The sequence below is a fragment of the Xenopus tropicalis genome, chromosome 3 (genome assembly GCF_000004195.4).
Source record: "Xenopus tropicalis strain Nigerian chromosome 3, UCB_Xtro_10.0, whole genome shotgun sequence".
NCBI lineage: Eukaryota > Metazoa > Chordata > Amphibia > Anura > Pipidae > Xenopus > Xenopus tropicalis.
Window position 1 is genome coordinate 116,505,293 of NC_030679.2, and position 144,179 is coordinate 116,649,471.

A 144,179-nucleotide genomic window follows, 5' to 3' on the forward strand; every position below is an offset into this window, starting at 1 on the left:
AGGAATAGGAAAAATAAAGCAATTGGAGAGCAGCTCTCTGACAAGATTAATATCAGGGATTAAACAATAGATGCAATCTTTTTATAGTGTTGGTAAGGGAAATACTAAGGATTATACAGTATTTTATGTGGGACTTATGTTCCATATTCATCATTAAGTAAGAAATCTGTTTTACTGCATCAGCCAATAATCAAAGACTGGCAGTCAATTATAAAGGATAGTAAATAAGTTACATATTGCATAGAAACAGAATAAAGCTGTCCATACACGTGGCGATCTGACGATGTTCATCGAAACATCGTCAGATCCGCCACACACCATTCAGGGCTGAACCGGCAGGTAAGGAGGTAGAAACAATAGGATTTCTACCTCCTTCTGCCGATTCAGCGCTGAAGGGAGATTTTGGTCAGGCGCCTTCTATGGCGCCCGATCAAAATTTTCAAACTGGTCCGATCGGCGAGTCGTCCGATATCAGCAGCCTCCTGCGATATCGGTCATCTCGGCGACATACCATACACGCACCGAATATCGTACGAAACGAGGTTTTGTACGATATTATCGGTGCGTGTATGGCCACCTTAAGAATCTTAATGAATTTTTAACACCAGATTCCCGATTCGGGGGGGGGGAAACATGATTTTTTTTAAGCGATTTATTATGTGACAAGTCCTAAAGCAAAAGTACGCCATTTAAAACCTGTCGATACGTAGAAGTCAATGGCAGAAGTCCCTTTTACAGCTGGAAGATCTTTCTTTGGTTTGTGGTTTTAGAGGTGTTAGGGTGTTTTTGATGCTTTTTCAATTCGGATCTTTTGATAAATGACTGGCATTTGTGCAAATGAGTTTAGTTGGGGGTTTCAAAAAACTCTTAAAATTGAATCAACAAAATTTGTTGTACTTAAAAGATACCCATGTATACACATTCTGTGTGCATTCTAATAAAAACCTATTCAAATGCCTGTTTGTAAGAGCCTTAGAACTGCAAGGTAATGTGCAGAAATGAAGGGAAGCCTGTACAGCGCCTTTGGTTGTCAGGGACATGCTGTGAGTCGTAGCCCAACAGCTCAAAGGGTAAAGCTTGGACATTCCTTATGGATTTACTAAATGATTTAACAATTGTTATACAACATAATGTTCCATGGGGTGCTTGTATCTGAGTTTTTTTCCCTGTGAAGGTTTTATGAGGCAATACTTTTAACTAGTCAAATAGAAATTAGAATATAAAAGCAGCAATCTGATTGAGTGATGTGACTGGCAATCTGTGGGTTCTGGCAAATGCCAGAGGGGCTGCTGTAAGATGCCATAGACAGTCACTAATTATTAGGCCTGTATGTATAATATACTGATATTTGTAGTTATACTGGTGTAAATGTGAGCCTTTGTTAGTAAATTATAGTAATTGAGTTGGCAGCAGCCCTGTGTTCGAGAGTTTTACTGAGACAACTAGGACAGACTATGTCCATAATTGCAAGTAAAAATGTACTGGTATATGCAGGTCCTGTGTTACTTACACAGGACCTGCATATACCAGTACATTTTTACATGCAATTATGGACATAAACAATGCAACTTTGGAAAGACAGGGCTGCCATGCGCTGTAGCAAAGTACATTGGTCTTCCCTATGGTGTATTTGACTTTATTTGCTGTTTTATTAAGGTGTAAATAGACAGTGGAAGAGTCAAGTAATGTTTACTTTTCAACAGGGGACCAGTAGATGATACGGTACCTGTTGATAGGCTCCATGGGGTTAGTAGACCGTATGTGACTTTTATATTAGACATGGGTTAGTCTGAATGGCCTAACCATTTCATTACATCTTTGCAAAGAGCATGATATTTTCTCCTTCCTTCCCACATTATTCAGTCTCCCTGGGACAGGAGCGCATGAGGCAGAGGAGGCTGTGGCAACAATGAGATAGAGCTGGAGTGAGGGGGGTGGCATGTGTATGAATGGATATGGAGGAAGCCTAGTACAGCTGCTCCCAGTTAAATTTTAATAAGAGGAGACATGAAACGCTTTGAAGCTGAACTCTGACATCTCAGATGAAACGCCTGTGATCCTGTAAAGACCTGGAGGTTGCACAAGTCAAAAGACAGCTGTGTCAGAGGAGCAGCATTCCCACATTACCAGAGAATGAGTGTGTCTGCCATTAATCGCCCCACTGCCACAGACTGAAGCCCAAGTGAAGGAATCTACTCATAGCCAGACAGCATGTTTGACATAGATCTGTTTACACTGTGTGTGTGTTTTGTAGAGAATATGTGTAGATAAACGTTACAGCTCCACTCTAAGCTTTTGGGAATGCTGGGTCTTGTCACAGAGCAGCAGGTGCAGAGGCCCACAGTGGCGCAGATAGGCTCTGTATATAGCTCAGATGCTATTTAGTTTAAAGGGTATGTGTAGAATTCAATTTCAGCATGAACATGAATGTCATTGTGATACCATTACAGCCCAAATGTTGTTGTTGTCATTTTTCACTTATTGTATATGCTGTGTCATTGTGACGTTACGATGTAATGAATTTCATAATAATGTCAGCATTATGTACTTAATGTGATTTTATTGTCATAATCCAGGGATCCCCAGCCTTTGTTAACCATGAGCCACATTCTAATGTAAAAAGAGTTGGGGAGCAACACAAGCATAACAAAGTTCCCAAAAGTGCCAAATAAGGGCTGATATTGGCTATTTGATAGCCCCTGTATTGACTGGCAGCCTACAGGAGGTTCTGTTTGGCAGTACACCTGGTTTTTGTGCAACTAAAGTCCAAGTCAGGAATTCAAAAATAAGCACCTGCTTTGAGGCCACTGGGAACAACATCCAAGGGGTTGGTGAGCAACATGTTGTTCATGAGCCACTGGTTGGGGATCACTGTAATAATCACTCAAATGCCAGTGTGATGTTGCACTCATATTGGGACTCATAATAGCACAACAAGGTTGCATATGCCATTGATATGTAACTAGGCCATTACTAATGAAGCCCCTCCCTATATTTCAGCTCTGATCTCAAAATACAGTCCTTCAGGCACCCTACACTCTGCCTCTGACCTTCCCCTCTCTTCTCCTCATCTTTTCATCCCATTTCTGACTACAAGACTTCTCCCGGGCTTCTGTCTGTCTCTGGAACTCTCTGCCTCAACCCATCAGACTCTCCCCTTCCTTCCAATCTTCTAAACGCTCCCTAAAGATCCATCTGTTTAGGGAAGCATATTCATTGTATCTACACTGATCAGACACTTATTTATGTATCATAAATTATCGATTAGTTTCCATACTCATTTTGTTTCAAATGTACCCTTAGTCCTTTAGATTGTGAGCTCTTGTGTGTAGGGACCTCTGATCCCATCTTGTTTGTTAAATTATTGTAAGATCCCTTTTTGTTAGAATCAGTGTCGGACTGGGATGCCAGGACCCACCAGAAAACCTTACATTATGGGCCCACTCTTCAAACTATTTTTCATCCACTTCTCACTCAGCCTCTATATTTTCCTAGTTTTTTTTCTTTAGGTACTATAATCTATTCTTCTTTATATTTAGCCAATTTGTTCCCATAGAGAAACAGGGAATGACCATGAATTAGGCCAAATGTTTAGAAGCAGGAGGGCCCACTGACACCTGGGCCCACGGGGAGTTTTCCTGGTATCCCTGTAGGCCAGTCCGACTGGTTAGAATTTTCTGTAAGGCACTGGGTAATTTGCTGGCACTATATAAATAAATGATGATGATGAACTATGGCATTAATATCATTCAGATGTCATTTTAATGCAAACAAATATTAAATAATATATTATTCAGTTATATCTCTTATTGAGTAAATCAATTCAGATTACAAGTATACTTATTAAAAGTGCCACTTGCAACATAACAGTTAATAAAAGAGACCAACTGCCAGTTTCTCTTGATTGGACACACGAGAGACACACGAGAGACACAAGAGAGAGACATTGCTAGTACATGCCCTGCCCATGGCACATAACCACCTGTTACCTTTATACCCAACCCCAATAAACATGGCAGGCACCAAGCAGTGGGCTGAAACGGCTGCAGAACATTTATTACTAAAGTTTTCATGTAAACCTTATCTTAACCAAAATGGCTTGGCTTTAAATATAGCATACCATGCCATGAATGTTTTTATATCAGTGCACTTTAAAGGGGTGGTTCACTTTCAGGTCAACTTTTAGCATGTTACAGAATGGCCTATTCTTAGCAACTTTTCAACTGGTCTTCATTTTTTAAAGTTTTTGAATTATTTTCCTTCCTATTCTATTCTTTCTAGCTTTTAAATGGGGGTCACTCACCCCAGCAGCAAAAAACGATTGCTCTGTGAGGCTACAATATTATTGTTATTGTTACTTTTTATTACCTATCTTTATACTTAGACCCTTCTCTTTTAATATTTCTGCCTCTCTTTCAAACCATAACCTGGTTGCTAGGTTAAATTAGACCCTAGCAACCACATAGCAACTTAAAACTGGATAACTGTTAAATATTTCAAAAACAGAAGAGATACTGCAAAATAACTGTACAAACTGAAGCAACACTTAAGTTGCTATGAAAGGAATAAAGTCTACTCTTGGCCCCAGTCCAGGAGACGCCAACGCATCTTCTCAGTTCTCTACAGATGTGAATGCTTCCTCCTGTTCCTCTTCACAGGAATTAACAACTTTTTTTTTTTTTTTTTTTTGAAAGATCAAGGATTGAGACACAAATGAGGATAAAAAGAGAATCAGAAGAGAAAACAGAAAATAATCATTGACTTCCAGTGAACTGCGGCAGCTTTTACTTGGCAAGTGTTTCCGGTGACTTTTGGCACTTCTATAATAGCGACTATTTGTGGTTCTTAGGAATATTCTTGAGTATACAGTATTCTAGAGAATATTTTTTACAGAAAAAAACAGATTTTTTTTGCCATTTATTATGCAAAACTACAACAATGTGAGAGTAACAATACACTTTGTAAAAGCCGTTGAGACCATGCTGGCAGGTGTCCCTATTACAACTGGAAGATCTTTCTTTGCTTTGTGGTTTTAGGGGCTTTCTGATGCTTACATTTGTGCAACAATTAAAACAATTCACATTATCAGGTTTTTTTTTTTTTTTTTTTAAAAAGGCTGTTTTGATAAATCACTTGACATTTGTGGTTGTAGAGAAATTGAGTTGAGAAAATCTCTGAAACCACGAAAATGGGAATGTTAATAAATGGGCCTCCGTGAGTTAAAATGATTAATTTAAATGTCCACCTTAAACTAACAACAACTCTAAAACTTGTTTTATCTAATACACACCATCCCTGCCTCTCAGAGAAACAGTATGCCCGTATCACACTGGAGTTCTGTAAATTAACTGTTTGCTAGAAGGCTAAAGGTGGCCATACTCGGGCAGATTTAAGTTGTTGATTCAGGTCCTTCAGACTGAATTGACCGCTTATCAGCTCCTGTATTGGCGCCCCCCATGGATCTACCTGGCCTAAAATTGCCCAGATATTGATCGGGCTGGTTTGATTTTCCCATTGGCTCATTAAAGGGATACTGCCATGATTTTTATGTTATACTTTTTATTTCTAAATTACACTGTTTACATAGCAAATAATTCACTCTACCATTTAAAATTTTATTCTTGAACCAACAAATGTATTTTTTTTAGCTGTAATATTGTTGTGTAGGCGCCATCTCAGTGCATTGTGCCTGAGTCTGAGCTTTCAGAAGGAGCCAGCACTACACATTAGAACTGCTTTCACGTAACCTATTAAGTCCCAAGCCAGACTTGGATTTCTTACTATTGAGTGCTATTCTGATACCTACTGGGAGCTGCTACTGGGAAAAAACCCAGAACCAATCCCTGCTGAGTGCTCAGGGGCTAGCAGGTCCCCCTCTCCCAACGTGCCTAAGTATGCATACTTGGGTGCAGGGTGTTCGTAGTGTCTGAAGCACAAGGAATAAACAAATACGCAAGTGGTCTCTTGAATTTTTTGGGAGGGGAGTGATATCACTCCAACTTGCAGCTCAGCAGTAAAATGTGACTGAAGTTTATCAGAGCACAGGTCACATGGCTGTGGCACCCAGGGAAATGAAGAATATGGCTAGCCCCATGTGAAATTTCAAAATTAAATATAAAAAATCCGTGCTTTTAAAAAAAGTATTTCAATGCAGGATTATGCTGTAGCTGATGGGGTTTTTTAAAAAAAATTCCCGTGATGATGATAGTATTCCTTTAATGCGGCCCTTGCTTGGACAGGTCCTATTTTCATCATTACAGTTTGATCATTTGGCCCTTATTGGACTACTCCAATATTGCCCACCTTAGGTGAGCATATCAGTGGAAAGTTTAGCTCATTTGGTGACCTCACCAAATGAGCAGATCTTATAGTTTATGGACCCCTTAAAAGAGAAGCAAAAGGCTAAATCACTTATGGTGGTAAATGTTAGGCACCCCCAGTGATTGTAATCACTTACCTGAAACCAGTCGGTGCTGCTGTTAGGAGAAAATTTCCCAGGGTGAATTCAGGTGAGCAATCCTCTCCCTTCCTTCTTTTTTCACAGCGATCAGATCCCAGGGGAGAAAAATGCCCGGCTTTTTGGTTAACGCTAAGCTTTTCACTCTGCTGTGCATGTACAAAAACCAATGGTAGAGGATCGCTCGCCCACATACACCCCAGCTGGTGCAGTTTTGCACTGGCCAAGGGTTTCAGGTAAGCGATTACAACCACTGGTGTGTGCTTAACATCCCCCCCCCCCCCCCCCCCCCCAGTGATTGTAACTTTCCTTCTCCTCTAAAACATACGCTTACCACAAGTCATCAGCTAGAACCTGATTTGAAGCAAAATCTCTTATGAATGACAAGACAATTGAATGTGCTATTGTCTATAGTATTTCCTAATGTATAAATAAAATATAGAAGCAAGAAATTCAAGAGAAAATGTGGTCTCCCTGCCTGTTGAATACATCATGTAAAATAAAACACATGTAAAGTGAACAAGGAAGCCTTTTAGTTACCCTGCCCTATTATCCTTCAGCGCAAGGCTGGCCCCTGGAGCAGCTCGTAGCACATGGTGCTTTACAGACAGGGATTAGACAAGAGGGATCTTTCACTCTGTAATTTCTTTTACGCCATTTTTTACTACTTCATAAAACTGTGCATAAAAACATCACTGCACTTATTTCTTTGTGATCATCTGAAAGGCATTGGTTTTAGTTCATGGCTGGTTGTGTTTTTATTTTCTGGCCCACTTTTTTGATATGCAAAGATGCTAGTGCTTGCATAATGAGGAGGTGCAACACAAGGAAGCCCCTGTGCCTTGAACATGGCCTTTATTTGGACTACAAAAAGATTTATATCTCCTTGTTAAATTGACAGCCATCCAGCTCCATCCCAAACCTTGAAATATTTAGTGTTCTTGGGTTTATCTGTAGCACTGGTCTCCAACATTCACTTGCACCCATTAACACAGAGCAGCAGAGCAGCACAGGTAGCAAGCAACCCACAAAGCAGCACAAGTAGATCAGAAAGAGTAGAACTTCCATTGATTAATCCATCTTTGTTAGCATGTCTCCTTTGCAAGGTTAGAAACCTTTTAAACCCCTTTTTATATAATGGGCTAATTTTCCTGACTACCACATACTAGCAAGTTGTATTTCATTAAAGAAAGTGTAAAACTAAAATAAATGAATGTAAAATTAAGCCCTCTAGCATGGAAAAAGTTCCCCGGGGTGCCAAATAAGGGCTGTGATTGGCTGGCAGGTTCTGTTTGTCAGTACACCTGGTTTTTAAAACATAACTCCAAGCCAGCTGCTTTGAGACCACTGAGAGTAACATCCAAGGGGTTGGTGAGTAACATGTTGCTCCTGAACTGCTGGTTGGGGATCACTGCTGTAGGGAGAACATGCTGCAAGGAGAGAAGAAAACTGTTCAGATGTTGCTCAGAAAAGACATGAGAAAGTTATGTGAGGTGATCTTTTTCCTGAGTAGGGCAACATCTGAACAGTTCTATTTTATATTCCTGGCGGTTTCCCGACTGTATCACAGGTGGAAGAACTATCCAGCACGTAAAGCAGTTACAAAATTGATTATATTAGTAGTTAAAATTTTAGCTAATATCTTGGAATCTTAAAAATAAATAAATATAATAATGCATGTATATTGCAGTAGTGCTTAGAAGAGCGATCTGAGCAGTTTTATATTCATTTGTTTTTTTTTTATTTCAATACATTTTTGTCTTTTTAAAGATTCAGTGTAAAGACTGTTGTTTCCATCAGAAAATACATTCATATGTCACAAAATTATTGTACAGGGTTTTCCTATCAAATGTATCACCTGATTGTACAGTTTTGCAGTCTAAATGTCTGTTCCTCATCATTACTCAAAGGCAAAAGTTTCATTTAATACAAACCAACAAAATTATTTAACACTTTGAAACAACAAAAAATGTATGGACATGTATGGATGTTGAAATAGAGAGGATATAATATTAATCTCAAGCAATCGGATTGCATTAGCGCCTGTGGCATAGGAGCAGCACTTATGCACGTTTTTTTTTCTTTGGACTTTTTTTTATATTTTGCCCAGTCTAACAGGATACATAGTTAAATACATACTGTATGTTATAATGTGGGGCATGTTAATTTGGGTCTTGTTATAATTATGTGTTACACATGTTTACTGATGTGCTATAAGGATATATATGCATATTACATAGTTTATTAAGAGGTGATTAATACATGGAGGGGCCCTTCTTTCTACCATTGCTGCTTAGTTTTTATGGGGTATGTACAATTTAAAAGCATTTTTATGTGTTGGTGGTGGGGAAATAAAGATTTCTGCTTTTACTAATGTGTTGCCCCAGTGATCTAAGCAGGGGTTAAGTCGCATTCAAATTCAGGTTCAATAGTATAGGTTTAGTAATTGGACACCCTGTCTTTGGGATATCTGATTTATCTGGTATGTCCACCATCCATTAGCTATATTTGAATTCAATGTTATCTTAAGTTTGTAATATTTTTCCTAACCAGAGGAACATAAGCTGAGCCCTTTTTCTTTCTCCTGACAAGTTCCTCAATGATGATTTCATGGTAGGAAACTGACCAGCAGGTGGCGCTGTTATAACAAAAGTTAATCATATTAACAGTACATGTATCCCTTAATATCTGGGAATTGAAAAAAAAATAATAAATGTAAATTGCAATAGTGCTTATAATAGCACTCTAATCAGTTTTACATTCACTTATTTTAAAGGTTTACTTATCTGATAAGGTAGTGTAATAAAAGTTGCAAAGGTCCAACAGGACAGCATTCAGTCATTCACACTTGACCCATATATGTTTATATATGATATCTATATACTTAATATAGTGAGGAACAGCACTATATTATTTTATTTCCAATATGCCCCCCATAAGCAGTGCGGATTTCACTATTCGGGGCCCCCTTCTATGCTCCCCTGCCACCCCTCACCCCCAAGCGTGAGCATGAGTGTTTTTTTCACTCATATACGGAGCACTGGGGACAGGATACACTGAGGTTTTCTGCGCATCCTGTTCCCTGTGCTCTGTATAGGAGCAAAATTTTAATGTGGCTGGGCTGCATGCCACCCTCACCACAAATCCAGGCCTGTCCATAAGACATAGATCATGGATCAGAAAGTAACATTTCAGGCCTTGTATGAGCTTTATTGAGCTTGATAATGGCAATCTATACCCAAACTCAGCTCTTTGATTTTTTGAGAATTTTCCATTCCCCTTCTAGGTAGTGTATCCCATTCCACTTGCTGGAAGGCATATGTTGGAGTTAAAGGAATTCTGGCAAAATTTCCTTTATCTGATGAAGTACAGCAATATTGGAGAACTAGTTTTGATGAGTTGAAGGGACACTACAATTTTTCCTCTCACTTTATAATACTATTTTGAGATACTTTGGTATATTTATATGTTTTAACACAAGACATACATTATAAATATTATTCTTTATGTATTTTTTATAATATAACTATGTGAAGTATAAAGCAAAACTAAAATCATAGAATATTCTCTAGAAATACCATTTCTGCATAGGGCCCAGGCAACATTAAAAACCTGTCTTCTCAGATTTCTTATCCCTCCCCTCTAGATAAACTCCTTACCTTGGGGCCTAGACCAACATAGACATCAGATGGCCATGCATGGGCCCGCCAAGTGTGGTATCTGTCTGATTGGTGCACAGGTTTTAAGAATGGATTCTGTACAAAGTTATTAACTGCCTGAATAGCAGTCTTCAGTGGGTTTGGAATTGTTATCCGGAATGCAGACTTGCCAGGCAGGAAAATGCAGACAGACAAGACCTAGCTTCTGTGCTAGGCAAGCCCCCCTCAATAGGAAAAGCATGTTGTTCTCTAGACGTTGTGCCTCTCTATGTGATCCAAGGTGCAGGGTGTTTTTGTTCAGTAACATGTTGGTTTCCTAAACCCCACTCATGTGCACAAAACACTCATTCATCACACACTCGCTATGTGTATGAAATATATTGAATTAAAAGAAAACAAGGCTTTGGTTGATCTAGATCTATTTTATTTTTAATTGCATGTAGCCACAGGCTAAATTCTAAGCAGGACATTGTACAAACTGTCTATCCATTCAGTTCTAATTACCACAGATCCAAAGTGATTCTGAATATCCAGACAGACATAAGCCTCACCGCCAACCAGGAACATATTCCACAGTGGAGCAGCGAACTGAGCTAGAAATCTCCTACTAGATCACAAATCATCTGGGACACACATTTACTATATTCCCTTTACTGACAGAGGAACATGAGATAAATTGACATTCAAGTGCTTCATCGTTTTCCTGATTCACAAAATACCTTAACAGCAATTAGAATCGAGGTGAGCTTACTGCTTACAAAAGTTCAAATAAAATAATAACAACATTTTTTAAAAGGCAGCGTTTGTCAGATGAGCCACCAAGACTGCTGCAGCTTGGAGGATGCTGGGAGGCAATAGCATGGAGAGTGACAAGATGGTTGTCCTTGTTTTGAAACGATGTGTGTGCTTACTGTGACACATAGCCCAGTGACTAGTGTCATCTCAGAAACTGGAAATGTGTGCGGCACACAATCCATCATGTGTCACATCAAGAACAAATATGTATTCTGTGTCAACAGTACATGTACAGTAAACAATCCCACAACTACAGTGTGCCAATATCTTCCAGCACTTCCCTCTTTTTATTTATATTTCTATTATATATATTTCACATATACCCAACATACTTTCCTGAAACAGTGTATCATCTGATTTAGTAGCGATATGGTGACTGGATCTGCAGACCTTTCAGAAACCCATATAAACAGGGGCACTCATGAAAAACGCATGTTCATACTCAGAGCTGTACTGACAAAAGTGCAGCCCAATAGCTGTTGTATTTTATCTCCTCATTATTAAAGCAGAATGATGAAGGGTACTACCCCATGGGGCACAGCTCTGCTCAATGCTTCTTAATAAAAGGGACTGATGGAACTGTATGAAGAAGAATACTTAGGTTCTCCAAGAGCTACACAGGCTATCAACAGATGGACAGAATCAACCAAATTCTCCAAAAGCAAGACCTAAACCTAGATTCTGCATTGACTGAAGCTCTTCTGTGCCAGGGTTTCCATGTGCTGGGAAGGCATAGTGTGTCTTGGTTTGCACCTCAGCTTGAACATGTGTCCAAGGACGTGTACACTTTTCCCAGCACACATATTAAAGTTTTAAGTTTTAAGCAAGGATTAAGCCTTTTATGCAGCTTGGTCAGAACCAGCTGGGGTTAATCAGTGACTTCTAAACATCTGATGGGTCTGAAGGACTAAAGTTACAGCATACCTGAACTATGCCAGTTTGGTTGCATAGTATGTACAAAAAAGGGTCTTTTCTTTTTCATCCAACTAGTACAAGGGCTGAATTATGCACTGCAGTGGCACTGGAACCCAAAAGCTAAATGAGCCTACTGTCCTTCAGACTGAAAGATCTAGCCATGATCTATTAGAGCTGACTAACATCCCTTCTAACTACACACCCCTCAATTTTACTTATTAAAGCAGGCCATAGGGGTGACTCATAATGTGAGCAGGGTCTTGGATTGTGACATGTCTAGTTGTAGATGGGCATGGTTAGTCCAGATTGGGCATGGTCTAAAACAGTGTTGTCCAACCAGTGGCTCATGAGCAACCAACCCATTGGATGTTGCTCCCAGTGCCCTCAAAGCAGGTGCTTATTTTTGAAATTCTGGCTTGGAGGCAATTTTGGTTGCATAAAAACCAAGTATAATGCAAAACAGAGCCTTTTATAAGCTGCCAGTCTACATAGGGGCTATTAAGTAGCCAAAATATAGCTCTTATTGGCACCCCCAGGAACTTGTTCCATGCTTGTGTTGCCCCCCAACACTTTTTCCATTTAAATGTTGCTCATGGGTATAAAAGGTTGGGGATCCCTGCTATAAAATGTCCTAGTTTTTCAAACTGGAACTTTTGGGAGGTATTTACATCAGTTTGATTTGACCAAGATGCATGGTCAAAGGTCTGTAGTGTGTAGTCAGAGGTCTGTAGTGTGAATACATCAGCTAAAATTAATGATGTATCTTTAACATTTTAGGTAGAAACTTGTTATGCAGATCTCACTTATTTCTTCTTCCCACCCCAGTTGCTTGAGAGAGATATCTTATAGGCTGTGATTCTGTGTTGTAAGATGCTAAGGAACAGAACATACATGTCCCTTGGGAGGTAAATCTGTCAACCAACAGTTAAATACAGTATGACAAAGTGGCACTATCACAAGTGAATAACATGACTATTACTGCAGAATGGAATATAACAGACATTTTGCTAAGTGATTCCCATATCTATGTCAATTTTGTCTTCTCTGCATCCACTTCTGTGTAAAAAAAGTGAGGTTTACCTTCCATGTATTTGCTTGGTACAGTGTCTGGCACTAGCTGGCTATTTCCAATAAGCTGTGATTTCCTGTATAGTTATATTTAGGGCTCATGCAGTTGCTATGCAATGAAACACATTGGAGCACACGCATGTACAGACCTTTGGAGGTACATACAATGGTACATAAAAGACATATTTCCCCCTAGTGGGCAATGACAGATAGCTCTGTTGGTGTCTAAGGTCAAATGAGGTAATGAATAAATCGTCCCATTCTTATATAACTGTGCTGAGAGGGAATGTATGAGCACAAAGTAAAATAGGCAATTATATCATCCTGTTCTATGAAAGGGAAAATACATGGATGAACAGCCCTGCTCAACAATATATATTTTCCTTTTGATGAAATGCAAATGTTTCCCTGCACAATGGAGAGATGTGCTGTATCCTTGAGCTTTCTGACTCATATACTTCACCCTCCTTCTTCTTTCCTTTTATTAACCAAAATAACACTTGGCTGCCGGTCCCGATGAAGATATGTTGCTTTTCTATGAGTAAAGATAGCACAGATTCAATATCACTAGGGCTTGGCTATGTCCTACTGTATTTAGAAATGTTATTGTTCGTGATAGTGCCCCCTTTAAGCATGAGGAATAAAGATCAGCCTCATTTTTGGAATTGGTTTCCAGCAATATTAAATATTGAGCCTTATATTGTCCTCTTGTTGCTATAGTGTTTCAGTCCAAAGGCTTTTGGGCAGAGCATATGTACACTAAGTGCTATAGTAATTCATTATCCACACACAGGGATTAATTTTTAAAAAATATTCACGTATCTGCAACTGGATTTAGGCCAGCCCAGCGAGGGCACAAAAGAGCACCTTCATGTTGTAATTATTGAGGCAGATGGCATGTTCTGGATTCCACTGACAGTTCAGATCTGAAGGCAATCTCCATTGTATTTCACTAGGAAAACCCTGACCTGGTGCCAGGGAGAAAAACAAAATAAAATATATGCATCGCCATTTATTTCTCCTCTGATTGAGAAGAAAGACAGAATAGGCATCGGACACACTCTGAGACTGCAGCTCAGCAATCTCATATTTTAAATTTCATCAAAGCAAAAAAAAAAAAAAACAATGAAAAAAAAATGAGGTAGCAGTTTGTGTTCAAAGTTTGGAAGTGCATCACATTTAACTAACATAATGAAAAGGGAAAAAAAGAGACCTTTGCATTTCAAAAAACATCATTTGTGAGGATTTTAGAATAAGGAAATGTTCCTTACTGAACTGTACTTACTGCTTAAAGCATGCTTCTTCTAGAATCTAGAATTCACATCAAAGTACATTCATCAAATGGTGTAATATTAGTTTGCATTAGCATTACATTATTCTGAGTCTGATTGGGATAAAGGGATCTGTCATACCTTTAAGTCAGTAGTGATCAACATCACATGGTACAGAACTGCACCACCCATGATTCTTTTGGGTTTGGAGTTATGCAGGCTGCCTGGGAGGGGAGATCTGGCTGTCTGACCTAATGGTTGATTGACTTGACTTGTGGCAAATATGGCTGTATACCTAAAGAGGCAAACTGGCACAGATAAAATATTTTGGTATTTGTCTAAATGATCCGTGGGGAGCCCCAGGAAACCCATTCGGCCAATGACCCCATACTTAAGAATGATTAACCAAAGATTAACCAAAACATTTGTCAGTTCCAAGCACACTCCAGCTGGAACTTGGGTTCTTTTTGAGCCCATAAACAGGCAGAGTTTGCATTCTTTTTGGAAATTGGGCGGATTATGCCAATTGATATGATCCATTTATGACTACAATAGACAACATCAGGCCTAGTGTTTCAGATCAGTAAGGGCACTCGTACAACCCAACAGGCCAGTTACCTCATACTTGGGTTATGTAGAACCCATGCACACTTTGCATTCAATTTGTTTGCAGTTGGCCTCACATATTTACAGAACAACTACTGATAGACCAGATTTGGGTCTGGAGTAAGTCCATCATATTTAGCCACAATGGTCACTGATCAAGCCATTTCACAATTCATTGTAAACAATAGAGAAGGAGACCCAAGCAATGCAAGGCGAGCCTCCAACTATTTTGGACGCCCAACCCGAAGACCTCCAGCTGCTTCAACTTCCAACTCCCTATACATGTTCCTGAAAAATAATCAGTACTGAATTAAAAATGAGTACTTTTCACATTTTCTGATATACTGAAATCTGAGGCTGCCTAGAATTCTACAACTGGCAGTTGATGCCAGTGCCACCATTTGATGAATATACTGCTAACAGCAGAAAGGTTTGATTTTTAGACAAAAAAAGAGTAATATAGCAATCTCTTGGTATAGAAAACCAAAATATTCCAAACAGCCATTTTCTTCTGACATTTCATATCACTGGAAAATGCAAAGATGTATTTCTAGAAAAACATAAAGTAGACAATCTTTTTTTTGCCTCTGAATATACAGATTTGCAAAACATTAGCGCACTACAATATAATAATCTCTTTCTAGGAGTAATAATCTGAAATACTACACAGTATAGTACAGGTTTATCAATCCATAGCACACCCAGTGCATAGTATAGTACAGTAGGCAAAGTGCGCAGAGACAACCTGCAAGTACTAGCCATACATCTTGCATTGTTCAAATTGAATGACATAATATTACAAATATTATAGTTACACTAATTCTGATTCATGGAAATGTGTAAATAACTGGTTTCTAAAGTAGCAGAAAAGGGCCATATTTTTTTTAATTTGCTATTAAAAAGAGTATCACTTGCATAATAGTCCTGTTAAAGGACAACTTTACCCTCTAAGCCCTCTAGGCATTATATGTTATCTCCATAAACAGAAAGTTAAATATGCAGGCATAGCTTTTTGTGTGCAAAAACATTCTTTCTGTCATAATTGCATTTAGGAATTGAAGTTGTTCCATTGGTAGCAAGAAGGAAAGTACTATCAGTGCTCACTAGGGGTGCTGTTGTTATGGATCTTGATCAGTTCTCACACTATGCATGAATGCAATAATGGAATGCCCATGCACAGAAAAAGCAATGCCCTTTTACTATACTGTCTTTATTCCACGTCTATACAGGGTATAGTGTCCTGTATTCTCAAGTGTGCTGAGATACATTACTGTTAAGTCTGCTCCTATCTGCCAGGATCAAGTTTAGGTTACCTTTCAAAAGTAAGGGTTTATTAAAGATATCAAAATGCTACATACTTCATTTATGTTAAAATCTTAAGAAATATGTGGATTTTGAAATTCTGGTTTAAAGGGAGAAATAATAATAAGTACATAGTTTCTCATTTACAGGGTCGGACTGGGGGGTGAATGGCCCACTGGGGCTCCCACCCCAAGGGCCCTGCAGGTGTCCCCTAACCCACCCCCCCCACACGCAGGGGCCCCCCTAACCCCCCTTGCAGGGCCCCCCACCCGACGTCCTCCCCCGAGCGCGTAAATTTAACGTGTCAGGGGAGGAGCAGTCGGGCAGGGGGAGCGCTGCAAAAGTCGGGTCTGGGCCGCCAGGGCCCACTGGGATTTTTCCCGGTGTCCCGGCAGCCCAGTCCGACCCTGCTCATTTATCAAAACCAGGACAACTGTGAAAATCGGGAGGCTGAAAATGTAGATACCATATATTTTGTGTAGTTGTATAATTCATGGCTTTGTTGAATACATTTATGTAAATGGACAAGGGTTACAATTAGGCCTCAAACGAACAAGGTAATAAATTTAACATGCACAAATTTTGCCCATGTGTAGTCAACCAGTTGTCATTTGTTTTTAATCAAACAGCTGACTGGCATATGTGGTATATGATTAGTTGCTATGGGTTACTAGACCAGTATTGCATTGGCATGGCAAGTCTAGGCAAATGGAATAGCAAAACAGGTTGACTTTGGCTTAGGTAATACTGGGCTTAGTCTGGCCATAAGTCTGCCATCACTTTTCTACTGGGAAATTTGAGTGAGGTGGCCTTGCTATGGCTTTGTTTGCAGCAGCTCCAGACCCCTTGGAATAACTGTAAGTTCAAGGAAAGAGGCTTGGGAAAGAGCTGAAGTCAGCGGTCCCAGCTGCTGCAATGTCCAAAACTTCGTTTTCTGGTTTAGTACAGTTCATCATGTGGGATGATGTGCACAGGCTGCTACTATAAAATAAACCCATAAACCTTATACAATAAAGCCTTATACAATAAAGGAAATATGTACATTGTGTATCTTTAAACTCTCCTGGCATTTGTGGTCTTATATACTACTAGATTAGGAAAATGGAGCAGAAAGCATGTGTCTCAACACACCGGGCAATAAAATGGCACCAATTCTGTATTTTCCAGTGCAAAAAAAACACATTTCACATTGTTAGATTATCAAGGGTTGGTGATTGTTTCACCTCTACTTTCCACTCTCACTGTACAATGCTGAAAATACCTTATTTTTGCATTCCTTATGTTTCATTAGATGGATCCTTCTGGCAAATTTGCGCTAATATTTAGCTGTAATCTCCCTTGAATGCCAAAAAAAAAAAATGCTAAATACCAGAAGCCCACTGTAGGGCAGGTGTCTGTACTGGCCGTCTACTAGGGAGACAGGAAAAAGAAGCAGATCGTACTGGAAAACATTCATCCCGGCTGAGGTAGGTTTGGAGAATGACCTCTGTACGGACTTCATGTTACTCTTTTTATCCTTCATTCTTCTCTTCCTTAACAGTCAAGGAATTACAAAATGAATCTCTGACCAGGCTTAGAGAGCAGCAGACCTTACTGAAGTATCTCAGTGGCCTCAACAATCATCTCTAATATGTGTAATTATAAATCAGTCGCAACATAAAACATCCCCAAAAAAGTCCTTCAGCCCTGCAGCCAAAGGGCTTAAAGCAGTTGAATTATATGTGGTGGTTGTGGAAAAAAACGGCTGCTTAATGTCTCTTTAAGAACAACAGTCCATAAGTGCTAAGTTCTCACATAGAAAAAAAAGTACAAAACTCTATCAAAAAGATGCCAGGGGCTGCTGGGTTTAGAAAATGGAGACCTGAGATTGAGTAAAAAGCTCTGCCAGACCAGGCTGGCTAAAGCAGCAAGGATTTTGAGTGAGTTCAGAGGGAAGTCAAACGGGATCAGTCTCTTTTTATTGGCGGAAGGTTTGGAGTATGGGGTCCTGGAGGGTCTTCCTCAGAAAAGTGGACTTCATCCGGCGTGATTGTGGAAACCAGTGTCTTATCCACAGTGGGTGGGCTAACTGGGGGACACTATAGGGAGAAAATCATTTGAATCAACCTTAAGCATCAGGTATTATGTATACAGTACATCATCAATGAAACAGCAGAAACATTCAGCTCTGACCTGTATACGATGTATGCAATACAGCTTTTGAAAAGTTTTGGGGACTTAGGCCACTATAAAGGTTTTGCTTTGGAGCCCAGTGGTTATGCCACTGATAGCGTGGTGGTACTTTCATTGAAACCACATAACTTTTTGAGCAACTATGATCTACAACATATTTTTGGAGAAAATATGAGAAAATATGTCCCCTTGAAAAGTCATATAACAGTATTTGAATTGTTTGAATACAGCAATATAATTGACACCAAAAGTACCTAGAAAGAATCAAATGCAAAGTTTGCTGAAATGACATTGTTACAGGAAAAAGCTTGAGTTCTCACCAAAGTGCTGCCATCTTGGTGTGGAGATGTATGAGGAAAGAGATGTTCCATCTCATTAAGATCGCTTACTTTGTCTTTAGAACCTGGTGCCTCATTACCCCTCAGAAGAGTCCCATTTTGACTGGCTCCTTCCATAGTCCTTCCACTTCCAGCGCTGGTTGGCTGTGGGACAGAGCGTTGTTCTTGCACTGATTTACACTTCATAAGCCTTTGGGGAGTAAGGAGGATAAGAAATCAATGTGTATGTACCAAATCTGCCACTGCATACCCAGTAATAACTGAGAGTTAAAAACTTTCAGTTCCTTGTTATTGAGTCACATTTGGTGGTTCAGTAGAAACTAACCAACTTGTGATCCATCACTTATGTATAATAGTTCTAGGGTTGCCATTGGGATCAAGCATCATTTTTTCTACCCAGGCCAATAAAATTCCAGGTGGCAACCCAATGTAGTTCATGTCAAGCGCAGGCCATAAGCAAACAATGGCATCACCACTTTAGCATTCCCCCTACAAGTAAGTTTCTCTGTATGAATACAGTCTGCATAACTGGGGCCTCACAGCAGACACTCACTAACCCAGTTCCAGCTATACAGGAATCCTAGCAATGTCCCATCTGACTACTGACTACACTGTTGAAACATATCATTCCTATTACTATAGCTTTGTCCTAAAGGCCAAAGTAGTTGGAAAGTACTTAGATGTTAATTTTGGAAGTAAGAAGGTGTAGTTAGGAAGAAACTTTATTTGTACCTAAAGCAATCTGCAAGCAGGGAGGGGTGTAGGCACCTTTTGGTCAGCAGAACACATACATATCCTGCTCTTTCCCATTGTGCAGTAAAAAGGTGGCCATACACTCCCTAACAACCAATTTCAGTGTGATCCGACATACATCAAATTATCGTAAGCTTAGTGGGCACCGAACGATCTCACATCTAGAGATTTTTCATCAGAAAATCGGTCAGACAGGTTTAAAGATTTTCGTTGTTAGCAACTAAATTTGCCCATTGTCCAATAGTTTGCAGGACAATATCGTACTTTTAAACGATAGTTTTAGGATAAGCTTGGTCCTACGATAACGTAAAAGATATTAACGTTTACGTCCAGCTTATGTTACTTCAAGGGGCAGGGGTTATTTTTAGGGGTAATTTTATTGCGGGTATATATGTAGGTCTGTTATTCCTACATGACTATATCTTTCTATAGGTCCTGCCAACAAATTTTTATATCAACAAACAAGCATGACCACTAGGAACTCCTAACTGGCTAGTAGTTGCGTAGAGGGAAGTTGATGGAGCCAAAGGCAATCTGAGGATATATCAGGAAGCAAGAATATAAGAAAACTACTGTTGCTACCTGTCCAGTTGTGAACCAAACAGTTTGTTTTTTCTTGGGGTTGTTCATTTCAAAACTGTTTGGGTTTCAGCATTGTGAATCCCTTAAAAATGTGGACAATACCCACCTCCAATATCACAGCCAACCTCCATGTGGTATGTAAATGCCCCCCAATAGTATGACCCTGCCCACATAAGTCACTGCTCCATCCCCAATGTCATTGGCCTGCCCCTGTGTCTGATAGATGCAGAGGCCAATAGTGGCAGCCTTAAAGGGAGTAGGCACAACAGGAATTAGGGGAGAGGGAAATGGGGTAAGGGGACAAATAAAGGAGCGGATGGGAAAGGAGACAGAACTGGAGACAGTTATTGGGGATTGATTGGCCATAAAAAGAAACTGCTTTGTTGACCTTCCAGGGCTAAAATCTTGGAGTTTTTTGACCATGCACCCGGCACATACTCATAAAACCCAGCCACACCCAGTATTAACCTGACCACACCCCTTGCTTTGCCCAGTCTGGTTTATAACTACAGTTGATTTGCAACAAGTACAGGAGGGTTGGCAGAATGTGAGGAAAAACTTGGAAAATTGGAAAATTACAGTTGGCTTATGGTAAAACTTACCTCCCACGATACCCAAATATTAGGAAGATCACACAGAAGATAATGCAGGTGACTCCAATGTGGATACCGATGATGATACCAGTAGTAGAGGATTTGGGCCTTTGCTCGTCACTCACACAGTTACAGGATGGGTTCAATACTGCATAAGAATAAGAAAGAAATTTAGTTGCACTATTCTGTTATAAATATGCCCACTAGGTGTCACTCTGAGTCATTTTATCTCATTCCACCAGTTTATAGGCAAGAATAGGGTTCAAGTTCATTTACAAGTTGTGCTTTTTTCTGTATAAAAAAGGGAACATATATCCTGTAATGCTTATGTTGTCTTTACTTGCCCTTAAATAAGCATTCAAGTCAGCTTTTTCTGCGCACAGAATATTTCTTTCTTGCACATTAATAGATAATCAAAAATAAGGGGTAATGTAATATAGGGTATATTCAGCAACATTTCTATTCAAGAGTTTGATAAAATTCAGAAAAATTTGGTTTTACTAATGGTTTGCAAGGGTATGCAATTAATGCTGCTCTGCAACATGTATTTATTAGATGTGTTCTGTCCTGGTCACCCCAAATTAGTGTGGGGGGTATAGAACAGTTTTCTAAGCATAGTTTTTTTTTTACTGCTCTGTGAATTACTTACCTGCCCGTGCCGATGCTTCCTTTAAAGACACAAAACGTACAGTAGAATTTCCATCTCCATGTTGGTTGAAGGCCAGGAGCTTCACTTCATAAACCACCAAGGGGTCTAAAGACAAAAGGTTAGCAGGCAGAAGGTCACAATAATGGTCATTATAATATCAGTGTCTTGAGTTATTTCCCATACAATTCATTTTATTATTATTATTATTATTTATAATTTTGGCTGCCAGCACCTGAACATGGCTCATAAATATGGGGTTTAAACAGCTCTCTCACAGGACCTGCTTTTTCATAATAATGTCAAAAAGGATATTAATAGCAGACAAATATTTCTGTCCCATGAGGAGTCAGAAAGAGATAAATGTGAGCAAGAGAGACTGACAGCTGAGTATGTAATGAGGAGCAAGATTCATGGAGGCTGGGTAATGAGAACCAAAACAAATGCCATACACTGGAGATAAAGGCAAGATATTGGAAGAAAAACACAATTCATCTAAATTACACTGTGAATATTTAGTAGAAAAAGTTTTTTAGGGTACAGATGCAAGGCGTGCAAATATGTTACCCCCTAGTTAGAACGCAGCTAATGTTTTGCACTACTATTCCAAACTATAATGCTGAATCTAAGGGCTTTAGAGAAGACAAAACAAATGAAGGCTTTGAGAGATGTGGAAGGCTTGTTTCCAATAGGAGAAAACAAAAGGCATACGGTGATAAACGTGTATAAATACAACCAAGGTCAGTACTAAGAATTCTCATAGGAAATGTTTATTCAAAGGGCTTTGCAAGTAGCTCATTGTGGAAGTCTTTGTCTCTGGCAGTTATGCTGGGTGTTTCTGTAGAATTTGTTCAGTTTTAATTCAGGAACAAATCTAATTGTATTTTCAAAACCAGAAAGAAATGCGACCTCTGTGTTTTCAAGTAGGTTGAATTTAATAGACTTGTGTAGATGCTGGCTCCTACTGTTTGCTCTTTATGCAACGGTCAATAAAACTGAAGAGTATTACAGTTAGTTAGTATACAGGCAACAGCATTATATAGTAAGGGACAGGGACATCTTAAAACATCATATTTTCCTAGCTTTTTGCCATTATAAAGCACAAATTCAAAATTCACCTTCTCCCTTTATAAACAGAGCAATTTGTTTAGAGCTCCTTTTCTGTCTTTGAAAAATAATTCTTAAGCTGCAGCATTTTAGCTGTCCATTGTCAGAGGCTTCTCAGTGGACTGGTAATTAGTTTTATCAGTTCTGCATCTGCTCATTGAGACCAGGAAGTGACAACTGAAAACTGCTAAAGTGAAACTGGTCTAATTGTCTTGTATAGTGCCAGAAATAACAAAACACATATATATTTCTTAATTAAAACAATAAGCAAAATATGTTCAGCACAAGACCTATTCACTGAGCTCATATTGAAAAGGAGGTATAGGCAAAGTCATATATGCAAAGGTAGGAGGTGGACGTTTTGTACTGAGAAATGGGTTGGAGTTATAAAAAAGGAAACAGTGGAAGGTGGCCTGACAAGGTAAAATGCAGGATGATTAGTATGGGCATAGAAAGATGGCAAGGAGCAGGGCTGGCAGGGCAACATAGCTGAGCTAAAGGTTGAATGAAGCAACTTTGGTCATTTAAATGGCCTAGAGAGGGTCATGCAAATATGCAGTATGTGTTATCTAATGTCCCTTGAGTGGTTTAAGTACTCATCTCTCTCTGATTTCTCACCTATTCAGTAAATAGCTGGGTCTACATAAAGCCAAGTACATAATTATCCCTTATGTTAGACCACTGGGCATATTTCTGGACCAAACCTTGTCCTGGTATGTTAGCCCATCCTTTGCTTTTATCTATTCCAGCAGGAAATGCTCTCCTTGACAAAACTCTTTGTTAGTCTCAGTCGCCATCATCTGGTGCCCTCTTGTTCTGTGTGATCTCCTGACCTGAACTCCAGCTTTCTGACATGTGGCATGCTCAAGATTGCTAGCATTGACCTCAAGCTTGGTTTTCACTGCTAGTATTCTGCCTGCTCCTGCTTTCACATCCTGTCTTACTGTTGGGCACAGCATGATTTCTGCCTGAGTGGCCAACTAATTCAATGTCAGGAATTTTGTGTAAGGAAACACAGGTGGGGTAAAAAAGAGGGCTAAAAAGGTTAAAGAAATCACCAGTGTTGGAAAGAGTGATGTGATAAAATTAAGCTATATGTGACATTAAGGGAAGGAGAGGTGAATGAATGACTATAGAAAAAGAAGTATCACCTAGGAATATCATAGTGACTGTAAACTCATGAGCTCATATGCTGTTATCTAGTCTTTACTCGTGAGTGGGGATGGACAGGAATTGAAAAAACAGAGGAAAAAAACTCTGAAACGTGAGTTTCCATATGTGGACACTTTTTGTCCTTTACAGCCTAACCCCTTTTTATTCTGTTATACATGAGCACATGGCCTAACTTGATATAAGAATCCTATTATATCCACCAGTAATTCTAACTTCATTGTTTCACATCATAATTCCAAAAGCCACCCCTTTCACAGTATTTTAACTCTGGTACCCTTTCATATTCTCCATACACAAGCATCAGGTCACAGTCTAGGAAGCACTTCCCCACTTATTCCCATACTCAATAGAATACTGGCAACCCTAACAACACTGTGCATTCCTTTTACTGCCGTATGATCCTTACCAAGCCTAGAGATGTTATAAGCTGTTACATTGCTGGGCAGGAGCATGGGGCCAGTGTAATCTGGTGTTGGTACCTTACGGTAATACAATTTGAAGCCCTCATTCTGGCCCAGTTTTATTGATGGTTCCCATGCAGCCTGGATGGCTGTACTGTTCAAGACCTTAATGTACAAAGATGGAACAGCAGGAACTGTAAAAGAGGAAGAAGTACAAAATGAGTGACAATTCAGACAAATAATTTACAAAAATGTCATGTCAAGTGCAATTTTGAGATTGTAACCATCCCCAAATCTATTACCCTCTGCAAACTTTAGCCCAGTCATACTACATGACACCAGGGTTTTAAGAAAAGGTAGCAGTTATTTATAAACAATATCAATTTACATTATTTAACATGTGTAACATTATTAACTTTTCCTTGTAACACAATCGTTTGTAATGAACATTTGATAGGAATCAACAACAACTTGTCTCCAAGATGACTATGCCATGCCATAAAGCCTGGTTCCTACCTCTTTTTATTTGTATTAAGAAAACAGTTTCATATGGTTGTGGCACCCGGTAGCCAAACGGACAGTAATTCTGCTCTCTCAAGATTTCTTCTGTAAAATATGATCTAATCCCTACCTTCTCCCAGAGTGCTCTGCTGTACATTAGCTGATGCTTTGCTGGCACCTCTGGAGGTGTATGCTTTTATGTAAAAGCTATAAGTAGTAGAAGGTTCAAGGTCTGTCACCAGTTGCTGGAATGTGTCCTTGCTCACTGCCTCTTGATATTCCATTTGAATAGGGTCTGTAAGTGAAAAGGAATAAAATGAAAATCTATATTGTTAAGTTTGTAGGCGGAAACAAAGTACTAGTTACTAGTAGTAACCATGGATACAATATAATGTTTGTGCCTAAGCACTAGGAAAAAGTACAATAAAAAGATTTTGTGTATGAATAGTGACCCCATACATATTATCCAGATGGACACTGCTCAGCTCTTCTCCCGACATTCTAAGTGAGATTTTGTCTTTGGCTCCCACCATTCAACAACTTTTTCTGTTCTGTTTGCTCATGGTGCCTATCTTGGTTCTCACCGCACCGGAATGTGTAAGGGGATGATATCAATAAATAATATTTTCCAGTCAAGGTTTTAAAAGTTTATCTTCTCACTCCTCTGTAAGCTCTTTTAAAATATGCATTTTACATTGTGTTTGCTTACTTTTCCATTGACGCTACCTCTCAACTTTTTTTTTTTTTTTTTTTTTTTAATGCTTCAAGCCATTCGGAAAAGTTATAAAATTTATTGTTAACTGACCCCCATTTTCTAAGCCACCCTAAGAAAAAGAATTTAAAAATTACAATTCATAAGGGGCAGACCCTTCCTTCAGGTCCTGTACATACTAAAACATGTATAGTAGAGCAGCAATCAGTAAGGCAAAAAGAGAAAATTAGGGCCTGATTGCATCCCAAGCAAAGACTAATTCCAAAAAGTATATCCTAGATGATGGCAAAATAACTAATTATAATTAGAACTAATTATCAGCATAGCTTTTAGACTCAAAGAGTCTGGCTGGAAAAACAGATACATTTGACATAAATATTACAAAGGGATGATACAGCATGTTTTCTGCATTAGCCTAGAATGCTGTGCTATGGAATGTTTTTCCATCCCAGATCAATGTTGCTTATAAAATTGAGTGCTAAGGTGCCGCTGGAAGATGGATATAGTAACGCCATGCCTCACTCAGCCAGAAACAAATATCCTACTATCATTTACATTGGACTTTCTATGCTCCAACAAAAATACTTGCTGCGCAGCAGATGATAAAGGTTAAACCTTTTAAGCTGATTCCAGTTTTATACTATCAGTTTGGTTAAATAACTAATCTTCGGCGAACATACTTAATGCAAATTGCTCTGATCTTGATGGTGATTAGTCCAATTACATGTAAATTATTTTCAGCCTGAGAGACTTTCAGTATAACTGATTGACTGCTACTCACGGATTATGTGTGAACCCAAAATAACCCTTAAATAAGGACCTACCCTTCATACATTGCCAAGGGTTCTCTAAATCCAGACAATCCAATGTAACTGTTGTAAATTTTAATTATCCTCAGCCAGTATGTAGACAGTAAATTATAATGACAAAAAATCAGACTGTTATGAGAAGATAATATAATGCAGCTGGAGAATATGGTTGTCAAGCTTGTATTAATTTACTGCCAGGCTCTCTATCTGTAGGCCACATATGGCCCACCACGAGATTATTATGGACTCCACCAGGTTCTATGTAAAACATAATAGTTTTGTTATATTCAGGCCCCTGATCATGGGGTGTCTTGAATACCTGGCCCACTACTTTGTAAAAGTTTGACACCACTGATCTACTTGTTGGCCAACGATGCCAACGATTTCTTGTAAAGTTCCAGTCTGCTAAGCAGTGACTCCATTTGCAGAAGGTATCACATTTCGCATGAAATTTATCGATTTAATAGGAGACTTTAAGGGCCAACCCAATAAGGCATGAAACAAAGGAAACAAGTGCTGAACCAAACTACAACTGCAGACTAGCTTCCCTTGCTCTGCTTACTGAGGAGCAAATCTGGGCACAGTTGTCCATGGGTTCATGCAAAGTTTATTCCACTAGAAAAAGCACTGAGATCAAAGGCCCTAATATTTAATAACATTACAAGATGAAACACTGGGATATTTTTGACACCTTGGTTCACTAAGATCTGCCACACCTCAAATGTCTACTCTATCCAAGTGCTATTCTGCAATGGCTTGCTATAATAACAATATTCCTTTATTCCAAGGTCCAATGAAAACATTTCTGAAAGTTAGATAGACAGATTAGTGAACAGTTCATGTGAACTGTATATGTTTAGCAGAACATACCAGCAGTTTTCCGGATGTGCACCACATAGCCAATGATTTCCCTTGTGTTCTCCAGTGGTTTGCTCCAGGACACATGAATGGAAGTGGAGGAGGCAGTAGTGGCTCTGATGTCTTGGGGTGGGCCTGGCAATCCCTCTGCCCAGAGCACAGACAGGCGGGCACTAGCTTGGCTGGAACCAGCACTGTTCTTTGCTACACACTGGTAGATAGCCTCATCCTCTTGACTTATCCCAGAGATGGTCAGAGAGCTACAGGACATAAATGGTGTCAGTCTTAATAGGATATCCAAGATTCCTCACCCAGATCCATTCAAACCTTGACAAACTCAATCAGTGCTGTTTTTTTGATTGATACATATTGGTCACTAGATGACGTGGGTTCCCATTCATTATAAACATTCCTAGTATTTTGACCCCCAGTTCAGTTCAAGGGTACGCTGCAGCAACAAAACACTAATATCACCTGGGTTCTAGGACTCTAAGCTGTGGACAATGCCAATAATCTTCCATGTTTATGATTATTATACCTAATTAAGCAGGATCAATTTTATCAACCTGTTTTTGGAGTGTGAGAAAAAACCAAAGTATCTGTATGGAACCACACAGACACAAGGATATTTTAAGTGAAAATGTCACCACTATTTAAATAAAGGATAATGATAATAATATGTATCAAAAAAAAGGTATAGGTTATCTGAAAACCCATTATACAGAAAGTGCCGAATTGGGGAAGGCCATCTCGTATTGAGTCCATTATAAGCAAATAATTCTAAATTATCTTTTGAGAATCCTTTATATTTAAGGTGTGCTCTTCCTTTCACATTTCTTAGGACATGAGGTAAGCTTAACAGATGTTTCTCAGCATGATCTTGCAGATGAACGCACATATAATGAGCTGCTTCTTCTTGTGTAAATTACCTTGAGAGTAGATACGTGTGTGCATATGGTTTATCTTGACAGGCAAGTGCTGGGGGCAATTTAGGCTTTCCTGGGGTTCAATCTGGAATGCCAGATTGCCTTGTATCTCCCTTAACCACTGAAGTCTCTGTGAACTGGTATATCTTACACACTGTCCCTAGAAAAGTGGTCGTTTAAAGCATGGCTGCTGGCCATGAATTGGTTAAGGAGCTGAAGTGAGGGACCTTCTGGCTAGAGTCCTTTCGCTACTGAAATGAAAGCCTTTAATTACCATGGTAAGATGGAGGGGGGAATCAATACCTCTCGCTGCCCTGCTTACTGGTTGTCATGGTTATGTTTCCTGGATACAAGCGACCCCTCCCAAACCTCTAGGATTACCCCAGTACCTCTCAGACTGGATGTGACCCCTGAATCCTGAGCACATCGTAGGGGACAACAGCAGCTTAAAATTCCTAAAGGGGTCAAAATGTTTAAGGGGTACTATTGATCCAAGTTGTGTCTTGCATCCTTGTCCTTAAATAACCCCTAAGCCCCAACAAGCCAGCCACTAAAGCAAATCATTGATGCACTAGTACATTGTTACTTACAAGAAGTGCAGTGGAATGAACTGCAGCAGATCTTGCTTTAATATAGGCAACAAGTGTATGCAGAGTATTGTGCTTGTTAATGGTTTTTGTATGTCACGGTGCAAAATACATATATTTTACTTTAAAAAAATGGGCTTTGGGTCTCTATAAATCATTTGCCTACACTCTACACTTGCCGTTTTGCTTTGTGTATGCTTATAGCCCATAGGGGTGCCATTTTATTAAAGTCTTTGGGAAAGGCAATCAATATGGCAAGCAATTAGATTTGCAGATAGGTCAGGCTTTTTACACACACACACAGTAAAACCTGATACTTTACTATCTAATAGAAAATAAAACATAACCCCCACATACAAATAGGCAATATTTCATGGTAAGGATTCCTAGAGTACAAATCTATACTATCATACAGCCTATTACTGATTTCGCAAGAGGCCAGTAATGCAGACTGTCAGCAGTGTGTATCCCCAGCAATTAGCCAGTTTCATTTAGGAAACATCTTTTTGCGGCATTTACAAGCAAATGTCTCAGCTGTCACTCACATGTATGGCTGTAAGGACAGGGGGCCTTCCCTGACCCAGATAAAAGGATAAAAAGGAAAACTAAAGCACAAAACCTGTTGAATGTTAAAAGGCCAGTATTAATATTTTTATTTAACCATAAATTATATATATGTGTTCAGCACCTGGAAGAAAATATTTCTTGACAGCACCAAACCTATTTTATATGGAAAGATTTTCACCCTGTTGGTGCTTAGAGAGCCATGAATGGCATCTGATCCCTGTATATCTCCAGTTAAATACTAAATCCTATTCTGTCCCTTTTATTTCAGGGATGCTTTCCCTGTGGGTCGGGAGTCAGGACCCAATAATGGGTTAAGATGTTCTAGTGGGTTGCTCTGCTTCCCCTGAATACAAACGAAATTGTAATTATAATGTGTTGCTTACATTTTTTTTGGGTTGTAAGCCCTATTTTGATGTAATTATTGGTTTAGGATCAGCTCAGTTTGGCCTAGCACATTAGGCAAGGATGTGATCATTTGGCAACCTCACCAAATGAGTGGTTCATTACATGTATGTCCAGGATAAATTATATTTAAATCTCTGTGATGCTGGGTACTAGATGCAGTAGACCAATGAAAATAATGCCAATTGCTTGCTACTTTTAACTGAAAATTTGCTTCTATGTTAGCAATCAACCCTAGTCTTTATTCTTTACCTGTTGTTGTTCTTTAACTTGATGTGTCCACTGGGTTCCAATTCCTGGCCATTCTTCAACCAAGTGATCTGAGGGGGTGGCTCACCCTGTGCCAAACAAGTAAAAATGGCAGTGGTACCAACAGGCCGAGTTATTGACTGTGGGTGTTGTACAAATTCAGCTGGAGCTAAAAAAAAATATGACAAATTTAATTAAGTAAAAAGTTTTCAATATCACTCTATACTTTATAAATGTATCTTCTTTCCTACCCACACCATGGTACCCTTCCTCATCTTTTATGAGATTCCATGGTTGTCGGCTATGGAATCTTCTGGCCTGGATCATAGTGTGTGTAGGCAGATGTACTGCTACTGTCTCCAATTACTTTCAGAATTATTCACTATTATATCCACTTTTTCTAAACCAAACCCTCAGACGAACACTGAGGTTCTGCCTCAGTGACTCATCTATATATGTTCTTAATGCTGCCACTCAATTCCATTAGCCCCTACTATGCTTATACTACTAGCCCTTCTTACCAATATGTGTCAATTTGAGAATGAAGAATAATTTGTCTGTTTGGTGTGCCTTAATACAGTGAATGTTTTCTTTAGCTCTGAATGCACTTTTTGGATTGGATTGTATAATTAGGCAAGTTTTCAAGCATCCAACACTATATAGACGATGGCAGCTGCAGAAAAGCATAAATACATAGCAGCAACTCCACCTGTGTGTTCTGAGCTCAAAACATTATTGTTGGCCCTTAGGGAGTATATAGTTCATGCTGGCTCATTGTGTCCCCCAAAGGACCTAGGCTACTTTGGCAACACAGGTGGGCTGCTCTGGCAACAGACTCTAAATAAAGAATAAAGGTGGGCTGGCAGGAACACTAGGGACTGATGCAATAATAAAATGTTTATGATTCTTGTTTGATATGTTATATTGGAAAATGAAAAAAGAACTTGCTTATAGAAAGCTGGATATCAGTGGATGCACCCTCTCTTTGTTTAGAACCCCAATCCCCTAAGTCTCATGGCAAAACTGAAAGCAGAACCTGGGGAAATTTAAGGTGCCAGTGGGCCCAGGGCAAAGAATTAATTGGTACATGTGAATACAAAATCACTCCTCTAACCACTTTTGCTATTTACATTTTTTTCTAGCTTTCAAATTAACAGCGCAGTGCTAATATACAGCACGGGTTGCTGGTCATTTTGTCTAAAAATGATTATCGTGAGTAAAGTAAAGCCTTGTGATGTTGCTCTGCTTAGAACTGACTACTGAAATATCAGGTGGTTCTAAACAGACCAATATTACAAGATTTTCTTTTTTGGGAAATTCATTTTCAGCCAACTGTAGTTGTCCTTGACTTGCACAAGTTTCCATAGGCTTCCATTGGAAATTGCACAGAAGTTTTGGTGTGTTTTCATCCAGTCCACTGGAATATTTTACAAGCAATTGGTTTGAAAAGTTCTTTCCAGCAGCAGAGTTTTTTGGTTTAGAAAACCAGTAGCAGATTCGCTGAAGTACCAGAGGCTTTCCCTGTGGGTCCAGATCTTAGCTGACCCCAGTCTGGGATCATTCCCATCAGTTCTTTCTTATTTTCACCATACGATTATATAATCTCTATACTATCTCCAACTAATCATTGTTAGAATGAGCTCTAGGAGGACCAGTACGACACTGGCAACTGTTTTATTAATTTTTCAACTGAGAAAAACATTTGACAAGCGGAGGGACATTTTTTTTTTTATCAAAATCAATACGGTCAATAGGGAAAATGCCCAATAGTGTAAAATGTATGTTTTTAAATAAAAAAAAACATGTATCTACTTCCATAGGTTGTTTCACATCGCATAAGCATCTGCTTTGTGCTGCAACATGACATTTTAAAATGCTCACATTATGACTCATTTAGTTATTTTTACTAGTAATTTAGATATGGCCTTGACATTATGCAGCAACAGTGGCTTTACATACAAATTAGAAAACAGCAGTTCTTTTTTTCCCTATTATCTTTAATAGCAGTACTCCTTGACATAGTGAAGCAGACCAATACAACTGATTTAAGGACTCATGCTTACAGTAGAAACATAAAGGGTAGCATATAAAGAATAGATGTGAATACTGAATGTCAACAAGATATAAATGATTTGGTACCAAGCATTGTTACGTGAGATATTTAATGATGGTCATACAATGAAATTATCATTGTTGAATATCTCCCACATACAATCACTGTGTGCAATGATGTATTTACAAATGGGACAGTCACCTGGGGCCTTTAATTCCAAGGGGGCCCAGTGCCTTGGAAAGAGGGCTGTGTTCCATTATCCCCAAGCATTTCCATGGGATTGTGACCCCCATGCATTTCATGACACTGTGTCCCCCAAGCATTTAATAACACTGGGGCTCATTTGTAAACACTGAGCGAATTTGCACCTGGCCAGTAACCCATAGCAACCATTCAGTGATCAGCCTTTTTCAACCAGCTGAAGGTAGAACAATGAAAGCAAACATCTAATTGGTTGTCATGAATTACTGCCCAGGTGCAAATTTGCCCAGTGATTATGAATGACCCCCACTGTGCCCCAAACAGTTCATAACACTATGGTTCCCAGGCATTTTATGACAGATGTTGTGACAGCCCCACATCCCCAAGCCCTGCACAGGGCACAGGTCCCTTTTGGACATAATAGGTTCTATCAGCCTAAGGACAGCCCTGTCTGGCAACATAGTTGTAAACATCCCTAATGAGTGTGCCTTTTCCACCAAAGCAGATATATAAATGATTATTAGGGATACCCCCACTGAAAAGGTATATATAAAATGATGTCAGTATAGCACAGACTGTGACTCTGCTGGTATTGCTGCCGTACACTAAAAATCTCAACATCCCCAGTTAGTCAGTTGTAGACATGCTGGCTGTAGCACGGTGGATTTTATTTTGATTTTATAATGATTTACAATATACATCTGCTTTGACATATGAATCAAATCTTAGGTTTGAGTCAAGTTAAAGCAGCAGATTTTGGGACAGCTATTGTCCAGTGTTCAAGGTACAATGTCTTTGTTTTTTTGTATATTGCTGGGTAAACAGTAAACACAGGTATTGTTACCCAGCAAATATCCTTGGAATAAACAAACAGACAGCATATAGACAATACACTTTAGGTACAACTTATTTGAGCAACAAATAAGGCCTTAGTTAATAGATTTTGTTCATGACAAAAGTTTGTACACAAGTCAGCACTTGGTGTTGGGGGTTTTGCTAAGAACTCTAGTATAAAAAGGAGCCTCCACCATGGGTCAGTAGCTTCGCCTAGGACTCCTGAACGAGTGCCGGGACAATTGGATCATCGATTGGTTATCGGGAACCTGAAGGTCTTGCGCCAAAGGTTGTGGGGCTCCCCGATTGTGCTGAATTGTGCAGAACTGGCTATACTTGTAACTAATCATACTAAGATAAGTAAATCTATTTAATTCTATTATTACTTGTGTGTGTGTAAGTTATTGCTCACTAACAGTCTATCAGAAGGCTTAATCATTGATCCTGCATATTTATTAATATTTGTCATTAATGTCAATTAATACAAATTATTAATATTGATAAAGGTTAACCCCCTTTATTACATTTGGCGTAGTCGGCAGGATTAACCCTTTTGATGCTGGGAAGTGCAGTAATAACTTGTATAGAAATTGTAGAATTTATAGTGCAGCTTTGTATGGTAGTGTAGTGGCAGTATTGTAGTGGCTTGTGCAGGGCAAACATACTGTTGAAAGTTAGCAATAATGTTCTGTTGGTTGAAAAACAAAGTTAGAGGGGTAGATGATCAAACGAGCAACCTTCCCACATGGGCTAGTTCCGGACCCTGGACCCATGTTGCTCGGGATGTGATAGGAGATCAGCAACTCTCTCAGGTGACTCACCCCGATCACCTGTTGCTGAATTTGGATTTGTCTATGTGTTCCAAGGAGCAGAAGTCCTCAGCACAATTGGGTTGGTTGTGTTTTCAGGCGCTCAGGGAGGAGACAGTCCAAAGGGAGGCAGTTGAGTTTGAGCTGCAGGCAGTTAAAGATCAACTAGCCACAATGAGAGAATGTTTGCGCTCCTCATTAGCACACAATGAGGAGTTGGAGATAGAATTTACAAAATATGTGGTAAGAACTATGAGTAAAAAGCACCATAGAAAAGAGACAGAACAAGCAGAAAATGGTGTATTAGTTAAAGTAAGAACTCTTGTAAGTAAAAGAGACTAAGGGAGTGATTTATTTCTCAAGATAGAGAAACAAAATAAATGTTACATTGTGTTTAATTGTACTGTATGTTAATGTCATATGTTTTCTGTTTCAGGATTTAAGAATCTGATTATTTTGAGTTAATATGGTTTTTAATAACAGGCATCAAGAGTTGATGGATCCATTATTTTTGACACTTTTTGTTTTGTTTTTTTTAAGTGCACAAATTTGTGCGTAAAGGCCTTAAGACATGTCTGTTTTTGTTAAAAAAAAAGTTTAACAATGAAACTTGAGAGTTTTTAACACTTTTTGTTGTATGTTTCTGAGAATGTGTGGGCCCACATGCATGTTGTTATGGTTTGTCTTGTCTTAATTGTGACAATGACTTAAATGTGACAGTGACTGAAAAATTCTTGACAAAGTAATACAAAATTAAGAAAGTTGTTAAAGTTGACAAAACAGATCTTAAATGCTAAGAACTGATGTTGCCTTGATCTTTTGTTTTATAGATGTTTATCAAGTGCATTAACAAATGGGTTAATAGCAAAACAATTGACAGCAAACAAGGATTTGGACATTGTTAATCTTCAATGGACATCAGTACAAAGTATTGAAGAACCTGGAATTCAGTTGAATGGTGACTTGGAAACTTAAATGGACATTGGTTTTGGACTTTATAAATGAATACTTATGTTTTGTTCAATTGTTTCCACAGACTGAAATTAGCATTGCATACACTATTGTACTAATGGTAATAGGAATGTTATGGCTTGTTACATGAACTGTAAAGTGCCAGTTAGTGGGTTTTATAGCACAGGCAGCACAGCTGAACTGTATATCTCCTATGGTATATAATATTGTGCAGTGAACCTGCAGTATAGAGCAGGCCCTGGCTGACAATCTGTAGATTTAGGCAAATGCCAGAGGTGCTGCTGTAAGATGCCATAGACAGTCACTATTTATTGGGCTGGTGGGGTCTGTTTGGGTCTCTGTGTATTTGAAATGCCAGGGTCTATTTTGAAATTAGTGTCAACAAAACTCTTTGATAAAACAGAAAGAGTGAAATTTATTATTCTGAGGGAGTAATTGTTATGTGAAACTAACAATGTCTGTAGACAAGCATTATGGTATAATTGTTGTAAGTGTGAATAGGGTAATGTAATTTTATGAGTTAGTACTATGATATCAATGGAGTTAGCTGAATGTTGGCTGTAAGAGAGTTTGGACAATGCTATATGATTGAATTGAAAGCCTTTTAAAGACTACAAGTTAGTATACAACTCTGCTGAGGGATACGTTAGTTTACAAGAAGTCACTGTTAGACTTGATAGTATCATCCCAAGTGATTTGAATGCCCTGGGTGATTTGTGGCCTTATGGGTGGAATTTGTGGCTACTGGTGATAGACATATTTTGGAAAAGCATTGGCAGAATGTGTACTGAGGCTACAATTCTGCTGAAAGGAATTCAGTTGCCATTTGGTATATAAAAGGGGGTTAGGTACAAACAAAGTGCATGGCAGATACATAATATAGTAAACATTTTGCTTATCAAAGAAGCACTGTTTAACTATGTGAGCTGTAAAGCCTACAAGGTAACCTGCCCTTGGCCTAATTGTTTTGAGCAGCTGATGGTCTATAATGAAAATGCAGAGCAAGAGGGGTGCCTATACATGTTTGCCACATGTTTGCCCAAGATATGTATCTACAAGTAGACACAGATTTTCTCACTGGACAGAAATCATTTTAGAGGTGTTTTATGACTTGGGATGTAGGTGAGATTTGTTTAATCTTTTGTTAAATGTAGTGTCCTTCAGTCAGAATTACAGTAATTAATTGTTTATTTGTTTAGGGTAATGGGGACAACCAGTAAATGCATATATTGCATTGAATGCAGCATTGTATGTTATCTGTATTAGAGGACTTACCAATTTGTATACTGTTGGTTATTATTATCAAATCAGTATATTTTGTAAATCAAGGGGTGGAATGTAGCACGGTGGATTTTATTTTGATTTTATAATGATTTACAATATACATCTGCTTTGACATATGAATCAAATCTTAGGTTTGAGTCAAGTTAAAGCAGCAGATTTTGGGACAGCTATTGTCCAGTGTTCAAGGTACAATGTCTTTGTTTTTTTGTATATTGCTGGGTAAACAGTAAACACAGGTATTGTTACCCAGCAAATATCCTTGGAATAAACAAACAGACAGCATATAGACAATACACTTTAGGTACAACTTATTTGAGCAACAAATAAGGCCTTAGTTAATAGATTTTGTTCATGACAAAAGTTTGTACACAAGTCAGCACTTGGTGTTGGGGGTTTTGCTAAGAACTCTAGTATAAAAAGGAGCCTCCACCATGGGTCAGTAGCTTCGCCTAGGACTCCTGAACGAGTGCCGGGACAATTGGATCATCGATTGGTTATCGGGAACCTGAAGGTCTTGCGCCAAAGGTTGTGGGGCTCCCCGATTGTGCTGAATTGTGCAGAACTGGCTATACTTGTAACTAATCATACTAAGATAAGTAAATCTATTTAATTCTATTATTACTTGTGTGTGTGTAAGTTATTGCTCACTAACAGTCTATCAGAAGGCTTAATCATTGATCCTGCATATTTATTAATATTTGTCATTAATGTCAATTAATACAAATTATTAATATTGATAAAGGTTAACCCCCTTTATTACACTGGCTTTCAGTGTTTAGAATGCTGTTTAGGAGCTTCTCATGTATAGTATTTATTACAACATTCCAAACCAATAGCAGCTGCCCGCACCACCTGACCATAAACACAATAGATGGGCACTGCCCAGTCCTACCAGTGCACACAGCCCACTTTCCCACAACGCACTGCTTCTGAGTCAGGGCATGTCAGGATCCTCACACAAGACCCACATTTTGAATGGGGGACTTCACAATGTGTCAGGGGTGGGGGTCAGGGAGTGATTGGGAGGGGGGAGAATGGGAGGAGATGAGGGGACCGGCACAGATTCAATGCATACATTTCTCCCTTTGTCAGTGTGTCTCTGATTCTTTCTGCCTAGGAAGGAGATGTTGCTGGGAAAATTCTGACACAACCAAGGAAGCGAATGAGAGGTCCAAAGCATTAACATCTCTATTGCCGCAGTAGGCGGAAATGCATCTTTCGGTATTTTTGCTATGTGGGAGGGTTTGGTGTTTCAGTCAGTAAGAGAGTACTGCTACTAAAAACAAAACAAAATACATCTATAAAGATATGAAATATATTAATTTTACATCAGAATTCCTCTCATCCTTATATTTTCCATTGATATATCTGTTCTACAGTTTCCTAATATAATCCTTAAGGGAGTAAATTATAGCTAATGACACACCCATGCACTTCCAGACTGCAGTTAAAGAAAGAAATGACACTCCCTACTGTTGTCCCTGGTTACCTATAAAGCCTAGTCGTCTAACAAAACTGTGGCAGCCATTTTGAAATCAACTGTACTATGTTTTACCAAAAGTATACTCTATTCCCTGTGCATACATTTCAAGACTGAAGTTTTTTTATTTCTGTACTTGATATCAAACCTCAGAACCATGACAGTTTCAACAGCTTGGGAATAAAAGGTTCAAAGCAAACAGTAGGATTAATACTACAGATTTCCCCAGACTACAGATGGAAGGGTGACTTTTCTATAAACATGTCACTTAAAACTCCATTTGCTCTGAAAATTCCCCCGCTCTCTATAGCTAGTGTCAGAACAGAGGGAACAGCAGCTGGCGTAGGTGGAGAGAAACCTAGAAAACTCTTGTGACAATCTCTGCATTGGACAAAAATACATCTATATGTTCTAAATTCAAAAGCTGGAGGGATATAATTCATATGTATATGCACAGGAATTAAAAATGGTGCGGCATTTTACATTGTATAGCACTTCAGTTTATACGTTTGGGGAATTATCTGCCACCTTACATTACTCAGTGGTAGGCAATGCATATTTTATGGCATATTATCTCTACAACTGCATTTACAACTGTACACAATCCTTTGTTACTATTCTTACAGAGCCCTGCTTAGATGTAAATATTTTTTGCAGTCAAGTTCAGTGGAAGCAGAGGGACATTCTTTAATAAATCACCCAATAATCACAATTATTGTGGCTGGTAAATCAGGGCCACAGTTGTGACATCACTTGAATGAACCAGTCATTTAGGGAACAGCAAGGAAACCTATAGGAACCTTTTTAGCAACACTTCTTTGTATTTGTTGTGAGATTTACTTGAAAACTAAGTTTAAACATAAATGTAAAAATGCAATATTGAAAATTAGGTTTCTTAATTTAATGATAAATAGAGATACAATTTGTGGCTGTATTTTTATGGTGGGGTATACACATCTTCTCAAGTTCTTGCATTAAAATTACATTTTTCTAAAAGCCAGTGAAATTACTGCTGTCAGCTCCATGTCTTTTCACTTTAGAAATTGCCTGTGTCAAAAAGAGAGATTGACATAGATACAAATACCCTTAATTTAGATAAAACTGACATGTCCAAATAATTTGCTCATTTATATGGAAAATGATTGGGCGTCAATCTCATTTTACTTCATTTCTTCTGTTTGAGAATGAAAACATATGAGGTGTATTTATGCCCATTGGTTCAGCATTAAAGGGGCAGTATACCCCCCACGCTCAACATAAGTGCAATCAGTAGGGCTTGTGCTGAACTTTTTGTTTATAGTTTTAACCACAAAAAATGTGTGGCTTTTGTCATATCTTGAGCTATGAGTGAGGGCCTCTGTGTACCCGCACTGCCTATACTGTCTCGTATACATTCTCACTTGTACACATCCTCTGCAGAATTTTTACATCTCTTACCCTCAATCTTTGGGCCAGAGTCACATCAATGAGAAAACATTATTTTATGGTTTATTACGTGAAAACTTATGGACAAGATTCAATATGAGAAGAAAAAACTTCAATAGAGTTTTCATGTGATAAACAGTGAGATAAGTTTATCTCTTTATCTGCATATCCTACACATTCTCACAGCCTACACTCACCCTTGAGCTCCCTCTCTACCCAGTGTGTCTCTTTTCAACCTTCAGTATCTCTTCTAATTCTCTATTTTAACCCCTCTTCTCTTTTTCTGTGAGCACTCTCTTTCTGTGTTTTCTACTATCCCTTTCTGCCCGTGGTTTGGCAAATTCTATGTCTAAACAGCCTATACTTATTTTGTCTTAAATTTTGTCTGTTATATGTTATATATATGTAGGGACCAGAGAACCCTGTCCCCTGTTTCTCAGTCTGTGACATCATCCAGCCTAGCTTCAGACTGGGGAGGGACCCGATTGGCTGGATGCCCCAGTGCATGTCTGGGAGAGGTGTGCTTAAGGTTTGGAGCCAAAAATCTAGGGGCGGGCCCAGCAGTTGATAAAGGGAGTCCCTGCTGTTGTTTGCCAGTGTTGAAAGAGAGATCCAGAGTGAGCAGTCAGTACAAAGTGTTGTGCATTCAGATTGAAAGGATAAGAGTCTGCTGGGCTGCCAGGGAGTACAAAGTCCTCTGTGGAATCTCTGTGTGTGTCCCCTGGGGAGAACAAGTATTGTTTGTTTGCCTGCTACATGGGAGCAGCCATCTTTCCATAGGGGAAGGTACTCTGGGGCAGGTAGCACTACCTGGGGGGACTTAGGAGCTCTTGGGGAAGGGACTGAACTGACAAAAAGGGTTGTGGTTTATCTTGATCCCAGTGGGGACTGGGTACCTATAGAGACTGACTGTGCCAGCAGTGGATAGACTGCACAGGTTCCTCAGAGCAGGATAATCAGTTATCCATAAAGTTGTTTTACCTCCATTTTCAACAGTTATATAAAGTTTGATATTGCTGCAAAACTGTGTGTGATTATTCCTAGTGGAAAGTCCCTGCACTGAATCCCAGTTCCCAGTATCTTTAAAGTCAAAGAGAACAAATTCTCCTGTTACAGCCCAAAATAAGTGAGTGTGCCACGAAAGGGTTACACATATATATAAATATAAATATGTTATCTGTCCTTCTCTGTCTCTCTCCTCCACTCCCTCTATTCCTTTTTCATACCCATGTTTTTTTGTTTAGCTGCTTGTTGGTATGTTCTATTCCTCTTGGGAGACACTGCAACCCCCATTTTCTCCTTACCTTGCACCACCAGTCTCCCTTGTGCTGTCCGACGCACTCTAGTTCCAGGTTTGTTGGCCGCACACACATAGACACCTGAGTGATGCACGGTCAAGTCTGAAATCATGAGGTTCCCATTGCCTACCACCTGTATACCTTCCACACCAATTGGGCGTCCATCTGCAAAACATTTGATGAGAAGCTTATCATACTGAGTATTGGCAATTTCCTTTGGGAGAAATGTATTTATAGAAGACAAGGCAAATTGTTGCCATGTGAAGAAACCTGAGAGATTTGGAAATGTGATGTGGGGTCTAAGATAAATCTCTGCTCATTAAAAGGGGATGCTTTCAAAAGATTCAGGTCCACAGCGCACATATGCATGGGGTTTGGCATGCACTGTGTATGTAAGAATAAAAATGATGTTTCAGTGTGATGAATAGGCTTTTAAGGCATGCAGAGCATTTAATAACAGACAGTGAGATCTGTGATGATGTGTATTTTGTAACTTTTTTTCTGTCAGGTAATATTCTCAAAAAAGTATTACTTTACAAAGTTTGAATGTATGAATAAAAGAATGTATGCATAAATACATACAATAAAAAGCATGTCTCACCAAGTCGGCTCCAGGAAACAATAGGTCGGGGGTTACCCGTGGCCATACACTCAAGGATTGCTGTTTGGTGAACTGTCTTAGTGAGGTTCTCAGGGCCAACCAGGATCATTGGGTCTTTGTAACCAGTGGAATGGGAATCTGGGAAATACATCATATTACATTACTTGTCACACATTCTAGTATTCCTTTGAACCTGTGGCAGTGACTGTCCCAAAAAAAGTATTGGTCCCAACAAAAAATTGTATGTAACTTTTGATTTTGTTGTTTATGGAATGTGCCGTGCTATAGAATAAAGATACATATATTTAAACTTTAAAAACAACTCCCACATTTTGTCCCAACTCCATCGGCTGCTGTTGATCTATAAAGATATGAAAATTATTTAATTCATTGGCAATTTAAATTCTAGCAATTTTACTATAGAAAGTAATTGTCAGACCGGTAGTTCTTGTATGTGAAGAGGCTTCTACTACTTTTACAATACATTGTTGGAATAGGCACAGGTCTTAATAAATACACAAGGCACACTATTTTAGTTAACTGCTAAAATGGCTATATAGTATTGGTTTTATAATGAGCTAACTGGCTTAGACTAATTATCAAATAGCAAGTGTTGGGATCCCACACCTGTGACTATCAGTGTAGCGGAAGGGCTGTACTTGACTCCTGCTGCATTGGTCGCCACACATCGGTATGTACCAGTATCTTCAGAACGTAATGCAGTTATCTGTAGAACACCAGTTGGCAGTAGGGTGTACCTGTATGGGAAGTGAGAAGGGAGTTACTCTAAGGCAGGGGATTATAAACCAGTGAGGATGGATAAGGCACTGCTACCACCATTTTAAATCTTACCAGACCATCATGGCATTTTGGAGTAATTACATGTAATTATATATTGTTTTTTGCATTAAACATGGTATGTTAAATGTTTTTAGTGCTTCATATAATCGATACTTTTGCTTCTTCTACAGATTAAAACTGTAGGGATTATATATTCAGGTAAATCAATTTCTCACCTGAGGTTCTCGGTATCAATCATCTCCCCATTACGTTCCCACACAATTTCTGGTTCTGGTAGCCCACGGATTTGACACTGAAATCTAGCTACACCGCCTTCTTCTAGAGTTGTATCTTGTGGGAAGATGTAGAAATCAGACATGACTGGATAGGAAGAAGAAGAGATCTATGATTATTATTTCCTATTATTATGCTTATAGAGCCAACAACAAGAACTATGCAGCGCTGTACTGGTCTAAAAATTCCCCAAAATGCAATGTGTCCCATTCCATTATAACAGAAATCTTTGCCACCTAGCCATTACAGTGATTGCACCATACAGTGGGAGACACTTTTTCCCCAATAATAAACACAAACCAATAAAGGCAAACAGAAATGTACTTAAAAATGCATTTTTTATGTCTGCAATGTAAAGTAATGGCACTGGACCAGTGTTCTTTTTAACACTGCAGGAAAAGTTATATATAAAGCACTGCATAAAGCTGTGCATCTTTATAGTTTGCTCCAGTGCACATCAATAATCACTGCCTTAGGTTTCTACTTGTCAGCAAGAATTCTAAAACAAGACAAAGTGCTATACTTAAAATGTATACCTCTGTATTTCAATGTTATTCTAGAGAAATGCTACCAAGGTCTTCATGACCTCAGAAGTAACTAAATACATTTATCAATTGGGTTTTTTTTTGCTTCTTAGCTTTGCGAATGTCTGATCTTAACCTGAGGCTCTTGCTTTCTCTTACTCTATTTTAATGGACCTTCTCTTGGAATCCACTTTCGGTGTCTCACCAAAACTACCTCATTAATAGTGGCCAATCAAATGGTCACTCTGTAAATCCCCCATGATCTATATATTTACTCTCTTTGACATATGGCACCCTATTCTGTTTAAGGACATTTCTCTTTTTTTTTTTTTATTACTGCATCATCTGTAATTTGCTGCTTCAGTTACAGGTTTAGGTTTTACTTCACCTTTGCTTTATCTCCTGTCTTGCAGAAATTTGCCCCTTTATCTCCTCACCTAAACTTCTTTCACCCCATTCTCTATTGGTACTGCTTCTTGAGCAGTCTACTCCTTCCTTTCCTAATACCCTCTCAACCAATAGGGTAATTGTAATCTCTTATCTAAGTCCACTGCCTTGATGTCACATTTGATTCCACTAAGTATTATTATTCTACCTGGGGTCCCAAACTATTTTTATCTCTAAAAATGAAGGCAACATAAGCATACAATTTGAATATTAATGGCATGTAGTTTTTCTTATTTCACTTTAAACTTGAAGCTGCAGTGGGCCTATCATTTCTTTTTAACTATGTGTTTCTTAATATATTGCCTTTATTCTGGATGCAGGGTTGAAACTATGGAGGAAACAGACCCTTCAAATTCTAGGGAGCCTAGGAAGTACGGAGGCCCTGTAAGGTACTGACTGATAACTTGCCTGTTGTACAGCTGCTGATTTTGTTAGAGCGTTATAAATAACCCAGATTTATCAATTTAGAGAAGCGTTAGGCCAAGAATCCCATCACCCTAATACACAAGATTAGTTTCTTTGCTACAGTCTAGTCAGGGAGGAAAACGCACAGCAATAGCAATTCAGTAGATTCTATAAACACTATAGGGTGTATATATTTAGCAGAGTTAACTGAGATATATATTGGTATGAATTATTTCAGATAATAAACAGGTATAGGACCCATTATCCAGAATGCTCAGGACCAAGGGCATTCTGGATAAGGGGTCTTTCCCAGGGCCGGATTTCTATCCGGTGCGCCCCGAGGCCACCCCTGTGGGAGTCCCCCGTGTGCATGCGCGAACGCTCCCCCCCAGTGCGCATGCGCAAACACGGCCCTCCCAGTGCGCATGCGCTACGCGCCAGCTCCCCATTGCGCATGCGTGAACGCTCCTTTTAACTCCCATACGGAGCAGTGGGGAGAGGTCCCGACTGCTCCGTATGGGAGCAAAATTTAAAAATGTTCTTGCGGCGGGGCGGCATGCCGCCCCTAAACTTCTGCCGCCCTAGGCCCGGGCCTTTGTGGCCTTTCCACAAATCCGGGCCTGGTCTTTCCGTAATTTGGATCTTCATTCCTAAAGTCTACTAAAAAATCTATAAAACATTATTTAAACCCAACAGGATTGTTTTGCCTCCAATAAGGATTAATTATATCTTAGTTGGGATCAACTACAAGGTACAGTTTTATTATTACAGAGAGAAAGGAAATCAGTTTTAAAATCTAAATTATTTGAATAAAATGGAATCTATGGGAGACAGGCTTTCCGTAATTCGGAGCTTTCTGGATAATGGGTTTCCGGATAACGGATCCCATACCTGTACTGCATTCACACATATGAACTAGTAATGTGCAGCTTGCATCTCAGCAGATTACCAGCCAACTGCCCTACCATGTGGATTACATGTTTCATGTGGATTTTCATATTGTTTCAAAGGGATCATCTGCTATAAGCTAGAAGTCAGTTGTGGATCATTTTAAATGAAAAATCCAGCACCACATGACAACAGTATTTTATCCTGTTCCATTTACAATCATGTTCCATTGCTGTCTGTATAGCTCGTATGGCGGAGTTAGCATTATCTCATATGATCCCAGAATGTCTAAAGGAAAGGTATGAGCACGCCCAGACTGTCAAACAGCGACATGCCTGTACTGTAAATAATAACAGGGCTCCTTGAATGCTTATTGAGAAATCATTAAACAAGAGTCTAGCTGTTGCCTGGAAACCCTCTGACTGAATAACAGAAAATATTTTAGTCTCTGTGTCCAATATATGCCAAAAACATTTCTTGGTGGCAAGCTGTCATTAAGTCATGTTGTTTGTAGTAAACTGTCAGGAACCTGATTAAGGATTGCTTGTGTGTCACTAGTCATAGATTATATGCCGATCCTGGATAGGTTCTATAGAAATATGAGTGGAAGTGGACACACAGGTCCCTACCAGATAACACAGCTTCAGTGTGACTGCAGTTCCGTCTGCTCCGTTGCTTGGCGACAATAGAGCAGACTTTGCCTTTTTATCCAAGTGACAGTTGGATAGATTTAAGTCTGCCATTAGACACTATTCAAGCTGCAGTTCACAAGTTCTTGCTCTTTAGGCAGTGATGCTCTCAGTATTGCACTCAATGTACTGGCCTTGTCCTGTGACAGTCTTGGGCTCTTCATATTCTGTTAATCTCTCAATTGGAAACATAGATATTTACTTAGAAATATTGTTTCCAAATAACAATAGTACTGCTTCTTTCTTTGATGAAAAAGTGCTAAAATGAGAGTTGGACAGGTCTTTGCCCGATGACCATGCTTTGAGTAATTTGTCTTCCAACCTTGTGGCACTTTGTCCAAGTAATGATAGGACACATTCTGGTCTATCAGGGTGCACTTTGTCCAAGTGACAATGGGCTACACTGAAGTCTTCTATGCTTGTATTGTATCAAAGCAGATTTTGGCCTCAGCGCGATGCCAGTGACCTGATCACATCCTGCCAAGCAAATAAGTGTGAAGCATCACTGGGCAGCAGCCTCTGGAACTGACCTACATTCTGCTGGGGCAGCCAGAGCAGGATTAATGCAGCTTGTGTAAAAAATCCCCAGGAGCCAGTGCTACCCACCATTCTCCCTTACTGCTGCATATGTAGCATTAACCCTTTCCACAACATATTAAGCCATTTGTGGTGCAGAAGAATTTTTGAGGATGGGGAGTCTCTACACCAATGCCTATTGTCCTGCATAACAGGATAAGTGGACAAGTTATCTCCAAGTAGACTGCAGGGAAGGTAATGGAAATATCAACAGCCTATTAAGCTACAATTCATTAGGGCTGCAGTCTGGCTTCTGCCACCTCTAATTGGCACAGGCCCAGCGGAAGCTGCCTCTCCTATTTGCAAAACTAGGCCAAATTCCCACGTGACTGGAGCTGCTCTCCAGCAATTCCAACTCGTTTAGGGTGAAAGCTGAAAATAGCTCCTGTGGGAAGTGAGTAGGGCACTGTGCCAGGTGTACCCTGTTATAATTATCACACCTTAGGTGCCCAGCATGGGTAATCATGCCATTTCTTGTTAGGCTGTCCCACAATTAGAAATCCATGGGGCAACTTAGTATCCTTATGGTCTGGGTCAGAAACACCCACCACCAAAGACTGCACAGATAAGGAGAATGTGTGTATGTGTATATTTTCTTTTCTGAACAGGACTTTTTTTCTACGACTGTCAACAACCTAGTAAGCATTACTATTTACAATTTAGTACAAGGGTCAACCACAGTTTGCTGATCCCTAATGACTGTTCTACAAGCCTTCTTTCTCAAAAGCATGTCCCCAAGTCCCTAGCAATGGCTCTTAGCCAAAGCCTTAATGATGCCTCCACCCACTGCTACATGTTTCACAGATATACACACTTACTGACTGGACAGTAAATACACTATTCCTTTTGAGTGTATTGGATAACCAAGACAGTATGAATGGCAAGAGCATCCTGCCACTATTTTCCTGTTGATTCAAATATAGTAAGAAAAAAGCCAACTGTCTCATTATAGCCCTTCTCTTTTTGTGGGAATGCGAACCTCATCACTTGCGAAGATGTGCCATTTTATTCTGCAATTATCAAGCAAAATGTTAAAGGCTAGCTATAACAGGAGGGCAATTAAGGGCTTTTTGTTTGCTACAGTAATGGGCAGCCATATCACCACCAAAAGGAAGAAAAATGAGAGATGCTTCATTGTTCTGTTTCACTGAGTAATCACTTAATTAAAATAATTACAATTCTCTACTATGCCTGGTTTTCCCTTAGCTCTCCCATACAATCTACATGATCACAGAATCCCTAGATTGGGACAGCTGGCACAGTATCATGCCATTTAGCGTGTCGCCCTGCATTTGCTGCAAGGGAGTCAAGTGAAGGCTCTGACATGCCATGGCTATAAAATAGGAAGGCAAAATCATCGCACAATAATGTCTTTACTAGGCTTGTTTCATTTTGTCTGAGTGACAGAAATTGTTGCAGACAAACAGCAGTCTCTTTAGACAAATTATAAGTGTTCGACAGGCAACAAGCCCAGGATTTCAGCTCTGCATGTCACAACCATCATTCATTCAGGAAAAACATTTAGTGCTTGAGTTCCTGCAGTAACACTATGGTGAAGCCTTAAGCAGCTGGTTGTTCTCTTTGGGTGTAGTTAATTTATTATTTGCAAATGTATTATTTGACTAGAACATGCTATTGTTCATATTGAGCATATGAGCGAAATGCAAACTATTATTTAGTGCACAATCCTGAAAACTGCCTGTGTGGCTATAGGTTGTAATAACAGCAGCAGTTGCAGCAGGTACTGTTATATTCACCCATAGATAAAAATATCCCTTGAGGTGGCTCTCCAGTTTCTATACAGTGACTTACTGTATTTAAAGGATAACTAACACTTATTAAAGAAGCATGGTAGAAATGTTGTGCATTATGTTTTGGGGTTGTGTACTGGCCCAAGGTAACTGCAGCCATTTAGCAAGGAAGATCTATGCCTCCAAATATGCCTCCCTAGTAGCTCCAATCTTCTTTTCTGCTGATTCACACTGTAGATTCTGCTGCTGTCAGTTACCTGAGTTTAGGCATCGACCCACAATATACTGTATATACAATATAAATGTCAAAATACAAAGCTAATTAGTAATTAATTCAGATTCACGTTAAATGGCAGATGTGAAACCAGTGCAATTAGCACCAGAATTTAATAATCAGCCCTGTAGTATCAGCTTATATGAAATTCCAACCTCATTTTCTGCTTAATGATTTGTGATGACCCCTAAGCTTAGATTCTCAACCACTTCCCAGAGCACACTGAGCATCTGCAGTGTCACTGACACTTCAAACAAAATCCAATATGGGGGGGGGGGGGGGTGTCCTGTGCACAACTGTAAAGGCAATATGGCATTTCAAACTATATTTTTTGTAGGGTTTTGTTCTCCATTTATTGAAGATTTTGCTTGTATTATAGCTGTTTTGCGGTAAGTTTTATAAAACAAGTTATTATTCTGCAGCCCCAAGGCATATAATGTATTAATGTATATAAATGCATATCTGTTGTTGCTATTTGTAACCACTGGGACCTTGCACAGTCCCCAGCATCAGCTGCATTTAGTTGTGCTCAAATGCTTCACTTCAAAAAGTTTGGGCAGTTTTTAATGGGAAGCTATACTTATAAGAACCTGAATCAATTCCTCACTTAAGGTGGCCATACACAGACAGATTGTAGCTGCCGATTCAGGTCCTTCAAACCGATTCGGCACCTTATCTCCCCATGTAATGGCACCCTTGATGGGCCAAACCGACCAAGATCTCGCCTAAAATTTTCCAGGTTTGATTTTCTGTCAGTTCAGGGACTGCATCGGATCGTTGATGAGGTCATCAGTCTGATGGCGCCTATGCCCCACCGGTTTAATTTGAACATTTGGCCCTAGTCATGGAACCACTGTAATAGAGGAAGTAGAGTTTAAACTGCTGAGAGACCGAGGACTGCAAAGGGCCCTGACTCATGTGCAATTTCAGTATGTAATTGTGAAACATGTCCAGCCTGCCACCTCTTAAAATGTTAGGTCATAAAAAGTGGGAAATTATACCTTCTAGATATGTCAAGCAAGAAAAAATATGGCAATCAGAGGGATATTTTTGCCTTGTGGCCAGTGAACATCTCCATTCCCAGATTGCTGCCTTTTATCTAGAGATGAAAAGGGGTATGCCTAATCATGGAGACGGTAAGACGTGCGGCTATATGAGACGGAGTTCATAAACTAAACTTATTCTTATTGTTCCAATTTTTGGTACTTTATTCATTAACTATATTAACTTTAATAAGACTGCAAAAATAAGTCTATGGTAGCATAATTGCCTTGTATCAGGTGCTGGATGAGGCCCCATCCACCCCTTCCGTACAATCTGGCAGCTTAAGCACTGTGGCAGGGAAATAAATCTTATATAACATTTATATTGTTTCTTTACTGGCCGCAGTGTGCTCAGAGAAGCCAGTAAAGCAGCTCATAACCTTATATAAAAGAATCCAGCTATGATATGGAGGCTGAAAATGAGCCAGTAAAATATTTAAAATGCTTGTAAAACAGTTTGTTTTTACAGCCAGAGTGAGGGGAGCGACGTGGAGCTGGCTCCTGTTCTGCGCCACGAGTTAGACTGGGAATTTGCTCAGGAAATGTTGCTGGGTGCCACATGCATTTATACTACATACGCAGAAACAGGGTGAGAGTTAGAAAAAGCATGGGGCCCTAAGCAATGCAGGAAGGCTGCTATTTGAGGTGTGGCAAATTCTATAAGTCAGAAATCTCCAACCTGCAGCCCTCCAGCTGCCTTCTATCAGTTCTTCACAAGCTGGAGGCTGCAGGTCGGTCATTCCTGCTGTATATAGAGGTATGGGGCCTGTTATCCAGAATGCTTGGGACCTGAGGTTTTACAGATAAGGGTTTTTTCTGTAATTTTGATCCTAATACCTTAAGTCTGCTAGAAATTATTTAAATGAGAAAAAAACCCACTGGGATTGTTTTGCCTCCAATAAGGATTAATTATAATATGTTACTTAGAATCAAGTACAAGGCCCTGTTTTATAATTACAGAAAAAAGCAAATAGTAAAAAATGTAAATTATTTGCTTAAAATAGACTCTATTGGAGATGGCCTTCTCGTAATTCTGAGCTTTCTGGATAGTAGATCCTACACATTTACTGTAAGTAAATATAATGCTTTATACAATAATCCATGCTGCCTGGTATAGAGGTGTTTATGTGCCTTCATGTGTCATAGAAGCACCATAACTAAAATACTTTTAATTACAAACATTGATGGTGTCATGGCTCAAGATTTTCTGCTCCCCTTTCCCTTTTATGCCCATATTATGTAGAATATATATATGATCCCATTGGTTCCACAGCAAATCTTTGTTGGAGAACCTCAAATGTTGCCCTCAAATGCCAATGACCCATCGCTAACTGCATGTTAATTACATCCATCCTCTTTCCCCATCTCATCAACTCCTGTGTGTCATGATGTAAGGCTGCTGACCCTTTAACTGTCTCCTGAATTTAAAGCTCTATTTCTTTGTCCCCATGGGCCCCTCAAGTCTCTTGACCTGCATGTAACCCCCTGATAGCCTCTAATTATCGCCCTTCCAGAACACAAGCTCCTTCTTCTTTAGTGTATTAGACAGCTACCCCTCTCTTTTACTGTTATTATTAATATATTTTATTTATATAGCACTGCCATATTCTGCATTGCTTTGCAGAGATTATGCAGTTCTAGATTTTCCCATAGAGCCAGATGCAATTCAATGAGAAAAATGTATCTCACCGTTTATCAAATTAAAACTCTATTGAAGACTATGGGGAAAAAAACTAGAGCTGTATTAGGAAAACTGAATCTTGCCCATATGGTTTTGTACAATATTCGGTGCGTGTATGGTGGATCGACGAGATAACCGATATCGCAAACCATTTGGATATTGGTCGTCTCGTTGATCGGGTGGAACAAAAGATTTTGATCCAGTGTCGTTGAAGGCACCCAAGCAAAATCTGCATTTAGGGGTAGAGTCCCTTTTGTTTCTACCTCCATATCTGATAATTCAGCCCTGAATGTCAGTGGAGGGTGGGAAGATCTTTCTTGTGACCAGAGGTTGCAGGAAAGATAGTAATTGTAAGGTGTATGGGCACTTTTAGCTTCAGTGCGTCAGGCAGCGCCGGATTCGTGTTCCGAGCGCCCCTTGGCCGCCCCTGCTAGTCGCCCCCCCCTCGCCTAGTGCACATGCGCGAACACCACGGAAGAGAGCGCGAGCGTGCATGCACATAGCATACATTTAAACTCCCATACGGAGCAGTGGGAAGAGGTCCCCATTGCTCCATATGGGGGCAAAATTCAAAAGTTTTGTTGTGGCTTGGCGGCATGCCGCCCCTAAATTTCTGCCGCCCTAGGCCCGGGCCTTTGTGGCCTCTCCACAAATCCGGGCCTGGCATCAGGGAAATCGACAGATTGGGGGAGGGCCCTGTGGGGATCAGGTCTGGGCCACTGGGGCCCATTGGGTTTTTTCCCAGTGCCCAATACGACCCTGCAACTGTCACATACCTATATTACAGACAAGCTGATCATTCTTTATTAATCCCAGATTATTTTACAGGTATCTCGTTTAATACAGTCAGGTACCAAAGTAACCATTTCCTGTTGACAAAGTTCCAACTGCCCCTTCAATAACAATAGATACTCCCTTTCACATAGTGTAAATATTTTCCTTGCTCACTAGATACTGGGCCAATGGTGGGGACACTTAGTACTATAGAGCAGGATATAGTAACTTCATACAACACAATTCTGATCGTAAAAGCTACTTTGACATTTTCTAGCAACAGTATGCTGTCTGTTATCAAAAGTTCCCTGCGTATTGCGTTTCATGGCCGTGTTTGTCGGCAAAGGGTTAAGTGGAAATGCTTTCATTTCCTTTGGTAGTTGTAGTTTTTTTTTGTCCTCTGTATTTCATTAGCAGAGCTTCTCCCCAGGGGGTTTCAGAGGGGCCAGCCAGCCTGCTAGCTTAATGCAAGGTCACTGATTCCACTAACCCGCCTGACCTTTGAACATAACCGTGATGTATGGAGACAGCAGCGAGGGAAACAGAGAGGGGGGCAGGGAGGTGAGAAAGAGGAAAGGAGGGGTGAGTGAGTGCAAAAAGGGTCAGGGAGAAATGGGTTGACATTTTTGTGGCGCTACCTATGTACAGCCATGAAAAAGGGGTTTCCATTTGTTTTATGGGGAAAAGTATTGTAAATAAATAAATAACAATAGGTGGGAACAAATGTTTCTACAGCATTCCTATCCAGATGTGCCAGCTAGTCATGACTGAGAACCATGTAGGGAGGGGGTACGTATTTATGCTTAGCATTATAAGGTTGGCATGGCTTAACCATTCCCTATCCATACAACTCAGGATTGTAATGAGTGGTAAAATACAGTATATGCATGCTGGGGTACATGGGCGAGAAGAACTTGCAGGGTGCAATGGACAAGCTAAAAACAAAGGGGCTGATTTATTAGCATGAGTGTGCAGGTACCATAGCAACCAGAGTGATACAACTAATTGCTGAAGTTTGATTAATAACTGCTCATGGTTTATGTGGGTAACTGCACTGGAGGAGCAATTTGCCACTGATTTTAGTAAATTGGAGCCTAAGGGGGGAAATGTAATAAAAGTTGTAAATGGAAAAAACTGCATACAAATAAGAATAAAAATTCACACTTAGACTGTTATTACATTGTGAATTTTAATTGCGCATTTCAAATGTTTAAGACGTGCTTAAAGATGGCGTAATTGTTTGCGTGAAAATAATGACTTTTTCATTAAGAAGTTTTATTACATATACTGCTCACTGCCGCAAGCTAAAAATGTGCAGTCTCTATCCTTCTGTCGCATGAGAGGCAAAGGGTTCACAAAAGGTATATTACATTTGCGCAAAGGCAGAACGGTTCACAATTTTTCCCATTATCAACCTATATTGCATTCCCTCATAAAGCTTTGAGTTTATTTCAGGGGAAAACATGACTACAGGCTTGTGGAGCATGATGGGAAACTTTACTCATTTACATCAAATTTTGCTCTTCGGCTGTTGTGAAGTACAATATGGAGATTCTGGTTGACAATGTACAGGATTTCCATGGTTAAAGGCTACACATTTGTGATTGTGGCACTGCAGTCCTATGGGACTATTGTGACCTTGGTTGGGCCTTGGACTGAACTCCATTCTAGACTATGTATCAAGGGATCAGCAACACCAAGAAATGAAAATACGATAAAGGCATTTACACATTATGTGTACATAGGGTAATGGAACATGGACCTGTCTTAAGTCCAAAAAGTTGGCATAAAAGTGCCCAAACACCACCCCAGAGACTTAGTTTCAATACATGCCTTAAAATGCATCTGCACACTTTTTTAGGTAACTATATCCAGATGTGCTCATATAATTGGAATGTAAGTTTATGGTGTGCTGCTAAACTACCTTGTATTTGGGCAACTTAGAAATGCAGTGCTTTGAGAACCCTTGCCATTTGGGCAATGTCACACATTAATCGCCATGGGATCACTGATCATTTTTCAGTGTCTGCTCTCATTCTGTAACCTACAATTGCTGAAAAGAAGTGCTTAAAAGGCAATTGCATTGTTATAACCCTGGCCACAAAGCATGTTGTATAGGGTGGGTGTGTCAGATTATGCCCTCTCTCCACACAATGCCAAGCTATAAGTGGCACGCTCAGCTTCCCATATTTATAAATGATTCTGTGACTGTACCTCAGGAACAGCCAGAAAAGCACAGTATAATTACAGAAATATCAAACTGGCTTTATAGTAAATGTATTTTCAAAAAAAGAAGAATATGGCAACACTCATACTTACATGTGTATATATACAGTATATAATAAACCATAATTTTGCTTAGAAGCAATCCTGCCTGCCTCAGAAAAGGCCTTTAATAATGGTCCATTCATCTTGATTTTACTGCTAAACTGCATATGACCATACCATGCAGCAAAAAGATTTAAACATTTTAAATGCATCACAATAATTAGTACAATTAGAAGAATTTGCCTTAGATACCATTCATTAAAGGTATTTAAAACAAAGTCACTCCTTGATCCCTCCACATAGTTGCCTTAAGTGCTTCTTCATTCTACCCCTTATGAAGAACTGTGCCGAATTGTGCCTATCAACATGGTGGAACCTTTGAGCTATCACCAACCTGAATGTGGGGGCAGCTCCAGGGTTCCCCCAGCATATTGCGTCTATAGATTACCAGACTTGCTCACAAAGAATCACGCATTAACGCCATTTTGATGCCACACCATCATAAGTTATGCAAACCCTAGCTGCAGCTTGCACCCGATTCATGAACGAACGCTTGTGCAATTCCATTCATTTGGAGGCATTAGATGTGATTGTGGTGAACATAAGGCTGCTGTTATATTTGGTCATATCTGCTACAGTTAAGTCTAATATCTACAAGAACTCCTAGGCCCTTTGCTGCTAAGGGCTGACCTTAACCTTGTTCCATTATTGAACCCCAAAATACACAGCTATAATGTACAGTAAAACAATAATGCATCCTTGCATGGATTCAACTAGTCTACAATTTTTGTGTGATCATTAAGTTCTTTAACAACATACTTACTATCCCTTCAAATATGAGACCCTTTTATGAGCGATTTTACAAAGAAAGCATTGGAATCGCTGAAAGTAAAACACACTGAGCGGGAAGTCGCTGCGATTTCCCCATTGCACTAAAATAAGTTAAATATGACACCTGGATTTGTGGGAAATAGAATCACTCCGATGTTGAAATCTCTAGTAATCGCTTGTTAGGAAAAGATGAGAGACTTGACGCTGGAACTCGCTTTTTAAAAATCACAGTGACTAAATCTTTCCGTGGCACATTAGCCTAAATGTTTAAGGACCATGCACTGAGCAAACCTATGACAATTAGTTCAAAGCCTGCTGTACTATTAGTATGGAAGTCCTCAGGTGCTAGTTGCACTGTTGTATTTACTGGGGCTCATTCATAAACATTGGGCAAATTTGTACCTGGGCAGTAACCCATATCAACCAATCAGTGATTAGGTTTTCTCAGTCAACTGCAGATAGAACAATGAAAACAAACATCTGATGGGTTGCCATGGGTTACTGCCCAGGTGCAAATTAGCCCATTGTTTCTCTGTTTTGCTACTTTCCAAGTCCGACCCACTCAGACACTATGTCCCGCTATCTTGCACTGATGAGATCTAACAAGATCAAAATAAGCTGCCTGGACTTATGAATCTGAATTATTTGCATGTCTCCACCCATAATTTAAGTTCAAACCTCTCATTTTTGGTTTAAGGCAGTGCTATGTGTATAGCATGAGGCTTGTAAATTACTTCAGTTTTCAGAAAGCTTTACATACAGGTCTTGCATTGTGATCTTTGGCTCCTTTTAGCACTTCTCACCCTAACCAGCTTGGCCTTTTCATACTCCTCTGTTGTAAATATGTTGTAAATATCTTCTACTTGCAGCCATCACAATTTTCTTAATGATACATCTAAGAATAGTCTTACTTTGTTTAGCAAATAATGGCTAAAATACAAAAATGTATCCACTGTATAAACGACATCCTCTGTCCTCTTACACAGCTTGTACTAGCAGTACTGCAACAAGCAGAACACAATGCAACAAGCAGTACACGCAGCTGCTCACAAAGAAATAGTCTAGAATGTGTCTTTTTTATAAGCAGCTGGTTGCTGTGGGCCCTTGGTGCCCCAGTCTGATACTGTCCCTAATAACACACTAACCATAACACCATAAACTCTATTTCATGAAATAAGAGGTAAAATGCACCAGCAAGGTAGCCTAAATCAACCAATCAGTTATGTGCTTTCGCTGTTTACCTTGGGTTACATCAGTCAAAGCTATTCTGGACTGGTTGCTATAGGTTACTGCACTGGCGTAATTTAGAAGTTGGAATATGTCAGTACAAGAACTACTGTATAACTCTATGGAAAGAATCACTAAAAGCGAAAGAAAATGACCAGTTACTCATCTGACCTAAGAATTATTCACTTCTGGTCAGTTTAGGCTAATAATTAACTTAAACTGCATTCTTTTAAAAGTGAATAACCTTAAAGGAGAATGCAAGTCAAAATTTAAAAAGCATACTGCCCAGTAGTCCTCCTATTGTTTAGTAAAAACGCCACACTTTTGGCTCACCTAATCAAATATTTACTCAGTCACACTTACTTCACATTTTCTAGAACAGGCAGCCATCTCTAAAAAGGTATTCTCCCTTCCTTTCCCTCCTTGCTTCATACTGCACATGTGTTTCATTCCCTCCCCCCCTCCCCTCTGCCAGATCCGCTTCTGATTGGCTGGTGGGCATGTGTAGCTCAGAACAGGAGACAGGATCAAGTTACACACATGCTCAGAGAATAGGAAGGCTGCCGCTGGCACCTACAGGAAGGGGAGAGAGATTTCAGTGATGTCACTGTAGGCTTCACGCTGCTGTAGGCTGCCAGCACCATATCTCAGAGAAGCAAGCAGGGATCTGGGAATTTAGATATGCAGTAAGTACTTAAAAAGAATGCCTTTAGACTTACTTTATATTTATATTAACCTTTCCTTTGCACTTGCAAACTGTATGCTGCCTTCCTTGTATTGCTGCAGGTATTTGCACTCCTGCTACCTGCTGCCTGACCCTAGAATACAGTGCTGACTGCCCTAGGCAATAAGGTATTTTGGGTGGGAAAGGGGAAGCATGGCCTTTAATGTAGGAGGTGCAGTTGTGGGCAGGAGGGAAGGACAGGGCTCGGCTGCATCGCCTGACACTGCACTCTGCTCTAACCAGAGCCGGATTCGTGTTCCGAGCGCCCCTTGGCCGCCCCTGCTAGTCGCCCCCCCCTCACCTAGTGCACATGCGCGAACACCACGGAAGAGAGCGCGAGCGTGCATGCACATAGCATACATTTAAACTCCCATACGGAGCAGTGGGAAGAGGTCCCCATTGCTCCATATGGGAGCAAAATTCTAAAGTTTTGTTGCGGCGGGGCGGCATGCCGCCCCTAAATTTCTGCCGCCCTAGGCCCGGGCCTTTGTGGCCTCTCCACAAATCCGGGCCTGGCTCTAACTCAGGGAGCAGCAGGATGGGGCCCTGTCCTTACCACCTGCCTTAAGGTATTGCCAATATGATATGACAATCAAAGCACAGCATTTCCCAGAGCACAAGGGCTTTTAAAGTAAGGGGCACACTCTTGCCCCCACATGTAAACAAAAAGGCAGTAAGTTTGCCCAGGAGCAGTAGCAACCAATAAGATATTTGTATTTAAACAGGTGACCAGCAAATTCTATTTGCTAATTGGTTGCTATGGGTTACTGCTCCTGTGCAAACTTGCTGCCTTTTATTACATAACTCCCTTAGCGCCCTAGCACTTGTGTTTCAGGGAACAGAAATAACTCCCAATGTCTTTGTTCATTATGGTTCTTAATTTTTTTTTTTGGATCTTATATCACGTTACTAAGGTCATCAGCTCCAGTGAGTAGCACTTCTGCCTTGCAGTGCTGGGGTTCTGAGTTCAAGCAGTATATCAAGGATTCTCACCCACATGCCCTGGCCTTTACTCAGTGGTTGCCCGGTACTCAGTGCGCAAAGAGGGATCGGCACCCTCTGCAAAAAAATGCATGGGCACATTACACTTGCGCTCAATAAAAACGCAGGGTTATCCCTGCTTTGCATTTCTGCTTGGGTTTCCTCTGGGTACTCCGGTTTCCTTCCACACCCCAAAAACACACAGGCAGGGTAATTGGCTTCTTACTAAATTTACCATAGTGTGTCATACCTCCCAACATTTAAAAAAATGTTAAGAGGGACAAAAAGAAATGCTGCGTGTATCGTGTTAAAAAATGTTTAACCACACTTATTTTTGCAACCAACCCCTATATACCACTCCCATTTTAAAAAATTTGGCAGTTTATTTAAAGTTTGAACACATTTCTGGGGGTTTTGGGGTCCTGGTTTATGTGTTATTACAGTTTTTCTAAAGAAGATGAAATTGCCCTTTAAGCTGCGAGCCTCAGTTCCCCCAAGAGACCTGTTTATCTTTTTGGTTACAATTGTAGCTCAGTGCAGGGGTTAAGTACTCTGGGATTTCTGCCAAAAGCTACCTATCTAATTAAGTTTGAGAAACTTTGTATCTTTTTGGGAAAGGGAAATGAGGGACTTTTCAGTAAGAATCTGGAACTACGGACTGAGCTGTTAAAAGCGGAACTGTCCCGCGACAATCGTGACAGTTGGGAGGTATGGTGTGAATGTGATAAGAACCTTAGATTATGAACTCCTCTGGGGCAGGGACTGATGTGAATGATGCATAATCTCTGTAAAGTACTGCCAAAATGTGTGGCGCTATATAAATAGTAAATAAATAAATAAAAATAGAAACACAAACCGTTGGTTTAAATATAAGACGATAAATAAACACCCGAATAGAAAGAAAAGAGGTAAAAGCATACTACAAGTTCCTCAGCTTCTTCTTTAATATTATTCTTAAAATAGGCAAATACTGTAATTTAGCCAAACAGGGATGGACCAATAGTAGAACCAGCAGCCTTCACCTAGAACGCTGCAAGCTGAACATCGCAGCTTTACAAAAACACATTTCTCCCTTAACTGGCTGTATTTTTACCAAGGGAACACTTGCCTTAAATTCTAGAAGGGGCCTCTGACTCTTTATTGCATCAGTATCTGTTTGCCTGAAAACTACATAAAACAGGGACACATGATTTATTTAGTAGTAATAGGAAGCCTATAATAGCCTGTTTCTGATTAGGAGGTTGGCTGAGCTACTCCATGTGACTGGATCAGCCCGAGATAAAAGACTTTTGTCAGGTATTAAAAGGCAGGGCTGCATTACTGCATCAAACTCAGACAGCAGAAAAGTCCATAATTCGCCCATCACCCTGGGCAACCCATGAAGACAGTTTTTAAATGTGAGGCCTCTGAAACCCAACCTGAGCCCTCAGCTCCACATCCCAAAACAAGAGGCCAGGCAGCAGATGGAAGTTCTTCTGTGTGTTACTATGCATTATTGTCTAGCCCAGTGTGAATGTTTATGGGTAAAAAGCACAATGCAGCAAATGCCAAAAGAGAAGGCTCACAGAAGCGGAGGGCTCATTTTTTGCTGCTTCTATCACATTTGATTATTTTCTGCTTTTGAACAAATTCGCTGCCATTAATTAAAACATAGAAATCTGAAACACTTTGATCAGACTCCTTGTAATCGACATATCAGGTATCTCCTCCCCATCTGCTCAGTGAATTAAAGACCGGGGTAGAGGGAGGAATGGCACCATATTGTGAATGAAAACATACAGAGAATTATGAGTTGCCAGTGACTCTTTTATGAGAGTAGTTTTCTGACAGTTGGACCTACCCCCCCCCCCCAAGCTAAAAAAATAGCATTTTGCTAGAGAGAGTCTGGTTACAAATATGCCATAGGAAAACAAAGGTTGTTTTGTGCTAAGCCTAAGATACAAAGCAGCAAGACTCCAACCAGAGCATTCCCCGTGGGTAAGTAGAGGCAGGACAGGGCTGCTGGCCATAAGAGGTGGCTGGGCAGCTCTGTGCCATAAAAAAAGTCAATAAAACCTCTGTGTTGGTTGGGATATAGTTGCCCTTTAAAGCTGTTGTGGCTTAAAATATAGGCCAGGGGATCAGTATGCAAAGGGCAAAAAGAGATGTCCAGTAAGTGGCATATGCCCAACTTTCAAAAAGACTGTGTTGACCTTGATGGCAAGGAGTGTTTTCCAAGTCCTAACTCTCATAACAGCCTATCTGATGTAGGACTTGCCAAGTAGCCAAACTGAGCAATCCAGAAATCTAGTGTGAGGGGATCCATGAATCCCACCAATATAAAATACCTTCTTATACTATGCACATAGTTACATAGGGTTGAAAAAAGACCAGAGTCCATCAAGTTCAACCCATCCAAGTAAACCCAGCACAAACAACCCACACCTACCAATCTATACACTCACATACATAATCTATATATACAACCACTAATACTAACTGTAGATATTAGTATCACAATAGCCTTGGATACTATGCTTGTTCAAAAACTCATCCAGGCCCCTCTTAAAGGCATTAACAGAATCTGCCATTACCACATCACTAGGAAGGGCATTCCCCAACCTCACTGCCCTCACCGTGAAAAACCACCTACGCTGCTTCAAATGGAAGCTCCGTTCCTCTAATCTAAAGGGGTGACCTCTGGTGCGCTGATCGTTTTTATGGGAAAAAAGAACATCCCCCATCTGCCTATAATCCCCTCTAATGTACTTGTACAGAGTAATCATGTCCCCTCGCAAGCGCCTCTTTTCCAGAGAAAACAACCTTAACCTCGACAGTCTCACCTCATAGTTTAAATCTTCCATCCCCTTAACCAGTTTAGTTGCACGTCTCTGCACTCTCTCCAGCTCATTAATATCCTTCTTAAGGACTGGAGCCCAAAACTGCACTGCATACTCAAGGTGAGGCCTTACCAGGGACCTATAAAGGGGCAAAATTATGTTCTTATCCCTTGAGTCAATGCCCTTTTTTATACAAGACAGCACTTTATTTGCTTTAGTAGCCACAGAATGACACTGCCTGGAATTAGACAACTTGTTATCTACAAAAAACCCCTAGATCCTTCTCCATTAAGGAAACCACCAACACACTACCATGTATGGGATCTATTATCCATAATGCTCGGGATAAGGGATCTTAATAGGGCTGCCATCTTTTCACTAAAGTGGGACAGGGCATTGATGTGTTAAAGAGGGGTACATTACAGGGGGTGGGGTTATGGCGTGCCAATTGGTGATTGGTGATTGCTGCGTCATTCACCTCAGGGTCCTGTCCAGATTTCCAAATTTGGAAATCCAGACAGGCAGTTTGCACAAAGACCAGACTGTACGGGTAAAAACCAAGCAGCTAGCAACCCTAGATCCTAATCATTTGAATTTTCATACTTTTTTTTACTAAAAAATTATTTATTTGAAGATTTCTGGATATCGGATCCCATGCCAGTGCTGTAAGTGCCTGCCTTGCAGATTATTCCCTTGTTTTCTTCTTCTATAAAGTAACTGAACTAGAGGGATTATATGTTTCATTTGTATACATTAGAATATTCATATCATTACTTTAGTTTGTAAAATGATAAATAGACTTAACCGATCTTGAGCTTCATTTTACACTGATAGAATTAAGTACCTTTTTGGGTGCAATTATAATGGGTCAGGTTAAGGGTAGGGATAAAAGGACATTTGGCCTAGACTACCAACCTCAAACAGGAGATTTGTTGAAAGTACATATTAAGTTGATATCTGTAATATATACATCAGAGATATCAAATCTGCTGCCTTCCAGCTGTTAAATTAAAGCCATAGGGGAGATTAACCCTATGGGTCCCTACAGGTAGACAGAAATGGAATTGGAATAAAGACATTTTTCAGCTAAAGGCAGGCTGCTAATTATGAGAGCTGGCCTGTACTGCTTTCTTGGCTTTGGAACTGTTCAGGGGCACTCATATGTAAGAAATGTGTAGAAAATAAACAAGTGCAGAAGCTAAAATTAGAATATATTTTTGTTACAATACAGTTCATTAGATTGATGTGATAAAAAAAATATTCTGACCCAATCAATCTAATAGCTCCCCTTGCATTTTTTTCATATTATAATGTCATGTAGATTAAGTGCCATTTGGTATGAGACACAATAGGAAGGAGCTCCCTGCCCTGAAGAGCTTACAATCTAATGTACAGTTGGAGATGTATAATCCCTAATATCAGAGAACAATATATTTATAATAATACATGAAATAAAGTATAATTGCACATTGTATGGTTGTGGGATGGAGAGTTGCAAGTTGGAACCCCCTAGAAGTGAGGGCAGTTTAACAAGCCCCCTGACTTTCCTGTTTAGGTATCCAAGCTGAGTGTGATCCTCACCATACCAATCTGGGGAGCTAAGCAAGCAAAGCAGGATACTGACCTTGATTTAGAGAAGGTGATTGGAAGTCACCTGATAGCAGCTTTAGTTGTGCTAAATCTGGTGTGCTGATAATAAATACTGAATTTGCTGAGTCTTTGGTGTCTAACTTTGGATTAAAATCAACACAAGCCCCAGATGTGTGGAAAATGCTTTATTTATTTCACGTGAGTCAAAATTTGTTTTATCAGCACAGCAAGGTAATTAGTACCTCCCACTGCCGCAGCCAGTCTCCTTCATAGGAAAGGGCATTCTGCCAGTCTCTGGGCAGCAGGTGATGGGTTAAATGGCTACAACTATGCACAGACACTCAAGCCTCCTCTTATTGGTTGTCTCTGTTGCACCAAAATATCATTAGTTTGGCCCAAAGGCAGCCTCTTCTGTCATTGTCCCTCTCATGTGACCTGTGAAAATGAGTCAGTGAGTCGTGTTACGGGGAAGAACGCAGCCCTGCTTCAAAGGCATATAAACTGGGCTCTGCACAGGCACAAAGGGGAGCCATTAATCTTAAAGGCAGCAGGCAAATAGGGGGATGGGATGCTGCCCTAGCTGGGAAATCACTCTAGGCCCCAAATGTAGTAAGATGGACCCCACAAAACCCCCCAAACCAAGTACATAAGAGGGAAAAAAAACAGTCGCTTTTTTCAAATAACATTTGTTTGGAATAAGCCGAGGTTATTCTGTGCTCTGATTGTGGCCTTTCATCTGCGAGATATCCACACTGCAGGCTCCATGCCATCTGGCTCATATTATTAAGGTGACTGGTCCTCCCCATTATCCATGGAAACTGATGGTGCACTGTTCTATTTGAAACCTCGCTGCCCTGCAGGATGCATTATTCACAGGCGCCCCTAGATAAATGGCAAGCCTCATCACCATACCTATTATAAGCAAGCTGTGCAATTTGAGAGAGGAAAATTAAAGGAAGAAAAAAAAAACTGGATAAAAGAGAAATGCTGGTGGATTTATGGCTATTTGCTACAGTCCCTTCTAAACCAGCATTGTCAAGCAAGTCCTGCCAGTCATTTCTCCCCCCCACCCAAACAATGTTAAACGAATAGACAGTCTTTACCTCCCCTGTCATTCACAATCTGGCCTCTTCAGAAATGTGACAAAAATGGTCTATACTGATATTGGCTTTTCATAGTCCTGTTAGAAATCATACCTGATCCTTTTATAAATCACAACTATAGGGTTTCCAATTGTCCAGGGTTGGATTACTGCACTGGGGATAGACTGGAAGTCTTTAAAAGGCAAAGATTAGTGATGAGCAAATTTTTTCGCCAGGCATGGATTCACAGGGAATTTCCACATTTCGCCATTGGCGAATTGTTTTGCGAAAGTTCCGGAAAAATTTGCTGCAGAAAAATTTGTCGTGCGGAAATTTTTTTGTCGCACATCAAATTTGGAGCGGTCGCGTCAAATTGGGTGCAGTCGCACCAAAAAAGGGTCATCGCTAGCTCATCACTAGCAAGGATAGATTTAGCTATGAGTATGCTTCAGTTATAAGCGAAAAGGCACAGACTGACATAGCTGTATGTTAGAAGACATAAGTATCAGTCATAGGAAAGAATACAAGAGAATTCCAAACCATTGGGGCAGTAGAGTGAGCTGTAGCCCTGTCTGGATCTTCAACAGCTTTCCAACGCTCTCTAGGCCATTGATCCCCAACCAGTGGCTTGTTAGCAACATGTTGCTCACCAACTTGGCTGTTGCTCCCAGTGGCCTCAAAGCAGGTGCTTATTTTTGAATTCCTGGCTTGGAAGAAAGTTTTGGTTGCAGAAAAACCAGTTGTAATGGCACGCAGAGTCTCCTGTAGGCTAACAGTCTACATAAGGGCTAACAAATAGCCAATCCAAGCCCTTATTTGGCACCCCGTGAAGCTTGTGTTTGTGTTGTTCCCTAACTTTTTTACATTTGAATGTGGATCACAGGTTAAAAGGTTGGGGATCCCTGCAGTAGGCTATAACTTCCAGAATCTCAATGCCATGATTTTGGTAAAAGTAGCATCTTGTGGCCAAGCCAGCCATGTCGAACACTTCACTCTGATTTTCCTTTTAAGCCATAGAGCCAGGGAGGAAGATAACTTTTAATAAGCAATCCTAGATAATGGGAAAATGTTTAAAAGCTGGGTGTCAGCATGGTTCTTGGGTACCTTCTCCAGTAATTACATTCCTTTGTTATAGAAGCCTAATAATGTGTCTTTTGGTGACCCAGAACATAATGCATCGCTTTTGTACTGCACTAATCCTTTTAGATTTCCTCCTCCCTGTAATGGTGCCATTCCTGGATGTCACTGGCTCATGATCTGACCCTGACAGGTTAAATTTACTCTCCATCCTTCAACTCATGAGCACACATAAACATCTATGGCACATCTCCAGCCAATTTACCCAGCATGTGTCAATGGAATCTACTAATTCATATCTCAGTGTTATCCTTAACCTGCTGTAGTTGGGAATTCAATGTAGGTCAGACTATTATCATGGGATGCATGCAACAGCTAATGGAATGCAAACACCTTGCTACTGGAACAGGCACAGGTGCTCTGTGCATAAGCCCTAATGGGTGCAATTTTGCCTTCTTAGCCCTACAGCAGTGGTAAATAAGCCCTAGTATGTGCTTATCCCACAGACACAGTCCCTTCCCAGGGGCTTTCCCACCACTACTACATGCACTGTATAACTAGCTCTGAAGTGTTTGTTGAGCTTTCACATACTTTTCCAACATAAAATTCCAAAGATATGCAGAGCCCAGGACATCTAAAAGTAGAGACTCCTGTCTCAAAAATACATATTTACATAATAGTATAATATTGAAATACCCTAAATTTGTTGATTTTCTAAAAGTTATAAGGCCAAGAGTTATAAGAGTGGGTAAGTGTGCATGCATGTCCTACCAATGTGTTGCCTCTTGTGTCACAGGTGCATGATGCACCTATTTTTCACAAATCATTAACTTTTGAGCAAATTTGTGACATTCAAATAAGGCTTTTTATTACTAAAAATATTGACCGCTGGAATTCTGGGACAGAACATTGCACTGTGGAGAAAACCATGGGGAATTGAAAATAAAATTTCTCCTTGGTTGTAAAGATAGAGATTATTCTATAAGATTATTTTGCTCATTATTACCCATCAGTGCTCTTGTCGGTGTTGTATGTATGTATGTATATTTTTATTTATAAAGCGCTACTTATGTACGCAGCGCTATACAGTAGAATACATTAATACAAACAGGGGGTTATTAAGATAATAGATAAATACAAAGTATAACAATAAATACAGATAAATACAAGATACAGTTACAGTTGCAATAAGTCAAGAGTCAAAGACCCAAGAGGATGGAGGTCTCTGCCCCGTAGAGCTTACAATCTATATTGTTCCCAAGGCTGTAAAGCCAAGAAAAGAGAGGGAGTTCTGCTTTAGCACTTCCTGTGGGCAGGGCTGTGTTCTAACAGGTGAAACTACTGTTGTAAATATTATATATAATATATATAAATTTATAAATATATAAATATAATTCAAATAAAAATAAACACATAACAAATGTGTGTATTATTGTGTCATTAAATGCTCCCAATAGCGGTGGCTCTCAGTGGTTTTCCTTGCCAATCATAAATCGAGCAATTATCATTTATTTTCTTAATCATTGAAAGGGAAGATAAGAGTAGAAGACATAAAGTACAGAAGAAACAATGTAAAGGATAGAAATAGATAGATAGAAATAGATAAGTAGAACAGGACCAAGTAACGTGCAACCAGGTCCCAGATTCCTCTCCACACCTGGGGCAGGCGTCCCCTTTGCTTGAGTCAATCTGCTTAAAATGTTCTGGAGTTATGTAAGAGCGGCAGACAAATTTGATTTATATAAGTTGGTCTTTAGCTGCTATTAAAAGTGAAAGTTGGTTTTGCAGTACCGTGGACCAGTTTCCACGGTTAAGAGTTGGTATGTCCATAGTCCATTTTGACAAGGGAGTTGACTCTTGTTATTTGGCACCTGGAGATGGTGGAGAGTAGGGTTTGGAGCTGTAGCTTCTTTTCTTTTCTCCTACATTAGAGAACTGGCTGTGCGCTGCTTGTTGTAGTTGATAGTATTAGAAGCGCACATTGGATGTTATGCTCTCATTAATATTTAGTTGGCCAAGCGTTATCATTTGGCCATCTTTAAGTATTTAAGTCCTTGTCCTACCACCACTGGTAGCCCTTGAAAATGTGGCAATCTCAGGTTTCACCAAACTAGGGTGTGAGGAGAGAATATATCCTCCTTTTGGTGCAGAAGTTTTTGAACTATAGTCAAGGCCTTCATAGTAGACATTGGTTTGGTCAAAAATTGGTGTGCCTCCCTACCTCTGTATGGTAGTGTTCTTAGGGTTTCCATTGAGCCCAAAATGGATGCCTCTAACACAGTGACAGGATAAGAATATGATGACTAAACCACCAATGAACAGTGACTAATACTACTGCCAGTTAATATACATATAAATCCGGTAGAGCCAATCCCCTGTTTACGTTTATCTCTGTAGTGTCACCAGATTATTTCTGGGTGCTTTATGGTTCCATATAAACAATTTAGCTTAAAAAATAAATTGGGGAGCCAACCTAAATACATATACATTTTTGGTATTAATATCTGTCATTATTGGGTCTATTTTTTTTGGGGGGGGGGGGGTTGTTGTCATTCACATCTAGAGTCTCTAATATTCCCAAGTATTGGAATTGGTCAACCCAAGAGAGGGGAAGATATCTAGGATACTTTCTGGCCTCTTGGTCAACCGCGAGTAGAGTCCATTTATGCCAATAAATTTTAAGCCTGGAATAGTGACTGAACTCAGTAATTATGTATAGTAGGCTGTTTAATGCTGGGCCAGGGTTTTCTTAACATACTAGCATATAATCGGCGTATAGGGAAATTTCTTCACAAAGATCCCCTTCGTTAAATGCTTGTTAAATGACATGCATAAAGTTTCAAACCATTTCTGCCACTGACTCAACAGAGAGGCAGAACAAGAAGGGGGACAGTGGGCACCCTTGTCTTGTGCCTCATTCATGTGAAAATGGAGCGGAAAGCATATTATTAGCATGTATCTGGGTGACTGGGGTGTTGTATAGTGCCTGTATCCATTGTATCAAACGAGGTCCAACCCATATCTTCTCAGGGTTTCCCAGAGAAAGGGCCATTCCACAGAGTCAAACTCTTTTTCAGCGTCCAATGCCACTACCACTCCACTCGACCATGGGTTTGTGAGGAGACGCTGGATAAATCCTATTTAATCAGTATATACAAGTAGTGACACTAATGGATTGAGGCGATTAGCTAGAATGTTTTCCATAATTTTGGCATCACTATGTAGCAAAATGGGCCTATAGGAGGCACATTGTAAACGGTCCCTTTTTTTCATATGATGACGGTATGGGCTTTGAACATCGGTTGTGGGAGGGTATCCATATTGGGAACTTCATTATACAGTTTAGTTAAGTGGTCTACTATCACTTCATTGTGGTCTATATAAAATTGCTATTTGGACTTTAAGGCAGATTGACTAAATAGAAAGAAAAGCTCAGGGTAAATAATAAATGGATCTTCACCTACTACTAACCTACTGGGCAGAGTTCATACGTGGTGACCCAGAATAACAATTAAATCCAGCCAAGCCAACCACCAAATTAGAGTTGTGGAAACATCAAGCTGTTCTCATGCATGTATATTACTGGGTATTTGGTACAGTGATGGGCAACCTGAAGCCAAAATTCTGCCAAACTTCTGCCAAAGTAAATATATAAGGTCAGCCACCCTACCACCATACTCACAATAACTTCTCTTGAAAGAAGCACTAAGCCAAACATGTAGGTGAATCAATGTAACCCCTTTTTGGCTGTAAATACAGACAAGACCAGCTAGACAGGCTATAGAGCATGGGGTACACTGGACTCTGGGATTTTGTTACATGGAAAGATCAAGGGGGAGGTAGTGTAACTACAACTCACTTAGTCTGTGTGCAAAGTAACTGAATAAATGGACACCAGAAGGTTCTTGGAGCAAACTCAAATTGGACTTGTTTATTGCCCAAGACAAATTATACACAGGGTTATGCAGTTAATACTCACATATGCAGATGGAATGGCAATAGATTAGGCAGGTTCAATACAGAACAAGCAGAATGGAAAGCATCGCTGTGGAGAGTAGTCTGGGTAGTAAGTCCTTAGAGTTTCTAGCTTAATGGTCTGGATACCTTACAGTAGACATGGATCAGGGAGAACAAAGCTAAGCCTGATACCATTGTCAGTACTGCAGTCCCTTCACTAAGGCAGTAGAGCCTGTAAAGGAGAATACTCCCAGCTATCTCTCCTGGTTGGAGCCAAAAAACTGCCTGCTCTTTCTAACCAAAGCTGACTATTTCACATCAATTTCACATCAATATCTATCCTGCACTTACTAACCCTTATTTATGGGGTTACTACTCTCCGACTTCTCCAAAGGTATATATCCCTCTGGAGTAGGATGGCTTTACTTGGGCCTTCTTGATTCCAGGCACAGTGAAACATTCACCTGGTTCAATGATGCAGGCCAAACAGGAAGATTCACCCCTTTGCTATGTTAGAGCGTGAAAGAGAGTGTTCTACCTATGAGCCAATAATGTACAACATGTAAATAGGAAATTCTGTTACATGGGTCTTTGCCCAGAAACAGTGAAATAAGGAAAGGTAAGGTTTAAAGCTATAGGGATTGTTAACCCTATAGGTCCCTACATGTATATGACTGATTACTGGACATGGTCCAACACTGTGACCACTAGAACTCACTTTCAGGTGTGAATCTTGCCTCAGATCTTTTGGTACGTTAATATATTCAAATGTTTTTTTTTCCTTATTTTAAAATAGAAAATCATTGCTTTTTTACTGTAGATAGTGCAACTGTGCCCTCTATGTAGGTACATTGTTTAAGGGATGTGCAGTAACAGGGCAATGATTCCATAGCACTAAAACACTATCCTCATGGGTGCTGATGTCTCTGCCTCAGTATAACAAGTTGTGCAGCACTAAAAATGACCCTGGCTGTTTAAACTCTGATAAAACTATTCCATTTCAATCATCCACAAAGTCTTGACAATAATTTAGACAAAACAATGAGTTGGGAGGGGGTTAGTGATAATGAATATATGATAAAATTATTGTGTCTTCCTTTTTTTATTTTTAATGGCATACGACCTTTAGATATATATTTGTTTAGATCTCAGTAGTGACATACATTTAATTTACCTGATGATCATTAAATAAGGTGATTGTTTAAAGAAAGTATAATATTACAATACAATGCATGCAGCTGCAGCTTTTATTTATAGTAATATTTCCACAACTGTTTGCACATTTTATTTTATTGGTTGAACTAAATATACACAGATTAAATATACAGAAGTTAAATCAGATGCATTTGAAAATACACAACAGCCCCCAAATGCATCAAACAAATCGCAGACCCCCAGTTCACCTAATTCTAGGTTGGACCCTAACATTGCAATACAATTGGGCTGCCAGTTTTAGAAAATACAATTTGGGGGATATACTAAGTGTGACCTTCCAACTGTTGTTGAACAACAACCCACCAAATCCCACTCATATGTTACTTTGGGGCCAGCATCACCTGTAAGGCTGCCTTACAAGTCAAATGAAATCTACATGGTCTTGATCCCAGAACAGGAAAATAGTTACTCCTACTTCTCCATATTGGTTATTTAACATGTATTCAATATATAAAAGAGTAATACTGTACCTCTGCACACCCCTGGAACCTTTAATTGATTTTTGGGGTCAGATCTGAGTACTGACTATGATATGTATATGAGCCTAAGGTGAAAAAAAATTCAGAATTGGGTGACTTTGGCTAATGGCGTCTAAAGTTTTAGGCAAATTTCAAAGGACTATTAAAAGTGTAGGCAGGTCTCAACATCCGAAGTTCACAAAACTAATAGAGCTAAACAGCAATTAAAAAATCAACAATCCATACGTGGTCAGTCTGCTTTACATGAAATAAACATAGTTGGCCATCTTGTTTATTAAGAATATACATGCATGCAGTGATGGAATGGCAAAATCTGCTGAATGTAAAGATGTTATTTATCCCCATTGCAGATAATTGAGAAACTGAATAAATAAATATGGTAACAAGGACTGGGCTTGTTAGCTATATTAAACGTCTAGTAACATATGGTACTAGATATGAGCAACTTGATGAGAATACAGTGAGAACTCACCTGCTGTCTGTACTCTAGCCTTGCGGCTCACCACTGACCCAAAGCGATTGTGTGCCACACAGTCATACTCTCCCTGGTCAGAGGGTTCATCTTCCTGCACAGAGTGAAAGAGTGGAATGTAGAGTGTTCCATTAGGCAAAGGGAGTGCATGGGCCTCATTCCAAATTGGAGAGCCATTCTTCCTCCATATGATGGTGATTGGTTGCACTCCATCTGCTGAGCAGAAGAGAGTCAAAGGCTGTCCTGGTACAGCAACTTCATCACTGGGCTCCACTGTAAACACCAAGTCCACTGAGTAACAGCAACCTGCAGAGGACCAACATTGGGTGTTAACACAAATAGGCAAAAAAACAGAACACAGTCATTATTATTTTGCTTTTTTCACATGGCAAACAGTTGCTTTAAAACATCAACAAAATTCATATGTCAGTAAGGATACCTAAGAGGAAGTCAGGGCCCCTGTCATATGACAGATATCTTTTGTTATTGCTCACACCAGGAGTGCAAGACAGTGTAATCTAGTAATGTGCACCAACAAGAAGACTGTAGTGTTTCGTGATTTCCCAGATCACACCTGCAAAACTGTAGGAATTCAGTTGGGTAGAACCCATGGATAGTAAGTGAAATCCCTCTGAGGCATGCTGTGAGATCCTGACATGCTGGGGGAGACACCTGTGGTGTATGTTATACCCATGTGGAACCCTATGGTGTGATTATCTCTCAGTTACTTTGCTCTTTGTTCTTCATTTCAATCTACTGTTCTTTTTCAGAACCACTGGCTCCCAAGATTCTTGGTGAAATGTGGGATAGAAGAGCTTTCTTGGAACACCTTCAAGTAAATCCCATGGCATTAAAAGAAAAAGGAGGGATGTGGAAACAGATTGTTATTCTACATTCCCTGTTTTGTGTGGGGTATGATTGCTGCATGCCATGCTGACCTCTGTCTCTGGCTCTTTATGTCTCTCTTTTTGCTTTAAATCATTTCTTCCAATCCCTGTGTCTGGCAAGACAGCATTGGTACACACAGACCCCAAGTAAAAAGCACAAAACCCAGAGTCTCCCAATAACCCTTTAATATAAATAAAATTAAATAAATCTGTGTGTTTACCTTTGCCAGGGAACAGAAACCTCATTTATATCAGATTTGCCAAAATAATCCATGAGCTTTATTAATTTAGTTGCTTTCCCCAGAATTTTTTTGAGTTCCACAACAGCCTTTTTTTATGAGCTTGTGCCAAATGCGGCACATTGTAGTCCAACACAAAAAGCATGCTTTCATCCCAAGGGTCTGAATGCCTTTTCATGTATGGTAATATATTGCTGGCTCTTGCAGCTGTTGATGGTCTCTGTGCATATTTTTTCATCTATAATTACCCCTAATGCAGAAAGTTATATGTTGATTGCTTTTGAGTTTTGGGGGTCTTTACTACCAACATTATTCAGGTACAAATATTCATCTATAGACTATGTATTAATACAATGACACTAAAACACACAAATATCTAATATATGGAAATGTATAGGTACAGAATTGAAAAGAACATATTGCTATGGCCCCTAGAGAAAAGCCAACACAGCAAACACTGCACACACAATTATTTTAACAGAACATCATCTTTGTAATGTTTATATATCACAGGGATAATTTTGAACACCTTAGCAATATCGTTTATGTTCAAGCAAGAGCACAATGTCGAGTGCTGTGCCTTTGAGGGTGACGCTCTAAGACCTGACTATTGAGCTTTTCCAACCTGGGATAGAGTTTTCAATGAAGGATTACTCTGCTCTGATGGCCCTGCCACGCAAAAATTGGCTCAACACCAATTGCTGCCCATCATTTACATATGAATGTCAAACATTGCCCCCATGGGGGAGCACACTAATCTGATTCCCATGATGACAAAGCAGCACATACATGGGCATTTCACTGAAGAGCCCCTTTAAATCATGGGAAAAGAAGAAGTCCATTCTCCCATATGGTGTCATCTGTGCCGATTCCAGTGCTGGGCCGCATTTATAATGACCCCCACCAAATCATTAGCAGCACTCATTTGTTTTGCAAACACAAAGGAACATTAACAAACACAGGCATCGCCAACACACGGGAAAATCAATCTAACTCAACTCAGACAATGGGATATAACCAACATACACTGGGCGTTACATACAGACCCTGAAAAACAGTGAAAGCAGTGGGGAAAAAGGAATCAATTAGGTCTGTGGAAAATGGGCAGCTATGTGTTTCTCACCTCCTTTCTGAATTAGAAGAACCTCTAACAATTACTGTCACAGGCTTCTCTTTCACAGATTTTATTTATCACCCAAACTGGTCCACAAAACCAAAATCACTTAATTCAGATTATTAGTTGTTTTTCTTTTATTTTTTATATAATGTTACAATACATTGCCTCTATATTACATAGGATCAAATAAGTTATAAGTTTATAATTGTGGTACAATTATGTTTATTTAACAGGCATTTGCTAAGCAACATCATAACTAAGGGCCAAGAGGGCCAGTGCAAAAATTGACCTAAGGCTTCCCCCTTTTCTGTCTCAAGCTCCTTTGCTCCCTTAATATTTCTATACAACCAATATCTATGAACTCCTACATGTGTGATTCTTTGTGTCCATGGACCCGTATTAAGTCCCTTGATATGGAGGAGATCACATTGCCTGTAGTTACATCCATGGTAGTAAGCACACAGAGTGTTTTATAGTAGGCACATATGTGCTTGATCAGTATGCTCCAGTTGTTGCTGAACTTCATATCCCAAAAGTGCTCTGTTAGTTGTGGATCAACAAAATCTGCAGGGTTACAGTTTGGCCATGCCTGTTGTAGAACACCAACACATAAACAGAAATGTACCACAGCAACACCTACCAATAACAATGACTAAGGCCCTATTTGAAAAGGGCTGAAGTTACAAAATAAGTGCCAAGGCCATTAGTCGGGGCACCAGTTTGAGACAAGAAATAAGAATATTGTGTTTATATAAACAGATATTAACTAACCCCATGTTATTAGGGGTAAGTTAATTTACTTCATGTATTTTAAAGACCTTATTTCATGATACAATTAAAAGTAAAGTGCAATTAAGTTATTAAATCCAGGATTGGATCAGTATGACATGGTATCAGTTGGTCAAGGGCGCCATTAGTACTGGGGTCATTATAAATCCCCTTTCTATACACTAACTATAAAGAGAGCTGCTGCTGTGGGAGTGGCAGGGTAAAAGGTGGTCCAATAAGGGTTAGTGGGGGGTTTAAATCTATGGGCTCCTGCAGGTCTCACCCCCAGGATAGAGGGGGAGCCAATTTTCTGGGGGTTATTAATACACTTGGGAACACCAATGGTTGTTTAAGCCCATTCAAAAACTCTAATTGGCCTCCAGGATAACAACATTGGTTCTAGGTTATCTTTACCAAGCAAAGCCTTTTAGCATTTTAAGTTAGCTTTTACATAGGAAGAAAAGACATACAGAAGTTATATTTCTAAATCCATAGTCAGTTTCCGCTAATGTTACAAGCACAGGCTAATATAATATTGGTAGCATAAGCTAAGCAGAAAACTCTCATCATTCCTACATACGCTTGTATAGTTCTGGCACACTCCATGCTGCCCACCTTTTCCTAGGTTAAGGGATGGCAGACTTTGTGTCCTCAGTCACCTCTAACATGAGTAAAGCAGTAGCAAAAGCGCTGGAGTAAGCAGCGTATCCTCATGCTCTTGAGGGCCCACTTAAACAGGAAAGCGCGGCCATTCATGAGCTTGATGCGTGTGACTCTCAAGGCTTCCTCCAATTACACATCACTTGCTTCCCCCAGGGAGGATTCCCAGTAGCTGACACAGTTGGAAGTTATTAAGTTACACAGATAATTCATGGATGGTATTCGGGCCTTTTCTCACCAATATTGTGACATTCCCCAGCTGCAGCCTGTGGATGCTCTGCCGAGCGGCACCTGTTTTAATAAATTAGCATGTTTCATACTTTTCACATCTCTTTTTTCCTTTCATATCTTTAAACTATTCATTACTCTTTAGGAACTGGCTACTGAAAATGTATATATTCTAGCATTCTTGTTTTCCATTGGTCAGTTCCTAACCGCAGCCCCAGAAAGGTGGGCAGATTACCATTAGAAGATCAGGGGGTGGGAGCACCATGGACGTGGCTATGTACAATAGGGTGAAAATACCAAAAAATATCCAGATAAGTTGAGAAAGGTGCATTTTAGGCTAGAGCTACAATGGTGAGAAGGGCCCTCAGGATGTCCTTATCTGAAGCAGTTAATTTTGAGTTGCACTAAGGGTCACAATTTTGCACCCCTTATTGCAGGATACAAATTTAACATTTTTTTTTTTAAATGATGGAAAACATTTTCTAGCAGCGGGGCCAAAATATTTTTATATTGGGCTGCCTTTTACACCAATTATTTTAGTCATTTTGGCATTTTACTGCCAATAGAGTCACCATATTAGTGCCACCTATTTATTCTGCAGAAAGATTTACCATACCTGAGTAAAGAGCCCTAGAAGTTCCCTCCATTTGTTTAAGATTCCAGCTGCCATTTTAGCTTGGTCTTCCTAGCTTCCTGCTGTAGCTCTAGAGGCTGGTAGCTCAGATTACACATTCCTAAGGGAGGGTGAGTATTATGAATTCTTAAGAGAGGGGGAGCAGGAGAAGGGAGAGAGGAGAGAACTGTGTAGACTCTGGCCCCAGGAAGGAAGGATTTTTTCTGAAACAGGAAGTCAGTCATGCTTATAAAAAAAGGAAGACAAGAAATCATGTGTTTCTTTTCATAGCAGTGTTTCTGTGAGTGCTTATGGCTGTATTTACATAGACCTTTCTGATAAAGCTTACTTAGTTTTACCTTTCCTATAAAGGAGATGTGAAGACAAAATCAGTATTTATATATAGCACTAAGATAGGAAAGCACTATAAGAGATGTTGTATTAAAAAAATCAGATGGCAAAGCTTGGGTGTTCATTTCAGCATATGAGTGTTGGTAGCCCAGCCTCATATTTTGACTAGTCCAATGCCTGTTTGGCCAGGGTAATACAAGGAAGGACATACTGAAGCTGACAGCAAGCAGAAAGACACTTTTGGCATCTCTGGCCTAGTAGCTTATGAAGCCTGTAAGTGTAGGTCTCAGATCTGCCTTTTTTATGGGAAAAATCACCCACCAACAATCCTGTTTTCCTCTGCCTCTTGATGATATGCAAAATGTGTTCAAACGCTTAGCTTTTCCTCGTTAGTCAAATTAGCAGGATAATGTCTGCCCAATTAAATAAGTCCTCATCTGGATGCAGCTGTCTATAGAATGCCAAAGTCTGGCAGTTAGACTTAACCTCTTCTGTTCCAACACCAACAAGTTATTAACCCTACTATGGAGTTTAATATAAAGTGTGACACGGGTCTCAGTCACACTGTTCAGCCCAGCTCTATCCTTCCCCTATCCAAGCTCTCTAGTTATCTTATCATTTTTCATTATGTTGCCCACTTGTATCCCTCACTTTCCTTGGTATCAACACAAGTATCTCATGTTTAACCTGAAAGTGAGAGTTCACCCTTTGATAAACAAAAATTAAATACAAAAGAATAGAGAGTGGCAGAATCTCCACCTACTGACCTATAGTGAGCTATGTTTTACCTTTTGATAAATGTGTCCAATTGTCTGACAAAAGTAGCAATGTGCCACTCTTGATTGTGCCTGCAGAATGGTGTGATGGTAAGGTGCATCCAAGAGGATGTCCTGCCTGTATGCCTATCCCTTGTGCTATACCAGCTACAACCAGCTGCAAATCTGTGCACTCCATACCAGAGGCAGTACCTGCCAGAAGCACAAATGACTCATGTGTAAATGTATGGCCTGTTTTACTCACAATATCATAAAACCACTCAATATCAATCAATATTAAACATTCCCAGGACCACAAATATACTAATACACCCCTATTCACCCTCGCTCACATCTATACCTATTTCACATACACATACACTAAATAAATATCAGACCTCTTGAGACTGAGCCAAGGTGTAGCAACCATAGTCTGCAGCTCTGCTGCACCCACCAAATTAGGGGCCACCCCCACCATATAGTGGTATAACTAGATGTTACTGGGCCCTCAAGCAAATTCAATTTAGGACCTCAACACATTGGTAGCTTGACCTATCCTACCAAGATATATTGAAATTGCACGCTAATTAGGGCTTTACTCTGCCCCTACATTCCTATGCCACCCACAACCACAGGGTCTGCTTCCTCTGTAGTTACCCACCTGCTACCCTTCTAGAGAAACCCTGGATTTACTGCTAGGAAGTGGTTGTAAACAGTTTCAGGTAGATGAGCATTGCAGTAAAGCAAGTGCAAACAGAATAATGGGGTCCTATAAAAATACATTTAATTATGAATCAGTAAAATCACAGAACATGATCCAGAGTTGATCCATTGAAGAGGCAACTGTCATTACTGCTCGTAAAAAAAACAGAACAAGCAATCATAAATCTTGCCCTAGCGCCTTTTATACTCATCCTGGCCAATCACCTTTACACTTCATTAGTTCTTATTACAGTTGTTGTAACAATATATGCAATACTGATGGTATTCTGCATGCAACATTTTTAACATGCATTCTTTGTGTACGTAAGAGGTATACAAACATAAATACAATAATAACGACACATATACAGCTATGAAATGCCCTCAGAATAACAAAGTATCTTAATCATAATTAATTAGCATATAAATCTGCATATAAAAGCCACTGAAATCCTGCAATTAACATAAACTGAAATCAATAAAGGCAAATATATTGACCCCATTAGTATTAATTTAAAGAGTATATTAACCAATGAGAATTCCTCCATTTGGGGTAAGAGTGGCACATTGTTAAACCCAATAACCTTTATAGTAGTAAGTCAATTTATAGCAATGTCTGTGTGTTTACATTGATGTTATTACATTATTAAAATGTTACAACCATTTACCTGGAGGTGACATACCACACACTGGTCCCCTACTGCTAAGGTTGCTTGTTCTATCTCTTATTATTTACTGTAGGGCATGCAGCTATCTATTATTCACATCATAATGTCTTATTAACTCTGTATCATAAACCGTCTTATTCACTCTATGTCACACAGCTTTTATTGAATGTATATGACATAGCTATCTCGTACTCACTCCACAACATACAGTTATCTCTAATTCGCTTTATATGATAAAGTTATCTCTAATTCACTGTACAGCATACAGTTAACTTGTATTTCCTGTACATAATACAGCTATCTCTCATTCATGGCACATGATACAGCTATCTCTTATTCACTGTACATCAGTAATCTTGTATTTCCTGTACACCATACAGCTATCTCTTATTCACTGTACAGCAGTCTCTCATTTATTGTACTGCATGTCCAGCATACAGTTATCTCTTATTTACTGTACAGTAAATAGATATATTATTCAATGTACAGTATACCGCTGTATGTCTTTTATCAACTATAATGAGAAAAAGAAAGAAAAGTAATCAAAAAATATTTATGCACCACCCCATAAATATTTTTTGATTACTTTTCTTTCTTTTTCTCATTATAATTATATAATTGATCATGCACACCCCTGTGACCTATTAAGTTTTTAGTGTTAGTGCTCTCCAAATACATTATTTTTTGGGTCTGTCCTTTATTCACTGTATTGTATGCCGTATATGACTCTTATTATTGACTGAACTGCATGCTGCTTTCTCTTACTGACTGTTCCGCATACAGCTATCTCAATTACTATGCTGCACAGATCTCTTTCTCTCATGGTATGGCCAATAGCTTTACTATCCAGTCATATTTTAGAGTCTTCTCTCACTTGTATGGCATACAGCTACTTTGCTCTAAGTCACCATTTATATCTAATTCGTGCAGATGTCTCTTCCTGTTCTGCACATATAATTTTTCCCCCATGTCTATACTGTGTGGCATACTGCTATTATTATTATTTGTATTACTTCCATTACTGCACACTGCTCTTTCATTCTGTATCACACACAACTATATCAGCTCTCTCTCACTGGCCTCTCTGCCTGATACATACACAGCTCTCTCTCACTGGCCTCTCTGTCTGATACACACACAGCTCTCTCTCACTGGCCTCTCTGATACACACACACAGCTCTCTCTCACTGGCCTCTCTGTCTGATACACACACAGCTCTCTCTCACTGGCCTCTCTGCCTGATACATACACAGCTGTCTCTCACTGGCCTCTCTGTCTGATACACACACACAGCTCTCTCTCACTGGCCTCTCTGTCTGATACACACATAGCTCTCTCTCACTGGCCTCTCTGCCTGATATACACACACAGCTCTCTCACACTGGCCTCTCTGATACACACACACAGCTCTCTCTCACTGGCCTCTCTGTCTGATACACACACAGCTCTCTTTCACTGGTCTCTCTGTCTGATACACACACACAGCTCTCTCACTGGCCTCTCTGTCTGATACACACACAGCTCTCTCTCACTGGCCTCTCTGTCTGATACACACACACAGCTCTCTCTCACTGGTCTCTCTGTCTGATACACACACACAGCTCTCTCTCACTGGCCTCTCTGTCTGATACACACACACAGCTCTCTCTCACTGGCCTCTCTGCCTGATACACACATAGCTCTCTCTCACTGGCCTCTCTGTCTGATACACACATAGCTCTCTCTCACTGGCCTCTCTGTCTGATACACACATAGCTCTCTCTCACTGGCCTCTCTGCCTGATATACACACACAGCTCTCTCACACTGGCCTCTCTGATACACACACACAGCTCTCTCTCACTGGCCTCTCTGTCTGATACACACACAGCTCTCTCTCACTGGTCTCTCTGTCTGATACACACACACAGCTCTCTCACTGGCCTCTCTGTCTGATACACACACAGCTCTCTCTCACTGGCCTCTCTGTCTGATACACACACACAGCTCTCTCTCACTGGTCTCTCTGTCTGATACACACACACAGCTCTCTCTCACTGGCCTCTCTGTCTGATACACACACACAGCTCTCTCTCACTGGCCTCTCTGTCTGATACACACACAGCTCTCTCTCACTGGCCTCTCTGCCTGATACACACATAGCTCTCTCTCACTGGCCTCTCTGTCTGATACACACATAGCTCTCTCTCACTGGCCTCTCTGCCTGATACACACACAGAGCTCTCTCTCACTGGCCTCTCTGTCTGATACACACATAGCTCTCTCTCACTGGCCTCTCTGCCTGATACACACATAGCTCTCTCTCACTGGCCTCTCTGTCTGATACACACATAGCTCTCTCTCACTGGCCTCTCTGCCTGATACACACACACAGCTCTCTCTCACTGGCCTCTCTGCCTGATACACACATAGCTCTCTCTCACTGGCCTCTCTGTCTGATACACACATAGCTCTCTCTCACTGGCCTCTCTGCCTGATACACACACACAGCTCTCTCTCACTGGTCTCTCTGCCTGATACACACACACAGCTCTCTCTCACTGGCCTCTCTGATACACACACACAGCTCTCTCTCACTGGCCTCTCTGATACACACACACAGCTCTCTCTCACTGGCCTCTCTGCCTGATACACACACACAGCTCTCTCTCACTGGCCTCTCTGTCTGATACACACACACAGCTCTCTCTCACTGGCCTCTCTGATACACACACAGAGCTCTCTCTCATTGGTCTCTCTGTCTGATACACACACACAGCTCTCTCTCACTGGCCTCTCTGATACACACACAGAGCTCTCTCTCACTGGCCTCTCTGTCTGATACACACATAGCTCTCTCTCACTGGCCTCTCTGCCTGATACACACACAGAGCTCTCTCTCACTGGCCTCTCTGTCTGATACACACATAGCTCTCTCTCACTGGCCTCTCTGCCTGATACACACACACAGCTCTCTCTCACTGGCCTCTCTGCCTGATACACACACACAGCTCTCTCTCACTGGCCTCTCTGTCTGATACACACATAGCTCTCTCTCACTGGCCTCTCTGCCTGATACACACACACAGCTCTCTCTCACTGGCCTCTCTGCCTGATACACACATAGCTCTCTCTCACTGGCCTCTCTGCCTGATACACACATAGCTCTCTCTCACTGGCCTCTCTGTCTGATACACACACACAGCTCTCTCTCACTGGTCTCTCTGCCTGATACACACACACAGCTCTCTCTCACTGGCCTCTCTGATACACACACACAGCTCTCTCTCACTGGCCTCTCTGCCTGATACACACACACAGCTCTCTCTCACTGGCCTCTCTGTCTGATACACACACACAGCTCTCTCTCACTGGCCTCTCTGATACACACACAGAGCTCTCTCTCATTGGTCTCTCTGTCTGATACACACACACAGCTCTCTCTCACTGGCCTCTCTGATACACACACAGAGCTCTCTCTCATTGGTCTCTCTGTCTGATACACACACACAGCTCTCTCTCACTGGCCTCTCTGATACACACACAGAGCTCTCTCTCACTGGTCTCTCTGTCTGATACACACACACAGCTCTCTCTCACTGGCCTCTCTGATACACACACACAGCTCTCTCTCACTGGCCTCTCTGCCTGATACACACACACAGCTCTCTCTCATTGGCCTCTCTGTCTGATACACACACACAGCTCTCTCTCACTGGCCTCTCTGTCTGATACACACACAGCTCTCTCTCATTGGCCTCTCTGTCTGATACACACACACAGCTCTCTCTCATTGGCCTCTCTGTCTGATACACACACACAGCTCTCTCTCACTGGCCTCTCTGTCTGATACACACACAGCTCTCTCTCACTGGCCTCTCTGATACACACACAGAGCTCTCTCTCATTGGTCTCTCTGTCTGATACACACACACAGCTCTCTCTCACTGGCCTCTCTGATACACACACAGAGCTCTCTCTCATTGGTCTCTCTGTCTGATACACACACACAGCTCTCTCTCACTGGCCTCTCTGATACACACACAGAGCTCTCTCTCACTGGTCTCTCTGTCTGATACACACACACAGCTCTCTCTCACTGGCCTCTCTGATACACACACACAGCTCTCTCTCACTGGCCTCTCTGCCTGATACACACACAGCTCTCTATCATTGGCCTCTCTGTCTGATACACACACACAGCTCTCTCTCATTGGCCTCTCTGTCTGATACACACACACAGCTCTCTCTCACTGGCCTCTCTGTCTGATACACACACAGCTCTCTCTCACTGGCCTCTCTGTCTGATACACACACACAGCTCTCTCTCATTGGCCTCTCTGTCTGATACACACACACAGCTCTCTCTCATTGGCCTCTCTGTCTGATACACACACACAGCTCTCTCTCATTGGCCTCTCTGTCTGATACACACACAGCTCTCTCTCACTGGCCTCTCTGCCTGATACACACACACAGCTCTCTCTCATTGGCCTCTCTGTCTGATACACACACAGCTCTCTCTCACTGGCCTCTCTGTCTGATACACACACACAGCTCTCTCTCACTGGCCTCTCTGCCTGACACACACACACAGCTCTCTCTCACTGGCCTCTCTGTCTGATACACAATGTGGTACACCCAGCTGTCATTCCTCTCAGACACATAAGCACATATGTATTTTATCCTATGTGGCAGCTCTAAGAAAAATGCTAGTTCAGTGTACATCAAGGTTATATATTATATATATATTGCTGATAATACTCTCCATACAAATACCCTCTCTCCTCTCCTTCCCCTTCCCTCTCTCTGCCCCGCTACTTTCTGCAGCCCTTTCTGTACAGAGCCAGGGGTGTAATTCCGAGGCAGCACTGAAGTTGTTGAAGTCTTTTCACATTTAAAGGGAAGATTAACAGATACACACAAAGCCAGGCATGGCCAGGACAATGGGGAGCAGGAAATTACCGAAAGGAGGAAGCAGGGGCCAGCAGAGCAGTCACATAATCTCCTACAGGAGAAGGGGGGGGTTGCTATACCATGGGGCCACATGGGGGGGAAATATCCTGCCCCCTTCCTAACCTTATGCACCTTGTGATTTTACGCCAGCAGTCAGAGGATGGGGTGATACTGGCAGTGTGAACCTTGATTTTTTGTAAATCGAGAATGAGGCACCTCAGTAATATGGACATAGTGCAGAGTCTCCCATTTAAAAAGGACATATAAAAACCTATGCACTATATGACTAACTAGCAATTAATAGATGCATATTGCATAGCATGTGTCCAGTGTAAACACATTTTTAAGGTCAGCACAAAACAAATTGTGGTGTGCCCAAAGAATTCTGTGGCATGACAGTACATGCTATATATACACAATATACTGTTGTGCAGGCTGTACTGGATATGTGCTTGTTTCTAAGGCTAAGAATGGGCTAAGGCTGAGGACACTTTGGGAAGTTCTGAAGCACAAGAGCCAATCTTAGGATCATAGAGTAAGAAAGCCAATATGGCTCTGAAGGAGTTAATTCATGCAACTCAAGTCAATGTGTATTGGGCTGAACTCAACTACAAAAATACTTGTCTGATAACCCAACACCTAAGCACCAAGAAGCTGCTTCCAAAATAGAAGAAACATAGTAGATGATATGTCCTCTGCTCCTGTGCAAGGTCACCCAGGGGTCCCATTCCCTCACAGTAAGAATCCAGCGCAGAGCAGGTGTAGGGAAATGGCAAGTGCTGAAGGAATCTTTTGTGCTCTTGCAGTGCCAGACCTGACCTCTAGGGGGCTACTGAGAGGCTGGTTCTGAAAATCCAAATTGTAACCTAGAGTCAACTCTAGCCAATTTAACCCATGCTTAGCCACTGCAAAGCGATGTTGTGCAATATCATTCTTAGCAGCATCACAGACTTTGGAACAAATAATCTATGTAGGACCACATTACTCATCATCGTGCTGCTGTTGTGCAACTATAACTGATAGAATCCTCTGACTCTGACAGCCCCCTGATATCAGTGGATGCTGGGAGATGTAATTCCAAAACAGTCTGTGTTTGGAATGTGCTGATATAAATGAATGGGGTATAAAAGGGATGCTTTGCTTCCCACTGCATATTACTGCTGCTTTCTGGGGGCCAATTTAGCTATTGTTAGCATCCCTCTAATGAATGCTCTGATCCCTACAGATTGATGACTTTTGTCACGCCTGTACTACAGTGCACCTACAATGGCCGTGAATGCACATTACAGGCAGCTTGGCGCATTATCGTTGATGGAATAGTAAATAGGAACAGCCACATGCACTGTTATAAGGTGGGAGCAAATGCCAATTTTATGGATAATTAAATTGCTCTCTAGCATCAATTATTATATTTTTTATTAACCAATTACTATGTGGTGGTGCACTTAGAAATGTCAGTCTTTGCAAAGCAGTTCCGAGTTACAAACACCATAATAATCCTAATTATACAGGATTATGATACTCTTTGCTCTCACACAAAAGGAGCCCCCCGCATTTTTGAGCAGAATGGATTAATCACGCCTGACAGAGCCAGCCACAGACCACACAGTGTATATACAGTGTGGATGTTCATGCAGGCAGTACAGCTGTCTGTACAAAGAGGAGCAAGGCTCATAAGCAAGAAGCAAAAAGATGGGCAATATACCCCTAGGGCTTCAATATTACAGCCAATAATCTAAAAAAGATGTCACATTTTACACCGCTATAATCCTACTATTTAAAATGTGCATATGTAGCATTAAAAAGTCTGCCCTCGAGGTTTCCAGCCTGACTGCCCAGTTGTATTGGAACTACAACTCCCAGAATCCTCTGTCCTGCTGTAGTTCAGCAAGAGCAGGGGAGTTAGGCATCCATAATCTACTGTATTATTTTCAGCAGCAGTGATATGTTGCATATCCCAGCAGTGAGTGTTTAAGGCACCGTCCATATGTGGCTTGCTGTGTGTCCTGTTTTCCAGTTATTTATTGCCATTTGGCACAATTCCCTGCTGCTGGGAGACTTGTTGACACAGCCATGTGCTTTACTAGTATAGTAGACAGTGAGAGTGTTACACACCCGGCTCGGAGACAATGCTTAGACCCACTGTAGCCTTAATACAAAGGGATGTTCTCATAAGGGATGCCATGGCAACAGCATATCAAAGGTACCCAAACAGTTGATTAGATGGTGCAGAACAGCCTGGGACACATGCAGCATATAAAAGCACCAAACAAACTATACAGGGCAGGCATTAACAGGCAGCGGGGGTAATAACGCAGTGGAGTTATCTGTCATGCAAGAGACACACACACTCTCTAATCCAATGAGAGAGATCTGCACCTATCCCTGTACAATGTGCACAAAGTTATAATGGAGCAGTGTGCAGCAGCGGCACTACTCATGCATCGCAAATACAGGAATCCCAAAGGGTGCAAAAATGTGCCCTTATTGACAGTTTAATAACCTCTTAATATAACTGAAAATGTTATGTCTGGGTTCAGAGCCCCCTCTTCTCCCGCTTTCCCCCATACTCCCCATCCCCACACTCCCAATTCTGATGCTGACAGTACCTGCGCCCATGCTGAGAGGTGCAGCAATGGCATTAACTCCTTCTGTGGCAAAAAGAGATCAGCGGTTCTATTCCCTACAATGTGCTGAAGACTCTCTGGGTCCTTTAGGGGTTAAATCCAAGACTGTGTATTTCAAGTACTTACCCAGGATAGATGTAATCAGTCCTACTGTAAATCCCAAGGACCACGCACAGCCTCCCCAAGCCATAGGTTCACTTTGTAGTGCTTCCAAAAAATCAGCCGAATGCTGTAAGGCAAGAGCAGAGCGAAGAGAGCAGACGCACAAAGAAAGCCAGACAGCCAGGGGGGCTCAGTCACTCCTCACTGGGACAATTGGGGACACGTTTGCATCATCTTGAGCATGCATTAAAAATTGCCAGCATCCCCCTTGCTCCTAGAGAGCCATCCGTGTGAGTGTGTGAGTGTGTGTGCACTGAACCAGCAGCTCCCAGGTCCCCCTCCCCTCCCTCTCATCACAGTTCTCTTGAGGCCCTTTCTGGGGAACAAAAGATCCAGCTTGTGCTTTCTGCCAGTGCACTTTTTAAGCAAGTGATCCCCAATGCTTTTGAACTGCGGGAATGTGGATCTTTAGGAGGAGCCAACCAGAGACCCCCACGCTTCCTCTACTCTAAACCTTCTCAGATCACCTCTGCATTTTTGCTGCTTTTTAAATGATGCATGACAAGATCTTAATGTGTACCAGTTCAGTTGTTTAGTGTCAGTTCTCTGAGAATAAAAATCTCCATATCATCCATATACCAGGGGAATAGATCTGGTTGAGAATTTAAAAGGTTTCATAGAGTTGTCTTACTCCATCGAAACCTAGCTGGAACAAAAGACTGAACCTCCAAATATCATAGAGACAGGAGTAGGCGAGAATGAGTGATAATCACAGAGCGGAAACATCACGCAGTGTGAGGAAAACACCAGATAGGTTGGTGGGATAAGCCAGGATGGGAAGGACCAAGAAATGAGACGCAGAACATGAGAAAGTTTGAGATACTGAGAAAAACATCTAAATTGAACAGATGATTAAGGTACCCAAAAAAAGCAACGAGAAGAAGACAAGTTGATATAGATAGATGACAGCAGACAGACCTGAAGAGAGAATAAAAGAGCAATAACCAAAGGAACATACCAGGAATGAGTATGGCTGATACAGAATTAGATGGATCAAGCAGAGTAGAAGAGAAAACAGGATTTGGGACAGCCAAAAAGAGAAGCACAGTAGGGAGAGGGACAGGCGAGTAAATCAAAACTAGCAAAAGGGATATGTGAATAGATAGACCTTGAGATGTATCAAAGGTATGACTTGCACAAACCTGACATGGCACATGGTCCCTTCAGTTTCCAAATGAAATATCCTAGAATTCTAAGGTGGCAGTGTACAAGAAATCAGATAAATGCCAAGCTGAACCAAGATAAATCAAGTTGAACCTTTCTGCGTTCTAGTTTATAGCTGATCCAGAGGAAGGCAATACATCATTTAGTTGGCCTCAGAAGGGAAGACATTTCAGCTGACAATTATCCTAGCCCCGGAACCAGCACACTGCCATTGGTACTGCTACCAGTAACCTTGTGTTTTCTAAATCCCAACAAAGTACTCAACAGGGTTAAACTGGAATCAAAAGAAAAGGTATGTCAGGGCGAAGAAATTGTCAGAGTGAAATAAGAGAAAAGAGAGAATGTGGGATGCCCCAGGGAGACTTTAGAATGGGAGCTACACAATACTAGATCATGTATTAATAACGAGCAAGAGAACGGATGAGAGATTTCCGGGTGGGCATTCTCCCTATGGGATGCATATTTTACCCCAAACTGAAATGGGAAATTCCAACAACAGAAGGAGCAATGGCAATGTACCTATAGGGAAGGATGAAAGAGGCGTATGCACAGCAGGAGCACCAGATTGGATCACAAGCTGAAATCAATGTTACAAGCTCCCGCATCTCTACCAATGTAATCACTCTTCTCTGCACCATGGCATTTCTTCCACTATCATTTTACAACCCCCTTTTTGCCTATATTGTTTTGTTTTTCCATCTGATAGTTATTATTTCTTCCACTGCATTGTTTAGCACCATTTAGCACATTGGCATTTGCAGGTTCCCAAGGCAGTGTTTGCCCACCTTTCATTTATTATTAACTTGTTTCTATTTAGAATACATTTTTCTAATGGTTTTTGCCAAAGTTATATACGTCTACAAGAGAAGTCAGGGAGGCTAGTAAATGGACAGAAAAATGGTTGTAAGAGAAATCTACATTTAAAGAAGGCAACTGGTAAAAAAATAAACCCCCCTTATCTAAAGTTTAAAGGCATTCAAATATGAGAGAGAATTACATCATGGGACACGATGTGTGAGATTTTGGAGAGGAAGAAAAAACAGGTAATGTAAAAGAATACATGATGGCTACTAAATAGAATTTAGGACAGGGAAAGTTTCTTTAGAGGGTTTAGTTTGGGAAGATTCCCTAGGCCTTGAGCTCACCATGCTGAGAGAAAAAAAGCTAAATAACTGCTGATGGAAAATAAATATAGTAGGGAAAGATGGTGCCAATAGTAGCAGTGGGATAATAGCCTCTGGGAAGGGACTGTGGCTGTGGGATAGCAGGTATAGTAGGGAGTGATGGTGCCTATAGTAACAGTGGGGATAATAACCTCTGGGAAGGGACTGTGGCTGTTGGATAGCAGGTATAGTAGGGAGAGATGGTGCCTATAGTAGCAGTGGGGGGATAATAGCCTCTGGGAAGGGACTGTGGCTGTGGGATAGCAGGTATAGTAGGGAGAGATGGTGCCTATAGTAGCAGTGGGGATAATAGCCTCTGGGAAGGGACTGGGGCTGTGGGATAGCAGGTATAGTAGGGAGAGATGGTGCCTATAGTAGCAGTGGGGATAATAGCCTCTGGGAAGGGACTGTGGCTGTGGGATAGCAGGTATAGTAGGGAGAGCTAGTGCCTATAGTAGCAGTGGGGGGATAATAGCCTCTGGGAAGGGACTGTGGCTGTGGGATAGCAGGTATAGTAGGGAGAGATGGTGCCTATAGTAGCAGTGGGGGGATAATAGCCTCTAGGAAGGGACTGTGGCTGTGGGATAGCAGGTATAGTAGGGAGAGATTGTGCCTATAGTAGCAGTGGGGATAATAGCCTCTGGGAAGGGACTGTGGCTGTGGGATAGCAGGTATAGTAGGGAGAGATGGTGCCTATAGTAGCAGTGGGGATAATAGCCTCTAGGAAGGGACTGTGGCTGTGGGATAGCAGGTATAGTAGGGAGAGATGGTGCCTATAGTAGCAGTGGGGGGATAATAGCCTCTGGGAAGGGACTGTGGCTGTGGGATAGCAGGTATAGTAGGGAGAGATGGTGCCTATAGTAGCAGTGGGGGGATAATAGCCTCTGGGAAGGGACTATGGCTGTGGGATAGCAGGTATAGTAGGGAGAGATGGTGCCTATAGTAGCAGTGGGATAATAGCCTCTGGGAAGGGACTGTGGCTGTGGGATAGCAGGTATAGTAGGGAGAGATGGTGCCTATAGTAGCAGTGGGGATAATAGCCTCTGGGAAGGGACTGTGGCTGTGGGATAGCAGGTATAGTAGGGAGAGATGGTGCCTATAGTAGCAGTGGGGATAATAGCCTCTGGGAAGGGACTGTGGCTGTGGGATAGCAGGTATAGTAGGGAGAGATGGTGCCTATAGTAGCAGTGGGGGGATAATAGCCTCTGGGAAGGGACTGTGGCTGTGGGATAGCAGGTATAGTAGGGAGAGATGGTGCCTATAGTAGCAGTGGGATAATAGCCTCTGGGAAGGGACTGCGGCTGTGGCTCCAATTGGGCCAAGTCATGTCATAGCCATAGGCTAATGTTTTATTTCCATTGTAAATAAATCAAGTTTTCCCTTTCATTTGCAGTCCTCCTTGTGATCCATATTCTGTCCTTTGTTTGGTCGATATAATCTTCTCATATGACCCAGCCTTTTTATTTCACGGGAAGCATATTATCTCATGTCCCTGTGGGTATATCCCATCATTTCTACTGTTCTGTCTCCAGATACCTCTGGATACAATTCCCACCTGTTTTATTTCATGATTTCTCTTTTGAGAGTAGTGCACCTGCTCTTCTATTGCAATCCATTTTCTCTTCCATCCTATGTATTTTGGACTTCTACTAATTTGTTTTTTCATGTGCTCTTTAACGGTATTGGGCCTTTATTAATATACATAGTATTCTCCAACCTATACTCTTGCAAACGACTTCACTGAAAATCCTCTGAAAAGGCTTTATCTTTCTGTAGGTGCTGGGAGATATACTTCAGGTACAAATTAAGGCTACAGGTTAAGCTACAGTGTGCATCCATAACCACAGTCCCTTCCCAGAGGCTATTATCCCCACTGCTACTATAGGCACCATCTCTCCCTACTATACCTGCTATCCCACAGCCACAGTCCCTTCCTAGAGGCTATTATCCCCACTGCTACTATAGGCACCATCTCTCCCTACTATACCTGCTATCCCACAGCCACAGTCCCTTCCCAGAGGCTATTATCCCCACTGCTACTATAGGCACCATCTCTCCCTACTATACCTGCTATCCCACAGCCACAGTCCCTTCCCAGAGGCTATTATCCCCACTGCTACTATAGGCACCATCTCTCCCTACTATACCTGTTATCCCACAGCCACAGTCCCTTCCCAGAGGCTATTATCCCCACTGCTACTATAGGCACCATCTCTCCCTACTATACCTGTTATCCCACAGCCACAGTCCCTTCCCAGAGGCTATTATCCCACTGCTACTATAGGCACCATCTCTCCCTACTATACCTGCTATCCCACAGCCCCAGTCCCTCCCCAGAGGCTATTATCCCCTCACTGCTACTATAGGCACCATCTCTCTCTACTATACCTGCTATCCCACAGCCCCAGTCCCTTCCCAGAGGCTATTATCCCACTGCTACTATAGGCACCATCTCTCCCTACTATACCTGCTATCCCACAGCCACAGTCCCTTCCCAGAGGCTATTATCCCACTGCTACTATAGACACCATCTCTCCCTACTATACCCACTATCCCACAGCCACAGTCCCTTCCCAGAGGCTATTATCCCCCCACTGCTACTATAGGCACCATCTCTCCCTACTATACCTGCTATCCCACAGCCACAGTCCCTTCCCAGAGGCTATTATCCCCACTGCTACTATAGGCACCATCTCTCCCTACTATACCTGCTATCCCACAGCCACAGTCCCTTCCCAGAGGCTATTATCCCACTGCTACTATAGGCACCATCTCTCCCTACTATACCTGCTATCCCACAGCCATAGTCCCTTCTCAGAGGCTATTATCCCACTGCTACTATAGGCACCATCTCTCCCTACTATACCTGCTATCCCACAGCCATAGTCCCTTCTCAGAGGCTATTATCCCCACTGTTACTATAGGCACCATCTCTCCCTACTATACCTGCTATCCCACAGCCACAGTCGCTTCCCAGAGGCTATTAACCCACTGCTACTATAGGCACCATCTCTCCCTACTATACCTGCTATCCCACAGCCCCAGTCCCTTCCCAGAGGCTATTAACCCACTGCTACTATAGGCGCCATCTCCTCCTACTATGGAATAGGGAAGAGAATGGAGAATTCTCACAGAGCGGAACGAGGACAGGAGATGGGATGAGAAGCCAGATGGTATCTACCCTCAGAAGAGAATGGGAGAGTGAACCAGAAAACAAATTCATTTTTCCTACAGGAGATAAACCAGCGTGTGAGTTCAGGAGAGCGAGCTATCAATATACATGAGAGATGTCTATAAATGGAAAAGGAGGGAGATATAACCCACAATGTCAGCTGAGCACTTTGCATAACTGGGGTTAGGTATCTTCTCCGAAAGGGTAAGAACTGAATATTCTAAATGACATGGAGACATGGGATATCAAAAGACATGGAGAAGATCAGTGATTGCAGATATTAAGAGAAAGACTGGGTGCTAACCAACAAAAGATAGAACGTATCAAGGTAGTCATTCTTCAGTGCTTCTTCCACAAATTGGGCCAGTTCTTTCATACCCTGTGTATGTGGCCCAGATCTTGTTAAAAAGGTGCCATACAGAAGATTCTTCTGAAATCTGAAAGAGACTGTGGTTATAAAAACACTTGGGGCCACATCTGACTCTTGGGCTTCTGATTGGACAGCTTTTCCCAAGAGAATGAGCTAAAATGCCCTTAGCATCCACGCTCTCTCCCTCTCTGTAACAAGGATCAGCGGCTCATCACAGGGCACAGCTACTTACTGTACATTCCTAGGGAAATCTAATGGAGATCAGCAGTTCCCATAGAAATTAATCAGTAGTAAATAAGACAAAGATCATCCACCCCTTCACTGCCAAGAAGTATTAACTTACTGGAACAAGCAAGCCTACCTACTACAATTATAGGAATCTCATGTGACCCACTGATGATGCAAATATAATTAACCCCTGTATAACTCAAGATCTGGCCCTTCCCTACCATCACCTGACTTGCTGTAATTGCAGGGACAAATACATTCATAGCATTTGGACTTGTTACGTTGTTGAAACAAACGATCGCCTCTTGCTGGACCAGACCTCATGGCATGCCATCAGCAGGCAGCTTGATAAATGAGCTTGATAAATGTGTTGCTGGCTTGCTGCCCGGGAAAGGGTTAAAGCCTTGGGGGGAGCCCCACCCCATCTGTGAGGGAATAGAGGACCCAGGCAGGGGAGGTCTAAGGATTATATGAAATATTCATTAGTGGGATATGGAATGGATTGCAGGCAGCAGAAAGGGGCATTAATGCCTGTAGGACTGGCTGTCAGCTTGATGTGCATCTGGGCATAGAGACATTCAGAGTACACACAGCAGCCAGGGACTGGCCTCTTTATTTGCTGCATTATTGTCTTGTCTATCTGCCCCTTTATTAGCAACATATCTGCCATTACAAATGTCACTCCGGCATGGCTTGTACAGTATGTACAGTTGGGCACACTGTCAGCAGGAAAAGGGAAACATTAAAGCCATTGGTTTCTTCTACAGAAACAAATATTTGAAGGCTTCAAATGGAATGGAAGCCCCCCCCCCATTAGATTAGGAAGGTCATCATTTGTTGTGGGCTGCAGCTTTATCAGCACATTTGTATGTCCTTAAAGGGGACCTGTCACCCACACATAAAAAGACGTATAAGAAAAGTTCTTTGCAAATTAAACTTGAAACTTAAATTCTTTTTGTAATGAAAACATCCATACCTGTTATAAATGCACTTTACATTAGAGCTGTCAGTCATATATTGCCTGCCTCTATGCCTGAGAAATAGAGCTGGGGCAGGCAATATATGACTGACAGCTCAGAATTTCCATTACAATTACTTTCACTTCCATTAAGCATTTCCTAGCTGTCACCTAGATGACACATACACAAGATCTGGGGGTGACACAACACTTAATGCCTAAATAACTGCGTCCACAAAATGGTGCCTGCCCGCTCGTTATGATTGTGAATTCCAAGACTGAAGGAAACGCCAGAGCCAATTATATTTGGGAAGGACATATATATTTGGGAAGGGGCCCCTGTCAGGGGTTAGGGTGGCGCAGCAGGGGCCCCTGTGGGGGGTACAGGGGACATGGCGGGGGGCACCTTGGGGGTGTGGGGACCCTGAGACATTAGCCCCGGTGGGCAACCACCCTATTATAGTTCCCATAATATCATAGGAAGAAATGTAACCCTTCTGAGTGGGTCGGCCCATCCACCACTCTGGGTTACCCTTTGAAGGGGCAGTGCCACAATTTGGGAAATTCAGTTTCAGAGGATTATGAAGCACTGTTGGAAATGTTTATCCTGTCTTAGCAACTCATAGCAACCAATCAGCAGTTAGAATAAAGAAAGCTAACATCTGGTTGGCAGCTATGACTTTAAAACGCTTTTGCCCACGATACCACATAATGCTCCTTTGTTTATCAGCAAGAGATTAAAGCAGTGAGAGATACCAAAGCCCCAGTACGGACTGGAGAGATAGTTTTCCCGCAGTTCCTTTTCTAATGAAATTGCCCTTCACTTTAAGCTCGGTGAATATTCATAGCAATAGAAATCATTTTCCCACTGTGATTTGTGTAACACCCCCTCCAATGGGAACAGCACAATAGTGTAATTGGGATATTCAGCTATGTACAAAGGTTGTGGCACTTGTTAATTCATGTGGAACAGCAGCCGTGCTAATTCAGCCTCTCAGTGGGGCAAAATGCTGTCCTGCCACCTGTCTTTTAGCAACCTGAACATTGGGGTTTTGTTCTGTACCTACATAAAAATTCAGATTGTCCATAATACTCCGAGCAGCCTTCTTCCTGGCAATGCACAAAGCAATGAATACACAGTGCAAACAGCTTAGAGTAATACTGAGGCACAATTCAGAACTATACTGGATTCAGTTCCATCAACTATTCACATGGCCACTGCCCTTTATTTAAAATTCTAATCTATTTATATAAACTGGATTCAAAAGGTCTCTTTTTTTAACTGTTTTTATTGCTTTATTATTAGGACTTTGCACTCTGGGGTTTGGATTAAGTGCTTTTCTGCAGCTGAGTCTGTAATAGGATACAGTGTCGCAGTGGGACATTATGCTAGATAATTATAGATTTTTACATTGATACATAACTGATAATAGAAGGGGGCACCCATGCATGACACAGGCGTAGGTTATGGCTTTTTGAAGCCAAACAAGGGGTGCAGTATGCGGGGTGGGTAGAGGAAAAAGGACATTTGGTTCTCACATAGATGGTGTTTTACTGGCATGTTCATTAATTTGAAAGAAATACAAGAGGGGGAAGGTTGGGCAACAAAGGCAAGAAAACTGTGCCTTACATACAGTGCAAGCACTACATACCGTGTTACATACAGTGCAAACACTAAGGACCTGCAGCAATACCCATAGGTGTAACCTGCATTTTGTGCCTAGCACCATAAGCACTCGCTTGTGCAGGGGATTCCTTGTACCTCGTAAATCAGGGAAGGACATCTTGTGGCACTATAATTGGACATCAGTAAGAGCTGGGGGGATGCAGGTTGCTCAGTCATTATTGCTGTGTAGGCAGGGTTTGGACTAGGGGTAGGCAGAAAAGGCACCACAACAATGGGGGGTACCAGGCAGGTACCTCTCCTGCCTACCTCTAGTCTGCGCATCCTTGTTATTGCCCCCACTGCTTGTCATTGTGCGGCGGGAGAATTGACCCCCCCTGCGATGACATTGCATATGTTCATACTCACACATGCGTGGGGGGCAGGGTGAGGTGGCTAACCGGGTTGCCTAGGGTGCCCAGTCGGCTTTGCCTGCCCAGTGTGTAGCTACCTTACTTTTGTCATTTCTTAATATTTACTTATAATCGAGGCTCAGAGGAAAGCACTTCTGCTTTGCAGCTCTGGGGTTCTGAGTTCAATTCCAGCCCGGGCACTATCTGCAAGATGTATGTTTTCCCTGTGCATGGGTTTCCTCTGGGTACTCCAGTTTCTGCCCACACTCTAAAAATATACAAACAGTTTAACTGGTTATAGATAAAATTCATCATAGTGTGTCTGAATGTAACTGGGAAAGGACTGATGTGAATTATGCATAATCTCTCTAAATAACTGCTTAAATGTGTTGGCGTTATATGAAATAACAGGTAATAATAATATGAAATATTTAAAATATGACGGCTAGTAAACTCTAATGGCACAATGGCACACCAGGCTTTGTTTTTTTTTCCAGCATAGGCTATGAGTCTGGGATTTCTACAGTACACTCTAATGGCAGCCATCTATCACCAGAAGACTTTTTGTCTCAAAAATGCTTAAATGCATGTTTTTGGGCTGAAATCCACAGTCAACAGGTTACCATTCACTTCGCAGGGCTTACCTCTATCCACAAGCCTGCCAAGCACGTTAGATCGTATCCGCTCAATGTGCCCCCTGGGTCACTACAAAGAAAATACCTTCAATCTCTAAACAATCCCAGACTCCACTTAGGCTTTCTGCGGTTGTCTCCATCTAGTGGTAGTAGAGATCATTACAAAGCAAAGACAATATTGATTAAACCGAAAATCTGCCCCACAAACTGTCTTTAAGTTTCCACTAGGGATGCACCCAATCCACTTTTTTGGATTCGGCTGAACCCCTCCAACCCTCCATGTGGCTTGTGTAGGGTTCTCTAGAAATTGGGTCCCCTAGGTTGGTTGCCCCCAGGATAGGCCCCAGGGAGGGTAACACTTTAGTAGTGGGACACCTTGGGTGGTTGGCACTATAAGGGTTAATTGGGATTTAGCTTCCCTGCAGTTCAATAGTTAGGCCACAGGGTGCACACAGTATATAAGGCTGTGCAGCCACGTGCCTGCAGGTCTTTCAGCCTGGGACCCCTCTTGGATAAGAGGTATACCACAGGTCAGCATTAGACAGTTAGAGAGTTGTTATAGACCACTCTAGGAGTGGGAGACAGGGTATCTAGTTGGGCAGCGTGGCCCCGACAGGAGGTGTAATGGATTAAGATCCACCAACACTCATAGCTGGAGTCAGGGTATAAAGTGCTAAGTATAGGAGATTTGCCTAATCCAGGGGTATTTAAGTGGAAGTACCGGGGTGAGGTCTGCTGAGGGGGTGTCCGCTTGGCGAGAAGTACCGGGAAGTGCCCTAGAGAGGGACTTCTGGCGAGAAGTACCGGAGGGAACCCTAAAGGGAATCATCTGGCGTGTAGTACTGCTAATATCCTGTGGAGAGAGGGTCTCTTAAGGAAGAGGGAGTATACCCTGACTGCCTCTTTGCTCCTGTATGCAACCTGCCTGTCTAATACATCTGTACAATAAATAAGTTCCACTGGTTAAATATCCATCCAGTGTCCTGTCTCTGCATATCTGGAGGATCCACCTGCCTGGTAAGCAACTACCCCAGGGAGGGGGCAAGGTGCCAGGGGTGCTGGGAGTCCCCACACTGCAGTCCAGTATCAAGGTCTCAGGAGGGGAGTTATAGTTCATTCTATCCCTATCCTGGGTGGAGGCACGCCAAAGTATAAAGGAATAGCTGTTCCCCAAAGTAAGTGGGGCTCAGGACTCCTGAAAGCGCCAAGTATAGTTAGAAATCAGCAGGTAGTGCCACATCTATTCATAAAGTGGGCTACATTTGGAGGCACTGCTGAGATTTCGAAACAGCGGAAAAAGAACAGCAAGCACAGTGCAGAAAGGCCATAACAAAGTTTTGGGCCTAGTGTGAATCTGGAAGCCTGACCTCCGATTGGGTTAAATTTTGGGCACCCTGAATCTGTATCCAGTGAGGGATAATTGGCGCCAAAAGAGCTGAGGAGTTGCTCTGGGCCAATCAGATCACAGGCTTGTGGCGCCAAACAGACCCGGGAAATTCCGTGGGAAGCCCCGTGAGGAGGAGGAGGCAGAATATTCCTGATTGTTGGAGCCGCCTCTTAGAGCGTTTAGCCAACCGTGTGGCTGGGAAAGTGCACCAAACAGAGTGGGCGCGACTTGGCCGGTGACGTCACCGCGGCCATTTTGGGCAGATCGTGTGTGGCTGTGCTAAGGGAAGGAGCTGCGTGTTGGAAGAGAGGCATCAGCATGCCCAACCAAAGCAAGCCTGTGCCATCGGGACCTGGGTCCCCAACGCTACCCAAGCCATCCCGGAGACCGGGGGTACGGATGGAGGACACCGGTCGGCGTTTCATTTGGGCCGGCAGCTTTGCCGAAATGAAAGTACACGACACCTTACACTGGATGGTGCCCCTCTGTGGCGGCTGCGAAGCCGAATCCTTCGGGTCTATGAAGCACCCCGGGGCCCTGTGCACAACCTGTGACCGGCCGTACTGGAGTGGCCCGTTTGGAGCAGGTCCCCGAGGCCAGCAAGTGCTGGAGATCGAGGCCGTGGACGAGGCCTATGCCGCCATCACCCTCAGTGATGAGGAGGAGGCGGATTCGCGGGGAAGTCCCGCTGCCCGCCCTAGTTCCACCCAGGAGGGGGACGTTACGGATCCGGCGGCTGAACCGGAGGGAGAGGAAATTCACCCAGAGGCTGAACCGGAGGAAACAGCTACCGGTGCAGAGGGTGAATCTGAGTGGGCCAGCGCTCCCGCCACTGTTGATTGGGCGGTGGAAGCCGCGGCCGAGGCGGTGAGTACCCAGGGGACCCTGAGTGACTCGTGGGTTAGACCAGATGTACTGGCAGGGGGTGACGCTACTCAAGCTACCTGCCCCAGGGGCCGGAAGGGCCGGCGGGGACCCAGGCGGGGCCGCTACCAAGGCACCAGGGATAAAGATTGGGAAGAATTCATGGGGCCCCCATCACCAGCGCCCTCTGAGACGGGTCAGGAGGAAGTCCTAGCACCGCCCTCTTATTTGCAGTCCCTGAGGGATGCCCCAACTGACCGGCGGCCACCTTCCTATCACAGGGGGGGGATTCATTCCTCCAGTGAGTACACCCCAGGGGGTGATGACTCCGGGGAGGAGGCCACAGCAGACAGGGGCCCTATGTTCGCCTCCCCTTCCAGCTTTGTAGCACCACCTAAAATCAGCCCACAGGAAGAGAAGCAGTTTTGGGTGCTGCCTGGACAGGCAGACCCAGCAGTATTCCGCTCAGTGTCTAGGATCCAGCGGGTGATAAACTTTAGGGTGCACATGATGTGGGGCTACTACATGCCCTATGCCCCTTTGTGGGTATATGAGAGGATGGGCCATATGCTGGAAGAGTGGGTCGTGGAGGAGATCCAGAGAAAGAAGAAGATGCCCCTAAATATTTTAAGCAGTTCTGACAGAGCCAAGCGCAGGCAGGCTTGGAAATTTGTGCGGGCCACTGAGCAGGAATGGTGGTGGGGCCGCACCGTACTGAAACATGCAGTGCAGAGCTGTGGGAAGTACAACCCCAAACCCCGCTATTTTAGCATTGAGGACACTCTGGAGAGTGGCCGCATGGTGGAAAAGCCGCATCCTAGGTACTATATTCCTTATGAGGATGTCAAGCAGCACTTCACATATCTCGTGTGAAGTGGGCACTCGGAGGAAAACAGATTGCCTGGTTTGTTCAGTATGTGGAGGCGTGGACTGCCTGCCATTTCTCCCAAGTGAAGGGGAGTCGTTCTTCAGTTGAGGGGTGAGCCCCACCAAAGTTATGGCCTAAGGAGGGCCCGGCAGCTGCCGGCTGGAGCTGCCACTTATGTTGAATATCCCCACCCGTTGGTGGAAGACCCCAGGAGGTGACGAGCACCAGGGGGTATGGACTCCCTCAAGGAGGAGGAGGGAGTACAGGAGCAGTTTATTAAAAGTTTTTTGTTTATTGAGAGATAATTGTCCTGTGCATTTCTGTGTATGTGTGCAATTTCTTTCAGGAAAAAGGACTTTGGGACTTATACCAAGACTTTGGGGTGGTGGGAAAGGTAAAATTGTATTTACTGTTTCCTTCCCTAGGTATTTAGGTTTCTGCGCAGACACCGCGAGGGACCGTGGAAGAAGTATTTGGTATAAGAAATGTGTGGGTAAAATGTATATGTTTTGGTTAAAGGTATGTCAGCCAGGAGGTGACATTTTTTGTCAAGGGGGAGAATGTAGGGTTCTCTAGAAATTGGGTCCCCTAGGTTGGTTGCCCCCAGGATAGGCCCCAGGGAGGGTAACACTTTAGTAGTGGGACACCTTGGGTGGTTGGCACTATAAGGGTTAATTGGGATTTAGCTTCCCTGCAGTTCAATAGTTAGGCCACAGGGTGCACACAGTATATAAGGCTGTGCAGCCACGTGCCTGCAGGTCTTTCAGCCTGGGACCCCTCTTGGATAAGAGGTATACCACAGGTCAGCATTAGACAGTTAGAGAGTTGTTATAGACCACTCTAGGAGTGGGAGACAGGGTATCTAGTTGGGCAGCGTGGCCCCGACAGGAGGTGTAATGGATTAAGATCCACCAGCACTCATAGCTGGAGTCAGGGTATAAAGTGCTAAGTATAGGAGATTTGCCTAATCCAGGGGTATTTAAGTGGAAGTACCGGGGTGAGGTCGGCTGAGGGGGTGTCCGCTTGGCGAGAAGTACCGGGAAGTGCCCTAGAGAGGGGCTTCTGGCGAGAAGTACCGGAGGGAACCCTAAAGGGAATCATCTGGCGTGTAGTACTGCTAATATCCTGTGGAGAGAGGGTCTCTTAAGGAAGAGGGAGTATACCCTGACTGCCTCTTTGCTCCTGTATGCAACCTGCCTGTCTAATACATCTGTACAATAAATAAGTTCCACTGGTTAAATATCCATCCAGTGTCCTGTCTCTGCATATCTGGAGGATCCACCTGCCTGGTAAGCAACTACCCCAGGGAGGGGGCAAGGTGCCAGGGGTGCTGGGAGTCCCCACACTGCAGTCCAGTATCAAGGTCTCAGGAGGGGAGTTATAGTTCATTCTATCCCTATCCTGGGTGGAGGCACGCCAAAGTATAAAGGAATAGCTGTTCCCCAAAGTAAGCGGGGCTAAGGACTCCTGAAAGCGCCAAGTATAGTTAGAAATCAGCAGGTAGTGCCACATCTATTCATAAAGTGGGCTACACTTGTATAAAGATTGGATCATACTGACACCTACAGAGAGCCTTTAAAAGAGGATTACATTGAAGAGATACTGACACCAGAAATTAAACCTTTTTTACATCTATCATAACATTACCTGATGCTTTTACATTACCTGTCTGATCCCCATGTTCCTCTATGAGGGGGCTGCCATATTTGTGAGAAGCTATAACTGACAGGCTGAGAAGGGACAGTCAGGTTGGCAAAACAGTCAGGTTTAGGGACTTCAGGTAACAATTACTTACAAAAGCAGCCCTATCAGTGAAAAACCATCAACATGACATATAGGTAACTTTTTATGTACTTTCATATTTTAAAGAGTTGTTTTTTAGTGTCAGTATCACTTTAAGGTGCTCATCCAGTCCTCATCCAACAGGATTTTATATCTGCCCAAGAGATGATTTTTCAGCCTAATGTCAGTAAAGTAAGCATACCTCAACTGTCCCGATTTTCGCAGCACAGTCCTGATTTTAACAGCTCATTTCCCTTAAAAATTTTCTCAAACTTAATTAGATAAGTAGGATTTTGGCAGAAAGCCTAGAAAACTCAACAGGCAACACCTGTACTGAGATACAAATGTAACTAATAAGCTAAACAGGTCTCTTGGGGGAACTGAGACTTGCAGCTTAAAGGGCATCTTCATCTTCATTAGCAAAAGTGTAATAACATATAAAACCCCCAGAAATGTGTTCAAACTTTACATAACGTGCCACATTTTGTAAAATGGGAGTGGTATTTAGGGGGTTTGGTAACAAAAACGGGCATGGCCAAAATAATTTTGCCTCGTTACGCACGTCATCTCTTTTTGTCTTCTTCTCCATCTCTTTACATTTTTCAAATGTTGGGAGGTATGGAGGAGGCTGTAACTCAATCCACACTCACCAGCACACCCTGGCCTTTCTACTCTGTTCCGCCTGCTGCACAGTATTTAGAGAGACTTCGGCACTCTCCACCAAGATCCAAATAGCACAAAAATACCGGCACAACAGGACTTGTTTAAGCGGGATAAACCCTGCTGATTTTTAATAGTAGCAAACCATGTAACGTTTCGTCTGACGAAGGCGCGTGCCCCCGAAATGTTACATGGTTTGCTGCTATTAAAAATCAGCAGGGTTTATCCTGCTTAAACAAGTCCTGTTGTGCCGGTATTTTTGTGCTATTTGTAGGCTGTAATTCAACCATTCCTAACTAACTTACTGGCTAAACCTAGCTCTCAGTGTTGCACTGCAGATACCTTAAACCCAAGCCCCTCACTGTCCCAGGCAGGACATGTTGGATTAGCGGGTGTGCCCATAATGTCCTAATTTGTCATTTTCAGATGTTCAGCGTTCATCTTAAGGAAAGACTCATAGCATATTGCTTTAAAATAACTGTTACTGGCAGTGGTTATTAGATTTTTTTTTGGTTCCCTTTGAGGTCCAGTAGTTGGTCAGGCTTCCTTAGCTCATAACAGTAACCTATATATGAAATTACTGCTGTATTAGTCATTCTGAGATTAAAAGAAAATCTATGGGCGTGAGATTGAAGAATATCTATGGCCACCACAAATCTCACCGTAACTGAGCTTGAGGACAAACGGACCTTCTTTCCCAGACCTCACCCCTATGAAACTACAAGAACATGTTGGAATAGGTCAATCAGTATAGAATAAGTTTACAGATAATATATCCCATACCTGTATATCTTTATTATCAATGAGAACAGTCATTAATTGCTCTGCTGAGTAATCCCAACCACACACTCTCTACTGGCCAAATTGAATGCAAAAAATATTGGAACTCTGAGAAAAGAAAGGACAAAAATACAATATATATTTCTATATCTATAGTCTGTTATTCTAATGCCCCTTTGAGAAAAGATCTGGCAATTCAAAATGGGAAAAACATAATAAAAAAACTAAAATAACACTATAAAAAACGCAACTTTGTCTTTTTGCAGTCATCCATCCACTTTATTTAAATCTTATATACTATAATGACATTTATAAACAAAATTCATATTGTTACTTGATAAAACTGATGTTAAAATTTAGTTTAATACTGTTTTTACTTTATTTTATTGACCTTTGGTGAATATAGGCTATTGTGTATCCCCATTTTAAGTGCAGGGATCTCATATTAAATATGTGAACCCCCCCCATCTAATCATCTGACCTGGTTAGTGACCAACTTATTTTTTGAGCTGAGTGCATAGAATTGCAGGAGGTCACAATATCTGAGTATGAGACTGGTCACAGAAAATATAATAGCTTATAGGGTGCTCAATAAGAAAATGGTCAACTTATTTTTAGCGCCAGGGAATAGGACACGCCAGGTAATGCACACCCCCAACTTACACTCGGGTGAGTGTAAGGAGATAGAAAATGACCTGGAGGAGCTGAGAAGCACTCACAGAGTGCGTAGAAAGGAATGGAAAAGGAAACTGTGTAGCAGGTCCATAAGTCCTACATCTTATACAGTTGGTATAGAATGGTATCTGTAGCAAAATCATTTTCCATTACCACGTGTGGAGAAGGAATTCATCCCCAGAGCACAGAACACTTTAGATTCTTTATTTGCTTTCTACAGAATTTTAAGCCTTGGATGAAAATGTTTGACTTGCTAAAGGAGCAGCAGCAATGGTTATATTTTCTGGAGATTTCCCTGCAAAACGAATGCAGCTGATCTTTGTAAGTACAAATTCCCCAGATGCAATAATTTCACCCAATTTTTAAGGCATAAAAATCACTTGAAAGCAGATAATACATTGGCCCAGTGATTGTGTCAACCTTTAGTAAAGCTTGGAATGTAACCAAATGCACCAGTACAGAAATACATAACAACAATATCACCTATCATTAACAAGATCAGAGATGCACTGGGCTTTGTTCTGGGAGACCCAGTGAATGTTTCTTGTGCACCTTGTACCAACGTTAGGTTGCCGGCCAGAGATTGTGCCCACCAACAATTACAGCATCCTAACACATGCTTGGTTTGTGTTGGGATTCTATGAGTTTTGGTCCCAAGCAGCTGTACAACTCCAGATTCCATGAGAATCAAAGGCCATGATATACAATATAAAATATACCGCTTGGGAGCTGGTAAGATCAGCACACATTTGCCTATTCTAGCTGAACAGTATGCCAAATACCTGGCCTGTTGTTGCCCTTTAAGCAGAGAGGGCAGTTGACATTTTTGCTTGGGGAAACCAACAATGCACTGCTTTCTTCTGGAGCAATATATAAACAGTTGGTCTCTTCTTGGCAAGGCTAAACCCAAGTAAAGCCTTCAGCATTTTCTGGTTATGTCTAGAGTTAGGCAACTCTATTTGGAAGTCTTTTGGTATTTTGGTGAGTCTGACATCTCTGCCTTAAGGTGGCTATACACAGGCAGATTTAAGCTGCAGATTCAGGTCCTTCAGACCGATTCGGTATAGGGCCCTCTGACAGGTCTCCCCGACCAATATCTAGCCAAAAATTGACTACATGTTGATTGGGCATGTTTGATATTCCTGTCAAATTGAGGACTGCATTAGCTCATTGATGCAGTCCTTGCTTCAGCTTCTCGTATCCCCAAGGTGGGAATATTGGGGAAAGACATGGGGGCCTCACCAAACAAACAAATCTTACCATGTATGGCCACCTTTAGGGAGCTGTAGTTTTCAACTGATGAAGGATCATGATGGCTTTAAACTATCTGCTGCAACCTCTTTGGACAGCAATGTATGTGGTAAGGTATACTTATTAATGCTAAAAAGCTTAAAAGGCAACTTGTATGGTGAATTAAACTCTGACTCATGGCCTGCTGGGGTCCCTGGCTTGGTTTTACCTTCTTTTATTGACTAATGCATGACTTCCTTTAGGCACACGGCTTAGTTTAGGTACAGGAATGTCAAGTCTTATAAAAAATAAAATTCATTATTAACAAGGAGCATTCTCAGCAGGAGAACTTCAATTCCTTTGTGTAAAGAAAATACTGTGAAAATGAAACACAATTCTCTGATCAGCTCCAAAGTGGTCAACTCCATTCACAGATATCACTGATGTTCTTCGCAAGTGCGAGTGCTTTATTAATACTCTTTGCTTTCTAAAGGGCTCTCACCAATACAGGAGAATCTGTTACCTTCAGGCCGTTGCTGAAACAATCAGATTTCCCGAGTCTTACAGGAGTGTGGCATAAAGTTGACGACCCCCTTTCTTTGCCAGGGAAGCAAGTTTGTTCTCTCAGCCCTTTTCATTTAAACAAGCTCACACACACACTTCACCTCATGAAGCTGGAGTTGAGGGTTTCAGCCATTCATTGAGTCAGTACATTGCCTGTCAGGTGAACTGGGATGAACTGATGCATGTGTATTGCTGAGTGCTAAGTCCTGCTGGGCTTTCAGTACAACAGAAACATCATCTGCCAGTGAGTCTCCACACTCTACACTGAGAACACTGCTCTCTGTTGGCTGAAGATCCTGAGAGTCCACACTCTTGTGGAAGCCATTGAGGAGGAGCTGGTTCTTTAAGTCTGTAGCATCTGTTTGTATTTCTGTTGTGACCGGAATCAATTCCTCTTCACTCAAGTCTTGTCTCTGTTCTGCTGTTAGAGGTTGGACTTGAGGACTAGGATCTGTGTTTAGTGTCCCATTTATGGACCTGTCCTGATCCAAACTGAGATCTTCCTCCTCTTCTTCAGAATCCAGGCCAGCGCAATGTCCACTCCTTTCGGAGGCAGAGAAATCAGAATGTACAATCACATCTGCCTCAACTTGGTTCTGAGATGTATTCCTGTGACTTCTTCCAATATCTACCTGTAGGACACAGATGAGATAAATCAATATATTTTATTTCCATCAAAACAGATCTCATGGTTCTGATCTCTATGTTGAATACAAGTTAAAGGTACAATAAATCTAAGACTTAGTTTTAAGATTTTTTTATTTTATCTGATCATTAAATTCTAGTTCTTATGAGAAAAAAAAAAGCCATCTGCAGCACCTACCGTCATCAAGGGTTTATATCTCTTCTGCTTTCTGATTGTGAGCTGAACACTGCCAGATATTTAGACATGGATGGGGACTGCATTTAGCAGTGGAGTTTTTTTTTTTAGATAACCTTAAGCTATCACTACTACCCAGCATTCCAGGCAAAATCCCCAGTGCCACCATTGGGGAAAACAGGCACAAGTTGTGTCTGGAACTCAGTCCAAGCAGGCTCAGAGAGCTGTTGGTGAGGCTTTCCACTAAAGGGGCGGGCTGTGCTGATTCAGGCATTAATGGGCTTATTGCAGGGAAAGGAGATCAGTCCAGGAAGGCATATGTGGCCATGCATTGGCATAAATACAGAGGAAACAGACTGTGTGGTTACAGGGGCATGTTTAGTGGCCCTAAACTGAATTTGCTGTGAGGCCCAGTATGCTGAATTTCTTAAAATGCTAGGGGGAAACTAGAGGTAATATTTGCCTTGCCTATGTGTACACCCACGTTTGTTCTCTTTGCCTATGTCACCTGAGCCATCAATCACATTTTTGTAATAGTTGAATACTTGAATGGTACTATTCTGTGTAATACTGACAAGCCTAAACTGATGACTGACACATCACTGATAGGTAGGATTCTCATTTCAGCATCATCCTGTATCTGTAATTAACTTTGCATATTTGGCCAATGCAAATGAAAAGTGCTCTGACACCCCCTGTAACTGAAGTAGATGAGTTGGAGATATAATAAAATCAACTATATCAGGACAAAGGACAAAGGAAACCAGAGTGGACTATATTTTAGTAGTATGGACCAGCTAAATATTGGAGTATACACAACATTGGTGTTTTAGGGATTTTTTTTGGTAATCATTAGTCTTTTGTCCAGGATATTATAACCATCCCCTTCTTACCTTCAAGGGTTCATAAGAAAAGTCATTCAACGTCATCCTTATGCCTCCAGAAGACAATGGGTTTGCAGGGCCATTAGCTGCTGATGAGAGGTCTCCAGTAATGGACTCTGTGTAACTGGTGATGTGATTAGCCCAGTTCTGGGTAACTGATCCATTCCAGGATGGCTGCAGGGCATAGGTAAGCGAGTTACTAAGTGACTGTACAGTTGGATACCTAGATGTATGAAGAGGTAACACCGTGTATACTTACTGACCTTCATTTTCAGTGGATTTTTTTCCTCTGGCTGGGATGCTGTGACTACGCTTTGCCCTACAATCAGATTAGTGGCCTCTGGAACAGGAAGAGATGGTGTATCTTCTTGCTGGGAGGGCATAAGGGTCTCCAGTTCATGTGAATCTTGACCATGACCCTGTGAGCAGGACCCCTGTCTGGCTCGCTGGTAAGATGTGGGGACTCTGCTGGAGCGTGACCCTATATCCGAGCTGTCCCTGTGAATAAATATAGAAGTGAATTTATAAAGCTGTGTAAAACAAACCAATTCCCATTCCCCAAACCCTCCCCCTAGGCTGGCAGACATTCAATCCCTTTGTTACCTTGTTCCATGTTGAAGTGACAAAATCTGGAATTTGATAGATTATAATTGTTACCATTGTATATTTATAAAGTACTGTACCAGCAAATTGCACAGCTCTGTTTAATGAATTTAAGGCAAACAGAAACATTTGAGCAAGTACATACAGCACAAATACAGCTTCAGAAGGTAAGGAGGCTTGTTCACCTGAGCTTAACATCACAAGGAGAACGCAAGCCATAACCCAGAGCAACAAAGCCTTAGGTTTTGCAAACTGTGGGCTTATCCCCTTGGCGAGGGGCTCAGTCTGAAGTCCAGTTAAGGGGAATTTGGGGAGGATGTCTGGTCCAACAAAAATCCAGCAACCATTGGTTTAGTGTCATTAGAATAACAAGAGCAAATTGCTACCTATAAGTTTCTGTAAAGGGCAAAACCAATGTAGAGTTTAAGGCACCCCTGGCATGTAAAATACCCCAGGGCAAAGAGTATTATGTCTTTTTGTTGTTATGACAATGTAACCAAAGAGCAGGATGAGTAGTTATGCAACATATGGAATCAGTCTGATTGGGTCTGATTTAGAAGCCCTGCACCCACTATCTACACACAGACCATCTACCTTTATTTGCAGCCCCTGTGCTTAAAGGAATACTGTCATGGAAAAACATGTTTTTTTCAAAACACATCAGTTAATATAGCTTCTCCAGCAGAATCCTGCATTGTAATCTGTTTTTCAAAAAAACACAGGTTTTTTTATAGTTAATTTTGAAATTTCACATGGGGCTAGCCATATTCTTAATTTCCCAGGGTGCCACAGCCATGTGACCTGTGCTCTGATGAACTTCAGTCACACTTTACTGCTGAGCTGCAAGTTGGAGTGATATTACCCCCCCTCCCAGCAGCCGATCAGCAGAACAATGGGAAGGGAACAAGATAGCAGCTCCCAGTAGGTATCAGAATAGAACTCAATAGTAAGAAATCCAAGTCCGGCTCGGGACTCCTCCAGTTACATGGGAGTAGAAGAAACAATAAGTTTCCTGAAAGCAGTTCTAATGTGTAGCGCTGGCTCCTTCTGAAAGCTCAGACTCAGGCACAATGCACTGAAATGGTGCCTACATACCAATATTACAGATAAAAAAAAACTGTTTTGCCAACCTGAATGTCCCTTCTCAGCCTGTCAGTTATAGCTTCTAATTAGGGATGGGCGAAATTAATTTTATTGTCGCACAGCGAAATATTTTGCTCATCCCTACTTCTAATGCTATCGGACCCCTGCTGCACAAATATGGCCGCCCCCTCATAAAGGAACATGGCGATCTAATAGGTAATGTAAAAGCATTGGACAAATACTTTTATGGCAAAATTATAATTAGCCTGCAAAGACAGTGTTATAATAGATGTAAAGGGTTTATCTCTTTAAAGTGGTAGTTCACCTTTAACTTTTAGTATGTTATAGAACAGCCTATTATTACCAAATTTTCAAATGTCGAATTAGTTTTTTAATTTTGCATAGTTTTTAATTATTTGCCAAAAAAAACATTATTATTGTTACTTTTTATTACTTTCTATTCAGGCCTCTCCTATTCATATTCCTGCCTCTCATTCAAACAACTGCCTGTTTGCTAGGGTCATTTAGACCCTAGCAACCAGATAGGTGCTGAAATTCCAAACTGGAGAGCTGAACCTGGAGCTAAATAATGAAAAAAACAATATCATTCTGTACATTATACTAAAAGCTAATTTTCAGATGAACAAGCCTTTTAATGGTGATATCAATTTGAATATGTTTTCATAATAAAAGGCTTTGCAGACCCAAATTGACATCCTCTGTATGACTGAATCCCTTTACTTTATATAACCATGAGATTTCTAAATGTGTCACGTCAGCCTTAATGGATACAGAGATCCATTTGTACCCTAGGTATCACTCACCTCTGCTTGCCCTGTTGGAAGCTGGCACACATGCACAGCAAGAGGCACAAGAGACAGAGGCAAACTCCCACTATGATACCAGTCACGGAATTCATGTCCAGGACATCTGCTGGGGAAAAGAAGAAGAGTCAGAACCACAGACAAACAACACAGAGTGTGCTTTACATCGGCTCTAGTATTGTCACTATGACATACTATAACTCTGTATTGACTGTACCCTGGGATTGTGTCATTGCTTCAGTGGCATTGGATTTTAACTGTAATGGTGCCCTTGCATTGTCATACTGTGATTTATAACTGTACAGAGCTACTGTTATGGCTACAGCAGTGTATTCACTGTTCACTGCACTATATTATTCAGTCCTGCAGCTTTGTATAGGCAGAATGCAGAGATGTCACCCTATTATGAGAATGCAAAAGTGGCATTACACTGTGAGCTAGCCCTTGTGGTACTGTATATACTGATAGTTCTGTATTGTGTGATGGCTTGCATGGTTAGGAAGTGTTAGACCATAATCATAGAGCTGTATGGGTTGATGAAAGGCTTTGTGCTGTAACTTTGCATATGTGAGACATTATAAAGAAAAACAAATTCTGTTTGTGTGCTGTTAAATTGATCGGCCTGTCTGTGCTCAGTGAGAGGCAATGGAGTTGTACTGAGGAATAAAGGAGGAAGAGGAGAATTAGTTTGCAGAACACTTTGGTGCATATCAGTACCTGATGGTGTAGGAGGTAACGTCTCCACCACTAACGCACTGGTGTAGGGTCCCCAGCCTGACACAGTTTTTGCTCCCATCTTGAAATAATATTTGGCCCCACTCTGCAATCCTTGCACCTCTGTGCTGAATATGTTTCCTGAAAAAAAGTAAATTTTGCTAAAATCAGGTAACTATTCTCACTTACAAACACGCTTTGTAACCAGAGCAAATTCACAGATTTCGTTTGGAACAGGAGGCGAGAGGAAGGCAGCGTTGCTCAGCACAATTATACAGAAGTGTAAGGAGCACCTTTTGACTCAAGTTCCTTTAATATGATTTTTAGCACAACAGACTGTACTGCACACAAATGACCCCTTACATTTCTAATCAATAGGAGGAATAAAAGCACTTTTTTTGCAAAGCAGGATGGTGGAACCTCATGCATTTGTGGTTGAGATTATAGTGGGTTTAAGGGGGATTTCAGCTGCAGGTAAAGTTGCTGTACCATGTTAGCCAGTCAAAATGTTGCAGGGAAGCCCTTTTGAAATAACAACAGTGGTATAAAGTTAATACCATCATTGGCTAACAAAGATAATCATATCAAGCAGAAAAAAATCCTACAGGATCAATTAGTCCGGTGTCTCCACATGTTTGTATTTCTGACTTGATGTAGGCATTTCTTAATCTACATAATCAGCCATAAATCCAAGGACCAGGTTCAATCCCTTCTCCAGACACTTGAAAGTTTTCATTAATATGAACTCCCATACTTTTCTTTCATTTTTGTTTTAAAATTTCCCTTAAGAACTACAAGTGGGTTATGTGCTTTTTATTAATAGACAGATGGACAATAGATGATAGACAGATAGATTGATTTGGAATTTGGTTGTATTTACTACTTACCTTCCCTGGTTAAGAAAGTCCACATCTCATCAGGGTGACTGCTGTTGGTCGTGTACATGATCAGATATTGTGCAATGATTCCATTTGACTCCACGGGAGGGCGCCAGTGCAGCTGAACAGAAAACTGGGACAGGGGTTGCAGTACCAGGTCAGCAGGTGGTGAAGAGGGCCCTTGAGAAGAGTTAAATGTTAAATGAGAGTTGTCAACAGCAAAGGCCTTTAATGGGATGCCAGAGATGCAGAGCCAGAGAGATACAAAGGAGCAATAGGAAAATTGGGCCACTATGTTTACTTGAGTTCATCCTTCATTAAAAAACTGGGGACACAAGGTTATTAGATATAACAGGAATTTTTGGTTGCTATTAAGATAATTTGATACAGAATTTTTTATATTTACACAAAAAAGGTATACAGGCATCTGACCATCGCCAAATGTATGGTCCTCTAAAGACGAGAATGAAAGTAATGTCCAATGCAATAAAATCTGTGGCTAATAGAACTGAGGCAGTCCAGCATTTCCCAAGAATAGCTATGTGTGTATGTATATGTATATAAAACAGCAAAAATTTTGCACCCATTTAATAAGGTTACATGCCTGGATGCAGGAGTCTGAAAATTATAGAACAACATGCAACTCCGCACTCAAAGGTCTTTAGTGAAAAGCAAAAAATACACTTTATATATATATGATTTGCTGTAAATATTTAAATATAGCCAATGTCTTTCATATAGGAAGTTATCATATGACATGAGTAGATACCCCACCTTGACTCACTCCTTCATGGCTAAATCTATCCCACAGAGCCACTTTCCAAAGGACATAACTACATGGGCTGTAGAAACCTGAACCTAGGACTAGGTGGCCAAACAAATCAGAAGAAAGATGCAAAGATGCCAGTGCACAATGCCACATCCAAGTGTCAAAGTATATGAAGAACAGATGGGGTGGAATTAAGTAACCGAGAGAGAGCAATATGGCAGGGCTCTGGGCAAAATAGTGCATTTCCCCATAGTACTGCCTCTCCTATTGCCCCATCAGAGAGCTAGAAGTCCCTTTGTGGCACAGAATGCAATATCCATATAAATATGCCTGACAGTGCTTCCCTGCTTCCCCATAACCAAATAAGTGCTCTTACTCACTGTCTGGCAGTGTCATTTTCTCCACAATGTCACTATATGGCCCATCCACAAAAACGCCATTGGACCGTACTTGGAACTCATACTTGGTGTAAGGTTTCAAGCCTGCAACCAGGATCTCTTCAGAAGCACTAGTCAGAAAGACAATATGGAACTCAGAGCTGAACATATAAGATACCAAGAATTTGCATAACTCTACAGGCTGCTACAAGTGAAATCCTGTAGCACAGAGAAGTAATAGAGATATTGGGAATATATACAATAAAAGGAGCCAATAAGATCCAACAATTACCTGCCATGATAGGTCATAAGTGAGGCGTTCGTAGCTCCCCAAGGCCCACAGCGCACTGTGTAGTTAACAATTTTGCTAGTGATGAAAGCAGGTCTCCTCCACCGTACCCACACCGACGTGGAGCCATTAGGTTCAACCTCAATGTGACTGGGTGGGAACGGGGGAATCCTCTGAGCAGGGGGGACTGAGGCAGGAAGAGAGAGGTCAACTGCCATTATTTAAGAATGCAAAGGCACCCAATTGACTCAAAATTGAGCATGAATTGATGTCAATTACAAAGGTACTTGAGTCCATACATGGTTGTTTGCAACCTGCACATCTAGGCTTTTTCTACTGTATTGTGAGCTTCCAGTGAAGGAGGGTTTATATTGTGTCAGGCATGTTTGTATATTCAAGTCCCTTCAACTTGCAGCATATTGTGCACATAAACAGTACTGTTTTCATACTTGCTCTATTATTGAGGTGGATTGTCTGTTTGGCTGCATGAAATTTACAGTATGCTGTTTTGATGTGATACCTCTAGAACAATTAGTGATACAGATATGAATGTACAGGCAATTGGAAAGCTAGGGCAGGTACAACCAATCAGATCAAAGTTGGGCAAGCAGGAACTATAACTCTATCCTTATGACTTTTTTACTACAAAGAAATACAAATGTAAATTATTGTAGACTGACATAGATAGATAGATGATAGATAGATAGATCACATTGAAGCTAAATATTGAAGTTGTTATTGTATTATCTACCTTGTGCAATGGAGGAAATTTGCTTGGTCCTTCCTTTCCAAGTTACAGTCTGTCCTTCCTGATTTTTGTTTAATGCCACTAATTTCACTTGGTACAATTGCCCAGGCACTGTCAGAAAGAGGCACACGTTGCAGACAATAGGTGTAAGCAGAATAATAGAGACAGCACATCATTCTTCACACAGAAGCTGCAGGTATCATAAAGTAGTGAGACTAAGATAGATGTATGTAGGTGTCACACTGACAGGGCCCACCACCCAAGGGGCTCCAGCAGGCAGTGAGTTGATAATCCAGGCCCCCTGGGTGAGAGCCCTGTATTAGGTCCCATGATTTCTGATGGTTGACCTGAGCTTATGGCATTTGCCAGAATAATCAGATTCCCAGTCGGAGCTTGGTATCACATTTAAAAGCCTGGAGAGGTCAATGTGTTTTATGTGTGCATGTTATCCAGAAAATGAAAGGCAAGTGTTTCAGAATCGGGGTGAGCATAAGTTGTGATTTACACTGAGGGGTGCCAGGCAGTTGAGGGATGGGAGATAGCTGTGTGTGTCACATAAATGGTATGGAATAACTGTGTAGGTAAGAAAGAGAGAGGGAGATAGTTATCATACTGAATAATAAGAGATAGCTGTTTGCCTTACACTAATGGATGTGAAACAGTAGGAGAGACCAATAGGCAGAGACAGACAGCATAAACCAGCTTTGTGTCACACTGAGAAGCAAATAGAACTATAGAAGGTTATACACATTCTACGCACTTAGTTGTGTTATTTCATATTGTCTTCTCTTCTTCTTCAGCTTGATGGGGGTCCCGTCCCACCTTTCTCCTTGCTGTTGACAGGAGCCGCCGAAAGCCAGAGCAGGGCATATGAGACGGTAATAGAGTCTGAAACTAGAGACTGGAAACTCGCCATAAGGCAGCTCCCAACTGAGGGAGAGTGAATCGGTGCGGGGAGTGACCTTCAGCTGCATCTGAGAAGGGGCTAGATTGTGGATAAGAGAAAATCATATGCACAAATTAAAATAGAGAGGGAAGGATACAGTAAGATAAATGATTAAACACACTTAGAAATCTTAGAAATGAGTGGCACCAGTAGATCAGCGACAAGCATGTTATGAACCATCAGGGCTTTCCTCCACCTGTTACCAACAACAGTTAGAAGATGACAAGCTGGACATTACTGGAGCTTTTCTACCCTCTTACCCTGCGTCTGGTTGTCTCTGTCAGGGGTGCGGTGCAGAACCCAGTGGGAGGGAAGTCCATAGCCTGCTGCTGTGCTAGCTGAGATCCTCACTTTGTACAAACTGTTGAGCTGCACTGGCATCAGGATTGCCTGGGTTTCATTCCCTAGAACTTCCACAGAGGAGAAGTTATCTGAGGAAAAGAGAAGCCGGATGTTAGCAAGAGTCTCTGCAAGGGAAGCTTTGTGGCACTTCCAGAGTTTCAGATTCTCACAAAAGTGTGTTTATAGTGTTTATAAATTCTTTAATACACATTTTTCGGCACTAGTGGGTACTAACATTTCTTGCCATTAATACAGACATGTCAAAACTAATTTTTCTGATGTCTGAACCATAAGCAGAATAGAAATAAATCCTTAGCGTTAGGCTTCTCTATGTTGTCAGTAATCATATCTTGCTATCCACTCCTATTATGGCAATAATTTATTTTCTTCTCTGAAATGTTACCCTTAATAGTCCAGCGTGTGCCCTCAGGTTCAGTCGTTGGTAATGCTGTCGGCATCAGACACTTACCATCCTTCTGAGTGCCATATTCAATGCGGTATTTGATGATTTGCCCATTGCTCAGCTCGGGTAGTAGTGGTTGCCAGCTAACATGCAGCTGCGATGGGGAATGGTTGTGAAGGTTCAGAGATGGAGCGGCTGCTGGAACTGATTGACATAACAAAGCCCATTAGTAATTAAAGGGGAACTCTGGCTTCCGAACCAATATTTGTTAAAGAGTCCCACACCATACAGAAACCCTTAATATACATATCCCTGTAATCTGTTCCTTCAAAAAATAAGAATAAATAGCATTTGATATGCTGAAATCAAGCTACCAGGATTTGACTGGAACTGTTCCAAACCATATTATTACATTAAAAACCATGAAAAGGCTGCATATTTTTAAATTTTTAAATTATGTTTATTTTTCAAAAAGCTTGAGTTGTGTTTGTGTTGTAAAGCATCACCTGAATCTTGCCAACGTTTTGTCACTAGAGGTGATAACTGATTGCCATTTACTTTAATGGGAAATCTAACATTTTCCCTAATGAAAAAAAAGAGCTACGTTTCAATTTTATGTTGTAAGTATACATCCCTAATAGGTAGCTTATCACTGATTTACATTGCATGGGAACCCAGGATTAACAGAGCCCATTATTTTCTAGGGCCATGCTGAACCTCCAAACACAAGTGAGATTCAACATGCTGTCACAACTTGTGCATTGAGCAGTTCAGCATGGCCCTGTGAGTGCAACAGGCCTGGACTGGGATAAAAAGAGGCCCTGGCATTTCAATGCACAAAGCCCAAACAGCCCCCACCAGCCTAAATAGTTACTGTCTGTGGCATCTTACAGCAGCCCCTCTGGCATTTGCCAGTATCCACAGATTCAGAATCCACAGGCCATTCTGGGTGTAAACCATGAACAGGCTTTGAGTTATTCTATAATGTGACAGTAGCGTTCCCATGTAGTGAAACGCATAAAAAATTCACTGCACAGGGACGCATAATAAAGCGCCTGCGAGTAAGGGCCCAAACACATTCCTCAATAGCATTACATTTACAAATAACTTTAAAACCACTGAAAATTTGTAATGACTGTAAATATTGTAAAGTTGCTTAGAGGTACATTTCCCTTTAGTAGAAATGGTAGGACTCATTTATGTCTGCAGACACAGTGGGCAACTTGCGTTTTTTCCCCAAAGTGAGTTGCAAAACCACTTTATTACTTGTGTGAAAATGTGCTTTGCATATAGTTGCGTTCAACGCCACTTAGTTCTTTCTTCCTTCTGTTCCGAATCTGGCCCTGCTGCACCTATTGGCGCAGGGGAATCCTGGAGCTACTGCCACCTTCTGACCAGATGAAAGGACCCCAGGCAGACTTTATTTGGTGCAGCTGTACCTGATTTGCTGTGAAGGAGACTCGCAGTTGCATCCATTTTGACTAATCGGACACAATTGTGTTACAGTTGTATAGACTACAAATCTAGCCTCAGAGTGAGTCTGCTTTCTGGATGCCAGCAAGAGTGACCGTGGCAACCAGATAGTGGCAGAATAAAGGCAAATAATTCCAAGATCATAAAAATAGATACCGTAAACTGTATCACAATATTATTGGCTAAATTAATTTGAACAGGAATATAAACTTTGGGTCTATATTTGCTATTGCAGAATTGGCTACTGTCTCAGTGTAGTAAATATTAAGTGGAAAACATTAGGGCATGGAGTTTTAAACACCCCTCCCACCCTACAACTCCATTTATCTTTCATATTCTATTTAGATGTTAAATACATTGACCAGAATTGTCCAAACTAACAGGAGCAAATATGGTCCCCAAACTGGGTCATCTGGATCATTTTTAGATGCAGTTATGCCCTATTCCAAAAATAAGGAATGACATTTCTTTAGTAACTTCTTTGATAAATTAGCCCCTGGCCATGTTTCCCTAGCCAACATGAACACATGCAAGTCCAGTTCATGTCTACATACCTTCATCCAGAGTCTTTATTACAACTGGTGGAGACGCACTGCTGGCTCCTTGCTGGGAATATGCTACCACATAGAAGGTATACTTTGTCCCTGGTTCCAGGTCTCTCACATATAGTTCTGTTGTATCATTATTAACTGCAAACTGGTATTCCATATTGTCTGAGCCTATCCAAAGAAAGAGAAGATTCAGAACATTACACTAGAGTTGGGAGGGGAGATTTTAGTTAAAGAAAACAAAGCAGAGTGGTGCAGATCAGGTTTGGTAGGTCCATGCAATGGCAGTTAATGTTAGGTCAGTAGATACTTAGGAAGGACACATACCCCCAGTCTTGGTGTAGTGCAGAGAGAAGCCTATGACTCTCTCCCAGTTACTCTCCGGCTGTTCCCATCCTACTGTCACTGATCTGCTGGACACTGTCACTGCCTTTACAGCTTGTGGTGGGCCAGGCAGTCCATCTTGAACTGTCACATACAGCTTAGCAGTGGCACAGGCACTGCCAACACTGTTCTCTGCCAAACATTGATAGTACCCCACATCCTCCAGGGCAAGCTGTGTGATAACTAGACTGCCCCTGGGTTGAATTCTCACTCTGCCATTGGAGAGAAGTGGTTGTCCGTTCTTTAGCCAGTGAATGGTTGGTTCTGGCTCCCCCTCTGCCCTGCACACAAATCGAGCAGTTCCAGCACGGGCCCGAGTGATAGTCTCCGGGGGCTGGGTAATGATTGGGTGGACTTGGGAGGAAGCAAGAAGGTAATAGACAAAAAAGAGAGAATAGTGTGGTATTATGTCAACTAAAACAAGATTCAAGAAAATTTTATTGTCAATACAACTGTACACCGCATTGAAATCACGTTTCACTTTAGCCCCTCATAGTGCTAAAAAACAATAATGGATCGAATACATCGATGTATGTGAATGCTTTTTCTTGCAAAATACATTAGGGTCTATGGGTGTTTTGCTGCCTTGTTTTTTGCCACACAAAATTTTGCGTCAGTTTTGGGAAAATATTCACCAATGGCAAAATGTGGAATTTTGCTGAGCATCCATACCTGGTGAAAAATTTCACTCATCACTACTGCCTGAATGTTTTTGGAGCATGGAAGGAAACTTTAGCAGGCACAGGGGGAACATAAAACTCTTTGCAGCTAAAGCCCAGTAGAAGCAATTGTAAAAGCAGTTGGACAACTAAAATGTTTTCAGCACCCCAAACCCAGGGAAATATGATCTGATTTGCACACATACTAAAACTAAGCATCTGTCAAAACCTCAGCTCTCCATCTAAACTACTGAGATCCGAGTAGCCATACAAACATCTCTGTTGTTATATCCCATAAGCAAACAGAAAGGGGTATTTAAATTCTCAAAACCAGCTATGAGGCAACTGTCCCACACAAAAGGCAGGAAATACAGAATATCCTCCTGCACCTAGGCATTGTTTAGGGCACAGAAGTGGGTAAGGTGTGCTCCCTCATATAGTACTAAGGACTCTTTATGAGCCAAAAAGTTGCTTTTTCAGCAAGGTATTCATAAGATTGGGTAGTTATGAATAGAGAAGCAAGTAGAATGGAATTGATAAACTGGGGTACCATAAGGGTAATCCCTTATGTGATATGGTAAAAAAATGTCTGATGCAATCAGATCAGTGCTGGTTGGTCGAAGTACAGAACCAAGAAACAAAAGCGCATGACCAAGAGGCAAGCTGATATGGTGCATGTATGAGGTTATATAAGAACCAGAATTTGGCCATCCACACGTGTAGAGAAAGCTAACATCTGACTGTTAATCACGCAGTATAGTCTGCTGCATATCTAAAATCTCTGCCTATATATGGTCTGTACTATTTTTGGTATACTCAATTTGCTATACTGTACATGTACTGTAAATATTATGACACTAGTCAGATAGCTCACTGGTTAATGTTTAGGGCAAACATATAACCTACACTGGCTCTGCTTACCCAGAATGTGAAGTTGGGCTGTAGCAGTGATAAAATGACGAGTATGTGGCTTGTTGGCTCGGCACACATAGACCCCAGCATGAGGTGGCTGTGCCTGTGGTACCAGGAGATTGGTCTCCCCCAGCAGTTTGACATCAGAAGAGATTGGCTTTCCATCTGAAAATAGGAGATATACAGACTCAGACTTAATATTGAGTTTCCAGTTTCAATAGGAAGGTGGCAGCTGTACTACTGCGCTGGTACAGGTGGGTCAGCATTTGGAAATATAACAGATTGATATTCAAAAGTACATACTTGCTTCTATTGTATTCTGTAGCATCGCAGTGGTAGAACTGGGTATGTATGTACTTTGTGCTATCCAAAGGCTGGCTTTAATTTAAATTATGTGAGCGTGCTTTTGTTCATACAGAATATGCATAGAATAAATGGAATTACACAGTGGTAAGGGGAAAGCCAGTAGGGAGAGACTTACCCTCGCGGATCCAAGAGACCAGCGGTACAATATTCCCTTTAGCCATACATTCCATGATGGCACTGTGACCTTCCTCAACTGTTATGTTTTGTGGAGCTCTAGTGATTGTCAGCTCTTCTGCCAAAGTATAAACACTTGCATCTGATTAGGAGAAATATACATGTTCAGGTAAGAATTTTTTAGACTAATTTCCTGTAAGCTTTCAGATACAATCATGGATATTTGAAAGAAGAGGAAGAAATAGCCGTGCCAAAGAAATAAGAGACCCACAACAAGGGATATATATTAGGGATAAATATGATGTCAGATCTGACATACAGTGAGAAGCTGTTTCCCAACAGGCACAGAATCTCACCTGTACCGTACAGGCCGGAAACCCATTATCCAGAAAGTGCCAAATTACGGGAGGAACATCTCATGTAAACATTTTAATCAAATATTTTTTTTTAATCATTTCCTTTTTCTCTGTAATAATAAAACAGCACCATGAACAGATTGTTAATTATCAAGAAAGTGTACTCAAAGAAATGTTGCAAACCAAGTCATTGCTTGCAGTCATTATGGTTTTAAGAACCTCAAATAATGCCAATTTGTTGGGCATGGGTTTCTGCCTCTGGGCAAACTTTGTGCCTTTTATTACAGAATCTAACTGCATACATTAAAGCATAAGACAAGTACCCCAACACAAGTACCAACCTGCCTTGAATATCTTTGTTATGAGCACTAAAAGAAAGGGGGAAAAAAGCACACAAAACGAATGTGTGTACTTTTTCCACTGATGAAGAGAGCATGTAGCTCTTGAAACGTTTGGTGTGTATGTGCACTCCGCAATAAACAGGTTGGAGGTATTTTTTTACACCAGCAATTCGTTTTGTGTGCTTTTTTCCCCCCTTTCTTTTTGTGCTCATTACTATAGGCACCTGGCCAGGTGCATCAGGAGGATTTGCACCAGTGGTTAACGGACTGAGTTTACAAGGAACCGTGAGTGTATGGACTTACTTTGTTTGTTGAATATCTTTGTTGGCGCACTCAGTTCCCACTACACAAGCCTGGAGCCACATAGACAAGGCAGGTGCATGGCACTGAGCCATATGATGGAGTAGATAACCCTTCTTCCGGTAAAACAAGAGGTATGAGTCACTAATACACACACAAATAAAGGGTTATCCAACCCAAAACGTTGTGCGCTGCCTTCTAAATAAATATTACTCAATGCCTTGCCCCTGCCCTGTCTCTGTGGCGCCAGGTAACCTTTTCTTCAGAGGAAAGAGTCTAACTGCACAATACAGACTGACACTGGCCAGTTACTTTGGATTACCTTTCTGCTGCTAAGATACATTTAGGGGAATTTATTAAAGAACAATTATACCTCTTTTTGTAGTTTCCTTACCTAAACAGGTGGATTTTTCTGTATGTCCAGCTTTACTGCCCTATCTTAGCTTGTAGATTATTAAATATGCATTACTAGTTATTTAAACTTTTCCTGAAAATCAAGGGTGGTGCACCTTCAAGTTAACTTTTAGTATGTATAGAATGTCCTAGTCTTAGCAACTTTTCAATTGGTCTTCATTTTTTCATTCTTTATAGTTTCTGAATTATTTTAATGTTCTTCTGACTCTTTTCAGTTCTACATTTGGGGTCATTGACCCTGGCATTCAAAAAACTATTGCTCTGTGAGGCTACAATTTTATTGTTAGCATTCATATTCCAGTCTCTGCCTGGCTGAGCCAAGCTTTTTAGCTGCTGTTAAGTTAATTCAAAAATCACGAAAAAATTAAATCTCAGAATATGACCGTCTACATCAGACTAAAAGTTAATGGTGAACTACCCCTTTAACATAATGACACATTTATCAAGCACTCTCATCAGAGCATCCATTGGTCAGAATGTGTTTGACTGCTTTGAGCTAAATTGTCCAGTAAATATCACTCTACTTTATAACAGATAAGTAGTAACATGGTAAATAAATAAGCCTCTGCTGTCTGGCTGTCCACACCTTTCTTTATCAGAAGCACATAAGTCTCCTGTTGTGTTATGGTCACCTTACAAGAAGCTTCCTGCGGTAGGAAATAACCATATAAATGATACTCCATAGTAGGGACTCTCCCAGCCCTCCAAGCTAGCAATCTGTGGATTCTGGCAAATGTCAGAGAGGCTGATGTAAGATGCCATAGACAGTCACTATTTATTGGGCTGGTGGGGGCTGTTTGGGCCTCTGTGTACTGGAAATGCCAGGGCCTATTTAAAATCCCAGTCCTGGCCTGCCTCCAAGTTTGCTCATATAGATACCATAAATCTGTGCCAGTATAGGTGTGCAACTGTACTGGGCACAATATTGCAAGACACTGTGAGAGTAGCTCTCTGCCAATGATACTGCTCACTCATCAAGACAGTCTGGCTTCCTGTGATATCAACCTCCACCTTCCTAATGAAATACATGGTTGCTATGTCCCAGCAAATGCACTTAAAGGAAAAATAACACTAACACTAAAATCTATTCTACCCTGCTCCAATAATTGCCCTATCCTTCACAGTGTTTATTATTCTGAATGCTTTATTAGAAAATACCTTGTAAAACTTTGCATCCGGTCATTTCAAATATGGCGATACGGTGATCCAGAAGATGCAGAATCCACTATGCAAGAATCAACATCTCCTCTTAGCCTTCCTTCTGTACAGGCAAACAAATGACTTCCGGTTTCGGAGTCAGGCAAGGAGGAGATGTCGATCGTCACATAGTGTATTCTGCATCTTCTGGATCACCGTATCGCCATATTTGAAATGACCAGATGCAAAGTTTTACAAGGTATTTTCTAATAAAGCATTCAGAATAATAAACACTGTGAAGGATAGGGCAATTATTGGAGCAGGGTAGAATAGATTTTTCACTTAAAAAATGTTGGTGTTACTTTTCCTTTAATGTAATACTGAGGTTGAGTTTAGATTAAAAACCTTCCACAGGGTCAGGAAAGAGACCACTTACCATTAGTGATAATACATTTCTGAGGTATTAGATAGTAGTCTTATGCCATAATCAGATGATAGCTGGATCAATAGAGATAGATAGATAGATGATAGATAGATAGATAGATGATAGATAGATAGATAGATAGATAGATGATAGATAAGATGATAGGTAGATGATAGATAGATAGATAGATGATAGATAGATAGATAAATGATAGATAGATAGATAGATAGATCATCATTACACAGACATAAAAACAGTCAGTTGCTACCTTGCTCCACGGACAGATGTGCTTCACTGCTGTAGCTGCTGTTCAGAATATTGGTCACCATACAACGATAAAACCCTTCATCCTTCTCCTGGACCCCTGATATCTGCAGGACTCCAGTGGGGAGGGTAAGAAACCTTAAGATAGACAATGAAAAAATGAGGATGAGATGTTTAACATTCAATGTTAGCCTTGTAACTAAATTACACTTAGCCCATTTGCATTTTATTATCCATCTGTAAATAAAGTTTACCGCCCGGGGCTGGAACTAGCCTAGACTGCAACTAGAAAGGAGGCACAATATGTCAGGAAAAATGGCCTACCGATTCCTCTGTGCCCTCTCTGACAGCACACTGGGGATGGGGGGGATTGGCACATGAGAAAGTGAAAGGTGCCAACAGTGAACGTTGGTTCTTCTGGTTTTAAACAAGCAGGTGGGGGGTTGGGAAGGTAGGTTAGCTTTGGGAGACTTTGGGCACCTGTATCTCTTAGCCTGGCTTTGACACTGCCTGCCTAATTCCACAATCTACTAAAAGAATGGCAATTTGCAATCTGAAGGCATTTGTATTTGCAGAAAAAAATATCTTTATCTTTTTTCTTCTTAAAAAAATGTTTTAATTGGCTTTCATTTTATATTTAGCACCGTTTTTAAATTAAATATTAACATGTATATTTAGTCTATTCCCAGCCTGCAACTGAAAATGGTATCTGGTTGCCACGGGATCACTGACCTTAGCAACCTAAACAGCAAACTGACTGTAAAGCTTCAATGTTGCTTTTGTTTCATTGCTTATGTATCTATTCTGGCCCTCTCCTATTCATATTCCATTCTGCTTCACTAAATGCTAGCTAGTTGCTAAGGTAAATCTGCAAATATCCCTTAGGAACCAAAAAGCAATTATCCCAAGCTAGAAAGCCACAAAACAACATAAAAAAAACCAAATAATTAAAAAAACATAAAAATATAAATTAATTGAGTGTTGCTGTCTATATCATATGGAAAGTAAATTTATAAATGCAATTTTATATTTTGTGTGGTTATTAGTGTATTATATTTTCCCATGATACAGAACAATAATGCAAAACGGAAACACTGTGGGTCCCCAAGATACCAAAATCTGGGACATGTGGGTATTACTAATGGGATTTACATGGTCATTTAAAATGTGCACAGTTTGCTACAGGTATAGTTATCTATAGCAGCCAATCAGCAGGTAGCATTTACTGCTCACCTGTTTAAAAACAAGCATCTGAAATGTTGCTATCTATTAATAGACACAGGCTTTGCGCCTTTAATTATGTTTCCCCCAAAAACCAAAAAAGTTTAACAAAGTATATATATATATACATATATACATATATATATATATATATATATATAGGATTTAGTACATATAATGAGAATGCACTGTAGTGTTACAGCTATTACAGTTACACCAATACGTCCCACATGGGAACGTCAGGCTTTGGCTGCTGTGAGATGTTTGGAATTATAAATCAACAACAGCTGGAGAAGGGCAGATTGGGCAACCCTGGCTTTGCTTTTATAACATATATTTTTGGCAGTGCATTTTAATCACTTTAATGTGTTCAGGTTGATGCTTGTCACAACAGGCCCAAGGGGCAGACATATAAGGGTTCATTTACACCCCCAAATGCAGTTGCTCTCAACAACTTTTCCCTGCAGTGAGTTACATGTTAAATAACTTTTATTAAAAGTATTTTAATGTTCAGAAGCACTGTTATAAGGTACATTGATAATGTTGCCTCAGATGGCAGTACCCCACAAGTTACCAGGGGTGGCAAAAAGTAACTTTAAGAGCCTAAATTCAGGTTTTCAAATTGGAATGTCAACATTTAATGCAGAAAGTGAAATTGTGCTCTCTGTACTACTGATGCAGTCCCTCCCATCACCTTTGCAGAAACTCCTACAGGTAAGCGAGAAGGTTAAGGATGGCGAGGGGCCTAGAAGCATCCCTGCTTGTGTCTAATGGGGTTATGGAATAAATAACACTAGGTCTGCAGAGGAAATTTTGGGGAAAACATTGCATTGTGGGAAAAAACATGGCAATTCCGCTAAAAATTGCACTTGGGGATTTAAATGAGCCCTATAGTCTGTCCTCTGAGGTACAGGGTCCCTCAACAGCCTATACTAATGCTTACATCAATATTACATGAATAATTTAGTTTTTATTCAGACACCTCGGGTCGCCCCACGAGAGAGTGAAAAGTTCAGATTTCTCATATCTGCAGAAGGTTTACAAACCTTGAAATAAAAAGGCATTTTATCTTAATTATTTTTTTTTTAGCTCTTTTTAAAATATAGGCACAGGTAAAGGATCCATTATCTGGAAACATGTTATCCAGAAAGCTCCAAATTACAGGAAAGCCATGTCCCATACTCCAACAGACTTCACTTTAAGCAAATAATTACGATTTTTAAAAGTGATTTCTTTTTTCTCTGTAATAATAAAACAATACATTGTACCTAATACAAACTAAGCTCAATGAATCCATATTGGGGGCAACACAATCCTATTTGGTTTATTTAATGTTTAATTGATTTTTAGCAGACTTAAGGTCTGGTGATGCAAATTACAGAAAGATCCCTTATTGGTTAACCCCCAGGTCCCAAGCATTCTGGATAACAGATCCTATACCTGTACTCTGTCCCACTTCCTCATTTGCTGTGCACTCACGACCCTGATTGATTCACTTTTGTGATGTAAATGTTGATGCCAGGTATCATTCCGCTAGGTAGGTTAGAGCAGCAAAGCAATCCACATAGAGTACACAAAGACATCTTGCATTGTACACTGCTGATGTACCCACCTAGACTCAGCTGGAACCGGAGCCTGGTCTTTTTGCCAGGTGACCTCTGGAGGTGGAAACCCGCTAAAGCCACACTCAAACCTTGCCATGCTGTTCAGCATCACAGTCTGAGACTCAGGCTGTTGGTGGAAAGAGGGAAGACCTGGAGTAGACACACAAAATCTAACTATTACATAGAATAACTAATTGCATGGTTTCACCCTGGTTACAATCATTTTGTAGGTCAGATTTTTACAGCTCCCCTACACATAGGACATTAAGAACATAAATCAAAAAAGAATCTAAGAATGTCAGATGCTTAGCTTGGAGGAAACAAAACAGAGGCAAATAAGACTGAAATATCAACATAGGGCATGGCCAGAATGTGAGAATTTTTCATAGGAAACCAGATAACAGACTGAGAGGATGTGACCTTAAGATCTGGAAAGTAAAGGTTGGGAGTAATATGCACATATCATTATCCAGCCTCAAGTACTGGAACTATATTTAATGAATGGGAACTTGATGCAGAAGGAATAAAGTCTAATGCATATGGTATACTGGGAACACTGGCACACTGGGCAATTTGTTCTCCCTGAGCATCTTGACGAAGACTGAAGAGGTCAAAACACATACAGAAGCCTTTTGGTACCGTAAGCAGAGCAAGCAGCTGCAGTTAGGGGTGTTTTGATGTTGTAGATTTTCCAGCAAAAATGTTGGCCATCAAAATGCCCTGATGTGATTTGATTTAAACAAACAATAACCGATAAATAAATGGACTGTGTGGGCCTGTTTTTAGTTCCCATCACTTTTCTATGTTTATAAATTTTGTCCAATTTTTAATTAATGCCAATGGCCAAGGCACTTGAATTCAGCTGGGTTTTCACCAAACTCTGCTCTGTTTGCAGTTTATAGTGACTGTCTCATGGTATCTTACAGCAGCCCCTCTGGCACTTCCCAGAACTCACAGTCCAGGCCTGCCTGATTGAACTGGCACATAGAATTTACCTTTGACAGTAGTCAGCTGGTTAATTCTTTTCCATGGCAATGTTCTTTGTTATCCTTCAGATGGAATGGGAACATTAGTAATTGATTGAAGTTATTTAGCATAGAGTGACCTGAGTGGTACTGCCGAGCATGAAAAGAGGAAGGCTGTCCTACTCTTCCAACTCAGGAAATGTTGATTATACTGTAAGCATAATAAGTAAAGAAGCCTTGGATTTCTTCTTAAACAAATTACCAGACATTTAAGGGAATGGTCTATAAGGATCATGTAATGATCTGACCCCAGATGCCTTGTGGATTCCCAGCACACTTAGTGCCCTTATGATGGTTACCTTGATTTCTATTAAAAGAGTGTAAAGTAGATGCATTCCCTTTAGAGAGATTGATCGGGTATCCATAAAAGCAATGGAATATGTATTTATAAGGCCAATGCAGGGTTCGGAAGCCCTGCAAAGAGCAACATTTTATTGGTAAACAGAGTCAGTGCAAGTTTTTCCTTTCCTGCTGTGATCTTGGGCTCATGTTGTCTAAGAGCAACTGCAGGGAGTTCTAAATAAGAAAATAATGAGCTGAAAAAGTGGACACCCCTGTCTGGTGCCTCATTTCAAAGAAATGCTGCTACACTGACAAGCTGGTAGGATCAGTGAGGCCCTAGCTTTATCCCATGCATTGCATAATACATTTATGAACTCCCTCATGAACCCACATTTTTGCAGTGTGCAAAACATATGGTCCTAATCTAGTCTGTCAAGAGAAATAATGCAAGCAGATTTTAACTAGGTAACGGGCTTCCCTAATGAGCTGTGTATTTTTGGACTACAGAGAATTGCCAGCTAAATGTTATGTTTAAGGTGAACTTCCCCTAACTAGGAAATTATACATCAGTTCAGCAGCAGAAGTCTTATGCCTCATTGACCGTGTACATTCCATATCATCTTAAGCTGTATTTTGTACTTTTTTGGTCCAACATTTGCTCATGCCCCCTTAGTTTATGACATGGTTACAGATATATAAAACTTGATCACTCTCCTATAGTCCTGGATATCCAAAACTGAATAAGCATTCACCCTCACATTTTGCCTAATTTCCTTTCCGACTTGGACACTCTTTTGGGTCCAATACAAAGCCATATTGGGACACAGTGGCTGCAGTTTGGGGATCCTTGATTAAGGGAGCAGTTAGAGAATAAAGGGGCCCTGGTAATGCAGGAGGGTTGGAGTTCAATGGAAGAAGAAACTATATAATCAGTGCCCCTCTAGTTGTTGTTGAACTCTCAGCAACCCCTAACAGACTTCCAATTTAATAGCTCGGGGGCTGCAGATGGAACATCCCTGCTTTATATGATACATAAGTAACTAGCAATATAGAATGTATTTCAGTGTAGGTTTTCTTCCAAGGGGCCCTCTTGGGTATTGATTTAAAGGCAAAAACCCTTTCTACCCCTAAACATATACATTTAAATAAATTATATTGTAGTGATGCCCATGACTTGATATCAGCAGGTAAAAAGGAAGAAGGTTTTTATGCTTTTTATAGGAAAAAATGAATGGCGGGTAAAGGGGGTTTTGTGGGACCCACTTGCCAGTCTCACTGTGTGACTTCTGCCTGTTACAATCCCAACAGAGTCCTGGGCTGCACAGGAATATCTTCCCTCAATGTTGTCTCTCTCCATCTGCGATATGAGCAGGGACCCATTGCGCAGGACTCTCAGGGCTTCATCTGAGTTCAACTGAACCCCATCCTTCTTCCAGGTTACATTGTACGGCACCTCTCTGCTGCCCACCTCGCAATGCAAGATGGCTTCCTGGTCTGGTAGGAGTACAGTGTGTGTCTGGCCGGGGCTGCAGCTGAGGTCCAGCCAGATGGTCTCCCCTGCAAGAGAAAATACACATATAATTAAATAAGGGTTTGGGCTTCAAAGAGAATAGCAGGAGTTATACTGTGAAATGCAAATAAGTTGTTCGTTTTCAGGATAAAGATCCCATTACTACAGAAACCTAATTCCAACCCAAAATAGCTTGAAACAAGGCCTGCACAAATCCATTAGGTGGAAATGCGATACTGTATATCCATAACACCTAACATAATGTTTTTAAGGAACTATTTAAAAGTATAGGGTTTCAGGTTTAGACTATGAATATTGAGGACCCAAAATTCTTTCTGTTTTGCTAAAGGCTTCCTGGTGCCAGGTTCTAATTTACCACAGCACAGAGGCCTTTGTCTACTCAAAGGACCGATGTTTAGTAGCTCACTAATCTGTTATATGGACTATACCTTCCTATATGGACTATACTTCCTAGCATCTGAAGTTAAAAAAAAATTCAGACAGCTTCAGTTGGTATAGCCACATATGGTTGCTTTCACTTCCATAACCAGCCCTGATGCCTGCACAGTCAAGAGATAAATCTGTGAGGAGCAATGGAACTTACATATTGCACACATACATGGTAGGTCTAGGTTGCCAGGATATAGCAGTTGGACCTCCTGTTCGACTGCAGTATTGCGTTTGCCTGAGAATGACCACTATCAGGGATTCAGCACGCCCTATAGAAGCAGTACCAGAATGGTATACCATAACTTACTGTATAGTTCTAGATATTGCATTTTGACGACCCAGCATTGATGGAACATTGTTCAGTAGTGTCCCTTGGTGCTTATTAGGGCAATAGCACATAGTGATTTGTCACCTGCAGGAAATCGCAGGAGAGAAACTAAACTGTGACTAGGGTTTCCTGATGGGCCCGTGCAGAATCCAGTCCAGTATTATTTACAGCTGGGCTGGCCAATACATTTGGAAAGAGTACTATAATAATTGTGTTTTGTGTATTTATTGAGATTTGTTTTTTTACTTTAGGGACATCCCAGATTGGGCCCCCTGGTATGTACTGACAGCTGGAAGATTGCAGAGTGGATGTAATTTAGCTTTTTCTCCCACTCATTTGGGGCCAAACCTTCATAGACATCATAATATACTGTTTGAAATAATATGTTGGCAGCAGTATCTCTGGATGCACTTTATTATGTGGAAGAGACACAAGGTCACGCTGGTTGCAAATGGTTTGCTTGCTGAATGACTCAGCTGCCTGTAAATATAATCCATTGTGGGCTGAGCTGCAGGCAAGCAATGGGGCTTGGAATTCTTATTCCTCCCTCATACCCACATCTGATATGTACTAGCTAACCAGCAGTAGTCCCAAATGGCATCTTACAGTTAACTTTATCATTATGCAGAGAACCTGCAGCTCTCCATGCTGGAATTTAAGCTACTATGTGGGTACTAGAATGACAGACCCTAGCGACCAAGCATTTGTTCACATGCCAGGATGAAGGATGCAGAGGAGAGGCTCTTAACAGAAAGCAAAGAAATTATCATTTTTCAATCAACTGATTGGCTACCCCTAAGAGCTCAAATCATTAGAGGATGGGGTGGGTTTTTTGCTTTCTTAAATTAAACTCTAGAAGGGTCACAGTTATGTTTTTATAGGTTTGTAATTGTATTATTAGCTTAAAAAGGGGTTGCTGAATATTTTATTTTTTTACAGGAGATGGTACCAAAAACATATGCCATACAATATGGTCTCCAGAGTCACTGATCCTAGTAAACACATGCCATAATGAACAAAATCAACTTTGCTTAGCAGGATTTAGTAGTAACCCCTTAAAAATGGCAAGGAAAGTCAATGGGGGTGCCACTTTGTAAGGCACCCACTGTGCTTACTTCTGGCCAGCACTCCTCTTCTTTAAAAAGTTCACCACCCTGGTAATAGTTTTCTACAGGGAGGGCACTGCCATCTTCCCCTTGGCACATGCAAAGTACAGAACTTTTCCAAGAATTCTGTATTATGCATAGGTCTGAAAAAGCACAGCATGGAGATGTCTGGGACAGAGGGGTGATATAGAGAACACAGTACAGTATGGCCAATCACAGCCCTGCAGTCACACAAGCAAAGACAGGTTTCAGTTCCCTATCAGGTCAGCCTAGCTGCTGATTGGTTCCTATCATACAGTGCAGCATGCTGAGGTGCCGCTGTCCCCACTGCACAGCCTGGCAAAGGAGGCAGCAGGAACTGGAACAGATGGGGTTTAGGGGGAACAGATGGGGTTTATTGGGAATTTCTCAATAAATCAGCCCGACACTACTTTATTAAGCACAATCCTTCTATATTTAGAGTAGTATAATGCACTGGTACATTCTTAATTTTTTACATGATATGACTCCTTTAATCCATTTTAGATCATCTGTGACCTGCATTTGGGATTTAAAAATATGCAGCTATTTATACTTTTATTCAATTTAATAGGAAAAAAAATGTATGAGAATCCTTGGAGAAGGACCTAGAAGTAATCAGCTTTAGCATGCAACGGCAGCCAGCAGTAGCTGGGGCCAGCAAGATGTAAAGGGTCATTTATGTACAAACCACTCTTCAAAAATCCAAAATGCTAATTGCACTTATAGCACAGTTGCATATTTTTTTTGCCACATCAGGTGCAATTGTAGTGGATAGAACTCAAAACTCTGCCACAATTATGCTGGCATTATAGGGAAAAAAATTGGCGATTTGTGTCTGAAATTGCACTTAGGACACAGGACCTGCATTTGTAAATTACCCTTATTTATGTTCTATTAAAAGGGAAATAGCTTCATGGAAAGAAAGGGTAATTCATCCTCTTGACAAAGCACTGGTAAAGCCCCATACAAAATATGCAGTGCAATATTGGTTTCCAGCGCTCACAAGAGGCATTATTAAAAGAGAGAGTCAAGAAAACAACTAAGCAGATCAAGGGGTAAGAAAAAGCTCAGATTAGAAGAAAGACTGGACAAGCTGGCTTTGTTTACACAGTAGATGATGAGCTTAACTATACATATAACTATATATGTGGACCATACAAGAAACTCTCTGATGCCTTATTCATGATGATATTCATGATACAAGGGCATCCCTTGAGATTAGAAGAAAGCAGGTTTCACCTCGACGTGTGAAAAGGGTTTTTCACATAAACAGAACAGTGAAATTCTGGAATTTTCTTCTAGAAGCAGAGATGCTGCAGTTCCTCACACCATTTCAGTTAAGGATTGGATGCCTATTTAGCAAATGACAAAATGCCAGGTTGCTGGCAGTGTGGGGCTGGGGAACCAGGGGCCAGAGTAAAGGGTTCTCCACCCAGCCACCCAAGACACTGCCTGCTCCCTACTTACTCTCTGATACCGATGAGGCCGCATCTCTAGGGTAGAAAATTAAAGATGGCTGGGTATTCCACAGAGGGACACATGGTCATCTTTAATTTTCTTTGAATCTTTCCAAAGGAGCTTGGCTTGTGGGTAGCCAACAAGATTGGGGCGCATCAGCATTTTTCCTGGTATCCCAGTGGGCCAATCTGACCTTGGCTTACGATTCCTAGCACATGTCTGATCCAGAGACTTTTTCCCTTTCTGTTTTAGAGTCAGGATGGATGGAAATACTGGGGACAGTTTTAGGGAACTGGGTTGCACCTCTTCTTGATCCAGTGGAAAGTTACCTAGGATACGTATTTAAGGAAAAGATTTGGACTTGATGTCCATAAGCCTTGTTTTACTTAAATTATTACATCATTAGTAAACCAACTGATAAAATGCTTTATTACACATATTCCATACCTAATAAATAGTAATGCCCTGATTTTAATCATGCAGATGGGCTTGCCCTTAATGTATGTATGCATGTATAACTTTATTTATAAAGCGTCACAAGGGTACGCAGCACTGTACAATCTTACAGAATACAAAATTACACACATGCTTTATGCTCAACGCCAATCTCCTACCACCCATTAACTGCCTCTGCTTGCAGCCATGTTGCTGTCAAACTACAGTGGATATTTACCTTCTGCTCCTAATGCATGCAAAATAAATCATATTACCACATTAGACCAAGCATGGAAATTATTTTTTTCCAGATATTTGTCAATAAAAATCCATATTCCTGCCATTCATTCCGCCATTAATTGGGGATTCCAATAATTTTACAAATACCTCTGTAGGAATACTATGCACCCAAAAGCTACAGGGGGATCCCAGGATTATAAAATGTATGCCATGTATCATGTCTGATGCACTAATACAATAATAGTATTTGCAAAATAGATACATTTCTAATGTTTTTTATCTGTTGGCCCAATCATTTCTACCACTGTTAAAGAAATTAGCACCTTTCTACAGATGACCACACCCCAGTCAGGCAAACTGCACCACTAGAAGCTTCTATAAGAGGATTATGACACTGTGGCCAAGTAAAGTAGGCTATGGTCAGATAATCTTTCATAGATGCTAGAAACCTCAATAATAGGAAAAGGCAAAATAATAAATGAAGGATGTGACCCTTTACTGGGGCCCTCTCCCAGCTGTGTTCATCATCAGTCAATGCCACGTCAAGCTTTGGCCTCTTTTGTTATGATGCAATGGTATACACAATGGCTGAATGTTAAAATAATGCAGAATGCTCTGTTCTAACATGGAGCTGCATTCCTGAAGTAGGGTGCAACTACATCTGGATACATTCATAAAGGGTGGTGATACTAGGAACTCAATCTCTCCTGCCACATGGGATCATTACATGGCTGAAGCAATAAAATGGCACAGAGCACTGATTTACTTACACAAAATAAATTCAGCCTTGGAGATCCACATGAGCAAAGCTTATGAGGCAAGATTTATAGCTTGATTATGAAACAAATGGGTTACCGAGATAGCAATGCAAAGAGGCCTTTGAAGGTCAGTTACAAGTGTATAAATATTGCTTCTGAAATGAAATCTCTTAGACCACAGCAAGATATTTATAGCAACCCGTCTGCCCAGGGTCTTTACATGCTTTATTTATAATATAATAGATGTTGGCTCCAGGTTGTTTAGGTTCTCAGCTGATGCTTGAGAACCTCAGTTTTGAAACATTGCCACAGATTCTCATTTGGATTGAAATGTAGGTGTGGTGCTTTTGAGTTGTTAGATTTGCACTTCCCATACAGCCAAATAGCTGTTTCTTGGTCTCACCTAACCACTTAACCTTTCCCCAAATTACAGTTAGATCACTCTTAAGCTTTTTCATCAATATGTGCTGTCCTTGGTGCTTTTTACGTAGTGGCTTCTTCTATGACACCTGCTAATGAGGGCTGATGTGGGGCTGCTGCTGCCTAAAGTAGGGTTTCCAACTTCTGTTTTCAGAAACTCTGGGCAGGGGGCGGGATGGATGACATCACAGGGGTGGGTGACACCATAGGCAGGGTTGGTGATGTCAGGGGTGGGGTTATGATGTGACAATCAGTGATTGGTGATTGGTTGCTCGCCACATCAATCTATCAGAGTTCTTCCTGCCTGGTTTTCCTAATTTGGAAAAACGGGTAGGCAGTTTTGACCTGGACATCCCTACCAAAAACTGGGCTGTATGGGTCAAAACTGGGTAGGTGGCAACCCTAGCCTGAGGCAGCAGCCCCAATACCAGCCCTCTTAACAGCTTTTTGCCGCTCCTGGTAACTGACCCCTCACTGCCGCCTGAGGCAAGGTTCTTACTGCACCCTGATACTCATGCAGGCCAGTGTTACGAGCTCTTACTACTGATATATACCTACAGTGAGGTACTGTGGTGGCCATATATGCACAGATAAAATCATATGAAGAAGAAGATGGCCATACCTTGTGTGTTTTCTCATACACTCTCTGTCCATATAGCCTGTAGACCAATCGGAGTGTAAGAGACTGGCTTAAACAGTGATATTTGCTTGGAAGAAGCGCTTAAAAGTCTTTGGGCAGTGACATCATTTTGGTGATGTGACTGGTAAATAGGCAGGGAAATGGGTGGACTAAGCAGGGAAATGGGTAGTTCAAAGGTAGGCCTGTGATTATAAAGGTTGATCAGAGTGGAGAAGGTGATGCCGGCAAATTTGCAATGCCGGTGCCAGCCCTAGCTGGTGATTTACCAGCTATTCCAGTTAAATACGGACCAGGTGGCAACTCTGCTCCTGAGTGCAATGGAGTATCTCCACTTTGCCCGAGCGTAACACTGCAGTCAACATTTTGGACCCTTTCTTGCCCCCCATTAAAGAAAGTGCAGTGTTTAAGTAACACAGGGGTCTCTAGGAGGCTCCATTTCTCTTTATCTCTTTATTAGTGACAGTGCAGATGGTCGGTATCTGTAACCCCTTACTTGCTACTAGGACTCTGGACAGGAGTTGACATTATCCCTCTGTACTGTGAAATCCTTTATCAGTGAATGGGTTAATGGAACAATCAAGTATTCCCCATTATACTGGCTGAAGAATGGAGACTGGAGATGAAAATGTTTTCACATGCCTAGGCCAGGGTATGAACAAACCACACAGATGTTGTAACATGTTTTATGTATCTGTTGCCCCTCATTAGAAACAGCTCTGATTTATTTCAAAGACCATATTGTAACCATTACACATTATCATCTACAATGTTTTGAAAAGTGTCCAAACTAAACCACTCGAGCATGAACCAGTGAATGAAAAACTCGCCCTCCCCAGGCAGATGAGATCTGGTTCTGACAACTGCATCAATGCTTTGTGCCTCTGTGACAATATTTATTTACATATGGGAATGTCAGTGCTTCAGTGTTCCTATAAAACAACAGATTTTGTACTGTTTGTTCTGCCTCTGCAAAGCTTTCTTATCTCTTCTACCGTCCTGGCCAAATTAGTTACAGACACCTTCAGCCAGCAGTGCACTAACTGTAAGGTCCCCCACACATCTGCAAGTTAGCTGACATTTTTATAAAAATATAAATGTGATTTGCATGCAAAAGAGGGCACTTATCCCCATGACAGGGAATCTGTCATGGGAAAACATGTTCATTTTCAAAACACATCAGTTAATGGAGCTTTTTCAGCAGATTTCTGCATTGAAATCCATTTTTCAAAACAGCAAGCAGATTTATTTTATATTTAATTTTAAAATTTGATGTAGGGCTAGCCATATTCTTAGTTTCCCAGGTGCCCACGGGCATGTGACTTGCGCTTCAGTCACACTTTACTGCTGCGCTGCAAGTTGGAGTGATATCGCCTCCCTTCCAGCAGCTGATCAGCAGAACAACGGGAAGGGAGCAAGATAGCAGCTCCCAGTAGATATCAGAATAGCACTCAATAGTAAGAAATCCAAGTCCGACTTGGGACTCCTCCAGTTACATGGGAGTAGGAGAAACAATAGGTTACCTGAAAGCAGTTCTAATGTGTAGCGCTGGCTCCTTCTGAAAGCTCAGACTCAGGCACAATGCACTGAGATGGCACCTACACACCAATATTACAGCTAAAAAAAATATATATATACTGGCACATTGGACATAAATGCAACATCACTAAGGGGCTGATTTACTAACCCACGAATCCGACCCGAATTGGAAAAGTTCCGATTTGAAAACGAACATTTTGCGACTTTTTCGTATGTTTTGCGATTTTTTCGGATTCTGTACGAATTTTTCGTTACCAATACGATTTTTGCGTAAAAACGCGAGTTTTTCGTATCCATTACGAAAGTTGCGTAAAAAGTTGCGCATTTTTCGTAGCGTTAAAACTTACGCGAAAAGTTGCGCATTTTTCGTAGCGTTAAAACTTAACGCTACGAAAAATGCGCAACTTTTCGCGTAAGTTTTAACGCTACGCAAAATGCGCAACTTTTTACGCAACTTTCGTAATGGATAGGAAAACTCGCGTTTTTACGCAAAAATCGTATTGTAACGAAAAATTCGTAAAGAATCCGAAAAAATCGCAAAACATACGAAAAAATCGCAAAGTACCGATCATTACGAAAAAAACGCAATCGGACTCCATTCGACCCGTTCGTGGGTAAGTAAATCAGCCCCTAAGGGGTGCAAAAGCTGACACCAAGCATTGTCAGTACACTTGCAAGAAGGTAGGGTCGGACTGGGCCAGCGGGGCACTGGGAGAAAACCTGATGGGCCCTGCAGCCCCCGCTGACCCAGGCCAATTCCCCCCTTCTCCACCGAAAACTGTGGGCTCCGGCGCTCCCCCTAAAACGGCACATACACAGGCCCCAATAAGCCCATGAGTGACCCAGATGGAAAGCGTACAAGCATACCGCTTATGCTATGGCCCCCTTTCTATTGTTCTGATCATCTGAGCAAATAGCATGAACAATCAGTATAGCAGCTAGTTGTTAGTTTCAGACAATATGACTGGTACGTGTATGGCCTCATTAAGTGAGGTTGGGAAATGGTTCCTACAATTCAAAGACAGGCATCATACTTTCCTCTCAATCTTAGGAATAAGGTATATCTGTGTAAAAAATCTATATTTATATCTGTAAGTTCACATAATATTCATGCGCCTTTTCTACATGTCAAAAAGGGGGATATATTTTCCCTATAAGCGTTGACTTTTACTTTCAGATTTTTGAATATTTCCTGTTCAAGGCAGCTGTATCAAATGCACACCTACTGCAGGGAGCTAGTATCCTTAAAACTGCTAAGCACCAAGGTTTGTAATGGTCTGTAAAGCACTGCTCTCTGGTTTTCTAAATCTAGTACCACCCACCCTTCCTATAGCTCCTCCTCTCCTACACTCCCATATACCTTCACCTGGCATAGGTGGTACCTGGAAGGTGGTATAAGAACTGTGAGCTCGGCATGGGCTGTGGATACAAGCTGGTAAATATGAAGGCTGCAAATCCGAGAGGGAAGGGGAGCAAGGGTCGTGGGGTCTACAGAGTGAGCCTGACACAGGTCTCCATATAAGTTAACAAGTTTGGCATGCCCAAGTAAACAATGCCGACTTCATCCTATCTGGGTTGATAAATTTGTATAGTAGCAAAATGAGTGAAGAAAATGTAGAAAAATATTTATTAGATGGAAACCCATGACAATGAAATACAGGAACATACTGTAACTCTATATAGTTCTGTACTTGAGGATATAATGTGAAATGGATACATTCTGACTGTATTAATTGCTTTATGCAATTAAACTGGGCATAAAATGTCAATTATATGGAAATCACAGCCTCTGCATATAAAGACAATTAAGAAAATACAAAGCAGCTGGCCCCATGCTGAGCAGGAATAACGAGAAGATAGTGCCAGCTTAACTAAACCCACTTGGATGAGCCTAGGCCTTTTAGTCCCTGGCAGCAAAAAGGATCTGCCTACCAATTACATCTAATATGTGGGAAAGGGGTAAGGACATTCCTATTGTGGGGAAGTGTAACTTGTGCCCTGTGAGAAGAATGGTTCTTATTGGGCCCAGGGGTAGTTCCTCTTGTCTAGACTTTAAAATGCAGGGAGCACATGATTCTGCCTCTGTGGACTTCACTTCAGCAGGGTCTGGATGTGCCCTTAGGGCAGTGACACACGGGGAGATTAGTCGCTGGGTGACAAATCTTCCTTGTCGCAGGCGACTAATCTCCCCACAATGCCATCCCACCAGCTAGAATGTAAATCGCCAGTGGGATGGCATACGTTGCGCAGCGATTTGCCGAAGAGGCCAAAGTTGCCTTGAGAGGAAACTTCGGGTGTGTGTCACTGCACTTAGGGAAGTGAAAGCCATTAATAAAGTTAGGGAAAAGGGACCCGATGAATGACATGTAGACAGTGGATAGCAGATCCTATAAAAGCACCCACTTAGGACAGGCGAGAGTAGCAAGCAGGGCAGTTTGTGCTCCACTGAGGAGATATATGGAGGGGTAGTTCCCCAGGTGTTACTTAGGTGGGAAGGGACTTCTGTGTGGAATTCCTTAGAGTACCCATGAGACAGCCTGAAACATTGGGAGACAATACCTGCAGTGTGTGAGTAACCCTGATATATTCACTATAAATAGAAGTGTTTGCAGCTACCTGTTAATAAATTGTTATTTGATTTAAGAACCACCAGCCCCCTTCATCATTCCAAACACTTTGTGTGTTAAGGATTACAGTTGAGTCTTTGATGTCTTTCTCTAGCTACTGCAAGGGCACATTAGAGAGGCAGGTTTATAAATGTTTTGGTGTCAGGGCTAGAACTATGGGTAAAAGAGGCACGTGCCTAGTGTTGGAGCGTTAAGCACATACCTCTTTCTCCTTGTCCCCCCACTGCCCGTATCACCTCCTTCCCCATTTTCAGTGCAGGCAGGGGAGTGGGGGGGCCAGCCAGGTTGCCTAGGGTGCCCAGCGCTGAATGGTGTTATGCCTAAGAGGAGCTGATACAACAAGAATACAACCAAGAAACAATTACATTAATGAAATACTGCAGTATGCAGCATAGTGGCTCAGCCTCTATCTTGCAGCGCTGGGGGCCTGAGTATAATTCCAGCTCAGGCAGTGCAAGAAGTTTGTGTGTTCTAGCCATGTGGGTACTCTTGTATCTTCCCACATTCCAATAACATACAGGCAGGTTAATTGGCTGCTGATACAACTGACCATAGTGTGTGTGTTTTAATGCGATAGGGCCCTCATACTGTAAAGATATCTGCGATTGGGAATGGGATGCGACAGGGAATGTGTAATATCTGTAAATTGCTCTATAAAATTGTGAGTGCTATATAAATACCAGATTAAAATGATAAAAATGCTGTGGGGCCCGAAGTGACCCTGACTGGATGTTTAAGAGTTCCATCATTTGCTTAAAGGGACAGTATCACCTAAAACACCTTTGCTACAAATTAATAGATTGAATAAAACTAATAAAGCATTAATATGAGAGTTGTTTTTTTTTTTACTAAACTTACCACACATTTAGAAGATACACAATAAACAACAGTGGGGGGCACTGCAAGTAAATCCAGTGAGATAGGCTGCACTGACTGCAATTAGATGAAATTTAAATGATCAGGAAACCTTTATAAAAGACACACTATAGTAGTCAGTTCATATTTTGTTTTATACCATCAGAACCCCCACAGGTAGAAGTCCATCCCCTGAGGGGACACAGAGGTGACACCACCTAAAAGACTATACCTGTATTACTTACTGGACACTGTAACAATTAAGTTAATGATAATAGGGTATAACACTATATTCATTAATGAAACGGCATTTTAAATAGTGTCACAGTGATTGGTGGTAGTTCCAAATATAGTTAAGCCTTAGGGCAAAATAGGGATATTAACCACAAAAGTTAAAGTTTGATAAATTGAACTTAATGTACTTACCCCTATATGTAATAAAATGCACTAAGCTTGCCCAGGAGCATTAATTTAGCAACCAAAGCATTAAAGGTGTTTGCCTTTAAACAGGTGACCAATCAATGCTACCTACTGATTGCTGGCTATGGGTTACTGCTCCAGGGAAAACCTTGTGTTTTTTATAACATAACCTGTTTAGGGCTGTGACAGATGGGGAGATTAGTCGCCGCGCGACAAATCTTCCTTGTCGCAGACAATTAATCTCCCCGAAATGCAATCCCACCGGCTAGAATGTAAATCGTCGGTGGGATGGCATATGTGACGCCGAAATCGCCGAAGTTTCCTCACAAGGCAACTTCGCCAATTTCAGCAAATCGCTGTGCCACGTTTGCCATCCCATCGGCGATATACATTCTAGCCGGTGGGATGGCATTTCGGGGAGATTAGTCGCCCGCGTCAAGGAAGGTTTGTCATGCGCCGACTAATCTCCTCGTCTGTCACAGCCCTTAGAGATCAAAAATAAACATGATACATTTTGTGTTAGCTAGGCCACCACACTGGCGATATACATTCATGCCGGTGAGATGGCATTTCGGGGAGATTAGTCACCCGCAATAGTGAAAATTTATCGCAGGCATCTAATCTCCCCATGTGCCCCTGTCCTTAAGGAGGTAAGATGGCCAGTAGAATTCCAAGTGAGACAACTGAAATCCCTGAAAAATCCCTAAGCATCAGGCTGGTAAGAACAATGGCAGGTAATTTTTTCAGTGTTTGTATAGGATCCGAACCCATAGGGGATACTAATACATTTCTCTATCTATCTACAGTATCTGCTGTCTGCCTATCTGTTTCGTACGATATTCGGTGCGTGTATGGTGGCTCGACAAGGTAACCAATATCGCAAAAGGCTGCGGATATTGGTAAAAGATTATGACTGGGTGCCATTGAAGGCTGTTCTTGAGGTAAAATATTTTTTTTAGCATTGTGCTAAATATAAAGTACACATATAAAATGTGATACTTTAAAAAAAAAAAGCTCTGAAAAATATATACATATAAAATATATACAATAGCATTCTTTTCAACTTTTATATATATTCAAAATCTGTTTCCATTATCCCAGCTTTTTGCTAAGCAAGCAGTGGTCAACATGGGAAATCAGTCTTATAGATATAAAAAAGCCAATACTATATTAAGGTTGTTACTTTGGACCCTCTCCAGAGTCAGGACCTACAAAAAGAAACCAGGTACCTCCAAATACACCAGTGGCACCAAAACTGTATTAGTAACATTATGGTTTAAAGGACACTATTTACTGACAAAGGAATGATAGAAAATAGAGATGTTTTGTACATAAAATCCATACAAAATCTAAGCAAATCTCAGTAGATAAAAATATTTGTATATCACCCCAGTGTTACAGATATCTGGACCATGAGTTACCCTGCATAACAGTATAATGTGTAGTAATATCATTGCAGAAAAACCAGGGAGTAAACAGCACAAAAGAGGGTGCCCAAGATGCCAACAGAAAACTAAACATTAAATAAAATGGGATGCTGTTTTATATAAAGAGACATGCAAATGGACTGCAGTGGCTCTACTTGACCATGCCAGAGCTGCGCTGCAGGCACAAGGTTATTCTATATAGAAAACCTTCAAATACACTATGTGCCCCAAGGTCTGCTAGTTGGGATCTACTGTACTGCCTTATCCAGCAGGTATACTTCATTTTCAGACACCTACATAGCTTGCTTACCTTAAAAATAACAGTCCTGCTCTCTACATTACGCCTTGTCTGCCCTGTGAGCCCTGGGAAAACTAATGCAGCAATATCTGGCTGCATTCCAGCAGCCAAGGATCTTTTTTTGGTGAAAGGGGGCTGTTTAGGCAGAAAAGCCCAATGCGCCAGGATCCTGGGGTGCATCATTTGGTTTTTGGTCACCCTATATGATAAGGTGGGAACATTGGAAAATGGAAAAGTAGATAGAAAAAGAAGACAGGAAAGTTGAAGAAGCCAATATGGAGATGTATTGAAATAGATAAGCCATGTTTTTTCTGACCTATTCTTCCTATCCAATACTAAGGGCCCGATTCACTAAAGTCCGAAATAAGGAGTGCTATTTATAGCATGCGTTAAAAATCTTATCACTTCTTATTTTTCGCTCGATTCACTAAAAGGACACTTGTCATAATTAAGAAGCGATGTTCTTGGCGTTATTTATCTTGCGACGACATATTTTCAAGCAATATATTACGCAGCACACAACATATTACGCAGCACGTTGCTTGAAAATATGTCGTTGCAAGATAAATAACGCCAAGAACATCGCTTCTTAATTATGACAAGTGTCCTTTTAGTGAATCGAGCGAAAAATAAGAAGTGATAAGATTTTTAACGCATGCTATAAATAGCACTCCTTATTTCGGACTTTAGTGAATCGGGCCCTTAGTATGGTGTGATCTACCCATTGGCCTTCTGCAACTTAAAAAAAATGAACTCCAAAATCACATTTTTTCTCAAGCAGTCCTTCCATTTTATTCAAATATTTGGGGGCTTCAATCTGTCCCCATAATGTGGGCAATTAGTTCCAAGATAATTCAGCTGCCCGCAGCATCTCTAAATCACCTCCCTTTCTGACGTGTGCCATAGGTAATGAAAAAGGAATTGGTCTGCTTGTATGCAGTAAATCTGTAAAATATCTGGTGACTCTTATAGTGTCCAGCTTATGTAGAGCTGTATTAAGTGCTGGTCTTGGATGGTATGTTTACAACACCTTGTTGGTGCAGATCTCACTGCCCTGTCCAGAACAAGCATTAGTCAAGGTACCATAGATCCTTCAGAATCTCTTCCGCTGGATGTTAAAGCTACAAGGAATGATGCCTTTCAGGTGAGCCACTTGTGCTGTACTGAATCTAAGGGTTTAAACAGTGAAATGTCTAGAGCAGGGGTCCCCAACCTTTTCTACCTGTGAGCCATATTCAAATGGAAAAAGAGTTGGTCAGGAAAAACTTCACGAGGTATTAAATAAGGACTGTGAATGGCTATTTGTTAGGCCCTATGTGGAATGGCAGCCTACAGGAGTTTCTGCTTGGCAGTACACATGGCTTTTATGCAGCCAAACCTTGCCACCAAGCTAGGAATTAAAAAATAAGCACCTGCTTTGAGGCAACTGGGAGCAACATACAAGGGGTTGGTGAACAACATGTTGTTCATGAGCCACTGGCTGGGGATCACTGGTCTAGAGTATTACTTGATCCTGCACTGGCATCAGATCTCTGTAGGGTTGGCTGAGGTTCAAACCTGGGCTTTTACAGATCTACAACTTAGTTCCTTCCTGAAGCCCTCTACTAAGCATTAGTCCAAATGTTTGGCATCTACCACAGTTAACCCTTTCTGGGCCTATATGTTCGTCTCAAGTTCCAGGCCACTTAATGAAACGCAAGAAAACTTTGGTGTTTTTTCAAGCCGTCTTGGTAAATTTGGTAGCCTGGACATGGACATGGACATGGCTAAAAGAGTCCATATTCCAGGATCTATTGGGCCCATCTTGAGCTGGCTGCTCAGCTCTCTGTTTTTTAAAAAAAGGAAAAAGGCAAGAAGTTCCTTGCCTCCAAGGTGAAGGATATCTTAATCTCTAATGACTGCAGCCTATGCAGAATACACTATGTAGGGCTTCATACCATATAGATGTGCCCATGTTAATTGTGGATATTTTGGGCATCCCCATTTTGTGCCCCATTCTTTTTAAACTAACTCTTTGGATTGATGTGGAGTCTCCCCTTACCTTTATACTACTGTATATCACATAACTGGTTCCAACCCAATTTTTGGGTTGCAAAGGCGAATAGCACAAAATGCAGGCATTTGGGTTACACTGTGCAACATATCAGACACATGTTGTCATCCATTCCCTCCCCCATAAACAAACTTGACCTATGGACATATGTTGGACCCAGACTATTCTAGACCACTGTTGGACTGAAATTTGGAGGCAGATAGATTTCCTTATCCATTTGGCAGGAGGGTGATCTGTTGTTAAATATTATCCCACAGGACCTTGGAACAGTGACCAAGATCTGATCTTTGAGCACAGGTTAGCTTTCATCCCTATAGTATTTTTCTCATATGATTTGAAACTTGCAGTATTTGAGAAGGCTGTTCGTTATTTTTAATCTGATGTCATAGATATTAAACAGGGGCCCTCTGACCCCAGCAGCCAAAAAACTATTGTTCTTCAAGGCTACAATTTTATTGTTATTGTTACTTTATATTTGGTATCGTTCTATGCAGGCCTCTGCTCATCTTTAAGTCTGTCATTTACACCACTGCCTGGTTGCTAGGGTAATTTGGATTCTAGCAACCAAATAGCTGTTGTTTGTTCAGCAACCAGATAGCTGTCGCTGAACAAATAGCTAACTAATTTAAAAAAAATACCAATAATAATAAACGAAGACCAATTGCAAATTGTCTCAGAATATCACTCACTACATCATACTAACACTTATTCTTTAGAACAACCCCTTTAAAGCTTGAATGCAAGTAAAATGAGGGCACTCCCATGCCAGAAAGATGCTACTTATCACTGGCAAAGACCCATGTTAGCCACTAGGAAGCACTCTGCTACACTGACAAATGAGATTCAGTAAATACTGGAATCAGTATGGCATCACCAACTCCCAGATAAAAATTAACATTTTGTGTTTAATAGAAAGCAAAAATATAAGGACAAGAAGAGTAAAGCACACTTTGACGTTAACACAGTCCCAAATCAAATCCGTAAATGGAACTTTTTGGATGTTTATTTATCAAATGCTAAGTTCTAACTTTTTACTCTGATAAATACATTTCTAAAAATACCATAGGAATCAATAGAACATTATTATTATTATTATTATTATTAACACTTATTTATAAAGCACCAACATATTCCGCAGCGCTGTACAACAAGTGGGTTTCATACATTGGACATACAGAGTAACATATAAAGCAATCAATAACCAATACAAGAGGTGAAGAGAGCCCTGCCCAAAAGAGCTTCCAATCTACAAGAGTTTTTATGCATTAAACTCTAAACTTACATTTTGATAAATCTGCCTCTTTAAGACTCTGAGAACAGTACATGCTTTTTGTGTACGTTATTCGTGCTGAATAAAACAAGCGTGCATGCTAAAGTCAAGGTAGCGTTCATCATTTTCTTGGCATTTTGGCCACTGAGGTTAATGTACCTAAGTGTTAAGTTGGCAGAGGAAGCATTATGGCAGCTTCCACACACAGGGTATCACTACATATTGTTATATGTTTTACTGTGCAGTGAAATGGAATGGAGAGAGAAACCTGCAGCCTCCAGATCACAACTCCCTCTAACCTTGGGCAGCATTCAAGCTTTCAATGGGATTCAAAGAGCCGCATTTTAGTGACATGTACAACACTGCATCTGTTATAACAGCTCGGTACAGGCGCACACTTTACTATCCAGCATTTCACACTTAACAGGTGCTAAAGCTTTGTGTTTCCCATGAGATGGGCTATAGGGAGTTTCTACCAGACCACAGGGGGCGCCAACAATCACCAGTTTCCCTTTGGTTCTGAAAAGCGACTGCATCTGCAACAAGGTCCTGGCGGCTCGGTATGCCCATACATCAGGATGCTGGATTGGATGAATCCCAGCAGCACTCACAGCCAGCATTCTGCATAGCACCCTCTCAGACCGACTGCAATCCATCCCCCACGTGTTTATGTAATAAAGCAACCATCTTGCCCTATGGGGCAATTCTCTCCATGCTGCACCTTCATCTAGCATCAGAAGAAATAATCCAAAAGTCTAACTTTAAGCAAGGTTAAAGCCCTGAGCCGTGCACTACAAGGATAGACATTCATATTTAAACTCGACTCACATGCAGCCAATGCCCCAGCAGGAGAATAAACATGCACTGAATACTGATACGAGGTACAGAACAATGATAATTATTACATGTGAATCCCTGTGTTATCATTGCCTATGAGCTATCGGCTAGCAATCTGTAGCAGCACTGTGTATCGGGCTGCCAATGGAGGCAGAAAGTGTAGCAAGAGGCGAGGCACCCAGGTGCCAAAAGGCATAATAAATGAGCTTGTCAGTGCAGCACCAGAGCATCAATGCAACAGCATTTCCATAGGCAGCAAATCAATGTGTCTTCTTCTAGCAAGGATCTAAATGAAAACCAACAGGGTATCAATGTGCTTATATTCAATAGAGGTATAAATGTGCATGTAATGGAGGCAGGCTTTCTATATGGCATGTGTGAGTATCCTAGCAATGTAACGGTCCCCTTGGTGATGAACAAACCCCCCTGGAGGAGACAGTTATTGCTATAAAATAAAAAGATAATAATAAAAAGAATCTGTATGTGCCCTTAGCATCTCCACTGCCAGTGGGGCAGCTACTGTGTGCCAATGCTGGGCACATGACTGGAATGCTGTATCCATGCTTTCACCCGAGCATCAGGGAAATGCACACCTCTGGCTAACAAAGGGTGGCATGGAATTTGCACAGATGGATATGCTGCCTTTACATCCCCTCAGGGTAACATGCCACAGGGAAAGGACAAGCAAACCTTTCATCATCATCATCATCATTATTTGCATCTCTGCCTTCACCCACCGCCACCTCGTGTGTAGCAGCAGCAGCAGCCCCAGTGCCCAGTACTTACTTGCAGCCCTGCAGCCCCACTGCCCAGTACTTACTTGCAGCCCCACTGCCCAGTACTTACTTGCAGCCCCTATGCACAGTATTACTTGCAGCCCCTATGCCCAGTACTTACTTGCAGCCCCTATGCACAGTATTACTTGCAGCCCCTATGCCCAGTACTTACTTGAAGCCCCTATGCCCAGTACTTACTTGCAGCCCCAATGCACATTATTACTTGCAGCCCCTATGCACATTATTACTTGCAGCCCCTATGCACATTATTACTTGCAGCCCCTATGCACAGTATTACTTGCAGCCCCAATGCACAGTATTACTTGCAGCCCCTATGCCCAGTACTTACTTGCAGCCACCACCAGGACACAGCCAGCCCAATGCAAACCCCACAGCAGAGACAGCCTTCCCAGCGCCATGTAGGGTGCAGCCTCCCTCCCAGGCTGCCTGTTCCCCTCTCTCAGCAGCAGCCAGGGCTTGCACAGAGGGGCTCCCTCTCCCTCCAGTCAGACGCCATCTTGCACAAGTTTTTTTTTCCTCTCTCTCTCTCTCTGTTTCTCTCTCTCCCTTTTTTAACCCCCTTTATGTTTGTTTAGGCAGCTGCAATCTCTGTGTCCTTTTACTGCCATCTATTGGTTATTGTGCCTGTGTGAGGACATCATTCCTTACTGTCTCATGTTAACAAAAGGGTCACATGTTCTGGAGAAGCGACAGCAAGATCGGCAGCCC

General features: G+C 41.3%; 2 protein-coding genes across 4 annotated transcripts; both read right to left on the reverse strand.

The window, feature by feature from the left end:
• Nucleotides 1-16,411: 16,411 nt before the first annotated feature.
• On the reverse strand, nt 16,412-84,601 carry igdcc3 (immunoglobulin superfamily, DCC subclass, member 3). Its single transcript, XM_002938358.5, has 14 exons — nt 83,930-84,601; nt 69,255-69,560; nt 41,423-41,567; nt 41,034-41,164; nt 40,407-40,544; nt 39,812-39,970; nt 29,453-29,618; nt 26,731-26,978; nt 24,470-24,634; nt 23,844-24,032; nt 21,161-21,265; nt 20,521-20,659; nt 18,566-18,773; nt 16,412-18,151 (listed from the first exon to the last, which is right to left on the reverse strand). Exons 1-14 carry the CDS (start codon nt 83,991-83,993, stop codon nt 18,020-18,022), a joined length of 2,295 nt encoding a protein of 764 aa, XP_002938404.3. The 5' UTR covers nt 83,994-84,601; the 3' UTR covers nt 16,412-18,019.
• A 15,668-nt stretch (nt 84,602-100,269) lies between these two features.
• On the reverse strand, nt 100,270-144,115 carry igdcc4 (immunoglobulin superfamily, DCC subclass, member 4). 3 transcript variants are annotated; one of them, XM_002938347.5, is made up of 20 exons: nt 143,800-144,115; nt 125,249-125,542; nt 122,687-122,828; nt 119,858-119,991; nt 116,619-116,759; nt 116,147-116,302; nt 114,510-114,920; nt 114,189-114,353; nt 112,228-112,365; nt 111,677-111,847; nt 111,231-111,455; nt 110,474-110,581; nt 109,726-109,909; nt 109,437-109,564; nt 108,297-108,467; nt 107,413-107,550; nt 106,696-106,801; nt 104,449-104,683; nt 104,195-104,359; nt 100,270-103,113 (listed from the first exon to the last, which is right to left on the reverse strand). In XM_002938347.5, exons 1-20 carry the CDS (start codon nt 143,867-143,869, stop codon nt 102,607-102,609), a joined length of 3,789 nt encoding a protein of 1,262 aa, XP_002938393.3. In that variant the 5' UTR covers nt 143,870-144,115; the 3' UTR covers nt 100,270-102,606. The 3 variants fall into 3 exon arrangements, with proteins under 3 accessions (XP_002938393.3, XP_004912739.2, XP_031755109.1); XM_004912682.4 differs by having other exon boundaries at nt 106,696-106,804; XM_031899249.1 differs by lacking the exon at nt 143,800-144,115 and having other exon boundaries at nt 106,696-106,804; nt 125,253-125,336.
• Between the last annotated feature and the right edge of the window lie 64 nt (nt 144,116-144,179).

Coding starts and splice junctions, on each gene's coding strand:
- igdcc3 (XM_002938358.5), bottom strand. CDS start 83,993: ATGGCTTGGGGAGGCTGTGCGTGGTCCTTGGGATTTACAGTAGGACTG. Junction 24,033..24,469: donor GCAGAGCACTCTGGGAGAAG/GTAGGGATTAGA, acceptor CCTCTTTTACAG/TTCCTGCTGTTCCATCTTTG. Junction 18,774..20,520: donor ATATTTGGGTATCGTGGGAG/GTAAGTTTTACC, acceptor TACTCCCCAAAG/GCTTATGAAGTGTAAATCAG.
- igdcc4 (XM_004912682.4), bottom strand. CDS start 143,869: ATGGCGCTGGGAAGGCTGTCTCTGCTGTGGGGTTTGCATTGGGCTGGC. Junction 114,921..116,146: donor AGCCCAACTTCACATTCTGG/GTAAGCAGAGCC, acceptor CTTCCTCCCAAG/TCCACCCAATCATTACCCAG. Junction 111,848..112,227: donor ATATGGCACTCAGAAGGATG/GTAAGTGTCTGA, acceptor TCTTTTCCTCAG/ATAACTTCTCCTCTGTGGAA.